We start from the raw sequence: 144,179 nt of genomic DNA, 5'->3' as shown, positions 1-144,179 counted from the left end.
GAAACAAGTATATTTGAAACAAAGTTAGAGAAAAAAGTAAAATAAGGAAAAAATCAGAATAACATAGACCAAAAAAAATATGCACACTAGTTCTTTTAATAACTGCACTGATTGCTCTAAGGCTTTTCAATTTCATCACTCAATTTTACACTATTAACTACAATGTTATCTTTCTCACTAATACTTTTAAAATTAGAAATTACTTCATTTATTAAAAAGTCAGGTAATTTAGTGGTACTGCAACAAAAGGCAATCAAACTTGAGTAAGAATTTCTTCCATAAAATATTTATTTAACTGTACTTATTCTTTTATTTAATTATTATTTAACTGGAATATGGAGGACAAATATCTGATTTGTGTTATTTTTTTGGATGACATAATCTGTGGGTTTGTTTTCTATTTTATTTTACTCTTAATATATTTAAGCAGAATTGGAAGGAAATTTCTAAACTTTAGTAATTATAGACTTTGTATATTGGGAAAAGTATCTTTGAGTTAATCCAAAATACAAATTTCTCATTTACAGATTTGGGACTTATTTGTACTGATGCCATTACCAGAGGAAAAACACAATCACATGCCTTGCCTCAACATTTATGTCTATGAGAAACCACTGACCTTCAGATAGTGCTATTAAAAATGTTTAAATAATAATTTTATTCAACCGAATTGCTCTAGAAAGAATTTGTTTTAAAAAGATGATATTATCTTAATTAAAAGTGCATTTATGTGTGAAAGCATAAGGTCAAATGCATTTCTGCTTTACATATTATCCAGAAGTATGCACAAAAGTTGTAAGTTATTCAATTATAATTATACTTTTAAATTGATGTTTTGCTTTATGTCTGTGAGGCTTCAGATCCTTTTTTCACATTAATGAAGACCATACTGCCTAAGCATTTTTCTTTTTATTTGAGAGAGAGTGAGTGAAAAAGCAGGGGAGAGGCAGAGGAAGAGGGAAGGAGAGAATTTTAAGCAGGCTCTGTGCCCAGCACAGAGCTGGACATGGGGCTCGATCTCATGACCCTGAGATCATGATCTGAGCCAAAATCAAGGGTCAGACGCTTAACCAACTGAGCCACCCAGGCATCCACAAACTAAGCATTCTTAACTCATCTAAGTGAAAATAGCTCATTATATTCTCAATAACAACGTCATCAAATTTCAGTAATGTATTTTCTGTTTTAATTAATTATTTTTGAAATGAGAGTTCAATTAACCAATTAATATTGATTTCCCTGAATTGCATTAAGTATAGGGCAGAATATATTTAAAAGGTACAAGATCAGTATCAATATGAGGCTAATGTCTTTTTCAAAACATGAGCTTTATACGTTAATTCAACTAGGAAGCTAGCATATGTGATCTGGTTAAATTTACCTTCTGTTATTGCTCTTCAAAACATAGTAAACTCTTCTAAATGCATGAAGATTGTCCTCTCATTGCTCTGTTGAATTTGATCTCCTTCTGATCACACCATGTCTTCTCCTGAACGAGTATTCTAGGAACAAGAGTGGGAGAAAAAAGGCATTTAAAAGTGCTGAGCAACAAGCCCCTTTCTCTTCCATGTCTGGCATGACTTGCAGAGGATACACTGTACAGGCCTGGTGTAGAGTGGCAAGCAGAAAAACAGGGTAGGAAGGTGACTGCAGGAAAATTTTTACTTTATTTATTTACTATCAAATCATTCATCATTCCATAATCACATACTTAGTATATACAACTAAGTAACACCATTTTTGATGTCTAGCGTTTTTGATGTCTCACAACCTAGCATAAAAAACACTCAAGCAGGGGCTCCTGGGTGGCTCAGTCGGTTAAGAGTCTGACTTCGGCTCAGGTCATGATCTCACGGTCCGTGGGTTCGAGCCCCGCGTTAGGCTCTGTGCTGACAGCTCAGAGCTTGGAGACTGCTTCAGATTCTGTGTCTCCCTCTCTCTCTGACCCTCCCCTGTTCATGCTCTGTCTCTCTCTGTCTCCAACATAAATACACATTAAAAAAAATTAAAAAAAACACTCAAGCAGAAATAATTACAATGAAATCATGATAAATTGTATTACGAAGTTGTTGTGTTTTTTTTTGACATTTATTTATCTTTGAGAGACAGAGACAGAGACAGAGTGTGAGAGGGGTAGGGGCAGAGAGAGAGGGAGACACAGAATCTGAAGCAGGCTCCAGGCTCCGAGCTGTCAGCACAGAGCCCTACGTGGGGCTTGAACTCACAAGCTGTGAGATCATGACCTGAGCTGAAGTGAGACGCTCAACCCACTGAGCCACCCAGGCGCCCCACGAAGTTGTTTTAAATGTTAACAAGAACAAACGAAAGGAAACTATTAATTGGCAAAAAGAGTGATCCAAGGTTTGCATATTAAAGGAAAGATCTGGGCCTTAAAGTATGTGTAATCCAAGAACAGGTGAAAAGACAAACAATTTTGTAATAATAAAAAAAAAGGAATGTTCAATTTTTGTCTTCATTTTTTTTCAATATATGAAATTTATTGTCAAATTGGTTTCCATACAACACCCAGTGCTCATCCCAAAAGGTGCCCTCCTCAATACCCATCACCCACCATCCCCAACCACCCACCCCCCATCAACCCTCAGTTTGTTCTCAGTTTTTAACAGTCTCTTATGCTTTGACTCTCTCTCCCACTCTAACCTCTTTTTTTTTTTCCTTCCCCTCCCCCATGGGTTTCTGTTACGTTTCTCAGGATCCACATAAGAGTGAAACCATATGGTATCTGTCTTTCTCTGTATGGCTTATTTCACTTAGCATCCCACTCTCCAGTTCCATCCACGTTGCTACAAAAGGCCATATTTCATTCTTTCTCATTGCCACGTAGTATTCCATTGTGTATATAAACCACAATTTCTTTATCCATTCATCAGTTGATGGACATTTAGGCTCTTTCCATAATTTGGCTATTGTTGAGAGTGCTGCTATAAACATTGGGGTACAAGTGCCCCTATGCATCAGTACTCCTGTATCCCTTGGGTAAATTCCTAGCAGTGCTATTGCTGGGTCATAGGGTAGGTCTATTTTTAATTTTCTGAGGAACCTCCACACTGCTTTCCAGAGCGGCTGCACCAGTTTGCATTCCCACCAACAGTGCAAGAGGGTTCCCGTTTCTCCACATCCTCTCCAGCATCTATAGTCTCCTGATTTGTTCATTTTGGCCACTCTGACTGGCGTGAGGTGATATCTGAGTGTGGTTTTGATTTGTATTTCCCTGATAAGGAGAGACGTTGAACATCTTTTCATGTGCCTGTTGGCCATCCGGATGTCTTCTTTAGAGAAGTGTCTATTCATGTTTTCTGCCCATTTCTTCACTGGGTTATTTGTTTTTCGGGTGTGGAGTTTGGTGAGCTCTTTATAGATTTTGGATACTAGCCCTTTGTCCCATATGTCATTTGCAAATATCTTTTCCCATTCCGTTGGTTGCCTTTTAGTTTTGTTGGTTGTTTCCTTTGCTGTGCAGAAGCTTTTTATCTTCATAAGGTCCCAGTAATTCACTTTTGCTTTTAATTCCCTTGCCTTTGGGGATGTGTCGAGTAAGAAATTGCTATGGCTGAGGTCAGAGAGGTCTTTTCCTGCTTTCTCCTCTAAGGTTTTGATGGTTTCCTGTCTCACATTCAGGTCCTTTATCCATTTTGAGTTTATTTTTGTGAATGGTGTGAGAAAGTGGTCTAGTTTCAATCTTCTGCATGTTGCTGTCCAGTTCTCCCAGCACCATTTGTTAAAGAGACTGTCTTTTTTCCATTGGATGTTCTTTCCTGCTTTGTCAAAGATTAGTTGGCCATACGTTTGTGGGTCTAGTTCTGGGGTTCCTATTGTATTCCATTGGTCTATGTGTCTGTTTTTGTGCCAATACCATGCTGTCTTGATGATAACAGCTTTGTAGTAGAGGCTAAAGTCTGGGATTGTGATGCCTCCTGCTTTGGTCTTCTTCTTCAAAATTACTTTGGCTGTTCGGGGCCTTTTGTGGTTCCATATGAATTTTAGGATTGCTTGTTCTAGTTTCGAGAAGAATGCTGGTGCAATTTTGATTGGGATTGCATTGAATGTGTAGATAGCTTTGGGTAGTAGTGACATTTTGACAATATTTATTCTTCCAATCCATGAGCAGGGAATGTCTTTCCATTTCTTTATATCTTCTTCAATTACCTTCATAAGCTTTCTATAGTTTTCAGCATACAGATCTTTTACATCTTTGGTAGATTTATTCCTAGGTATTTTATGCTTCTTGGTGCAATTGTGAATGGGATCAGTTTCTTCATTTGTCTTTCTGTTGCTTCATTGTTAGTGTAGAAGAATGCAACTGATTTCTGTACATTGATTTTGTATCCTGCAACTTTGCTGAATTCATATATCAGTTCTAGCAGACTTTTGGTGGAGTCTATCAGATTTTCCATGTATAATATCATGTCACCTGCAAAAAGCGAAAGCTTGACTTCATCTTTGCCAATTTTGATGCCTTTGATTTCCTTTTGTTGTCTGATTGCTGATGCTAGAATTTCCAACACTATGTTAAACAACAGCGGTGAGAGTGAACATCCCTGTCGTGTTCCTGATCTCAGGAAAAAGCTCTCAGTTTTTCCCCATTGAGGATGATATTAGCTGTGGGCTTTTCATAAATGGCTTTTATGATCTTTAAGTATGTTCCTTCTATCCCGACTTTCTCAAGGGTTTTTATTAAGAAAGGGTACTGGATTTTGTCAAAGGCCTTTTCTGCATCGATTGACAGGATCATATGGTTCTTCCTCTTTTTTTTTTATTAATGTGAGGTATCACGTTGATTGATTTGCGAATGTTGAACCAGCCCTGCATCCCAGGAATGAATCCCACTTGATCATGGTGAATAATTCTTTTTATATGCTGTTGAATTCAATTTGCTAGTATCTTATTGAGAATTTTTGCATCCATATTCATCAGGGATATTGGCCTGTAGTTCTCTTTTTTTACTGGGTCTCTGTCTGGTTTAGGAATCAAAGTAATACTGGCTTCATAGAATGAGTCTGGAAGTTTTCCTTCCCTTTCTATTTCTTGGAATAGCTTGAGAAGGATAGGTATTATCTCTGCTTTAAACATCTGGTAGAACTCCCCTGGGAAGCCATCTGGTCCTGGACTCTTATTTGTTGGGAGATTTTTGATAACCGATTCAATTTCTTCGCTGGTTATGGGTCTGTTCAAGCTTTCTATTTCTTCCTGATTGAGTTTTGGAAGAGTGTGGGTGTTTAGGAATTTGTCCATTTCTTCCAGGTTGTCCAATTTGTTGGCATATAATTTTTCATAGTATTCCCTGATAATTGTTTGTATCTCTGAGGGATTGGTTGCAATAATTCCATTTTCATTCATGATTTTATCTATTTGGGTCATCTCCCTTTTCTTTTTGAGAAGCCTGGCTAGAGGTTTGTCAATTTTGTTTATTTTTTCAAAAAACCAACTCTTGGTTTTGTTGATCTGCTCTACAGTTTTTTTAGATTCTATATTGTTCATTTCTGCTCTGATCTTTATTATTTCTCTTCTTCTGCTGGGTTTAGGCTGCCTTTGCTGTTCTGCTTCTATTTCCTTTAGGTGTGCTGTTAGATTTTGTATTTGGGATTTTTCTTGTTTCTTGAGATAGGCCTGGATTGCAATGTATTTTCCTCTCAGGACTGCCTTCGCTGCGTCCCAAAGCGTTTGGATTGTTGTATTTTCATTTTCGTTTGTTTCCATATATTTTTTAATTTCTTCTCTAATTGCCTGGTTGACCCACTCATTCGTTAGTAGGGTGTTCTTTAACCTCCATGCTTTTGGAGGTTTTCCAGACTTTTTCCTGTGGTTGATTTCAAGCTTCATAGCATTGTGGTCTGAAAGTATGCATGGTATAATTTCAATTCTTGTAAACTTATGAAGGGCTGTTTTGTGACCCAGTATATGATCTATCTTGGAGAATATTCCATGTGCACTCGAGAAGAAAGTATATTCTGTTGCTTTGGGATGCAGAGTTCTAAATATATCTGTCAAGTCCATCTGACCCAATGTATCATTCAGGGCCCTTGTTTGTTTATTGACCGTGTGTCTAGATGATCTATCCATTTCTGTAAGTGGGGTTTAAAGTCCCCTGCAATTACCACATTCTTATCAATAGGGTTGCTTATGTTTGTGAGTAATTGTTTTATATATTTGGGGGCTCCGGTATTCGGCGCATAGACATTTATAATAGTTAGCTCTTCCTGGTGGATAGACCCTGTAATTATTATATAATGCCCTTCTTCATCTCTTGTTACAGCCTTTAATTTAAAGTCTAGTTTGTCTGATATAAGTATGGCTACTCCAGCTTTCTTTTGGCTTCCAGGAGCATGATAAATAGTTCTCCATCCCCTCACTCTCAATCTAAAGGTGTCCTCAGGTCTAAAATGAGTCTCTTGTAGACAGCAAATAGATGGGTCTTGTTTTTTTATCCATTCTGATACCCTATGTCTTTTGGTTGGCGCATTTAATCCATTTACATTCAGTGTTATTATAGAAAGATACGGGTTTAGAGTCATTGTGATGTCTGTGTGTTTTATGCTTGTAGTGATGTCTCTGGTACTTTGTCTCACAGGATCCCCCTTAGGATCTCTTGTAGGGCTGGTTTAGTGGTGACAAATTCCTTCAGTTTTTGTTTGTTTGTTTGGGAAGACCTTTATCTCTCCTTCTATCTAAGTGACAGACTTGCTGGATAAAGGATTCTTGGCTGCATATTTTTTCTGTTTAGCACACTGAAGATATTGTGCCAATCCTTTCAGGCCTGCCAAGTTTCAAAAGAGAGATCAGTCACGAGTCTTATAGGTCTCCCTTTATATGTGAGGGCACGTTTATCCCTTGCTGCTTTCAGAATTTTCTCTTTATCCTTGTATTTTGCCAGTTTCACTATGATATGTCGTGCAGAAGATCGATTCAAGTTACGTCTGAAGGGAGTTCTCTGTGCCTCTTGGATTGCAATGCCTTTTTCCTTCCCCAGTTCAGGGAAGTTCTCAGCTATTATTTCTTCAAGTACCCCTTCAGCACCTTTCCCTCTCTCTTCCTCCTCTGGGATACCAATTATGCGTATATTATTTCTTTTTAGTGTATCACTTAGTTCTCTAATTTTCCCCTCATACTCCTGGATTTTTTTATCTCTCTTTCTCTCAGCTTCTTCTTTTTCCATAACTTTATCTTCTAGTTCACCTATTCTCTCCTCTGCCTCTTCAATCCGAGCCGTCGTGGTTTCCATTTTGTTTTGCATTTCGTTTAAAGCGTTTTTCAGCTCCTCGTGACTGTTCCTTAGTCCCTTGAGCTCTGTAGCAAGAGATTCTCTGCTGTCCTCTGTACTGTTTTCAAGCCCAGCGATTAATTTTATGACTATTATTCTAAATTCACTTTCTGTTATATTATTTAAATCCTTTTTGATCAGTTCATTAGCTGTTGTTATTTCCTGGAGATTCTTCTGAGGGGAATTCTTCCGTTTGGTCATTTTGGATAGTCCCTGGAGTGGTGAGGACCTGCAGGGCACTTCCCCTGTGCTGTGGTGTATAACTGGAGTTGGTGGGCGGGGCCACAGTCAGACTGGTGTGTGCCTTCTCTTCCCCTCTCCTAGGGGCAGGATTCACTGTGGGGTGGCGTGGTCGTCTGGGCTACTTGCACACTGCCAGGCTTGTGGTGCTGGGGATCTGGCGTATTAGCTGGGGTGGGTAGGCAAGGTGCACGGGGGCAGGAGGGGCAGGCTTAGCTCGCTTCTCCTTAGGTGATCCACTTCAGGAGGGGCCCTGTGGCAGCGGGAGGGAGTCAGATCCACTGCTGGAGGTTTGGCTCCGCAGAAGCACAGCATTGGGTGTTTGTGCAGAGCAAGCAAGTTCCCTGGCAGGAACTGGTTCCCTTTGGGATTTTGGCTGGGGATGGGCGGGGGAGATGGCGCTGGCGAGCGCCTTTATTCCCCGCCAAGCTGAGCTCTGTCGTCCGGGGGCTCAGCAACTCTCCCTCCCTTTGTCCTCCAGTCTTCCCGCTTTCCGAGCAGAGCTATTAACTTATGACCTCCCAGACGCTAAGTCGTGCTTGCTGTCGGAACAGTCTGTCCGGCCCCTCCGCTTTTGCCAGCCAGACTCGGGGGCTCTGCTTGGCCGGCGAGCCGCCCCTCCGCCCCGGCTCCCTCCCGCCAGTCCGTGGAGCGCGCACCGCCTCGCCGCCCTTCCTACCCTCTTCCGTGGGCCTCTGGTCTGCGCTTGACTCCGGAGACTCCCTTCTGCTAATCCTCTGGCGGTTTTCTGGGTTCTTTAGGCAGGTGTAGGTGGAATCTAAGTGATCAGCAGGGCGCGCGGTGAGCCCAGCGTCCTCCTACGCCGCCATCTTCCAACCTCTCCTGTCTTAATTAATTTTTAAATAAATGTCAATTCCTAGAGTTTCAGATAAAAATACAGTATTTTGCCTAACCATACCCATTGAGTACAAATAATATTTGTTAAATCAGCAAGGACTGTGATAGAAACTTTAAAAATATTATTAGCATAGCAATAAAAGCAAATATTGTTTCAAAATAATCACGCCGTTATTTTAAATAATTTTGACCAATATTTCTACCTTTTTGGCTATGAATAATGTTAAGTCTATGGAAATCTGTATTAGAACTTTCCAGAGAATCAGTAGTATCTATATGTATATGTATAAGTATATGTATATGTATATGTATATCTATATGTATATGTATATCTATATCTATATCTATATCTATATCTATATCTATATCTATATCTATATCTATATATCTATATCTATATCTATATCTATATATCTGTATATCTATACAGTAAAATATATCTATATCTATATCTATATATCTGTATATCTATACAGTAAAACCTTGGTTTGTGAGCATAATTCATTTGGAAACATGCTCGCAATACAAAATGCTTGTATATTGAAGCAAATTTGCCCATAGGAAATAATGGAAACTCAGATGATTCATTCCACAACCCAAAAATATTCGCATAAAAATGATTACAATCCTGTAATATAATACAAAATACTTCTGCTCTCTCTCTCTCTCTCTCAAAGTTAAACAAAAAAACTAACCATCATATAATCCATTTTTTAAAAACTAATAATTGATTTTGTGATAACCATATGCAATTTTTTTTAATTTTTTACAAATTCTAAATGAAATATTAAAATTAAAAAATGATTTCAATATTTCTAGGTAAATTTAGAAATTATCTCACTGAACTGCTAACTCAGTGTAGCTAACTTTTCAAACCAAAAGTGTTTCTCTCAAAAGACATCCACGGGGATTCATTCAACCGCTAAATCAAACTGATCAGTTTTTTATTTTATTAAATATGTGGTAAGAAGGAAAACTATGTGAAAATAATGAATGCCTTCTGCTAAGAATTAAGCAGAATTGGTGGCTCCATAGGTTAAGTGTCCGACTTCGGCTCAGGTCATGATCTCACGGTCCGTGAGTTCAAGCCCCGCGATGGGCTCTGTGCTGACAGCTCGGAGCCTGGAACCTGTTTCGGATTCTGTGCCTCCCTCTCTCTGCCCCTCCCCTGTTCATGCTCTGCCTCTCTCTGTCTCAAAAATAAATAAACGTTAAAATTTTTTTTTTTTTTAAAAACGAGTTAAGCAGAATGGAAGAGAATGCAGAAGTGTAAATACATAAGACTAGAGGAGGTCACATAAAGCACAGATCTTTGTTCTTTGATAAAATTTAATCTGAATCAATGAATTATTTTTCACAATTTGGAAAAAAAATTGCATGCATGTAATTTCTAGTGGGCATGCACAGAGAAATGTTGAATGCAGTCTAGTGTGAATGAGACAGAAATATAAATTGCTCTTTCTTAAATGTATTTCTATGGGAAAATTGGGAATTGACAATAGAACATTACATAACACATTTTCCTTTTTAAACTTCCAAAAATTTAGGTTACTTTTATTTTTATTTTACATTTTTAGTGACAAAACATGTTATTTTATTTCAAATTTTTTATTGAAATTTCAGATAGTTAACATATAGTGTAATATCTTGCTATTCAGGGTCTTTTGTGGTTCCATACAAATTTTAGCGTTGTTTGTTCTAGCTCTGGGAAAAAGTGCTGGTGATATTTTGATAGGAATTGCATTAAATGTGTAGATTTCTGGAGTGCCTGGGTCGCTCCAGTTGGTTAAGTGGCTGACTTCAGCTCATGGTCTGTGAGTTTAAGCCCCACATCAGTCTCTGTGCTGACCATTCAGAGCCTGCAGTCTTCTCGGATTCTATGTCTCCCTCTCTCTCTGCCCCTCTTGTTCTCACACTCTGTCTCTCTCTCTCTCTCTCTCTCTCTCTCAAAAATAAATAAACATTAATTTTTTTAATGTGTAGATTTCTTTGGGAAGTATAGGTGTTTTAAGAATATTTGGTCTTTCAATCCATGAGCACGAGTGTTTTTTCTATTTCTTTGTGTTATTTTCAGTTTATTTAATAGTGTTCTATAGTTTTTGGAGTATAGATCTTTTATCTCCTTAGTTAGGTTTATTCCTAAGTATCTTATGGTTTTTGGTACCATTTAAATGTGATTGATTCCTTGATTTCTCTATCTGTTGCTTCATTCTTGATGTATAGAAATGCAACTGATTAATTTGTGTATCAAGTCTATCAAATTGTTGGTGGAGTCTTTTGGGTTTTCAACATGAAGCATCATGTCATCTGCGAATAGTGGAAGTTTTACTTCTTCCTTGCTGATTTGGATGCCTTTCATTTCTTTTGTTGTCTGGTTGCTGAGGCTAAGACTTCTAGTACTATGTTAGATAACAATGGTGAGAGTGGGTATCCCTGACTTTTTCCTGACCTTACTTTTCCCCATTGAGGATTTTATTAGCTGTGGTCTTTCATATATAGTTTTTATGATGTTGAGGTATGTTCCCTCTATCCCTACTTTGTTGAGAGTTTGTATTAAGAATGGATACTGTACTTTGCCAAATGCTTTTTCTGCACCTATTGAGAGGCTAATATGCTTCTTTTCCTTTCTTTATTAATATGGTGTATCATGTTCATTGATTTGTGAATATTGAACCACCCTTGCAGCCCTGGAACAAATCCGACTTGATCATGGTGAATGATTCTTTTAATGTAATGTTGGATTCGATTTGCTATTATTCTGTTGAGAATTTCTGCATCAGTTTTCATCAGTTATAATGGCCTGTAATTCTTTTCAGTGGGGTCTTCGCTTTTGGAATCAACGTAATGCTGGCCTCATAGAAGGAGTTTGGAAGTTTTCCCTCTATTTCTATTCTTTGGAATAGTTTCAGAAGAATAGGTATAACTCTTCTTTAAATGTCTAGTAGGATTTCCTTGGGCAACCGTGTGGCCCTGTGTTTTGTTTGTTGGGAGATTTTTGATTATTGATTTAATTTCTTTGCTGGTTATTCATCTCTTCAAGTTTTCTATTTCTTTCTGTTTCATTGATAGTTTATATGTTTCTAGAAATGTATCCATTTCTACCATATTTCCCAATATTTTGGCAAATAATTTCTTTTTTTAATACTTTTATTATTGTATTTTTATGGTGTTGGCTGTGATCTCTCCTTTGTCATTTGTGATTTTACTTGTTTAGGTCCTTTTCTTTTCTTTTTAATAAGTCTGGCTAGGGGGTTATAGATTGTATTCTTTCAAAAAACCAGCTCCTGATTTCATTGATCTGTTCTATTGTCTTTTTTTGTTGTTGTTATTGTTGCCTGTTTTTCTCAATATCATTTATTTCTCCTCTAGTCTTTATTATTTCCCTTCTTCTGAGGGCTTTAGGCTTCATTTGTTGTTCTTTTCCTAGCTTTTTTAGTTGTAAGGTTAGGTTACATACTGGAGATTTTTCATGCTTCTTGAGGTGTATACTTCTCTCTTGTGACCACTTTTGCTGCATCCCAAAGTTTCGGACTCCTGTGTTTTCATTATCATTTTTTTCCCTGTAATTTTTAATTTCTTCTTTAATTTCCTAGTTGACCCATTAATTATTTAGTAGGATATTCATTAATCTACATATATTTGTGGTCTTTCTAGTTTTATTTTTTGTGGTTCACTTCAAGTTTCACAGTGTGGTGGTCAGAAAATATGCATGATATGATCTCAAACTTTTTGTACCTGTTACAAAAAGCTAATTTGTTCCCTAGTATGTGTACTCTGGAGAATGTCCCATGTGCACTTGTAAAGAATGTGAATTCTGCTGCTTTAGGATGAAATGTTCTGAACATACCTGTTAAGTCCATCTGGTCCAGTGTGTCATTCAAAGCCATTGTTTCCTTGTTGATTTCCTACTTAGATGATCTCTCCATTGATGTAAGTGGAATGTTAAAGTTCATTACCATTATTGTATTATTATCAATGAATTATTTTATGTTTATTATTGTTTTATGTACTTGGGTTCTTTGAAGTTGGGGGCATAAATATTTATAGCTGTTAGATCTTGTTGGATAGAACCCTTTATTATGATATAGTACTCTCCATCAATTCTTGTTACAGTCTTGGTTGAAAATCTAGTTTGTCTGATATAAGTATGGCTACTCTGGCTTTCTCTTGATGTCCATTAGTATGCTAAATGATTTTCCATCCCCTCACTTTCAATCTGCAGGTGTCTTAAGGTCTAAAATGGATCTTTTATAGGCAGCATATATATGTCTTGTTTTTATCCATTCTGACACCCTATGGCTTTTGATTGGAACATTTAGTCCATTTACACTCAGAGTATTTATCGATAGATGTGAATTTAATGCCATTTTATTACCTGTTTTGTGATTGGTTCTGAAGATTTTCTCTGGTCCTTTCTAGTCTTTGTCACTTTTGGTCTTTCTCTCCTACTCAAAGAATCCCCTATGTTTCTTGCAGGGCTGGCTTAGTGGTCACAGACTCTTTAGTTTTTGTTTGTCTGGGAAGCTCTTTATTTTTCCTTCTATTATAAATGACAGCCTTTCTGGATAGAGTATTCTTGGCTGCATGTTTTTCCCATTCAGCACATTGAATATATCATTCCTACTCCCTTCTGACCTGCCAAGTTCCAATGGAGAGATCTGCTGCTAACCGTTTTTGTCTTCCCTTGTAATTAGGGACTACTTTGCTCCTGTTACTTTTATGATTTTTTTCTTTTTCTCTGTGTTTTGTAAATTTAACTGTGATGTGTCTTGGTGTTAGCCTGCTTTTGTTGATTTTGATGGGAGTTCTCTGTGCCTGCTAGAGTTGGATGCCTGATTACCTCCCCAGATTAGGGGAGTTTTCTGCTATGATGTCTTCAAGTAAACCTTTTCCCCCTTTATCTCTCTCTTCTAGGATTCCTATGATACAAATGTTATGCTTTATGGAGTTTCTGAGTTCCTTAAGTCGACATTTTGATCCAAAATTTTTCTTTCCTTCTTTTTTTCAGCTTCATTGTTTTCTATATGTTATCTTATATATCGTTTATTCTTTCCTCTGCTTCTTCCATCCTGTGGTCATTATCACAGTCAGTTTTGCAACCTAGTTATAGCATTTTTTACATCAGACTGACTAGTTTTTAGGTCTTTTATCTCTGTGGTAAGAGACTCTGTGGTGTCTGCTATGCTTTTCTTAAGCCAAGCTAGTATTCTTATGGTTGTTCCTTTAAATTCTGGGTCAGGCATATTACTTATATCTGCTTCAATTAGATAACTGGCCATGACCTTTTCTTGTTCTTTCTTTTGGGATGAATTCCTCCATCTTGGCATTTTGCCTAGGTCTCTGTCTTCTGTGTACTAGGAAAGCCTGTTATGGTTCCTGCTCCTGAGAGTATTGGCTTTATAAAGAAGAAGTCATATACTGTCCAGGGCCTGGCACTTTAGAAAGTGTCTCTAATGTATGCTGTGTGCACTCTGCTGCTGTGTTTTGGCTGCTCTTTCCCTCAGGTCAGTCCTCTGCAGAGTTTCTCCTTTCCTGCAGTGGACAGTGTTTGGACCTTGGCTAGAGTGTGGTGAGTTTTAACCAGGTGTGCTCTGGTCTGCTTGTTTAAAGAGACCTAGTGGTATTTCCACTGGAGCTGAATGAAGCTTTGATAACTATGGTCAGCAGATATGATGCATGCAGGGGTTTTGTGCTGGTCTTCTGTGGGAGAGGCCACTGATGTGATTCTCAGGCACACTGCCCAAGAAAAGCAGCACCTACAGAGCACCACACTGTGGACCTCTAAAACTCCAGGCTTTGAGTTCCACTGTTTGTAAAAACTCAGGAAAATCAGCCCCTTTTTGTAGCCACGCACTGAAGAAAAAGTTCTCAGACACTTAGAATGAGCAGACGTGCAGGGCTGCCTCTGCCAGTGAAACAGCAGCAGCAAGCTGCACATAGTCTTTATTTCATGTGCACCAGGTATAAATATCAAAGAATGTTAAAGCATGGGTGGAAAACACAAGGAACTTCCAGATATAGACGAAACATACATCTGGTGTTTACGTGAAAGCATGTAGGGGTGATGTGTAGTTTCAAGGACTGCTAAGCAATTACAGTGGGTCTGTTCCCTAATTGACTCCTGGGAGATCATGGGGCTCTGTTCTCATAGTGCTATTGCGTTCAACAGCCTTGAGACCAGAACATCACTGATGTTTCAGCAATTATCCCATTCACTTTCCCAGGGCTTAGAATACAGTCTCTAGAAATGATTCCACACCTCTCATTTTCCCAAACAATAGATTTGGGAACATGTTTTCCTTGTGTGATCTCCTGTGCTCTCATCTCTCCTGTCTCTCTCTCTCTCTCTCCTTTGTGACCAGGGCTTCCTCCCCTCCAAGGCACCCGTGATTCATTCCTCCTGCAAATCACATCTCTGCACCTCCTACCTTCCACAGTGTGGCCTCTTCTTTCCCTCTAGTTGTGTACTTTGTTCCATCAGTCCTTGGATTGATTTCTTGGATATTCAGAATTATTTGATATTTCTTTAGCTAAGTTCGAGTGACCAGGCAAGTCTAGGGTCCTCCTACTATTCTGCCGTTTTAACTTCTCCCAATTTAGGTCATTTTAGATGTAGCTGATAATGTACATTTGAGAAAACCATACATAGAATGCACATATTTTGGAAATAACACCATGGAATTTTATATAAAACAGTTAATTGTTTGGTATCATTGTCTCTTTCTTCTACAGTTCTGATAGGTAATTACCATCTGTAAATATTTTGTCTATTATGTTTCAACTGACAAAGTTTCTAGAGAAATATATCTATCAATATCTCCTTAAAAATGATGTCCATGAGAAATTCATTCTATAAAAGTATGGAAGATTAAACGAGAAATTCATTCTATAAAAGTATGGAAGATTAAACTTACCACAAAATTATGCTGATTTTTTTATGGTTTCAAACATGTTCCCATAATTTATTTTATTGTGTAAGGCAGTAACAGGTGCTAGAGATCATGTATCTCACCCCTCTCAAGACCTTCTGTTTTTACTGGCAGATGTGCAACATTTGGTAGATATTAATAAAATATTTGTGTATCATAAATGGATGGATATCCTCCAAATTTAGCACAGCTCAAGAAGACTTGGTGGGAGTTCTCTAGATAGATTTTTGTCAGTGGGATAAATGTTAAGTGAGAAAAAGGGAATGAAAATGATTGAATATTATTTTTGTACGCAATTTACCATAAAAACCATGTATTTATAGAATTATGAAACCTAAATGTATCATTTATTCTAGTCCCCATCTCATATATTCTTATAATGTATATTCCATAATAACAACTATATCCTTTGCTCTTGAATTGGTTATCTCTGTGTTTGGCGATTTTAATTTCATGACACTTTGCCCTGTACCTATAGTTAACTCTTTGAATCCCAGTTATAGCATGCATTCCTCCAGAAAGATTTTTCCTTCTCCTCTCTTAGAAGTGTTGCCTACTACCAATCTGAGACTACTTAACATATGTTTTTAGCAGGGTTTTTAAGCCAGGTAGGTGGTATGAATTGAGGGTGTTTTATTAGGGATTATTCCCACTAGATCTTTCTTTTACTTCTCACCTCCAGCTAAGGCTGAGCTAGATATAAATCCCCACTATAACACTGTCTTTACTTGGTGGGTTTTTTTCCTAATACACCTGCTCAGGAAACTGAAATTTTCTGAGAAATCTATAATCTACCTTCTTGCCTGCCGAGCTCCCCAATAGGTTTTCCTGTCTCCCTTGTAACCAAAACTGCCTGGCCCAAGGGCAAAAGCTGGCCTTAGTGCTCACTGACCTATATGAATTTCCTTTATGTCACAGAATGTATCCTCTGAGAATTTCTGTTAATTTCCTGAAAAGCCAGCCAAATGTAAAAAAAAAAAAAGAAGAAGAAGAAGAAAAATATTTCTTCCTCTGTTTTACACCCTCATACCCCAAGATTTTTAGATGTTTTCAACTGGAAAGTTATTTCTGGTTGTCTCATTTAAAAATTCATCTAAAACAGCCTTTTCCCATCTTTTTCCATTCAGAGAGAAAACAAATGTGAGGGAAAAGATGTCAGTTACACTTTGTACCTTAAAAGTGTTCTTACCATAAGTAATTCAAGGTAGGTTGGGTCTAAAATGATCCTACTCCTAGTATCAGTATAGGGGGCTTAAATCCTAAATTACTTAATAGGTAAGCATGTCTGAAAATGAAGCTTTGGGTTAGAATATCCCACTGGAGTACAGAATGGTCACTAGATGAATAAGTCATAAATGAGAACTATACTAAAAGCAAAACACAGTTACCACTTTTTAGCTGTAGATCAGAAAAACAGAATAAAATATTACCTAAGTTGATATTCAGTAGAGACAAGAGTAATCCAAATATGTGATCTAGCTAGGATGAAGAAAACTTAAAATGTTAAAGAACACTGAAATATAAGCATTATCCAGATGAAACAGAGGGATAGAGTATCTCAAATACTCATTTGCTGTGAAATACTGAAAGTAACTTTGTAGAAGTGGTATTCAAGGTAGAGTCTAGAAAAGGGTACTCACATTCACCACACAAACTTAAAAGTAGATGTATCCAGAAATTGTTATGACATATTGGTATAAGCTACAAGCTATGAAAAGTATAGATAGGTAAATAAAGACACATAAATATGGTTCATTAATGATGTGAAAATAATTCCCTCTCATACATATATAGTATATACCAATAAAAGTAAATAAAAAAAAGATGTTTTCAACTGGCCAAAATAATGTTAAATTCGTATGAAAGAACGAACAGAAGAAAATAAACAAGACAAATTTTAAAAAATGCACCACCCAATATTAAAACATGTTATAAAGGTACAGTGATTAAATTTTTGGTACATATAGAAAAGTCAGTGGGCTATATTAATGGGATATAATAAAACTTACAACATTTATTATTAAACTATTTTTATCATATTTCATTTCTAAGTGATGTGAAATATTTTTCTATAATTTGGTTTCATAAATGAAATAGTGGAATATTTACTTGCCATAAAATCATAAATATGCTTTTTAATATTAATTTGTGACTCATTAAATAATTATTTAATAAAAATGTTGACATATGCTGTCTTTGAACTAGATACTATAGGGTCAGCCTTGTTTAGATACCACATTAGTTGATAGATATTAACATTTAAAGTTTATTTTCTAGGATAAGAGATTTTTCCACAGTAAACATAGAATGAGGTCTGTATCTTGAAAACAGGATAAGTAAATTGGGAGAAAGAGAGAATGGAATATTGGAGAATGGTATTGGCAAAAATATTTCTTAGTGGCCAGGCATATATGACCCCTGAATTTCAGTCCCAAATATGGATTTATTACTACTTCTGTTTTTCTAGTATTCCTCATGTCATGTTCCATTAGTTATAGTAGATAAGTTGTGTGAGTGCTAGGCAGTATAGGTGCTCAATAAATATAAACTTTTATTTTCTCTCCCTTCTTCTGTATATCACATTCCTCATCACCTCTCACCACATCCAAAAAGCTACAAGAAGTCACCAAATTATAAATTCAGGTTTTCATATTTACAAGTTTAGGTTTTCAGATCCTTCAGTTTCTAAGTCTAACATATAAAGCAGAATGGAAAATAAATAATTTATAGTAAGCTTTCAATGAAATAAATAATAGTGCCCCCCCCCCGAGAAAAGTGGATTTTAAGTTTCTCTTCCTCTTCATAAAGAATATATAATAATAATAACTCAGAGGGTCTAACCAGAGGCTGCTACCTTTGATTGAATATAGCATTTATTTGTCATAGGATCCAAGCAACACTACCAGTCTATTTTTTTTTCCTTATAGTCTTGACTTAATACCGAATCTCAGGTTCATCCTCCTAAAATTAGAAAAAGCCCCAGGCTGAGTTTCTAGTTACTAGCGTTAGTGTCATCATTTGTATCAGTAAATTGTGGCTTTTATAAAGCTTATTGTTTATTGTATCAATTAGTATTATGTTCTGCTGTAGAAAAGAAAAATTAAAATAGCAGTGACATCAGTGAGATTGAAATTTATTTTTTATCATTTAAGTGTCCAGGTAAAGAGTCTAAGACTGCCATTGTCTCAAGTATCTCAGAGACCTGGGTCCTTTAATCCTTGTGATCTGCCATATGTGGTCTTTAATCTTAAGTCTCCAGTGTTTTCCTCTGCAAATTATAGCATATGGAAGAAGAGAAACAGTACAAGAGGGCAATATCTCTCAAAAGTCCCTAGATTTGACCACATGGCACTTCTTGTTATAATCATTGACCAAACTTAGTCATATGGCTATATTTACCTCAAAATAAACTACAGTACAGACACCAGTAATAGTCACTTTGACCTGTGCCCAACTAAATAAACATTTTGGGGTCCTATTACTACAGAATGAGAAAATGGATGTTAGGAGTAAGCCCAAGCCCACTTTGCCACACTTATGATTGGTGTAAGCGAAGTATGTTTGTTGTAGTTACTGGTGCTGCTGTTTCCTCTTATTTTCCATAAGCACAGGCATTTAAAAGACGTGCCTATCATGTACCTAATATCTATTGGTATAGAGGTCAAAATTCTTTCAAATTACTTAGTCAGGCATAGGGGAGGGGAATAAAAAACAAAAATTTTCCCCAGCATATTAGTACTATTCATGAGGATATGGATTTCCTTCACATTCAGCCAGATCATAGCTGTATGTTTCAGATTTTTGCTTTGAGCCCCTGATGACTGTTAGGGCATGATGTTTTCTTGTGGAACAATAAATTATTATTAGACAAGGCTACTCTGAGACCTGGATGAGTCCAAACCAAAACAACAGCAGTCCATAATCGTGTTTCAGCAAAGACAGAAACAAGAACATTGCCAGGCAACAAAAAGGAACAAACATCTCCCTCTCCCAGATAATGTGACTGGTCTTTTTCTAGGAATTACAATTTTAGCTTCTTCCCAACTTTCCCAAATTATTAACGTACCCAGTTCTATAATAACCCCCTTTTTTCCTGACAACATCCAATTCAGAACAAAACTATGCTTTCTTGAACCCTCTCCAAATCACTAAACAAAACCCAAACCCTGTAAGAAACCTGTCGTAACGCTCATAATGAGACTTCCCATACTTGCTTCTACCCCATGTTCTGCTTGCTGTCTTGTTTTAGGAAGACAATAAATTCACCTTTTTCAACCCTACTATGTTCTGTTCTCTTTGACTGAGGAACATCAACATATATTTGTAATTTGGGGACACCAAGGCCATTAGACTTATTTATTTTGATAGCTACTGTGATCCAATGAGGCATCGGTTTTGTCATTTTATTTCACAGAAGTAATTGATTTCTAAAATTTTTTTGAGGATCTGTTTCTATTGTCTTTTTACTTTTGCTTGCTTTTTAGTCTTTTATGAGTGATGATTTGTGAGTAAATGCTTCATATCAAGTATGAAAAACTGTAGAGATAATATTACATTTTGTACTAGTTTCCCTTTCTCTATAGAGGGTTTACTTTTGCTTCTTGAATGCTGTTTGGCTACAAGCAGAGTTGGTAATACCATATAGAGTTGACCTCATTAGTAAGTGCCTGAAATCTGAAGCAAATAGCAAAAAAGAAGGCAAAACAAAATGAATTTCACCAGTCTTTCATTTGTGCAGGAAAACCTTTTGGTTCTTTTAGAAAATATTTGCCTTCACGTGGCGCCTGAGTTGGGACGCTAGGTGGATTGAGCATCCGACTTTGGCTCAGGTCATAATATCGCGGTTCATGAGTCTGAGCCCTGCATCAGCCTCTGTGCTAACAGCTTATAGAGCCTGGAGCCTGCTTCGAATTCTGTGTCTCTATCCCTCTCAGCCCCTCCCCTGCTCATGCTCTCTCTCTCTCCCTCTTTCTCTCTCTCTCTCAAAAATAAAAATAAACATTAAAATAAAAAGAAAATATTTGCTTCCTTTAAAAATGGAGGCTTATAACAAATTCTAAGTTATACATAAAATAGTCATAAAAATATAAAACAATGTACCTTCCCCAAATGCACTTTGATGGATTTTTTGAAAGGTGAGGCAAAGATATTTTAGACTTTTGCAGTTGAGTTGGGTTAAGAATATTGTAGCAATTAAATAGGCTGAGTATATAGAGCAGCAGGTAAAATGTAAGGCAGGAGAAATTGAAGCAGAATATGCCATCACAAGTTTGTTGGAGTTATTTTGATCAAGAGATCAAGAGGAAGGGCTAACAAAGCCACAAAATAGTCTCTATAAAAAACACATTAAAGAGGCTTTTGTAAAGACATTTCTCATAACAATAAAAAAGAAGTCTGGCTGTGGACAAAGTGGATGTTGGGGTCCAAAGAAAATTACCAAATGCCTAACTAGTCATTGAAGGGTGTGGGAAGAACTATTGGAAGTGGATGATTGCGAAAAAACCAGTAATTTTGTGGTTTGTGATAGCAGTGAATAGCTGATAACTGCAATTCTATCAAGACTTGGTAGAGTCATTCCATACCACAAACACAATCAGGGGCTGCATAGGAAGTGACATGACAAATTTCATCTCAACAATGCAAGCAGGTACTAAGTATAGGGTTTGCTGTTTGTCACAGCAGGGAATGGAGTTGAAGATAGTTCTGCCAAGCCTTACTCATTATAGTGATGGTCACTCTGTTGAGATTAATCTAAAAGCCATTTTTAAAGAATCGTATTCTTACAGTGAAGGGATTTGCTGTCTTTCCTGAAACCAAAAACATTTTTGTTGATTCTCTTTTTTTTTCTGTGTGCTTTTTCTAACTGGTGTCATTTGACAATCCTGAGTCAAACAAATAAAATAATAGCATTTTAAGACAATGTGCATGCATATATATATATATCTATATATATCTAGATCTAGATATATATAGATATATGCAGTGCTAATATGGCTATAACTTACTAGTTTCATTATATATGCATATGAATATGTATGCACAATTTGTAGGTTATATATGTATTTATCTGTGTATATATGTATGATCTTACAAAGCATAAGGCAGATTCACTCCCAAAAAGGATTTAGCCCCAAATTTGAGATTAACTGTATGGATAAACCACTTCTCATAAGAAATCATAACTGAACATATTTCTTTCTTGATATACTTTTAGCAGGTGTGTCAGACAACAAATGCTAATTGAGTGCCTACAGTATACCATGCACTGTCCCTAAATGAGGATAGAAGCAGTACTATCACAGTTCAAACAGTAACTCTGCAAATTCTGCCAGGTTTGCCACCATCTTTCAGAATATGTTAGTAATAATTAAACCTATGATAATTCTGATGTTGATGGTACTCCTTGGAAGAGTGGAATGCATAACATATAAAACTATGCAGAAACCCTGATAGGGTGACTGACTCATCCCAGCTTTCCCAGGACATTCCCAGTGTTATTAAAAAACCCACATCTGGGGCGGGTGGGGGGGGAGCTCAGCCCCAGGCAAATCAGGATGATTGGTCACCTGCCTGGAAAGAATGGTTAATGACATAGATAAAGCTCCTGCCTTTAAAGACCTTACATTTAAGTTTTCAAAAATAAACAATAAAGTATAAGTAAATACACAAGACGCATTCTTCCAAGTATAGATAAATGATTTATGAAGTGAAAAAGAATGAAATTCAGGATGACTCAAGATTTTGGTGATACAAACAGAAAGTGTAACTGTCTGCATACCAACAAACATTAAGTGGACACTGGAGCCATGAAATATGTGTAATTCTTTTAATTGCAAAAACAAGAAAATTGTTCACACTTTTCTAAAAAGCAGTTATTTTATGCAGAGATTCAGAAAAGAAATGAATGATAATTCAATTTTAATTAAAAGCCTAAACTAGTGCCTCAGCCCGCCTTGATAAAGAACCAAGTGCATCAGAAAAGTACTCAAGACACCTGCATTCTGTTCCCAGAATTGTTAGTAATTAGCTGTGCGATCCTTAATAAGCCACGTAACTTTTCTGAGCCTGAATCTCTTTACCTGCAAGTTAAGGAATATGGGCAATTTAATCTCTGTGGTTCCTTCTAGGTCTAAAATTCTGGAATAGAATCTTTCCCATCTAGATTTAAATTACTTGTACTTTGTCCTCAGACATAATAGACATTATGTCACCTATTTCTGTCTAGTTGCTACTCAAACAGTTAAGAAGTCGAAAATAATTGGCCTTTCTGCCTTTTGAACAATGTTTATTGTTTCATCAGAAGTTATATGGTGAATAGTAATTTATTGTTGTGTCACATTTTACCTGCTGGGAAAGGATAGCAGCTAATAATGGAGCTGTTTACAGCAAAATGCATTTGTACAAAAGAATTTGCCTTCTGTGTGAAGCTGATGGGGGATTTTGAGCTAGTTCATTTCCTTCTCATGACTTAAAAAGACTTTCCACTTGCTGGGCAATCATTTGAAAAGCAAAGTGAAGTTTATAGTTTTATATCCCTTGTGGGCATATATAAAGGGGAAAAGAGTTTCTCAATGGTGGGATATTTAGAACCACTTTAGAGTGCAGTCATCATAAACAATTATCTCCCCAGCACACTGTTCTTCTAGGGCTCTTTTCACTATACAGACTTATGAAACCCACCTTAGAATCCAATCATCTAGTTTGGAAACCAGCTCCATTGCTTACTGGTTATGACACTGTGAACAGAATAATTATCCTTTTTTATAAAACAGAATATTTCCTACATTATAGAGTTTTTTGTGCTTAAGTATGATAATACAGATAAAGTACTGAGTACAGTACTTGAAACATACTAACTCCTCAATAAATATTTGCTAGAACTATGATTATTTTAAAATCCAAAACTAGTCCTATGGGACAGGTCAATAATAGTGTCTCACCATTGGGTACTAATGAGCAATCTTTTAATGTACCTAAGCCACTTTTGTCTGTTATCCCAACATATTTACAATTTTTTTTAACGTTTATTTATTTTTGACACAGAGAGAGAGAGAGACAGAGTGCAAGTGGGGGCTGGGGCAGGGAGAGAGGGAGACAGAATCCGAAGCAGGCTCTAGGCTCTGAGCTGTCAGCACAGAGCCTGACACGGGGCTCGAACTCACGAGCCATGATATCATGACCTGAGCTGAAGTCAGATGCTTAACTGACTGAGCCAAATAGGCACCCCTATACCAGTGTACTTATAAATGTGGTAAATTTAATGGAAGTCAGGAGGTTAGAGCTTGGATTTCAACTATTTGAGAACAGAGCTGTCTTTTCTAAGTGAGCCATATCTGCACATAACAACATAATTATTTTTAGTTGAAGAAAATGCATACCAACAAACCTTGAGTGGACACTGGAGCCATGAAATATGTGAACATTAGATATGTGTTTAACCTAAATAATTGACACGAAATATAAAATAGGGTCTAATCATTTTTTAGAAAAAGAATATTGACTATCACAGATTATAAGTAAAATCAATTATTTTTCTCTTTATTGTTTTCTCTTAATTGTGAAAACAATAAAATTGTTCACACCTTTCTAAAAAGAAGATTATTTTACACAGAAGAAAGCAGTTGATTTGAAACATGAAAAGGTCTTCAAAGGTAAGCACAAGAACAATATTTTGAAATTTATAAGAGCTTTTCTTAATCTAAGGTTGAAAATTATTGTTTTAGGGATAAAAATAAAGATCAAATACAAATAACTTTCATGAAATTTGCAGTACAGAGAAGAATGTATTCAAATTACTTTATATTTTGTTTTGCTTACTGATAGGTTCAGAAGAAAGTGAAATTTTAAAGATTTAATATGTGATTTTGCTACTTGAAAAGGTTTATCTCCCTATGTACAATTCTCTTCTTATAATGACATCATCTCCTGAGTCTTCAAACCATCACTAACCTTTACTCTTTCACTATGGGTAACAGTGCAGTTATATCATATTTGTATTCCAAGAAACAAGGTATTTTCTTATATCCAGTGTCTCACTTCCAGGAAATATATAGAATTTTATTTTGAAAATAGATTACAATAGTCTTAGTACAATAATGAATTTGAACTAACAATGAAAGAAAGACCACATAGAAAAATGCAAAACAAAAAAGAGCAAAACAAAAATTTCCTGTGGTACATAGTTTAAGTTGTTACATTATTATAGTTTTACTCCTTATTAATAAAATAGAAAAGCTTGTTCCCTTCTTTTTCCTGATCTTTAGAAATTTCCAGCTTTTTGCTGTCCCTGTACTAAAAGTGTATATTAATTAGTGTTTTCACCATTTAAAAAATGGTATATTTTCTCTAGGTATATTATCCATTGTATATTATTCTTAATTGCCACTAAAGGAAAAATTGTCACTATGAATGAAGGTTTTCAAGGGAAGGGAAAAGTGGTTTTCAAGGGAAGAAAAGTTTTATTCCTTTAATCCTTGTAAAGCTTTCAAGTTTTAAAGGATTCTCATTTGGGGCCACCTGGGTGGCTCAGTTGGTTGAGCATCTGACTTCGCTCAGGTCATGATTTTGCAGTTGTGGGTTCAAGCCCCGCATCGGGCTCTGTGCTAACAGCTCAGAGCTTGGAGCCTGCTTTGGATTCTGTGTCTCCCTCTCTCCCTGCTCACCTTCTGTCTGTCTCTCTCTCTCTCTCTCTCTCAAAACTTAAAACGTTAAAAAAATTTGCAAGGATTTTTATTTCTTCTCAATAAAATCTCCTTAGACAAATTTCATCTCTGTACACACACACATCTTTGTTATTATTCTTGGGATTTCTTGTATCCTTCACATATGTATTTGTTGAGGGCAATTAGATTTTTGTCAGTTGTGCTTTTAGTTTAGTACCAAAGGTACTATCAAACATAGAAACCAATTAAGTAATCAAATGAGTGAGGTAGAACCTGAAAAAGTAAAAAGTTAATACACAAGTATAAATAATTATAAGATGATTTTGATAACCCATGTTTATCTATTTATCTATTCATCCAACTACAGTTTATAGAGGTACAGAAAGAAAGGAGTCACCTGTGTCCTCAAAAATATTTCAGCTTGGTGCATGTTTTATTAACTGCTAAAGCAAACACATATATCAAGATCTATATATACATATATATAGAAAGTATATACATATATTTTTATGTTTTTATATATATACATATATAGTTATTTTATATGTATTATATACCTAATTATGTTTAGGGTTAAAATAGATAAAATATTTAAGTTTTAAGTTATATCAATATATTTTAGCATATAATAATCATTAATATCTGGAAACTATTATGAAGTACATCTAACATTCAAATTTTAATAAGGATATTTAAAAAACTCTTTCAAAAGCATATGATTAGTGACCATCCCTAAACTATAAAATATCTAGCCATCAGTATTTCTTAAATTTTTGAAGTTATAGTTTTTTTTCATAAATACAAAAGTCTTGCCCTTGTCCTAAAAATTTTGATGTCTCCCTTTCCACCACAATACCCCAATTTTCTTCTCTTTTGGGAAGGTAGTTTCTTCTCAACATCTCTACAGTCTAGATTATGTACATTATGGCTTAATTTCTAGTGTTAGAAATAACAAAGCAGTATTTCCCATTAAATTAATGATAATATTTATGTTTTTAAGAGCATACACCCACCCTTTATAAATTATTAATATCTTCCCATAGGAGATGAAGTCATAGAAGCTCATGTCTCTCTTTCTTCTGTACTATACTATTCTGTTATTCTCTGTCAGTGAAAAGTCATCTTCCTTAAATGGTCATTAACTAAAGAGTTTTGAAGCATCTCATATATAGAGAGTTATCCTGCATTTACCTTGTTTTAAAGGGTGGTGGTGCATGACAGTCTTATGAATCTGGTTATACTGACTCATAAGTAGCTGTGTTTGAATGAAAAACTGGGGTTTCACGACTTATAGAGTATTGGCTATGTGTCAGGAACATGGTATACTTACATTGTCCTAATAGTTATAACATTAAATGGTATATATTGCTATCCAGATTTTTGGGGGGATAACAAAAATGGGTTTTAAGAAGCTTAGAAAGTCCCCCAGCCACTACTTACAGAAATATGTGTATTGCTTCCTGACTTCAAAGCTCTCTGATTTTTATTATTCTGTGCTATTTTATTAAGAGTCACTTTTTGAAGTTCGGTTTATGACATTGGTACTCAGACGGTGATAGGTCTTTATCAAAATCACCTGAGGAGCTATTAAATATACATATTCTCTTATATCAATTCAGTTTTAATGAATAAGAATCTCTGGGTGGGGATCATGGAATACACAATTTTAAAATCCTCCTCAGGTTACTGTGATAAACAGATACGTTTGAAATCTGCTCGACCTTAACTCTTTCAAAATCAAATATTCCCATTCTACCCATACTTTGACACCTCAGTATGCATGCATATAGTCACAAAGTAAAAATTTCTTCTTCCATGTAAAAATGCAAAATTTCTGTGGTATTTGTCTTTCTATGACTGACTTTTTTTCACTTAGCACAGTACACTCTAGCTCCATCCATATTGTTGCACATTGGAAGGGAAAAGAGAGAGAGAGAGAGGGAAGCAAACCATGAGACTTAATGATAGGAAACAAAGAGGGTTGAGGGAGGGAGGTGGGCAGAGGGATAGGTTAAATGGGTGATGGGTATTGAGGAGGGCACTTGTTATGATACAACTGGCTGTTGTATGTAAGTGATGAATCACCAAATTCTACTGCTAAAACTAATATTACACTAATGTTAACTAATTATAATTTAGGTAAAAAATTGGAAGAAGAAAAAAAAAGTAAAGCAAATTCCAAAGATACATAAAAAGAAAAGAAAGAAACACAAAATTCCTAAGTTAGTAAGGAAATGAAAATTGGAGCAATGATCACAGAATATATATTTTGTTTACTCAAGATTGTATGTTGATAATGGGTAGGAAGGAACTCCAAAAATAGGAAGGAACTTGTTTCTGGTTTTTATCAACAAAGTTTCATGCTATTCAGAAAAATACTGTGATCTTAAGCAGCATTACTGGAGTTTTCATTAGGCAAAAGTTCAAATGATCAGTTATTTTATTTTATTTTTGAACATCATCATACTGTCAATATTATTATGCTATTACAAAGACTATATGTACTATACATGAATAACAACTACTCATATGAAGAAATATATAGTAAAAATCTAAGCCAGGATTATGTTTTCACCCATGAAAAATAAATTAATTACTTTTTGTTTTTATGGATTTGCCTGCATTCTTGAAAACATTTTTTATTGTTCCCTTGAAATAATTTCAGATTTACTGCAATGTTGCAGCAATAGGACATATATCCTTCACCAACCTTTCCTCAATTTAAATAATTTACATCGCCAAAGTACAATTACCAAAACTATATTAATAATAATAATAATAATAATACTGCCAGTCCAATATTATAACCGAACTACAACTTATTTGGACTTCAGCAGTTTCTTAATTGATGGTGTTTACCTGTCCTGGAATCAAACTGAGATCACACATGTCATTTAGATTTTGTGACCCTTGGTGTTCTCCAATGCAGAATGTTCCATAATGTTTCCTAGTTGTTCTTGTCTTCAATACTTTGAAGAGTACTGGTCAATGATACTGAATGTTTTTTTAATTTTGTTTTGTCTGTGCATTTTCATATATATTCTTTCCATCCTTTTACTTTTTAAGCTAAATATGTCTTTACGTTTATAATCAATTGCTTGTATACAATATTTAGTTGGATCTTGCTTTAAAAGACAGAAAATCTTTCTTTTAACTGATACCTTCAAACCATGCCTATTTTAATCTGAACACTGATAACCAATTTAAATGTATCATATTTTGAATTCCTTGTCAGATAAATTCAACATTTATGTCACATCTGAGTCTATTTCTGTAGATAACTATGTATCTTGGAAGATTATTGTTTTATCCTGTCTTTCAGATGGTTCATATATACATATTTTAAACTAATAGCCATATATCTGTAGAGCAATAGAGATCGAGGGAAATATATAGTACTTTTACTTGGAAATGCACAGTTGTTAACTCCTTGTGGATCTCTAGAGTGTGGATTTCAGATAACCCTCTCAAGAGTTATTATTTTTCATAATTAATTATATTTTTAAAAAATTGATGTGAGAAAAATATTTTATATTGACTCCCAAATTTATCATTTACTCTGTTACTTATTTCTTTACATAGATCCACTTTCCCATCTGGGATCATTTTTCTGTTCCTTGAAGCATTAATTTAATATTTCTTACAATGATGATCTACTCTCACCTATTATTTGTGTGAAAATGCCTGTATTTTACACATTTTTGAAAGATTTTTTTTGAGTATTGATGGTGTTCTATTGACTTCACGCTACCATTTTCTTAAAAATGTCTGCTGTCATTACTATCTTTGTTTCTTTGAATGTGCTTGTTTTCATTGGCTCATAAAATTTTCTTTCTCACTGGTTTTAAGCAATTTAATTATTCTATGTCTTGGTATGGTTTTCTTCATTTTTATCCTGCTTTGGGTTCATTGAGTTTCTTGGATCTGTGGATTCATAGTTTTCATCAAATTCGGAAAATATTTGGAAATTATTTCTTCAAATATTTTATTCTCTTCCTCCTCATCCTCCCTCTCTTTATGAACTCCTAATACACGTGAGAAATTTAATATTTTCCTACAAGTCACAAAGGTTTGTTTTCTTTTTCAATATTTTCCCTTTCTGGGATTCTTTTAAGAGAGGTTATTGCCATGTCTTAAATTTCACTGATTTTCCCCAGAGTTCCTAATCTGCTTTAATCTTTACAGTACTTTTTTTTCATTTCAGATATTACATATTTTATCATTATGAGTTCATATGTTTTTTTTGTTTGTTTTTTGGTAACTTCTATTTTTTTCTAATTATCTTGATTTACTTCCTTTAAGTAATTAATATTGTCCCAGATAAATAAAAGATAAGATAGTTTCTACCCTACTATATATATATATATATATATTTAAGGGTTTCCTTCAGGTTGAAAGGAAAGGATTCTAGACAGTAATTCCAAGCCATATGAAGAAATAAGTTTCTCTGGGGAAAACACAAGATTCAACTATATGATGTTTATAAGAGACTAACTTTGTTACAAGGATACCTATGTGTTGAAAGCAAAAGGATAAGAAAAAAATATTCCATGAAAGGTGTAAACAAAAGAGAGCTGGGTTGGCTCTTTCATTATCAGACAAAATAGAATTTAATTCCACATTTGTCTTTGTTAAAAAAGACAAATTAGGATATTATATATTGATAAGTGTGTGAAATCATCAAGAAAAAATATGTGTTATAAATATAGCACCAAATATCAGAGCCCCAAAATATATGAAGGAAACATTGAAAGAATTGAAGGGAAAAGAGACAGTTGAACAATAATAGTTGGAGATTCCAATATACTACTTTCAAAAATTGGTAGAATATCTAGACGAAAAATTATTCTGGAAATGGAGGACTTGAAAATAAACAATCAAGATCTAACAGACATATAGAGAACACTCTACCCAACAGCAAGCAGCAAAATACATATCCTTCTCAAGTACACATGAAAATTTTCCAGGATAGAGATTATATTAGGCTACAAAATAGGTGTCAGTGCTTGGAAGCAAAAAATCGGTAACAAAAGGAAAACTGGAAAATCCAAAAATGTATGGAAAGTAAAAAACAAACTGTCAATCAATAGGTCAAAAAAAAAATCATAAAAGAAATCAGAAAGTACGTAAAGATAAAGAAAAACCAAACAGCACATACCAACATAGATGCAACAAAGACAATGTTCAGAGGGAAATTTATAGCTATAAATTACTAAATTAAAGAAGAAGAAAGATTTCAAGTCAATTACCTAACTTTACACCTCAAGCAGGAAAAAAAAAAAAAAAAAAAGCAAACTAAACCCAGAACTAGGAGAAGGAAGATAATGATAAAGATGATAGCAAAAACAAATAAAATAGAGAATAGAAAAAACAGTGGAGAGAACCACTAAGACCAAATTTGGATTTTGAAAAAAGGAGCAAAATTGACAAATACTTACCTAGACTTATAAAAAAATAAAAAGAAAGACACAAATAACTAAAATGAGAAATGAGATTGAGGACATTACTATCAACCTTACAGATTTTTTTTTAAGAGAAGAGATTATAAAATAATCCTAAGGAGAATTTTGTGGCATAGAAAATTGTCTTTATGCCAAAATATTTTTCCTAGGTGAAATGGAAAAATTCCTAGAAATGCACAAAATACTTAAACTGACTTAAAATTAAGTACAACATCTCAACATATCAATAACAAGATACTAAATCAGTAATCAAAAACCTCTCAACAAAGTCCAGGAGCAGATGGCTTCAGTCTTGAATTCTATCATAGAGGAATTAACATAATTTTTTTCAAACGTTTTCAAAAATAACAATAATAGTAATAAAAGAGGAAGGAACACTTCCTAATTTACTATATGAGGCCAACATTATTTTCATACCAAAGCCAGGTAAAAACATCACCAGAATAGAAGACTACAGACTATCATGCTTTATGAATACTGATGCAAAAACCCTAAACATAACACTAACAAACTAAATCTAACAGCATATTAAAGTATTATATACCATGACCAGGTGGAATTTATCTAAGGAATGCAAGGAGGTTTCAACATAAGGTAATCAATCAATATAATATACCATATTAATAGAAATAGAATGAAAAAAATGCCACATAATATCAATGAATGCAGAGAAGCCATTGATCAAATCCAACAACACCTTTTCATGATAAAAACAACACTTATAAAAGTAGGAAAAGAATGGGACTTCTGAAAGATAAGGGCATTTATAACAAACCTATAGTGAACATCATACTCAATGATGAAAGACTAAAAGCTTTCCCCCTATATCAGACTGTTAAGGTTGTTCTAACAAATTACCACAGATTACATAGCTTAAACAACAGAAATTTATTTTTTAATAATCCTGAAAGCTAGAATTCCTGAACCAGATTACCACCAGGGATGGTTTCTGGTGAGATTTCTCTTTGTGTTGTGTAGATGGCCACCTCCTTGCTGTGTCCTCACAAGGCATTTCTTCCTATTTTGAAAAATGCCGAGACTTCTAGAAAAAATATCCCAGAGACCAGTAGAGAGTAGCACATAGCACAAACACAAAAACTAAAAAATATATAAATATATATATATAAGTAAAATATCAATGACAATAAAAAGTCCAAATACTTATTATCAGGTTAATAAATCATAATCCCAAATATTATTGATTATTAAAAATATCAAAAATTATGTTAGCTTCTAGTAAATAGCAATTAACCCTCCATATATAAAACATATAGGATGTGAACAAAGTAGAAGTCAGAAGAAGATTTATAGATTGAAAGCCAATAATCTACAAAACAAGATAGAAAAAAATGAATACACTTTCATATAAAAAGGGTTGAAAAATAGCTAAATAAAATGAAAGGAAGCAGTGATACTGAAATAACAATATGTGAAAATTAACTAGAAATTATAATAATGCCATAGTTAAGTAATTACAATATTTTTTTAAAAAGCCAAATAAAACTTTAGCAATTATTTTTATAAATGGATAGAAGGTAAATATTAATGATATCTAGAAAGAATGATATAACTATAGATATGAAAGCATTTATAATTTATAAAAACACATGTTACCTTATAAAAATTAGTTTTAAAATCTATGAAGAAAAGTCTTGTAGGTAGATTTAAATAGCAAAAAATGTAACTGAAGGATAAATAGAAAAGTTGAAACATGAACAGTTACCAAAAAAACCAATTATTAAATGCCTACACAAACAGGCACTGAGCTTTGATGGCTATAAAGTTTGGTTTTAGCCAGTCTTCAGGAAACAGACACTTAGATCTCATAAGCAGAGTTGCAAAGCACAGAAAAAAAATGTTGGAAAATTACACATAATGAATTGAACATGATCCTGGAACTCAAATGAATAAAGGAGAGAATAGCAAAAAACAATGCTAGAGACCAATATCTCTTCAGAACATTCATAGACTAATATCACAAATATCCCAAAATATACACTGACAAATCATACTGACACTAATTCAAATATCAGTATCCAAGAAGTGTTTGCTTAGCTATTCAAAGATACTTTGATATTACAAGTTTGCCAAAGCAGTTCACTTCATTATCAGTTTCAAGGAAAAGTGCACCAGGTTCACTAATACAGATATAACCTCTTTTGCACCAACTCTCATTCAGATCACTATAATCTCTGGACAAATATAAATAACTACTTGAAAGTACTTGAAAACAATCAAAAGTAAGCAGACACTGGATGGCAGTCTACACTTGGGATAATGGAACAGCAATGGTATCTGATAATCTTGATTTTTTCCCCAGTTCTTTCTAAAGAGTAGATCCAGTCTTACTGGCTTCAAGAACAAGAGGACCAGAATTAGAGCAAAATAGCAGCAGGAAAGGAAGAGAAAAAAAAAAAAAACACAGAAAAATAGAGTCATAAATTGGAGTCCCAAATTTTATGAAAGAAAATCTCTGCCCAAATCTCAGACTGACTCTTAAACTATATTTGTGTGGGGAAGACTTCAAAAAGCCCATCAAAGAACAAAAGAAATAAGCAGAGAAATTCTGCTACAGCCACTATAGGGAAGACAGATTTGTAGTTTGAGTCTAGCCAATTTAAACAACTTTCTTAAAAAGATAAATCAACATATTTCAGAGAAATATAATAAAATTTAGAGCCTCTACTATGTACAGCCATAATATCTAGGATACATTCCCCAAGTACTGGGTATAGGAAGAAATGGAAAAATATGATCAAGATTTAAAAGAAAAGCCTGTCATATCAGTATGGGCTCAGGATGACTCAGATGTTGGAAATAGCAGGCAAGCATTTTAAAACAGCTATTGTAACTGTGTTGAGAACATGTGCTCAGATAAGTGTTAAATAAATGAAACAAGATACATTATTTGTGGATTGGAAGATTCAGTATTATTATGTTAATTTTATCCAAATATTTATAGTTTCAGTGCAATGATAAAATTCTAGCATGATTTTTTTTGTGGAAATTGACAAGTTACTTCTAAATTTCATATGAATTCAAAGGGTTAGAATATAAAAAACATCTCTGAAAATGAACTATTGGAGAACATACTCTACTGATTGCAAAGCTTATTATGTGTCTCTAGGAATTAGGACATGGAAGCCTTGGTGTAAAGACGACAGATTGACCAATGGTGCACAACAGAAAGTCCACAAATGACTTACCCATACAGCTAATTAAATTTGACAATGAAGTAAAAGCAATTTAGTGGAAAGTAGATATTATTTTTAACAAATGATGCTGGAAAATAATTGATAGCCATATATAAAAACATGAACTTTGATCTTAACTAACAACATAACCACAATTAAAAGAAAAAGAGGGGCGCCTGGGTGGCTTACTCTGTTAAGCTTCTGACTCTTGTTTTCAGATCAGGTCTTGCTCTCATGGTCGTGGGATTGAGCCTCAAGTCGGGCTCTGAACTGAGCATGGAGTCTGCTTGAGATTCTCTCTCTCCCTCTGCCCCTCCCCTGCTCATGCTCTCTCTGTCTCTTTCTCTCCAAATAAATAAATAAACATTAGAAAAAGAAAAAGAAAAAAACATGCTGAAATTAGATAATAGTCCTGAGTATTTAACCTAAATTTTAAAACTTTAAGAAGAAAGCATAGAATAAAATTTTGTGACATTGGGTTAAAATTTTCTTAGATATGTCCCAAATACATAATGTATAAAAGATAATAATGGACAAATCGAACTTCATCAAAATGAAGGATTCTTCTCTTTGAAACTCGCTAAGAGAATGGTTGGATAATTTTCAAATCACATATAGGATAAAGGAATTATACCTAGAATATATAAACCTCAAAACTTCATAATAACAAAGTAACCAACACAATTTTTAAAAATGGAGAACAGTGTCAAAATGCTGAGAGTTGCCATATTAAGATACTATTAAAGACCGGACAATTAGGAGACCTTGGTGCCCTTTCTAGAGCTTTTTTGTTTATTTGTTTTCTTTTGTTTTTTTTCCAAGTGGTTTTTGAGGGTGAAGAATGAACACAGAGTACAGTTGGTTGGAGATTAAATAGTAGCTCCAACATATAAAGAGCTTGGAAGTCATCATTTCTGCTTTACAACAAGAAAAATTCTGAGAAAATTGAAAATCTACAGTTGTTCTCAGACCTCGCAGAGAACTGAGATCACAACATAGACATCCAACCTGAAATATGGAAACGTAGCTGAGATCTACTCATAAGGAGTCATAAACTGGCAGGGCCATTTCTATGGTAATTTTGATGAATTGCTGAAAACAGAGTAGTATAGCATGAGATTGAGAAATTCCTGATTCCATAGACTTGGGGGGTCCTATACCTACATGACTGTGCCTCTAGGAACCTCACCATTTTCTCATAATGAAAATACTAAAGACCTCTTTTTGTTTCAGGCAGGGAAAAGGAAAAACACCAATTGTGTAATGTACTGACAGCATTCTCCATAAAAAAAAAAAAAAAAAAAAAAAGATCTGTAATTCAAGGAAAGGACTTTAACAGAGCTTTATCCATCCCACTTGGGAGAAAGCCCTGTTGATAGTATACACACTTGATACGAGGTAATGAGAATGACATTTTACTTTCATGGTCTTGCTTCCAAAAATATACTGTCATAATCTAATCATGAGAACTAAATTAAACCAATTCCACCCAAAGGCATCCTATAAAATGTTTGACCATTATTTCTCAAAAGTACCAAGGTCATAAAAAAAAAAGAAAAAGAAAATCTGAGAAAATGTCACAGTCTGAGAAGATATGAAAATTAATATTCTGTGGAAACATGGATGGAACCCTGGAATAGTAAAAGGACATTAAGTGAAAATTTAAGAAAACTTAATTAAGTATGGGCTTTAATTAATAGTAACATATCAATATTGGTTCATTAGGGGTGACAATTATGACCTGTGAGATGGCTGTCTGGGTTATACCGTGCACTCTCAACCACTGTACTCCATTACCCTCAAAAGATGAGACCCCACCCAGTGAATTCCATCTGGTAGAATTTCTCTAGTGTTTGAAGAGGATTATTTTTAAAATATTTTTATTCAATACTTTTTTAAACAATTCTGTGGTAGGCAGAATAACAGCCCTCCAAAGATACCTGAGTCCTGATTCCCAGAATTTGTGAAAATGTTACCTTACATGGAAAAAAGGACTTTGTAAATGTGAGTGAAATTGAGACCTTGAAATATGAAGGTAATCCTGGGTTACCTGAGTGAACCCAATTTGATCACACGAGTCTTTAACCTTTCCACGTTGAGGTCAGCATGGACGGATATGTAACTATTGGTGAATGGTCAGAGAGGTACATAACTTTGTTTTGAAGATGAGCGGAGGAGACCCATGAGCCAAAGAATTTGAGAAGTCTCTAGAAGCTGAAAACTGCAAGGAAAGGGATTTTCCCCTAGAGCCTCTAAGGACTAAGGTCTTGCTAACACCTTGATTTTAGTCAGTGTGTTTAAGATTTTAGTCACTGTATTTAAATTCTGACCTATAGAAATGTAAGGTAATGAACATGTTGCTTTAAGTTACTAGGCGTGTGGTAATTTGTTACATACTGCAGCAACAAAAACATCAGGCAAAACTTCTTGGTGTATATGCTCTCTACCATTTAGTAGCTCTCATTTTTTTTTTTTTTTTTTTTTTTTTGATTCAGCAAGAAAAGCAGTGAGTAGTGGGCAACACAGTCCAGGTCAGTAAAAAATGCTAAAACCTGAAGTAGGAATCTCTGTTTTCACAGTAATTATACAGACATCAGTTTCTTTGGGTGAAATGATGGAGTTGCTACTCCTAAGAGACCTGCATATTTTAAGAGTAGACTTCTGGGAAGGCCCACCTAACAATCATGGTGTACTGATGGAGTACAGTCTTCCCAATTTAATGACAAAATGAAATAAGCTTCTATGGAAACATGAGTTCAACGGTAGAGCCACAAATCAGAAAATGAGCTGGACTGGACATGGAGTAGGAATAGGGTCAAGAGGGGTGAAAAGTTTAGTTCAGGATATGGCTGAGTGGGAAAAAGAATAAATGTCCAAATACTGTTGTCTGAAAAACACCTAGCTGGAGATAAAGGACTCTTGAGCTTGTTCAGGGTGGCACTGTGGCACTTGTGAGGCACACATTGAGGCATTGCAATGAGAAGACATCATTTTTTTTTTTTTGCACCTTTAATCTGCTGACAGATGAAAAGTCCATTACTGCTCGTTAACAGACTATTTGTGCTATAAATTTTCAGTTATAACAAATATTAAAAGCCTCCGGTTCAGATAACCAGGCAAAAGTAGTTCATGTCTAATTACTTGTTATTTGTCTCTATACCAGATTTCCTAGACTTAGGAAAAAAGAAAAAAGTATGTAAAATACCTCACATTGTTTCAAAAATTGATTACATTTTGAGATGTTAATATTGAATTTGAATTCAAATATATATAAACCTGAGGGAGGGGTTCTTATTTATATCTTCATTCTTATTTTTAGATTATCCTCCTATTTTAGACAATGACTATGGAGAATGAAATAAATTACACTTTTGAGAAAATATTAGGTGGAAGCCCCCCAAATTTGCAAGCTGGGATATCCAGAAATTAAGATGTTAGGAAAGAGACTTCTATTTCTCAGAGTCTAGTATATAATTGATGGGTCATATTGAGACTTGATTAGCAAAATGGTAATATGTTAATTTCCCTACTTAATGTTATATAACAAAGCCAAGTCTGTGTGTGTGTATGTATGTGTGTGTGTGTATAATTCCTTCTTAGAGTTTATTGTCTCTATTTTATAACTGTTTGTTTATTTATTTATTTATTTATTTATTATTTATTTATTTATTTCTGGACCTCATTTTCTATTATGTATCATAAGAACCTCATAACTCATGTCCATGAATATATTCAAATTCTTATCAATCTATTCTGTATATAAATCCCGGAATAATCTTTCTAAATTAAAAATGTATCATGTTATCCTCTGGATTAAAATGTTTGGAAACATTTTCTTTACCACAAGACAAATTCCTCATTTATAACTAAAATGCAATTCTAGCTTAATCACCAGTGCTTCTCAGTACTCCATATTACACTATTAGAACTTCCCCCTAAAATGCCTTCTCTCCATATATTCATCCATTTCCACTTGCCTGGGATACAATGCAGGGAAGAGTTCTTAGTAAATAAAATCAAATTAAAGTGGTCTTAGCAATTTGTATCCAGGCAAACAGACCAAACTAACTCCTGCAAAGGAAAATCTCAATAAGAATAGTTTTTAATAAATGGAATGTATAGAATATATGAATTATTATGGTTTAAGATACCATGCACAAAAGTTTTCTCTAGAAAAAAAAATAATTTCTATAGTTCTTGTATATATCAGGGCTGCTTACAGGCAAGATGATGACATCCTGATCTTATGGGGGTGATTTCAACACAAATGCAGCTTTATTGTGATGTTAAATTTTTTAATTTCCTCATCTCTGGACTTTTCTTTCATACTAATGGATTTGTTGAACTTTATTTTGCTAACATTTGTTATTTCCTTAACATTTTTAAACTTTTTATGTGCTTTGATTTTAACTCTAGTCTTAACCAAATTCGGAAATTGTTTTAATTTCCAAAATTTATTCAACATGTAGTTATGGCTTTGTGCTCATTTTTGTCCATCTTTATAATGTATGCGTTTATAATGGAATATATGTTTATTATGTCATTAATTATTCTTCTCACTTGTATCAAAATTATTGCGACAAAATGTAAATTATTCATATATTTCAAATTATTAAGCCTCTTGTTATGTTATAATCAACTTTAATTCACACCATGTTTCACTTAATTTGTTCACTAATTTAATATAAAATCAAGATGTCTCCAAAAATTGTACTTTATCTTTGATCATTTATCTGGATGATTAACTACTTTTTCATCCTATGTCTTATATTACCACATACTGCTTTTCTGTAAATCTAGAAATGTCATGAAATTTACCATTGAGGATTTTCTCCTCGCAACTTGATTGTGAGATCCATAAAGTAAACAAAACACAAGTCATATTTTCTATTTTGCAATCTGCAATGTATATATAGTATGTTACCCTTTACTTAGAGATCAAAGATTTTTAGATTATATTTCAACAGAATTTACTAAGTCTATATATTAGCTCACTTTTTAGTCTAGGTATTTTCTATTTACAGAGTTCATAAACTTTTGATTTAGAAGAACAGCAATACTTCTTTTAAAACAAATTATCTAAGATCCAGTATTTGAGTTCTGAACTGTATAATCAACACATATAAAAAGAAACAATGAATTCTTCCTCAAGTCTAAGATGATCTATAAGGAACATAATAGAGACCCTAGAAATAAACCCACACATGTAGAGTCAACCAGTCTCTGACAAAGGTGACTAGACCATACACAATGGGGATGGGATATTGTCTTCAATAAAAGGAGATAGGAAAACTGGATAGCCATATGCAGAAGAATGAAATTGGATCTCTGTCTCATACCACTTAAAAATTAACTTGAAATGAATTAAAGACTTCAATTTAAGACATGAAACCCTAAAACTCCTAGAGGAAGTAGGGAAAGGATACTTGACATTGGTCTTCTCAATGATTTTTTGGATATCATACCAAAAGCGAAGGCAACAAAAGCAAAAATAAATTTGAGATTACATCAAATTAAAAAAGCTATGTAGTAAAGAAAACTATCAACAGAATGAAAAGACATTCTATGGAATGGGAGAAGTTATTTGCAAACCATATATCTAATATGGGATTGATATCCAGAATATAGAAGGAATTCCTACAACTCAATAGGAAAAAGAAAATCAAAAATGGGTAAAGGACTTGAATAGACATTTTTCCAAAGAAGATATAAAAACGGCCAAAACCGACACAAAAAGATGTTCACTACCACTAATCATCAAAAATGCAAATGGAAACCACAGTGTGATTTGGGCTTACCAATTAGGGTGGCTATTACCAAAAGACAAGGGATCTATTTTGGTAAGGATGTGGAGAAGACAGAACACTTGTACATTGTTGGTGGATATGTAAGTTAGTACAGCCATTGTTCAAAACAGTATGGAGTTTCCTCTAACAATAAAAAATAAAACTATCATGTGATCCAGCAATCCTGCTTTTGGATATATATCTGAAGGAGGCAAAATCAGTAACTTGTATAGGTATCTGCACTCCCATGTTCATTGTAGCTTCTTAACAATAGCCAAGATACAGAAATTGTCTAAGTGTCCATCTGTGGTTGAATGGATAGAGACTATATATATTAAATTATTATATATAATATTTCATATGTATATAACAAACTATTATTCAGACATAAGAAAAAGAAGGACAGAGAAATGCAAATATTGTATAATATCACTTGTATGTGGAATACAAAAAATTAAATTAGTAAAAACAGAAAGTGAAATGGTGGTTGCCAGAGGCTGGAGGAGTGGAGGAAATGGGGAGAGATTGGTCAAAGAGCACAAATTTTCAGTTATAAGATGAAGAAATTCTGAGGATCTAAAGTACAAAATGGTGGCTATAGTTAATAATACTTTATTGTATACTCAAAGTTTGCTAAGAGTAAATGTTAAGCATTCTCAGCCAACAGAAGAGAAAGGCAACTATGTGAAGCAATTAATGTGTTAATTAACTTGGTGATGATAATTATTTCACGATGTATATGTATATCTAATCATCACATTATATACTTTAATACATGCCATTTTATTTGTTAATTATGCTTCGATACAATATTTTAAAATATATTAAATGTCAATTCAAATAATTCAAAATTATGGAACAACACTTTTTTTTTCATTTTTTTTCAAATTTCTTTTTAAATTATTTTAAGCTCTGGTATTATCTGGAAAAGAAAAGTATTTTCCTTAATAAGTCTTATGGGATGCCCAAGAAACAGAATCTATTATTTTAGGTAAAATTCTTAGCTAACATTCAGAATGGATTGTTAAATAAAATTCATACAAAATAAATACCTTAATATCATCAAAATCAAGGGTTGTAATAATTTGAAGATTAAAGACAGTCATGAGGCACAGAAGAAATAGAAAAAGGTCAGCATATTGAGAGTAGCTCCTTTTCTTTTCATACTAGCTATGTACTTCTTGCCCAGAATGATGCATGAGATCCCCAAGTGAGAGTCTATAGGGTCATGTCACACAGCAGAGAGGGTTTAAGTTTTGAAATATCTCCATTTCGTACCTCAGAGAGTTCTAAAACTTACCCTGTCTCCTAAATCCATAGATCCTGGCCATCAACCATAGGAATATTTGGCCAGGTGTATCTTGCTAATAACATTCTGTAGGTTAGAACTTTTGCAAATATTAGTTGAATCATCCAGAGTTCCACTTGGCAAAGACATACAGAATATGTAGCCAATACTTTCTCTTCTATTCTTAGGTGTGTGTCCCAGGAAGGGAGTAAATGAGGTGCTGATCAGCTGCTTTCATTCCTTCCCCCCAGGTTCATTTGGTAATCAAATCATCAAACTTGAAAAGACCCCATCATGGAATAATCTATTGTAGAGTTTGCTAACTTGAAGGTAAAAAAGCATCTAGCTTTAAGTTTATAATAAATCTAACTTACTAATAACCCTCTTACTACTCTCTATCTTTCATTTAGAAAATAAAAATAAATAGATAGGCAACCTAAAAAAATAAATTGAAAACAGCTGAAGAAAAAATTAAAACACAGAAAAAAATAATAAATACACATGGCTCTGGTAGTCAACCAGAGCATAATGAAAAAATTATGTTGATGATAAGCAAAGATATTGACAGTTTGACTGCTTTAACTGGAGTACATGGTATGCTAAGAACATTATTAAAGAGAAAAGTCATGTGGAAGGAATTTCCTCTCTCCTTATAAGCCAAAAGGAAAGAAGGAAGGAAGGAAGGAAGGAAGGAAGGAAGGAAGGAAGGGAGGGAGGGAACTGCTTTTCATCTTTAAATCCCAGAAATTTGTGTTGGAGGAGTCAATCAATCAGATCTGTTTGAAATTTGCCAAGGATTTTAATATTACTTTTTCCAATTTTATCATTCTCATCTATAGTAGTAATTGAGGTCTTGTTTTTTTTTTAACATAACCAACTAAAGGGAAATATGTAGCATTTCTGTTTTATATAACATCTTTTATATATATACATATAACATCTGTGAAATTCAGTCTTTCTGTGATAATTATTTGTCTTTTGACCTTAGCAACTATACAGCTGAGCAGTTAAGGAACACTATAAGATACAATAGTTTTGTTAACTTCTTTTCTGTTTACCTTAAAAGGACATGTTCTAAAATTTTTAAAAAAAATTTTAATGTTTATTTTTGAGAGAGAGAGAGAGAGAGAGAGCATGAGAAGAGAATGGGCAGAGAGAGAGGGAGACACAGAATCCAAAGCAGGTTCCAGGCTCTGAGCTGTCAGTACAGAGCCAACATGTGGCTCAAACTCACGAACTGTGAGATCATGACCTGAGCCAAAGTCAGATGCTTAACGGACTGAGCCACCCAGGCACCCCATGACATGCTCTAAATTCTAATGTATCTTTTTAGCTTAACTGTGAAATAAATTTGATGAATACTACTATGTCTACTAAAATTTGATGTAAGTAGTGTGTTTCACTCCCAGGAAAGTAAGATTATAGTATCATTGATGATAATCTTGATACTATAAAATTATAGTATCTTGATGATAATCTTCATAATTATATCAATTTATGCCATGATTTTCATTTTATTATAAAATTAGCTTTTACTACAGGTAAGAGTAAAGATAATACACAAAAGAGTGGTGTATTCTCTTGATGGAGAAATATATTTTTGTGATATAATTCAGTTACTTTTTTGGTTTTTTGCCTCCAAGTTTTTTCCCCTGTTTTAAATTTATATTTTAGTTAATATACAGTGCAATACTGGTTTCAGAAGTAGAATCCAGTGATTCATCATGACACCCAGTGCTCATCACAAGTTCTCTTCTTAATACCCATCATCCATATGGCCCATCTCCTCCCACCTCCCTTCATCAACTCTCAATTTGTTCTCTATCATTAAGAGTCTTTTGTGATTTGTTTCTCTTTCTTCTCTGACCCCCACCTCATATATTAATCTGTTTTGTTTCTTAAATTCCACATATGAGTGAAATCATATTATATCTGTCTATCTCTGATTGACTTATTTCACTTAGCATAATACATTCTAGCCCCATCCATGTCATTGCAAATGGCAAGATTTCATTTTTTGATGGCTGAGTGATATTCCATTGTGTGTGTGTGTGTGTGTGTGTGTGTGTGTGTGTGTATCTATAAACACACCACATCTTCTTTATCCATTCATCAGTAGATGGACATTTGGGATCTCTGCATACTTTGGCTATTGTTCATAATGCCACTATAAACATTGGAGTGCATGTACCCCTTCGAATCTGTATTTTTTTATCCTTTGGGTAAATACCTAGTAGTGCAATTGCTGGATCATAGTAGTTCTATTTTTAGTTTTTGAGGAAGCTCCATACTGTTTCCCAGAATGGCTGCACCGCTTTGCATTCCCACCAACAGTGTACAAAGATTCTCCTTTCTCTGTATCTTTGCCAACACCTATTGTTTCCTGTGTTGTTAATTATAGTCATTCTGACAGGTGTGAGGTGGTATCTCATCATGGTTTTGATTTCTATTTCCATGATGATAAGTGATGTTGAGCATCTTTTTATGTGTTGTTAGCCACCTGGATATCTTCTTCGGAAAAGTGTCTATTCATGTCTTCTGCCCATTTCTTTACTGGATTATTTGGTTTTGGGGTGTTGAGTTAGAGAAGTACTTTATAGAATTTAGATACTAACCCTTTATCAGAAATGTCATTTGTAAATATCTTCTCCCATTCTATAGGCTACCTTTTAGTTTTGTTGATTGTTTGCCTCGCTGAGCAGAAGTTTTCATCTTGATGAAGTCCCAGTAGCTCATGTTCACTTTTATTTACCTTGCCTTTGCTGATGAAGAGTTGCTCTGGCTGAGGTCAAGAGGTTGCTGCCTATGTTCTTCTCTAGGATTTTGATGGTTTCTTGTCTCACGTTTAGGCCTTTCATGCATTTTGAATTTATTTTTGTGTATGGTGTGAGAAAGGGGTCCAATTTCATTCTTCTGCATGTTGCCATTCAGTTTCCCAACACCATTTGTTGAAGAGACTGTCTTTTGTCCCTTGAATATTTTTTCCTGCTTTGTTGAAGATGAGTTGACCATATGGTTGTAGGTCCATTTCTGGGTTCTCTATTATGTTGCATTGATTATATTTGAGTCTTTATTGATTTGTAAAAAGACATGCCGATTTTTCTTCTAATATGGCATATTATTATTATTACTATTTCTAGTGAGTCTTTCCTTCCTTCCATATAGTATGGAATAAAAATCTAAATGTTCTTGAGGGTTTTTCAGCTTACCCATCTTAACTAATGATAAAATTGGAAATTGTTTAGTTCTATTGTGTAGTAGGTGCTGCAGTAATTTCTTCATTTATTTACCTCTTTACAGTACCAGAGTTTTTCAAACTAGAGTACCATTTGTGTTTTCTTACAGGAAATAATTGTGGATATGTGTGATACTAAAAACATTTTATTAAGATGATATTTTTATAAATAGCATGTCAAACTACAACTCTTTGTGGTAATTCTTCTTTTATAGTTATAAAAATAAGAATAAATACAAATTATTTCAAGTACCAAAAAGCAAATTAGTAAGAATAATAAAGTTCTATATTTATTCTTCCCTTACAAGAGTTCAAATGATTCCAAGTTGTAATTTTAGTTATGCCACTTAGAAACATTATGGCTTTGAGGAATTTCCTTAACCACCTGGACGTTCAATTTCTTTACACATAAAGGGTGATAGTAATACCTACTTGTTATGATTATTTTGAAAACTAAAATGGCTAACAATTATATTGTACTTAATAAGGTTATCCATTACCCAGAGACTGGTATTCATTAAAAGAGTGTGATTTTTATTATTAGAAAAGAAATTTTATTTGGTCTCCTGAGACAAATTAGCATTTAGTCTTTTCTTTGGTTAATGGGAAAGGGTAGATCAAAGTGGGGAAGAAAAGACCTACTTTATCACATTTACAGCATTTATACAAAAAGTTTTGTGGAATTAGTTGTTTAGACCTGGGGAGTAATTTTCCATGGAAACAAAGCTATAAATGGTAGCTAGGTCCTCAGAAAAACCCACAGAACTCTATTTAGGCCATCATGTAGTTGAAATAATGTGTAATTGCAATGGAAAATAGTAAGGAAATAATACTGTTGTAATACTACCAATTAAACAAAACAGAAAAAAAAGAATACAAATTAATTCTTTATTGAATTATTGGGCTGACTGAAAAACATTTAATTAAAAGATGAAGGATTTATCACCCAAGATTCTGTAGAAATTCTAAAGGTCACTTTATGGCACTTTCAGAGGCTTTAGGGAATGATTACACTACTCATTAAAACTAATCTGACTTCATTTTGTTTTCTTTTATCTTTCTTTTTTCCATTTCAAATACAATGAAGAGATAATTATGAGGAAAAAAGAAAGTGAATATAGAGAAACTATTCTTCTGATATTGGAAGAGAAAAGGACTTCAGAATGGGAGAGAGAGGAAAAGGAGGTTATTGAAGAGGGCAGTGGGAGTTTTTTGAGAAAGGAAAGGGAAGAGAGGATAAGAATGAATGGAAGAAAGGTACAAAGGAATAGTGGAAAAGGAAGAGAGAGGATTGGAATTTGTTAGAGTATATGCAATGTGACACATGGGAAACGTTTTTTAAAAAAAGATTTAATCCATAGCATAAAGATTGTATTGCAGTATGAATCAGCCTACTGCAAGGGTGAAGTTACATTAATATCTTAAAATTTCTAAAAAAAAAGTATAGTAATTTTGCATTCTACAAGAAAAAAAGATAAACACACTGGAAATCAATGACTTAGCTCAAATCCATCAAAGAACTGAGATCATGAAGCAAACTCCCACCCAGAAATCTGAAATACAGAAGTGTAGTGAGATTCATAGTTCAGGGCAGCTTACTATATACTGATAGGAACAATTAACAAGGCAATTTTGACAAACTTCTGGAGACAGAGTAAGAATCCCTAAAAGGCCCAGTTTTCGGGGCCCCCTTTAATTTTGTGGGTTTACCTACAGGAAAATCATTGGGTTCTCAATATGATTATCCTAGAAAAATCCCCTCATGTTTCCTGTTTTGGATAGATGGGATATAAACATTTAAAAATATAGCCAAAGAATTCTATACAACAAATGCTTGTTCTAAAAGGAAAACTAATTTACTAGAGTCTTATTAACTTGGAAAAAGAATATTAGCCAACTTCAGCCTTTCTAGCTTTCCCATCTCACCTAAGAAAAGCACAGTCCTAAGAAACACTTCTGATTATAACGGGCATATACTTAGACTCACTAAGAGACTGAGATTTAATTATAAGCTTGCAGAACACTTTCTCTACCCCACACCTTACATCAACAGGGATCCAGTATAATAATAGAAGATTATAATGAGCTGCAAGAGTGAAGAAAAGGTTTTTAGAGACACCCACAAACAACAAGGGAAAAAAAAATGTCCAAGGACAGTATAGAAAACAGGCCTCTGATACCTGTAGCTATAGCAAATATTAAACACAACCAAGCGCCTGTGTAGATTACCATTAAAACTTAGCTAAAACCCCATTTACCTTTCTTTTTCCTACCCAATACATTATGTGTGGTTTTTGACAAAAAATATAAAATAAATAAAAAATACAAGGCATGAGAAAAAATAATCAAAAACAAAGTTTGAAGAGACAAACCAAGGATCAGAACCAGACTCAGTTATGACACAGATTTTAGAATCACCAATAAATAGGGATTTTAAATTAAATATAATTGATATGTTAAGAGCTATAATGGAAAAAAAACCATGCAAATACAGAAGAGTAATGTAAGCAGAGAAAGGGGAATTCTAGGATAAAATTAAAAGAAATCATTAGAAATCAACAACACTGTAACAAAATGAAAAATGCCTTTAGTAGTCTCATCAGTAGGCTGGACAGGATAGAGAAAGAATCTGAGATCTTGAAGCTAGGTGAATGGGATTTTCCAAACTAAAATCAAAGAGAAAATAGAATGAATTAAAAAGAAAAAAAATTCAAGACTTATGTAGCAATAACAAAGAGTGTGACACAGACACATATTTGTAGTTAGAATACCAGAAAGAAAAGAGAAAGAAGAAATATTTGAATAAATAATGACTGAGAATTTCCCAAAGTTAATGACAGACACCAAACTGGAAACACAGGAAGCTCAGAAAACAGCACATAGGATAAATACCAAACAATCTACATCTGGGCATGTCATACCCAAATTTTGGAAAAAGAAAAAGAAAATTGTAAAAGAAGTCATGGTAAAAACAAAACAAAAATGCCTTATCTACTGAAGAACAAGGGTAAGTATTACATCTGACTTTTCCTCATGAATCATACAAAAAAGAACAGAATGGAGTGAAATATTTAAACTTCAGGGGGAAAAAAACCCCACCAATCTACTATTCTGTATACAGCAAAAGTATTCCTCAAAAGTAAAGGAGTCAAAGACATTCTTGGGAAATAATTGAGGAAATTTGCCACCAGTATACCTGCCTTGAAAGAAATATCGAAAATTCCTCAGAGAGAAAGAAAGGATATGGGTCAGAGCCTCAGATAAACATAAAGATAGGGAGACAATGTTAGAGACAGAAGTTTAAAAATTACTTACACTTCCCATGATGTATTATTTGAAAGCAGATTTATATTAGCTGAAAATGTATATTAGGTATATTGCAATCACTAGGACAATCAGTAAAAGATAAAATAAAAGGAGTTTAATTGATATGCTAAGGATAGAGAGAAAATGGAATCATATAAAATGTTCATTTATAACCAGAGAGGGCAGAAAAAATATCACCTTAAAGGTAAGTGTCCTAAATACAGTAATTAAAAGACAGAGACTATCAGAATGGATGTAAGACAAAAGCAAAAACAAGACTCAACTGTATGTTGTCTATAAGATACATACTTTTAATTTAAAAACCAAGATCAGTTAAAAGTAAAGTTATGAAAAGATATAATATGCTGATAGTAATCAAAAGAGAGTGAGGGGGCACCTGGTGGCCCAGTCAGTTAAGCTCCTGACTTTAGCTCAGGTCATGATCTCACCTTTCCTGAGTTCAAGCCCCACATCAGGCTCTGTGCTGACAGCTCAGAGGCTGGAGCCTTCTTCAGATTCTGTGTCTCCCTCTCTCTCTGCCCATCCCCTGCTCATGCTCTTTCTGTCAAAAATAAATAAACATTAAAAAAAATTTTAAAAAGTGAGAATAACCATATTAATTTCAGACAAAGCAGACTTCAAAACAAGGAAAATTATCAGCTAACTTGGGGCATTACATAATGATAAAATGGTCAATTCTACAAGAAAATATCATAATCCTTAATCTGTAGGCACCCAACATTAGAACATCGAATAAGAATTACAGAAATCAGGGGTGCCTGGGTCATTCAGTCAGTTAAGCATCCAACTTTGGCTCAGGTCATGATCTCACATTTTGTGGGTTCTAGCCCTGCACTGGGCTCTGTGCTGACAGCTCAGATCCTGGAGCCTGCTTTGGATTCTGTGTCTTCCTCTCTCTCTGCCCCTCCTCCTCTTGCACTCTGTCTGTCTCTCTCAAAAATAAATAAACCTTAAAAAAAAATTACAAAGTCAAAAACTGACAGAAATGCAAGGAGAAATGGGCAAATCCATGATTTTAGTTGAAGATTTTAACACCTATTCCTTTTTCAACTCACATTCAGTAGACAGAAAACCCATAAGGGTGTGACTTGGGAAACACCACTAAACAACTGTATCTAATTGACATTTATAAAATGCATTATCCAACAACAGCAGAATAAGATCACATGGCTCATTTATCAAGATAGACTACATTCTGGCTCATAAATCACACCTTAACAAACTTAAAAGATGAGAGATAATACAAAATATACTCTTACACTAAAATGGAGTTAAATAGAAATCTGTAACAGAAAGCTAGACAATGATATATTATATATTAATATATATTTATATTATATAACAATATACATTATATATATTAGAGTAAGCAACACAAATTTAACAACACATGTGGATCAGAGAAAAATATTAAGAAAAAAATTGGGGCGCCTGGGTGGCTCAGTCAGTTAAGTATCTGACTTAGGCTCAGGTCATGATCTCATGGTTCATGAGTTTGAGTCCCACATTGGGCTCTGTGCTGACAGCTTGGAGTCTGGAGTCTGCTCTGGATTCTGTGTCTCTGTCTTTCTCTACCCCTCCCCTATTCACATTCTCTCATTCTCTCTCTCTCTCTCTCTCTCTCTCTCTCTCTCTCAAAAATAAATAAACATTAACAAATTAAAAACATTTTTAAAGGAAAATATATGTTTGAAATATTTTAAACTAAATCTAAATGAAAATGTAACCTATTAAAATTTATGTGATGCAGCAAAAGCAATGATTAGTGAGGAACTTTATAATATGAATGCATATATATTATTAACAGAAAATGAAAAAGAGCTGAAGTCATAATTTAAGCTTCTACCTTAGGAAAACAGAAAGAAGACAAATTTATGCCTAAACGAAGCAGAAGAAGAAAAAAATAGAGTAGAAACTTCGACACTGAAAACAAACAAAAATACATTGAAAAAAATCAATGAAAACAAAAGCTGTTTCATGGAAAAGTTTATTAGAATTGGTAAGTTTATAGCCTAGATAACAAAAGAGAAAAAGAGAGAAGACACAAATTGCTAATGCCAGAAATAGGAGGCAATCACTACTGGGCACGAAAATAATTTTTTTTTAAAGTATATTACTAGCAACTCTGTGTGTACACATATGATAATTTGGGAAAATGGACCATTTCTTTGAAAGACACATAATACTAAAACTCCCAGAAAGAGAACTAAATAATTTGAGTAGGATTATAACTATTAGAGAAATTGAATTAACACTTAAGATTCTTCTCCAAAAAGGAAGCACTAGGGCACAAATGTTTTCACTTGTAATTTCTAGCAAGTATGTTAGGGGGGAAAAAGAATCTGAATCTCTTCCAGAATCAGAAGGGACACTTTAACTTGTTCCATGAGGCCAGCACTACCTTAATAACAAAAGCAGATGAAGATATTGTAAGAAAGAAAGGAAAACTATAGATGTGTAACTCTTAGGAACATAGATGCAAAAATTCTCAACAAAATGTTAGGAAGTAGAATTCAACAAATAATACACTAAAACTAAGGGGGATTTATTACAAACATGCAAACCTGGTTGCCCATACAAAAACCAATTAATATAACCTACCAATTAATATGCAGGGTAAAGGTAACAAATCATATAAACATATCGACTGATGCAGAAAAAGTATTTGACAAAATACAATGCTCAGCCAATTAAAAAGACTCACCAAACAGGGAATAGAGAAGAACTTCCTCAAGTTGATAGAGAACATATACAAAAACCCTGCAGTTAACATAATATTTAAAAATGAAAAGCTGAATATTTTCCCCATAAGACAGTGAACATGGTAATGGTGTTCTCTTTTACCACTTCTATTCAACATCATATTGAAAGTTTTAACTAGTGCAGTAAGGCAAGAAAGGTAAAATAATGTGTACAATTTGAGAAAGAAAAAATAAAAGCATCTTTGTTCATTAATGGCATAATGGTCTATGTACAATATCATAAAGAAATGATCAAAAAACAAACAAACAACTTCTGGAATTGATGTGCAATTATTGGAAGGTCACAAGATACAAGTTAATATACGTAAGTCATAATATACATAATATACATAAGTCATACATAATATACATAATATAGCACCAGCAATGAGGCATTAGAATTTGAAATTAAAAACAGTACCATTTATAAATATTTAAATATAAATCAAATACTTAAATATAAAACAAACACAGGACATACAGATACTATATTTAGAAAAATACAAAACTCTGATAAAGGAACTCAAAGAATAATTAAATAGAGATATATTTAGTGCTCATAGATTGGAAGATTCAACATTTTTAAGATGTCAACATTGTTAAGATGTTCCCAAGTGGCTCAGTCAGTTAAGCATCCAACTTTGGCTTAGATCATGATCTGTTATTCAAGAGTTCAAGCCCTGCATTGGGCCCTGTGCTGACACCTTGGAGCCTGGAGCCTGCTTCAAATTCATTCTCTCTCTCTCTCTCTCTCTCTCTCTCTCTCTCTCCCTCTCCTGCTCATGCTCTGTCTCTCTCTTTCTCTCGCTCAAAAATGAACATTTGAAAAAAAAAAAAGATGCCAATTATTCTAACTTGACCAGAGCAGTTTCAATCAAATGAAGTTTCAATTTTGCAAACTGATTTTAAATTTTATATGGAAAATCAAGGACCCACATATTCAACACAACATTGAGGAACTTTTTTAAAAGTGAAGATTGACATTATCTGACTCTTAAGACTTACTATAAAACTACAGTGGATCTGCAAGAGAGGAAGGTGGTGGCAAGGTGGGCTTGCTTTGGCCCACGAATACAACTAGATAATTATTGTGTCATCTTAAATACCCCAGAAATTGACTAGAAGACAGACGGAATAAACTCCACAATTAAAGGAAGAGAGGAGGTCACATTGAAGAAGGAACAGAAGACCTAACTGGTTCATCTAAAACAGAGAAAATGTCAGAGACTTAGAAAAAATGATGAAATGGAGGAATTTATTCCAAATGAAGAACAAGATAAGGCCATGGCCAGACATATCTAAGTGAAACCAATGTAAGTAACATGCCTGATGGAGACTTTAAAGCAATCACCAGAAGGATACTTAACTAGGCTTTAGAAAAGAATAGAAGACATCAGTGAGAACTTACCACAGAGATAAAATAGTTAAAAAACAATCAGAGATAAAGAGAGCAATGAATGAGATTAAAAACAAGCTTGATGTAATGAACAGCTGACTAGAAGAGGCAGAGGAACAAACTAGTGACCTAGAAGGCAAAGTAATGGAAAGTAATGAAGCTAAACGAAAGAGAAAAAGAATTATGCAACATGAGAGTAGAATTAGGGAATTCAGTGATTCCATTGAATGTAATAATATTCATATTATAGTAGTCTCAGAAGTAGAACAGAGAAAAAGGGAAGCAGAAATTTTATTTGAAGGAAAAAGATGAAAATTTTCCTTATCTAGTAAAGGAAACAGACATCCAGATCCAGGAGACACAAAGAACTCTCATCAAAATCAACAAAAGGAGGCCAGCCCCAAGGCATGTTGTAATTAATTTTGCAAAATATAGTGATAAATAGAAACAAATCTTAAAATCAGCAAGACAAAAGAAGTCCTTAACTTGGCAAGTCAGAAAGGAGTGGCATAATATATTTAAAGAGCTGAATTGGAAAAATCTGCAGCCAAAAATACTCTATCCAGCAAGGCTATCATTCAGAATAGAAGAGATCAAGATTTTCCCAAACAAAAACTAAAGGAGTTCATGACCACTAAACCAGCTCTGCAAGAAATATTTAAGAGGATTCTTTGAGTGTAAAGAAGAGACCAAAAATGACAATGACAAAAAGGGATAGGAGAAAATCACCAGAAACAATGACAAAACAAATAATACAATGCTAATACATATCTATCAATAATTACTCTGAATGTAAATGGAATAAATGCCCCAATGAAAAGACATAGGGTGTCTGAGTGGATAAAAACAGCAAGACCTGTTTATATGCTGCCTACAAGAGACTCATTTAGACCTAGACACACCTGCAGATTGAAAGTGAGAGATGGAGAAACATTTATCATGCAAATGGATGCCAAAAGGAAGCCAGAGTAGGAATACTTATATATCAGACAAACTACACTTTAAAACAGAGGCTGTAACAAGAGACAATGCAGGACACTATATAATAATAAAGGAGACAATCTAACAAGAAGACATAGGGGCACTTGGGTGTCTCAGTCGGTTAAGTGTCTGACTCTTGGTTTCAGCTCAGGTCATGAGCTCACAGTTTGTGAGTTCAAGCCCTACATCAGGCTCTGTGCTGACAGCGTGAAGCTTGCTTGGAATTTTCTGTCTCCCTCTCTCTCCCTTCCCTGTTTATTCCCTCTCTCTCTCTCTCTCTCTGTCTCAAAAATACATGAACATTAAAAAAGAACAAGATATAACAATTGTGAATATTTATGCACCCAACATGAAGCGCACAAATATATAAAACAATTAATAACAAACATAAAGAAACTAATTGACAATAATACAATAGTAGGGGACTATAACACTCCACTTACATCAATAGATCATCTAACCAGAAAATCAAGAAGAAAACAATTGCTTTGAATGACACATTGGACCAGATGGACTTAACAGATATATTCAGAATATTCCTTCCTAAAACAGCAGAATATACATTATTTTAAGGTGCACATGGGACATTCTCCAGAATAGAGTACATATTAGGTCACAGAACAGGCCTCAACAACAACAACAAAAACAACAAACAAAGCTTAAAGTCATATCATATACCTAAATACATGGAGGTTAAACAACATGCTACTGAACAATGAATAGGTCAATCAGTAAATCAAAGAATAAATTTGAAAAAAAAATACATGGGAACAGATGAAGATGGAAACATAATTGTCCAAAACCTTTGGGATGTTGTAAAAGCAGTCTTAAGAGGGAAGTATATAGCAATACATGTCTACCTTCAAGAAGCAAAAAAATCTGAAACAACCTAACTTTACATCTAAACAAAGGACAGAAGCCTATAGCCAGTATAAGAAAGGAAATAATAAAGGTTGCAGCAGAAATAAAAGATAAAGAAGCAAAAATACAAAAAACAATAGAACAGATCAATGAAACCAGAAACTGCTTCCTTGAAACAATTAATAAAGTTGATAAACCTCTAGTCAGACTTACCAAAAAGAAAAGAGAAAGGACCCAAATAAATAAAATCTGAAATGTGAGAGTAGAAATAACAATGAACACCATAGAAATAAAAACAATATGTGCCAACAAATTGGGAAACCTGGAAGAAAGGAATAAATTTCTAGAAACATATAAATTACCAAAACTTACACAGGAAGAAATAGAATACTTGAACAGACAAATAAGCAGCAAAGAAATTGAATCAGTAATCAAAAAAACTCCTAACAAACAATAGTTCAGGACCAGATAGCTTCACAGGTGAATTCTACCAAACATTTAAAGAATTAATACATATTTTTCTCAAACTGATCCAAAAAATAGAAAAGGAGGGAAAACTTTGAAATCCATTCTATGAGGCCAGCATTAACCTGATACCAAAACCAGAAAAATGACACCTCTAAAAAGGAGAATTACAGGCCAATATCCTTCATGAACATGGTCGCAAAAATTATCAATAAAATACTAGCAAACAGAATAACATTAAAAAAATTATTCACTGCAATCAAGTGAGATTTATCACTGGGTGGTAAGCATTGTTCAGTATTCACAAATCAATCAGTGTGATACAGCACATTAATAAGATAAAGTAGAAGAATCATGGGTTTATTTGAACAGACAGAAAAAGTACTTGATAAAGTACAACATTGATTAATGATAAAACCTTTCAACAAAGTATATTTAGAAGGAACATACCTAAACATAATAAAGGCCATACATGAAAAATCCACAGCTAATATATCCTAAGTCGGGAAAAACTGAAAGGTTTTCTTCTGTAGTCAGAAAGAAGACAAGGATGTCCACTCTCACCACTTTTGTTTAACATAATACTAGGAATCCTAGCCACAGCAGTCAAACAACAATAACAAAAAAAGGCATCCAAATCAGCAGGAAGAAGTAAAACTTTCACTATTTGCAGATGAACGATACTCTATATAGAAAACCCAAAAGACTCCACCAAAAAAATGCTAGAACTGATAAACAAACTCAAAAAAATTTCAGGTTACAAAATCAGTGTATAGAAATCTATACCAATAATGAAGTAGCAGAAGGAGAAGTTAAGGAATCAATCCCATTATAATTACACCAAAAACAATAAGATACCTAGGAGTAAACCTACCCAAAGAGGTAAAAGTACTATACTCTGAAAACTGTAAAACACTGATGAAAAATATTTGAAGATGACACAAAGAAATGGAAAGATATTCCATCTCATAGATTGGAAGAACAAATATTGTTAAGATATCTATACTACCCAAATCAATCTACACATTTAATGCAATCCTTATAAAACTACCAACATCAATTTTCACAGAGCTGGAACAAACAATCCTAAAATTTGGATGGAACCACAAAGACCCCCAAATAGCCAAAGCAACCTTGAAAAAGAAAAGAAAACCTGGAGGCATCACAACTTCTGACTTCAAGTTATATTAAAAGCGGTTCCGGAAGATGGCGGCGTAGGAGGACGCGGGGCTCACAGCGCGTCCTGCGGATCACTTAGATTCCACCTACACCTGCCTAAAGAACCCAGAAAACCGCCAGAGGATTAGCAGAAGGGAGTCTCCGGAGTCAAGCGCAGACTAGAGGCCCACGGAAGAGGGTAGGAAGGGCGGCAAGGCGGTGCGCGCTCCACGGACTGGCGGGAGGGAGCCGGGGCGGAGGGGCGGCTCGCCGGCCAAGCAGAGCCCCCGAGTCTGGCTGACAAAAGCGGAGGGGCCGGACAGACTGTGTTCCGACAGCAAGCGCGACTTAGCGTCTGGGAGGTCATAAGTTAACAGCTCTGCTCGGAAAGCGGGAAGGCTGGAGGACAAAGGGAGGGAGAGCTGCTGAGCCCCCGGACAGCAGAGCTCAGCTTGGCGGGGAACAAAGGCGCCAGCGACATCTCCCCCGCCCATCCCCCAGCCAAAATCCCAAAGGGAACCAGTTCCTGCCAGAGAACTTGCTCGCTCCGCGCAAACACCCAACTCTGTGCTTCTGCGGAGCCAAACCTCCGGCAGCGGATCTGACTCCCTCCCGCTGACACAGGGCTCCTCCTGAAGTCGATCACCTAAGGAGAAGCGAGCTAAGCCTGCCCCTCCAGCCCCCGTGCACCTTGCCTACCCACCCCAGCTAATACGCCAGATCCCCAGCAACACAAGCCTGGCAGTGTGCAAGTAGCCCAGATGGGACACGCCACCCCACAGTGAATCCCGCCCCTAGGAAAGGGGAAGAGAAGGCACACACCAGTCTGACTGTGGCCCCAGCAGTGGGCTGGGGGCAGACATCGGGTCGGACTGCGGCCCCACCCACTAACTCCAGTTATACACCACAGCACAGGGGAAGTGCACTGCAGGTCCTCACCACACCAGGGACTCTCCAAAATGACCAAACGGAAGAATTCCCCTCAGAAGAATCTCCAGGAAATAACAACAGCTAATGAACTGATCAAAAAGGATTTAAATAATATAACAGAAAGTGAATTTAGAATAATAGTCATAAAATTAATCGCTGGGCTTGAAAACAGTATACAGGACAGCAGAGAATCTCTTGCCACAAAGATCGAGGGACTAAGGAACAGTCACGAGGAGTTGAAAAACGCTTTAAACGAATTGCAAAACAAAATGGAATCCACGATGGCTCGGCTTGAAGAGGCAGAGGAGAGAATAGGTGAACTAGAAGATAAAGTTATGGAGAAAGAGGAAGCTGAAAGAAAGAGAGATAAAAAAATCCAGGAGTATGAGGGGAAAATTAGAGAACTAAGTGATACACTAAAAAAAAATAATATACGCATAATTGGTATCCCAGAGGAGGAAGAGAGAGGGAAGGGTGCTGAAGGGGTACTTGAACAAATTATAGCTGAGAACTTCCCTGAACTGGGGAAGGAAAAAGGCATTGCAATCCAAGAGGCACAGAGAACTCCCTTCAGACGTAACTTGAATCGATCTTCTGCACGACATATCATAGTGAAACTGGCAAAATACAAGGATAAAGAGAAAATTCTGAAAGCAGCAAGGGATAAACGTGCCCTCACATATAAAGGGAGACCTATAAGACTCGTGACTGATCTCTCCTTTGAAACTTGGCAGGCCAGAAAGGCTTGGCACGATATCTACAGTGTGCTAAACAGAAAAAATATGCAGCCGAGAATCCTTTATCCAGCAAGTCTGTCATTTAGAATAGAAGGAGAGATAAAGGTCTTCCCAAACAAACAAAAACTGAAGGAATTTGTCACCACGAAACCAGCCCTACAAGAGATCCTAAGGGGGATCCTGTGAGACAAAGTACCAGAGACATCACTACAAGCATAAAACACACAGACATCACAATGACTCTAAACCCATATCTTTCTATAACAACGCTGAATGTAAATGGATTAAATGCGCCAACCAAAAGACATAGGGTATCAGAATGGATAAAAAAACAAGACCCATCTATTTGCTGTCTACAAGAGACTCATTTTAGATCTGAGGACACCTTTAGATTGAGAGTGAGGGGATGGAGAACTATTTATCATGCTCCTGGAAGCCAAAAGAAAGCTGGAGTAGCCATACTTATATCAGACAAACTAGACTTTAAATTAAAGGCTGTAACAAGAGATGAAGAAGGGCATTATATAATAATCACAGGGTCTATCCACCAGGAAGAGCTAACTATTATAAATGTCTATGCGCCAAATACCCGAGCCCCCAGATATATAAAACAATTACTCATAAACATAAGCAACCTTATTGATAAGAATGTGGTCATTGCAGGCGACTTTAACACCCCACTTACAGAAATGGATAGATCATCTAGACACACGGTCAATAAAGAAACAAGGGCCCTGAATGATACATTGGATCAGATGGACTTGACAGATATATTTAGAACTCTGCATCCCAAAGCAACAGAATATACTTTCTTCTCAAGTGCACATGGAACATTCTCCAAGATAGATCATATACTGGGTCACAAAACAGCCCTTCATAAGTTTACAAGAATTGAAATTATACCATGCATACTTTCAGACCACAATGCTATGAAGCTTGAAATCAACCACAGGAAAAAGTCTGGAAAACCTCCAAAAGCATGGAGGTTAAAGAACACCCTACTAACGAATGAGTGGGTCAACCAGGCAATTAGAGAAGAAATTAAAACATATATGGAAACAAACGAAAATGAAAATACAACAATCCAAACGCTTTGGGATGCAGCGAAGGCAGTCCTGAGAGGAAAATACATTGCAATCCAGGCCTATCTCAAGAAACAAGAAAAATCCCAAATACAAAATCTAACAGCACACCTAAAGGAAATAGAAGCAGAACAGCAAAGGCAGCCTAAACCCAGCAGAAGAAGAGAAATAATAAAGATCAGAGCAGAAATAAACAATATAGAATCTAAAAAAACTGTAGAGCAGATCAACGAAACCAAGAGTTGGTTTTTTGAAAAAATAAACAAAATTGACAAACCTCTAGCCAGGCTTCTCAAAAAGAAAAGGGAGATGACCCAAATAGATAAAATCATGAATGAAAATGGAATGATTACAACCAATCCCTCAGAGATACAAACAATTATCAGGGAATACTATGAAAAATTATATGCCAGCAAATTGGACAACCTGGAAGAAATGGACAAATTTCTAAACACCCACACTCTTCCAAAACTCAATCAGGAGGAAATAGAAAGCTTGAACAGACCCATAACCAGAGAAGAAATTGAATCGGTTATCAAAAATCTCCCAACAAATAAGAGTCCAGGACCAGATGGCTTCCCAGGGGAGTTCTACCAGACATTTAAAGCAGAGATAATACCTATCCTTCTCAAGCTATTCCAAGAAATAGAAAGGGAAGGAAAACTTCCAGACTCATTCTATGAAGCCAGTATTACTTTGATTCCTAAACCAGACAGAGACCCAGTAAAAAAAGAGAACTACAGGCCAATATCCCTGATGAATATGGATGCAAAAATTCTTAATAAGATACTAGCAAATCGAATTCAACAGCATATAAAAAGAATTATTCACCATGATCAAGTGGGATTCATTCCTGGGATGCAGGGCTGGTTCAACATTCGCAAATCGATCAACGTGATACATCACATTAACAAAAAAAAAGAGAAGAACCATATGATCCTGTCAATCGATGCAGAAAAGGCCTTTGACAAAATCCAGCACCCTTTCTTAATAAAAACCCTTGAGAAAGTCGGGATAGAAGGAACATACTTAAAGATCATAAAAGCCATTTATGAAAAGCCCACAGCTAACATCATCCTCAACGGGGAAAAACTGAGAGCTTTTTCCCTGCGATCAGGAACACGACAGGGATGCCCACTGTCACCGCTGCTGTTTAATATAGTGCTGGAAGTTCTAGCATCAGGAATCAGACAACAAAAGGAAATCAAAGGCATCAAAATTGGCAAAGATGAAGTCAAGCTTTCGCTTTTTGCAGATGACATGATATTATACATGGAAAATCCGATAGACTCCACCAAAAGTCTGCTAGAACTGATACATGAATTCAGCAAAGTTGCAGGATACAAAATCAACGTGCAGAAATCAGTTGCATTCTTATACACTAACAATGAAGCAACAGAAAGACAAATGAAGAAACTGATCCCATTCACAATTGCACCAAGAAGCATAAAATACCTAGGAATAAATCTAACCAAAGATGTAAAAGATCTGTATGCTGAAAACTATAGAAAGCTTATGCAGGTAATTGAAGAAGATATAAAGAAATGGAAAGACATTCCCTGCTCATGGATTGGAAGAATAAATATTGTCAAAATGTCAATACTACCCAAAGCTATCTACACATTCAATGCAATCCCAATCAAAATTGCACCAGCATTCTTCTCAAAACTAGAACAAGCAATCCTAAAATTCATATGGAACCACAAAAGGCCCCGAATAGCCAAAGTAATTTTGAAGAAGAAGACCAAAGCAGGAGGCATCACAATCCCAGACTTTAGCCTCTACTACAAAGCTGTCATCATCAAGACAGCATGGTATTGGCATAAAAACAGACACATAGACCAATGGAATAGAATAGAAACCCCAGAACTAGACCCACAAACGTATGGCCAACTCATCTTTGACAAAGCAGGAAAGAACATCCAATGGAAAAAAGACAGTCTCTTTAACAAATGGTGCTGGGAGAACTGGACAGCAACATGCAGAAGGTTGAAACTAGACCACTTTCTCACACCATTCACAAAAATAAACTCAAAATGGATAAAGGACCTGAATGTGAGACAGGAAACCATCAAAACCTTAGAGGAGAAAGCAGGAAAAGACCTCTCTGACCTCAGCCGTAGCAATCTCTTACTCGGCACATCCCCAAAGGCAAGGGAATTAAAAGCAAAAGTGAATTACTGGGACCTTATGAAGATAAAAAGCTTCTGCACAGCAAAGGAAACAACCAACAAAACTAAAAGGCAACCAACGGAATGGGAAAAGATATTTGCAAATGACACATCGGACAAAGGGCTAGTATCCAAAATCTATAAAGAGCTCATCAAACTCCACACCCGAAAAACAAATAACCCAGTGAAGAAATGGGCAGAAAACATGAATAGACACTTCTCTAAAGAAGACATCCGGATGGCCAACAGGCACATGAAAAGATGTTCAACGTCGCTCCTTATCAGGGAAATACAAATCAAAACCACACTCAGATACCACCTCACGCCAGTCAGAGTGGCCAAAATGAACAAATCAGGAGACTATAGATGCTGGAGAGGATGTGGAGAAACAGGAACCCTCTTGCACTGTTGGTGGGAATGCAAATTGGTGCAGCCGCTCTGGAAAACAGTATGGAGGTTCCTCAGAAAATTAAAAATAGACCTACCCTATGACCCAGCAATAGCACTGCTAGGAATTTATCCAAGGGATACAGGAGTACTGATGCATAGGGGCACCTGTACCCCAATGTTTATAGCGGCACTCTCAACAATAGCCAAATTATGGAAAGAGCCTAAATGTCCATCAACTGATGAATGGATAAAGAAATTGTGGTTTATATACACAATGGAATACTACGTGGCAATGAGAAAAAATGAAATATGGCCTTTTGTAGCAACATGGATGGAACTGGAGAGTGTGATGCTAAGTGAAATAAGCCATACAAAGAAAGACAGATACCATATGGTTTCACTCTTATGTGGATCCTGAGAAACATAACAGAAACCCATGGGGGAGGGGAAGGAAAAAAAAAAAAAAAAGAGGTTAGAGTGGGAGAGAGCCAAAGCATTAGAGACTGTTAAAAACTGAGAACAAACTGAGGGTTGATGGGGGGTGGGAGGGAGGGCAGGGTGGGTGATGGGTATTGAGGAGGGCACCTTTTGGGATGAGCACTGGGTTTTGTATGGAAATCAATTTGACAGTAAATTTCATATATTAAAAAATAAAAAAAAATAAAAAATAAAAAAAAATAAAAAATAAAAAAATAAAAAAAAAAGTTATATTAAAAGCTGTAGAAATCAAAACACTATGGTACTGGCACAAAAATAGACAAAGAGATCAATAGAACAGAATAGAAAACCCAGAAATAAATGCACAAATATATGGCCAATTAATCTCCGACAAAGCAGGAAAGAATATTCAATGGGAAAAAGTCTCTTCAACAAATGATAGTGGGAAAACTGGACAGCAACAGGCAAAAGAATGAAACTGGAACTTTCTCACACCATACATAAAAATAAATTCAAAATGCATGAAAGGCCTAAATGTGAGACAAAAAACCATCAAAATCCTACAGGAGAACACAGGCAGCAACCTCTGGCCTTGACTTTGGCCAGAGCAAATTCTTACTAAACATATCACCAAAGGCAAGGTAAATGAAAGCAAACGCAAACTACTGGGACTTCATCAAGATGAAAACTAATGCATAGCAAAGGAAACAATCAACATAACTAAAAGGTAGCTTACAGAATGGGAGAAGATATTTGCAAATGACATTTCTGATAAAGGGTTAGTATTCAAAATCTACGAAGAACTTCTTGAACTCAACATCCAAAAAAACAAACAAATGGGCAGAAGACATGAATAGACACTTTTCCAAAGAGGACATCTGGTGGCTAACAGACAAAAAACGCTCAACATCACTTATCATCAAGGAAATACAAATCAAAACCATGTTGATATACCACCTCACCCCTGTCAGAATGACTTAAATTAACAACACGGGAAACAACAGGTGTTGACAAAGATGCAAAGAAAGGGGAACCCTCGTACACTGTTGGTGGGAATGCAAACTGGTGCAGCCACTCTGGAAAACAGTATGGAGCTTCCTCAAAAACTAAAAACAGAACTACCCTATGATCCAGCAATTGCACTTTTAGGTACTTACCCAAAGGATACAAAAATACAGATTTGAAAGGATGCATGCATCCCAATGTTTATAGCAGCATTATCAACAATAGCCAAAGTATGGAGAGAGCCAAAATGTCAATTGACTGGTTGATGGATAATGAAGATGTGGAATGGAATATTAGCCATCAAAAAATTGAAATCTTGCCATTTGCAATGACGTGGACAGAAGTAGAATATATTATGCTAAGCAAAGAGAGAGATAAATACCAATGATTTCACTCACACGTGGAATTTAAGAAACAAAACAAGCCAATATGAAAAAAAAAAAAAAAAGAGGGAGAAAAGGCAAACCAAGAAATAGACTCTTAACAATAGAGAACAAACTGAGGGTTTCTGGATGGGAGGTGGGTGGGGAATGGGTCAAATAGGTGATGGATTAAGGCATGCACTTGTGATGAGCATCTGAGTATTGTATGAAAGTGTTGAATCACTAAATTGTACACCTGAAACTAATATTACACTATATTTTAACTAACTGGAATTCAAACAAAAAACTAGAAAAAAAAAAAGACTCCAAGAATCTAAACAAAAGAAAACAAAAAGCTGCAGTGATCAAGCCAGTATTGGTGAAAGAATAGACACATGGAGATCAGTAGAACTGCAAAAGAGCCCACAAGTAAATACAAACAAATATAACCAACGAGTCTGATTAAAAAAACAAAGACAATTCCATGGAAAAAAGACAGTTTTTCAACAAACGGTGATAGAAGAATTGGACTTCCACAGGCAAAAAATAAAAATAAATTTAAATTTTTTTAAAGTTGAGTCTAGATGCAGACATTACGCTTTTCACAAAAATTATTTCAAGATGTGTTATAGACGTAGGTGTAAACATATAAACAAACAAACACTATTTAAAAAGTTAAAAGAACATAGGAAAAAAATCTAGATGATGTTGGGTTTGGCAATGAATTTTTTGATATAGAAATACACAAACAAAAATCACAATCTATGAAAAAAACTGATAACTGGGACTTTGTTGAAATTAAAAACATCTACTCTGCAAAAGACACTATTAGGAAAATGAAAATGAAACCTAGAGGCTGGGAGAAAATATTTTCAATACCCCTATTTGACAAAAACTAGTATCTAAATTTTTTTATCTCTTAAAACTAAATAAGAAAACAACTAAAGGGGCACCTGGATGTCTCAGTGGGTTAAGCATCTGATTATGAGATCAGGTAATGATCTCATAGTTTGTGAGTTTGAGCCCCACGTTGGACTCTCTGCTGTCAGTACAGAACCCTCTTTGGATTCTCCGCCCTCCCCCCCCCCCCCGCCTCTCCCCCTGCTCACACTCTCTCTCTCAAAAATAAACACTTTAAAAAATTAGTAAAATAAAATAAAATAATCCAATAAAAATGGGCAAAATGTGGACATCTTGCCAAAGATGATGTATGGGTGGCAAATAAGCAAGTGAAGAGATGGTCAACATAAGTTTTCATTAGCGAGTTGCTAATTAAAACAACAACATACCACTACAAACCTATAAAAATGGCTAAAATCCAAGACACTAAAAACACCAAATGCTGATCAGAATGTGGAACAATAATGTGCCATTCATTACTGGTGAGAATGCAAAGTGGTACAGCCATTTGGGAGATTATTTGGCTGTTAATTACTGTAGAGATTCAGGGAGTTTTGTGACACAGTTTCTTTGTGACACAAAGAAAATGATGTGACCATGAGAAGCAGTAACACAACAAATTTTACATGTGAGGAAGTTATCATCCAGAGATGAGCAGGCCAGGGGAGCTACAGGGGGAGATAGGATTTCTCCTATCAAGGTGTCTAGGTGATGTCTAGGTGTATCTAGGTGATGTTCTTCAGTACATGGTAGGCCATATGTGGGTCAGAGAGCTCTGAAGGACATTAGTGACTTGAGGTCTTACGGTTACTAGGCTCTATCTCATCAGTGACCAATGAACACTGAATCAGCTTTCACAATACTAAGACCCGAATGGTGCCCACCCCCATTCATATGTTGAAACCCTAGTCCCCAGTATGATGATATTTGGAAATGGGGTCTTTAGAAGATAATTACATATAGATAAGTCATGAGGATAGGACCCTCATGTTGGAATTACTACCCTTATAAGAAAAGGTACCAGAGAAATTGTTTTCCATCTCTCTTAGCCATTTGAGGACACCGAAAGAAGACTGCAAGTCAGGAAGAGACCTCAATTGAGTTGACTTCCCACCTTGATGTTGGACTTTTCAGTCTCAGAATTTTGAGAAAATAAATTTGTTACTTAAGCCACCCCATTTATGTATTCTGTTATGGCAAGCCTGAGCTTACTAAGACACATTGAGTATGCAAAGCAGGCAAGGTCTAAACGGCTAAACATTTGCTTGTTTAAATTGAGGTTGTAGCTGGTGGACTTGTGATATAATAGGTCTCATACCATGGTGAAGAAAAAAAAAAAAACCTGGGGGCCAATATACAGAGACCATCTTAGGATCATCCATTTAATGCTCACAAAGCTTTAGTCTTACCATATGATCTAACAATCACACTCCTAGGTATTTATGTAATTGAGTTGAAAGCTTATGTCCACAGAAAAACCTGCACATGAATGTTTATAATAGTGTTATTCATAATTGACTAAAACTGTTGGCATCCAAGATGTCCTTCAATATTTGAATGGATAAACTGTGTTACATATATACAATGCAATCTCATTCAGCAGTAAAAGAAATGAGCTAGCAAGCTGTAAAAAGATGAGAGAAACATCAAATGTATATTGTTAACTAAAAGAACCCAATCTGAAAAGGCTGCATACTCCATAATTACAATTTTATGATATTCCAGAAAAGGCAAAACTGTAGAGATATTAAATGTTCCTGATTCCACACCAATATAAATAAATTAAACAATAGGTGAAAAGAGACAAATCTGTATAGAATTCAAAATAATTTATGCAGTATCCTACCGTAAAGGAAGAGAAATATAACTTTCACTCAAGTGTTGCCTGCACAGTGACTTCCATCCAAAGACTATATAAAGCATGGAAATGGGAGAGGGGAGAGAAAAATCCCTATCAGAAACTTGAGAAACACTTGACATTATAAGTCAACTGTCTTGATTAACAGACCTATCAAAGTCAAAAGTCAAATCATGTTGACATATTACGTGATGAAAATGACAATTACCTCTGTGTAATTGTCCCAAAAATCCATAACCCCAATCTAACCATTAGAAAAAACATCAGGCAAATTTTAATAGAGGGACAGTCTTCAATATATATTTTCAGTATTCCTTAAAACTGTCAAGATCATAAAAAATAAAGTGTGAGAAACTGTCATAGTCAGAGAAGCAAACCTAAGTTGACATGACAACTCAATATTCTTTGAAATCCTGGATGGCATCCTGGAACAGAAAAAGACATTAAGTAAAAAGTAAGAAAATCTGAATTAGCTGTGGACTGTGAATTAACAAAATATGATTTCAATATTGTTTCACTAATTTTAAAAACATACCATAGTAAGATAAGATATTAATAATAGGGTAAACTGTGTTTGGGGGAGGGGGAGGTGGTATATGGAACTCTATATATGCTAAGTTTTTCTGTAAATCTAAAACTGTTCAAAAATGTAAGGTATATTATAAAAAATGAATGTGTTTAGTAAAATATATCTTATTACATTACAACTTATATTTCATTTTTATTTTAATTTTTTAATAACAGTCTGAAATGCAAGTTGTGGGAAAAAAAAGAAAAAAATATTGTGGGGAAGTTGTTGACCTATACGTTTTCTCTGGAGATGTAAGCCTAAATTAATTGGCTTGCCTTTAGGATATTTTGTTGGAGATATTTTCATTGCCCTGAGGGTGTTTTAAAAAGGGGGAAATAACTGGATAAAGACTGTATCCTTCCAAAATGGAAGATACATGTAATAACTGTATTTCTAACTAATAAATAACATACTGTCTCTATTAATGAAGAGAAAGCAAATCTTTAACAAACTTCATTGTCCATAACTTCATCAGATGAGGAAATAATGGAGCAGTATAGGATACGTGATCCTTGCTATCAGAAACATACAAATACTAAAATACAAAGTTTTAAAAATAGCTCATTTGCTGGTGTAAACACACACACACACACACACACACACACCCTCTTAGAACAGAGTATAGAAGTAAGGAAAATGTCAAATTCTGTAAGCAGTGGTCAGGGAAGAAAAGATACAGAAGTTAAATTCTAGAAGTTATATTTCATCCTATATATAAATTCCATATATATATATATATATATATACCTATAAATTCCTTCATGTACAAACATTTATTAAGTGGCTACTACAAACCAAACTTATCTAAAACCTGGAGCTATAGTGGTAAGACAGAGAAGGACTCTGCTTCATGGCATTAATTATTCTTGTGGGATACAACAGGAAAAAACTACTAGATAAAGTAATATATAGTAAATGATTTAATTCAGGTAATACAAATACCATAAGCAGGTTAATTATAAATGAAGCAGGTTAATTATATGGACAGTGATTGGACTATAGTGTTTTAGATAAAGTGATCAGGAGGAAATTTCTTAAAAAAATGATATTTAAGAAAGAATTCAAATTATGAGAAGTAATTCTTGTGAAGATTTTGAAGAGGATCACAGGAAAATTAACAAAGATTTGTAAAATAGGAACTAGCCTTGCCAGTTCCTGGGGTAATGAGACTGATATGATTAGAACATTGTGAATTTGTGCCAGAGGAAACTCTACCTTGACAAACTCCATGAGGTAGCTGATTGTTAGGCTATGTGAGGTTTTGCACACTACTGGAAAGTATCTAGATGTATCTCTTCATGAGAAAGGAAGCAATCAGGATTAACAGCAAATAGATGATCTGATTTAAATATTTAAAGAAATACGTTGACTGTCATGTGGGTTACAGAGTGCAGTGAAACAAGAGTGGAGACAAGGGGACCAAATTCGCATGACTGAAATATTCAAGGTGATAGCTGAGAGTGGTAGCTAGAGTATAATGGAATTGGAGTGAGTAAGAAGTGGTCAGACGTTGGATGTATTTCTGAAAGGAGAGGCAAAGTAATTTGCTCAAGAATCAGATAAGGCAGTGCAAGAAAAATGGCACCAATTTGTTTTGACCTGAGTTACTAGATAAGCAGACTTGACACCTGGGGAAGATGGGGGTGGGGTGGATAAGATATTTTTGTAGAGACAGTTCAAAAGTGTTATGTTTTGAACAATTGCTATTTTAGATATCTATTACACATGACAGTTTGGAACTGATTGCTTAGTATTTTACTAATATACATTATGTCCTTTCAATTTGGCCGTAATTCATTGAAGACAAGACCATGTCTGTTTTTCCAACATTGTCTGTTACATGTAAAGGACATAACTGGAACAAGTATGTAATAGCTAATGAATTCTAAATTTGAATCTCTAGCCTGGACTGGACTTTTGCCCTAAACTACAGACTCATATTTTTAATTACTTACTTAACAACTAACTCTATTTGATGTTAAATAGGCATCTAAAACTTAACATTTAGAGACTGAGCCATTGATACTCCCTCCCAACTCCGTCTTCCAGTAGTGTTTGCCATCTCACTAAATGGTAAGTCTAGTCTTCTAATTGCTCAATTCAAAATTTGTAGCCTTTGTTGATTCTGCTTTTTGTGACATTTCATATGCAACCCATTAACAAATTCTGTCAGTTTAGTAACAGTATAGTTTAGAGCAGAATACTAATCGACATTTATTCAGAGTCTGTTTATCCCCCGTGCCTCTACTACTACCTTCATTGCTATGTCTCCAGGCCAAGCTATATTACAGACACCTTGATTTTTGCAGTACTCCTATAAATAGTTTAACTGCTTCTTGTTTGCATACATTCAGTTTGTTCTCAATAGAGGTTACAATAACATTGTTAAAATGTAAGATGTTAAAATGTTGATTTTAGTGGCTGTTCATCTAAATCAAAATAAAAATCAAAGTCTGTATAATGATTTGCAAAGTCTTTCTGATCTGGACAATGTAATCCTTCTTTGCGAATTTCTGGCTCTCTATTCTACTCACTTTGCTTTAGCTGTTTGGACTCTTGAGTACCTCTAGACCCTACTAGTCAGTCTCCTAGAAAACACTATATCCTTTGCTCTTCTAAGTGGATTGTTCCTCCTCAGATATATTATTGCTTGCTGATTCATCAGCTTCATTTCTTCCCTCAAATATCATCTATTCAGTGAATGCTTTCTGGTAAATCCTCTATAAAACTGCAATTTTCTTATTTCTTAAAATTTCTTTTAGCTTTATCATTTTCCAAAATAATTCATATTATATGTGTGTATATACACACATATAATAATGTATATTATTATATAGATATATAGGTATATATATAGGTTGGTTAGGTATATATATTTATAAATATAATTATTATTAAATGTAAATATATTTATATTTAAGTATATTTATATTTATAATATAAACATTTGTATAAGATGTATATATATATATATATATCTTTCAGTGTGTATATGTGTGTGTGTGTATACATATATATATATATATCTCCATTATTTTTAGAAGATTCTCTGGCACATCATCAACATTCAAAAATTATTTAGTGAATTGAAAGAATAAATGAATCATCAAATAAAATTTGTTGAATTAATTTAAAACAGACTAAATCTGATGCCCTGACATTTCTTGTCTCAGTTAATGTGACCCATTGTATTATAGCACTGGTTTTGTCACTGTAGTCAAATTTTTTCATGTAAATTATGTAAACTAAATGTTTGTTTAGAGAAAAACTTTTGTTTAATTAAAAAAAAAAAACAAGTTTCTGCTCAAATCTAAGTAGCTTCAGCTTTCAAAATGATGAGTAGTGTTTTTGGGGGATTGTTGTTTTCTAAACAAGAATACTGAAATAGATCACAGCAGGAGAATGGCTTAGTGTGGTTAAGGGACAAAGGAGAAGCTACAAGAGATGCATTCAGTTACTTCTGTTTTATCATTGTCTCCAATAGAGCAGAATCAGTTTTTCTTGTTTCCCTTTTTTTCTAGTTTACCTAATTTGCTGAATCCTCTGCATTTACTGATGCCTTCTTACCAATCTGGCAAGCTGACCCACTACCTAGAAAACCTACACTATTCACAAGCTATTTTTTTTTTTCTTTCCGTACAGCCACCTGATCTTTTTCTCCTTATTCATACTTCTCCGAGTTTCACAATACCTACCTAATTCATTCTTTATTATAATTCTCTTCACTGTCCACTTCATACTACACATTACTTCATTGTAATCTTTATAATACTATTGTCTAATAAGGCTACTGAAGAAAAGTTTCTTTTTATCTTTTACATATAAAATACTGAGTTTACTTTTCTTAAAAGAGCTAGCTGAATAGATTACACCTATCTATGTTTTTCCTGACCCACGTAAACATAATTCCTCACCTTGAACTGTTTTTTTTATCTGTCTTCTCATTGTACTTTATTAATACAGTTCTAACATCGGTCTTATTATATTACAAGTATTTATTTTTGTTTCTGTCATCCCAGATATATAGATAAATCTTTTAAAGAATAGGTCATTTTCACTTAGGCATTATGTTGCCTGGCACTGAGTAATTACTGAAAAGAAAATGTTTTTACACTAGTTGCTTTCAATTCATTAAAAAAAAATTCATCTGAGGGGTGTCTGGGTGGTTCAGTGAGTTAAGTGACCAACTTTTGATTTCAGTTCAGGTCATGTGCTCACGGCTCATGATATGGAGCCCCGTGTTGGGCTCGGTGCTGAGCTTGGAGCCTGCTTGGGATTCTCTCTCTCCTTCTCTCTCTGTCTTCCCCTGCTTGCATGTGCACATGTGCTCTCTCTCGCTCTCTTTCAAAATAAAATAAATACATAAACTTAAAAAGAAATACAGCTAAGATTGCTAAAGGAAGGAATGAACAAAGGAAGAGGAAAAGAAAGAAAGCGAAAGAAGGAACAAAGAGAGAAAAAGGAAGAAAGGGAAATAACATGTGTACACTGATGACACCTACAGCACTTTTTGTAATAGTAATAAATTGGAAATAACCCACGTGCCCATTAATAGGGGAGGGAAGAGTTAAATTTACCATGATTTTATCTTCAAAATAAAATAAAATGTAGCTGTAGGAAGAAGAACAAAGTTCTCTGCCTTCTGAGATGGAAAGATATTCAGGATCCATTGTTTATTTGTATATAAGCATTTATTTGATCAATAAGGAGAAAATAGCAATGTATTCAAATTTCAGGTATAATTTCAGATATAATAAATTTGTAATATAAAATATATTTGTACATAAATATATTCTTAGGGATACAAAATAAGCTAATATGGTTACTTGTAAAAAAAAAAATCCAACCCCATGATGAGAGTGGAATAGCAAGGTAAAGAAATGCAGCTTATTTATCATCTTGAATGAAGCAAAAACCCCGTACCTTAATATATTTTGCATTCACAGATGAATAGGAATTACTTTTCTCTTAACGTGCATACGTGATTAAGTTTCATCGTCTACTTTACAAAATCAGGTAGAGCTACTGCATACCTAAATTGGCAAAAGTGGGACTCTGAGTTGTCTTTCTCCCTGAATATTTAGATGGAAACTGGATTGTTTTTCTTGATTTTGATTTTCCAAATAATGACATTAATCTTCTACATTACATTTTGGTTAGAAACTTGGCTTTGAGGAAAAAGAATCTACTATGTGTACAATCAAATTTAAAGACAATATAATTCAAGACCACAGATCTAAGTATTCTATAATTTCACATCACTTTTGCTATGACTAAACACTTGGTATTTACAACAACAACAAAAAATCCACTGACATCACTTTGATTTGCTTCTCCAATTTGGCAGCACTCGGATTCTTCTCATCTTCAGGAGAGCACCAGCCTGCCCAGGGGAAGCCTTGACGCACGTCCAGCTGCTGATTAGTATATGCCTCACAGTCTGAGTGCTGGTTCTTTCTCTGAGAAATTGGAAAGGCTACCGCAGGATGCTGGGGAGCTTTAATGGAGAGGAGGTAAGTGAACAGATTGTCCTTTAGAACTGGCCACATTTCAGTTTCCCTATTGAAGAACAGACTTCAAGAAGGTTTTTGTTTTGTTTTCGTTTCTCCCTTTTACTCGTTAATGCTTTGTTCTCTCAACCAAAGTGTCCCTATACTGGGTTTTGTAGGTCTCATTTTTTATTCTAGTTCAAGGTACATAGCTTTATTAGTACAATGACACCTGCTGTGTTTTTAATCTGTACTGGGTATCCAACCACCTCCCACATAAGTATCAGATGGATAGTGTCTTGATAATTCCCATGGATGGCCTGGTGGGACTCTTTATAGATCAGGAGGTTGTCCTGTGTTCAGTATTCCTCTATCTCAGCAAAGGACAGGCCAGTCTGTATCCTGGAAGTGATACCCCGGTTTAATTTTTCATCTGCCTTTTTGATTAAGTACTCTAGAGAGCAGAAGAAGTGAAAGGAACCATTTCAGTTTGTATATGCTTGAGGAACGTGGTGTAGTGAAGGAAGAGCTGTCTCGGGAGTCAGAAAACTTGCACTCTGTTCCTCTACCCATATCTCCCTGGCTGAGTGCTCATCCTCTTCCTCTCGCTCTGGGCCTCAGCTGCTTTTCCAGTAAAGGGGAATGATAACGTCTACCTGCCTAAAAAGTGGGCCTGCAATAATTAATATGAGGTTCTTTGCAAATCTACATTTCAGTCACAGTAAATATAAAAAAGCTCATCTGAAATGTAACAGTTCTCAAAATAGAGAAAGAAAAATCCAAATAAAATGTCCACCCCCAGAATGGTGATAGGAATGGGCTTTAATGAATGTTTACTCCCTATCCAGTATGAAAAAGGCACGGAAATAAAATATTGAGCAAAATCAACAATGTCCCTAACCTCACTGAGATTACTGAGGAAATTAAGGTGATGTCCCAGGTGTTATGATTGATTAGGATGCCATGTGCTGGCCAACTTCTTTCTGCTTGAGTGTTCTCATCTGTGAACAATTACTTGCTCTCCCTATCAACAGTATCAAAGTAAATGGAAGTGCTTAATGAAATGTTCCTGATTTCTCAGAATTAGCATGAAGAACTTTATCTAAGGATATGGAAGTATGGAGAACTCTACTTACATTTCAAGTTAAGAGAACCTCCAGCTCTTTCTTCCAAGCTGAGGGGCACCAAGGATGAAAAGAACATGCAAATTTACCCATCTCAGAAGAAAAGAGTCCTGGGAAGATACAATATACTGGAAGAGAAACCATTCCTTATTCCTCTCAAATCTCTTTTTTTTTTTTTTTTTTTTTTTGGAGAGGATGTAGGTTCTGGGCTGCTTTTCCTCTACTAGACAGCACTGTGAAGAACTCTGTAAATGCTAGGCCAGGCACATTCCCCCACCATTGCTTTCTCACATTGCTTAAGTCATGTTGCAGGTGTTCTCAGATTTCCCAGGCCTTCCTCAGTGTACTAGCTCCATATGCACTATTCAGATTCAGTAGTAAATCTGAGGATGAAAAAGGCCGAAAAGCTTCTTGTGCTTCTGACTTCCTGCCCATCTCTCTGAGCCATTTAAACTATTTTTAGATACCTGAAAATAACTGGTCTTACTGGTCCCTGGTCTCCCTCTCTGGTACTTCCTCTCAGAAACAAAATGCCCTCTTCCTTTTTAATGTACACCAACCCCTTTTGTATATAACATGACTGTCATTATGGTAGGCAGAATTCTAAAGATGCATCCCTCCCCACCAGATTCCTGTCCCTTGATTATTCAATCAAACAGTAATTTACATACTGCTGTAAAGGGACATTGCCAGTAGAATTAAGGTTGCTAACCAGCTGACTGTAAAAGAGGAAGATTGTTCTGGATTATCCAGGTGGGCCCAATATGATCTCATGAGCCCTGAAAAGCAGAAGAAGAAGGAACAAGAGTGAGTCAGAGAGATGTAGAAGCATGGATAGGAGGCAAAGTTTGAAGCTTGAGACAAACTAGACTCTCTATTGCTGGAAGGAGGCCACTTGGAAAACACAAGGAGAGATGGGGCCTATCTAGGAGCAAAGATTTCTTGTTGACAGCCAGCAAAGAAATGGGAGTTTCAGCTTTACAACTACTTGGAACTGAATTTTGCCTGAATAAGCCTGGAATTGGATTCTATCCAGAGTCCCCAGTAACCTTGCCAACATCTTGATTTTAGTCCTGCAAGAACCATGACAGATCTGACCCACAGACACTGTGAGGTAATAAATTTGTGTTTTTTTAAGCTGCTAAATCTGTGGTAACTTGTTGTGGCAACAGTAGAAAACAAATACAGTCACATCCCCCTCCTGCTGTAAGGTGCATTTGCCTTCCTGTCCTTTAGGGAAAGTTATAGAAGCAATGCAGGAAGCTTCTATAGGAAAGGAAAGACAAATTGGTGGGAGACTAAATGTTATTCCCTTTATACTTTTTAACTTTATATGGATGTGATGGCTCTATAATTAAATTATAAACCTGTTGACAGACATTACATACAGAGTAGGTTCTAAAATTGTGCGGATGTTTTGAATTAATGTCTTAATTTATTCATGTTGGTTTTTACCAAAGTCAGATCATAGACCTCTTTCAGTTCTAATAAGCCTCCTTTGAAAGGAGATAATTGGAGAGTTTTATCTCTAGAACTGAAAAGATACAGCTAGAATGTGCGACAAGGAGCTATGATGTTCTTGGTAGGGGTATGGCCTCTAGAAACAGGCTGCCTGGCCACTTAAAACTCTTGTTGCATAGAAAGCATTTAGAACAGTGCCCAGTACACAGGACAAGCTACAAAAGCCTTGGCTTTCCTGTGATAATGGGCATTTCCACATAGCTATGTAAGACATGGTCCAAGAAAGAGCTAGACCTGATTCAATTAACATACACTATAAACACAGAGTAGGGACAAGGAAGTTTGGATAGTAATGGGGTAATAACATACCCCAGACATTGTTTCTTACCTCCCTGGCTTATTCACACTCTCTCCCTCTCCCACCTACTCTTATATATCCTATCCCACACTATCCTGTGCCTTACCACTCACTCACCTCTCTGCAAGCCTTCCCATGCTGGGTTAGGAATGCTTTCCCATAAAACTCTGTTCATATCATTATCATCTACATACGAAATGCTAACATCTTTAACGTATCTCTCTCCCCTTTACACTGTGAGTTCTTGAGAGCCAGGGACACCTCTTCTTAACAATTATAATCCATATAACTGGTACATAATAACATAGTAACTGATACATAATAAGAGTTCAAGAAAGGAAGAAAATACTAAAATACTAAAGGAAATCATCAGAGAAGCATACAAAACACACAATTTATTACATGGAGATATCCACAGCACAAGTTGGAACTAATGTTAATTATCTAACGATAAGGATTAAGCTAAATGCATTCTATTTCCACCATAATTTCTCTTTCATGTTTTCTAAGATATTTAAAGTCATGGAAGGGGCTACATTATACAAGCAGAACACAAAATTTTATAAATAATATCATTGCAATTGTGTTTGAAAGATAACCATATGAATAGAAAATACAAGTAAACATACTAAAAATCAAAAAAAATAAAAAAAAATAAAAAAATAAAAAATAAAATTGTGCATATGTGTGTGTGTGTGTGTGTGTGTATGAGAGAGAAAGACAGGTTGGATTCATATGTCTTAATATGTCCATATATGAAAATAATAATTGAACTTCATATAGTCAATCCAATATTCTTTCAATATTCTTTCAATTGGAGCCTCATTAAAACTCCATGAATTAAGTGTCCTCCATGTGTATTACATATAAAGAAACAGGCTTAGAAAATGTAAGTGGTCTGCCTAATGTCAATGAGATGAAATTGACTGAAAAATGGAGCAAACCTTAGGGGAATTAAATATGTAAAATTAGTGAAACTGAAAAAGTAGCCTGAGGTGACCAGGGCTTAGAAAAAAACTAGAAGATAACTTGGCCAAGTGCAGGAATACCAAGGGGCAGCCTGCATGCCACTATTTGTCATAAGAGTACATGGGTTTTCCATTGATTAAAGGAGCATCTTGTTTGGTATAAAACTTAATTGGTCTTATCATAATTTCAAAGTGAGGTGCCTCCTTAGCAAAATGTCCCTGTGACAAAAACAAAGAAACAAATAAAAAACATAACGAATCAAAACAAAACCAACCTGGTAAGTGGACCACCTACAACCTGTTAAGTAGACCACCCTTGCTCAACAAATATTAAACATGATTCTATACAGTCACTTGTCAGTGGCTCATCTGAGGAGCATTTAAACTTTAAAAAAAATCTTCTTTTAATTTTTTTTAACGTTTATTTATTTTTGAGACAGAGAGAGACAGAGCATGAACAGGGGAGGGGCAGAGAGAGAGGGAGACACAGAATCTGAAACAGGCTCCAGGCTCTGAGCTCTCAGCACAGAGCCTGACGCGGGGCTCGAACTCACGGACCGTGAGATCATGACCTGAGCTGAAGTCGGACGCTTAACCGACTGAACCACCCAGGCTCCCCTAAAAAAAAATCTTGTAATAATTTTAATAGGTGTAGGTGAAGAGAGTCAGGAGGGATAGCTTAAGGTGGAACTTCTGTGCGGGATCAAAGTCCTGTAATACCCTGTATATAATCATACATCTTTTTCTTGAGGGAGCCAGCATTTGAATACCTGCCACAGAAAAGTAAATGAAAATTAGTTAATATTAGCTGGAGAATTAGTAGCATCCTACACAATGAGGAAAAGAGTTTCTGTGCCACTATTGTGGAGTTTTCATTTTCACCTCTTCTGCATCTTTCCAACTAGAGAAATAAGTGCAAGAAGGGGTCTTTGGATAGAGCAGATATTGTCTCCACCCACACCAAGCAGGTGGAAGGAGGACTTTGAACAAATATGATTGGAGTTAAAAAATTTATTGCAAACTGATGGGCTTAAATGGAAGCAATTATAGTAATCAGCTACACAGTGGGGAGATTTCAAAGACTAAAGCAAGTATTTAGAAAAAATAGAAATATTTTCAATTTATAATTTAATTATTTTCAATTCAGTGGTCAAAATTATTTCATATTACATTATTTATATCATGAGTTCTCTCTGTGTGTGTGTGTGTGTGTGTGTGTGTGTGTGTGTGTGTGTGTGAGTGTATTTAACCTAGGAGTATTCTACTAGAATTTTCACGAGAAAATTTTTAACTTTGTTGAAATACTCCTCAGATGAGCCATTAAATTGGTGTTTATGCAGTATAATTATACTTATTAGTAAGACACTTTCTTAAATGTTTTATATGTGTAATATTATTCAACTTATCAAAATTGCCTAATAGATAGCTTTGTGAGATGAAGAAACTGAGTCACAGTGAGTTTAAATACCTTGCACATCTCAAAATCATAAAGTATCAGAGCTAGAATTTGAACTTGTTATAGATCACAAGGGCTTTTGTGCCAGACTTCCAATTCATGGAAAAAGTATGAAAGGTTCAGATCAGAAATTCAAATTTCACTCTAAATTGTTGATCAAAAGCTAGAGGGACCAATCAGAGTTAATGAAAACATCAACTTAACTTTTAAAACATAATACCTATTTTGACAATCCCTTGACTTAATTTCACTGCCTTGATACATGATAAACAAGTTTACACCAAAAATACATTTCATGTAATTTCCCTGAGTTTTGCCTCTTCCTCCTTCCCTCTTTTCCTCTTTTCTTTTTCTTTTTTCCTTTTTTTTTTTTTTTTTTTTCTATTTTTCCAAATGTTTTAGCAGGGAAACATTATTGAGATCCCAGGTCCAAGGGCCTGGGCAGGAGGCCACCCTGTGGGCAAAGGAAGAGCTGGTGGCAAGTCCTTCCTTAACCTTCTTGGGGCACAGGTGTTTAGTGTGGCCACATTTCTTCTCGTATCAGTTGACTGTGCAGGGATGCAGGTGAGCATTAAAACTTGCAGCAGAGCATCTTGTCACAGTTGTACTTACCGGTGAGTTGGAGAAGGCTTGGTGATGCTGCCCTGGAGGTGAAACACCAAGCACATGGTGGGCTCTCTCTGGGTACTATAGTCTGAGGGAGTGTGGCCATCCTCCTGCTGTTTGCTCCACAGATACCAGACGCTGCTGGTCAGATAGGGTGCCCTCTTTGTCTTGAATTTCACTTTGATATTCTCAGTGATGTCATTGGACTGGACTTGTCTGTCATGTCTTCACAAAGATCAGGGTATCTGAATCTGCTGCAAAGCAACCATCACCAAACTCTGCCACCTCATTCCTTCCCTTTCCTCTTTTATCCTTCTAGAATTCCTACTCGATATATGCTAGTGACTTGCATTTGATCCTCTATGCCTCAATTGCTTTTACTTGCCAGTCTCTTTGTCATTATCATGCCTTATGAGATTATAGTGATAGATAACTTAGGGATGTTGAGTACCCGCTCAGTACACATTTGCAATCACAACAGCCTAAGGTGCAAAGACTATTACAATTAGTGTTTTATAGATGAAGAACCTGAGTGTAACAGGAGGTTAAATATTCAGACCAAATCAGTTTGACCATAGGACCTGTTTCATTTACTTCTAGTTTCAGTTCATTTATTCTGCCTTAGCAAGATTAAGTTCACTCTTTAGCACTCCTACTGAAAGTTTTAAAAATATAATTTCAGTAATTATAGTTTTCAATTCCAAGATTTTCAAATGATCAAATTTTAAGCTCTCTGTACATTAAACCTCCTACTTGTTTTTTTGAATACTAATAACACCTCTGTATTTTGAGGATTTAAGCTTACTTCTTACAAAATATTGTACTTATAATTATTTGATTTCTATTTCTATAGACATAAAGTTTCCTACCTGTTGGATTGCTCAAATATTTAAAATAACCTATAGGTTCTTCATCGTGCACCCTTTACTAAAGTAGTAGTTTCTTATCAGCCTCAATAAAAGCTCTTTATTATATAAGAAACAGATATCATGCTATCAGTTTGTTTCCAGAACCTTACCCTCTGCAGATCAGCAGTCTTGACCCTGTACCCATATGTGACACAAACCAAATACTTATTTGTGAGTGCATTTACTTGGGCTCTCTGTATATTCAAACTGGCACACAATGGCTTCAACCCAAATTGAAGAACAAAGGTAATTTAGCCAAGGTAATTATTGGACACTGGTGTTTGGATTCTATGGATTATGCAGGGAGCCTGGTCTCCTCACTCCATCTCACCTGCTATATGTAGAATTTTCTACAGTTCCGAGTTCCTAGTGGGTTAAGTCAGTCATCCTTGATTCTTTGGTATTTCTCTATTTTCACTCTTAGAATCTTTTCTTTCTTTCATTTTTAAACGTTGTAGTTAATTTTTTTTTCAATACTACCTATAAATTAGAGTGCATAAAGTTCTTTTGTTCCCTGGCCACTAGACCAAAAGTTCTTATGTTTTAATGAAAAAAAGGTTATGTTAGGGTCTTAAAGCATGCAGTAATGTCAATTTATATACATTATTGTTCTCTTAATGTAGAATTTTCACACACAATGTCGGGACTTGAAAAAAATATTTTTCTATTACGTTATTTTTATATTTTGTTTAGCACATACCTGATTCATGGTTTGAAAGCTTTTCAAATTTATACTACTTTAAAGAAAATAGAGTTTTATTGTTTTAGTGCTAAAAAGCAGACCAAGGAAACATGAAAATATATGAATTAAAAGAACAATGAACATAAATATAAGCAAATGGATCCAATTAGTCCTTCTTCTTCATTAAACTATTTAAGTCTTTAGCTTTTCTTTTCTTTCTTTCTTTCTCTCTCTCTCTTTTGTTTTTTGTTTGTTTTTTTTTTTTTTTTTAGAAATTCTTACTATTTCTGAAGAAGGAACTCTCAAAAACGAGATAATATAAGCACTAAGTTGCAAATTTTGTTCTTATCTAAAATGTATAATATATATACTAGTATATAAGCATGAATATCTATGCCTGATCTGTACTTTCATATACACACCTAATGCTCTGAAGATCATAAATGTAAAAGATAAATCATTATATTATTCTTATTTTATATCTTTTCAAACTTTAGAAGCTAATAGTTATATTTAGAAATATTCTTATTCTCAAAAAGAATCTATAAGTGGTTGAAATTTCCCTCAAAATTATTTTACCTCTTCCAAATACTATATGAAAAGTAAATAGTAAAATTATGTTGTCTTCTGATTTTCCTTATTTCTTCTTTTTATGTAATCTTCCAATTGCCAACTGGCATATTTCTTGATTTTTCCTGATACGCTATTTTCTCATTTAATTAAAACAAAACTTCAAAGTAGATTATCTTTCAATACCCTTTAAAATTATACATTTGTTTTCACAGAAAATGAATTAGCATTCAGGTCTCTGAGTAAAATATATTTCAGTATTTAATAATGTGCTATATTTTTAATTAAAAGGCAAATGAATTCAACTTTCACATTTGTTACAAAGTCCTCAATTGGAATTTTTTTTTCTAACTACAAAAGATGTTATTTATACTTGACACAAAGTCAAGAGTATTTGAGATGAATATTTTCAAATATTTTTTTCTTTTATTATTCAAGGCATTTAAAAAAATAAAAATAAATCTACTTGAATCTTAATTACTCATTATACTTCCAAAATCATTCTTGTCTTTATTTTTTCTTAGAAAATAAGAGTATAGTTTTTTCCAAAACTGGATATTAATAGTAAATAAAAATTTGTTTGTATACAAATTTAAATGTCCAATGAACATATTTATCCTATTTATCATATATTATGTAGTTCACAGTGTAATCATTTATCTTAGAACTGTCTTATTTTTCTTACTTCTTATTTATTCTTTCCCTTCTTTTTTTTATTTTCTCTTCCATAAATATTTATTCAACCCTGCTATAAGTGCTTCTTATATGCAGGAGTTTTTTTGTTGATTTTTTTTTCAAATTTTCTACATCGACAATTATTTTACCTGTGAATAATGACAGTTTTACTTTTTCTTTCCTAATCTATATACCTTTCATTTCCTTTTATTTTGGGGGGGAGGTCTTATTACATCAGTTAGACTACCTAATATGATTTTGAAAAGGAATGATGAGCGAGAGTATCCTTGTCTTGTCCTTAATCTTAGTGGAGAAGTTTTGAATTTCTCATAAGTAAGTATGATGTTAGTTTCAGGTTTTTGTAGATACTCTTTATCAAAATAAAGAGGATTTTCTTTTATGTTTATTAAGAATAGACATGGAATAAATGGTTTGAGAAACAATGGCAGAGAATTACAATCAAAATTCGTGTCTGCTTATTAGAATATGATGCATCTGAAGATAGGTATCAGAGAGGAAGAGAAAAAAAATTCAGAAACCACTTAACTGGAGTTGAAGTTCCTCTTGAAAATCAATCATGAGCATTTTTGTTTTATATTTTCTCACTTTCCTTGCAAATTTGTTTTTCTCTGAATAGTAAATAGTTAAAATATTCTTTTACTAGATGCCACAACAAAATAAAGTGCACTTCAGATGTTTTTCCTAAACAAAGTTACTTCAAATTTTCTTTTCTATTTGTCATTTATCAGCAAGAATAAACTTACACTCTTGGACACATGTTTTAATAAAAACTCAGCATTTTATGTATCACTTCATACCCTATTTACAAATATATGACACCAAGAGAAATCACACAAATGATGCCTGAAAGTGTAGACAGAAAACAAATTATCTAAGCTTCACCTAAAGAAACAAGAAAACAAAAATAAATAAATAAATAAATAAATAAATAAATAACAAAACAAAACAAAACAAAGAAAGTTAAATCCAAAGTAAGCAGAAGAAAAGAAATAATGATTTTGGAGGAGAATCAATGAAACTGAAAATGGGAAATCAAGAGATAAATGAAAAAAAAACCTGGTTCTTTGAAAAGATTAATAAGATCAATAAGCCTTTAACCAGGCTAACCAAAAAGAAAAGGAAAAAAAAAAAGCAAGAAAGAAAAAGAAAGAAAAAGCAAGAAAGAAAAGGAGAGGAGAGGAAAAGAAAAAGATAGAGGGCACAAATTATTCATATCAGAAATGAAAGGGAGAACATTACTACAGATCTCAGGGACATGATATGTCCCACAAATATGATAACCAAGATTAAATGACCAATTCCTTGAAAGACAAAATCTGTAATCTCACCCAAAAAGAAACAATCTGAATAGGCCTATATCAAATAAATCAAATTAATAATTAATAATCTTCCAAAATAGAAAGCACCCAACCCTGATGGGTTCACTAGTGAAATCTGCCAAACATTTTGGAAGAAATTATACCAATTATCTATAATCTTTTTAATTCTATGAGGCCATCATTACCCTAATACCAAATCAGATATATTAAGAGAAAATTTTATCTTTTCATTAGAAGAAAAGAAAACCATGGGGCCTCTGGGTTGCTCAGTCGGTTGGGTGTCCAACTTCAGCTCAGGTCATGATCTCACAGCTCGTGGGTTTGAGCCCCTCGTCGGGCTCTGTGCTGATAACTCAGAGCCTGGAGCCTGCTTCGAACTCTGTGTCTCCCTCTCTCTCTGCCCCTCCCCGCTCATGCTCTGTCTCTCTCTGTCTCAAAAATAAATAAACATTAAAAAAATTGTTGTAAAAAAGAAGAAAAGAAAAGCAATATCTCTCATGAACACATATTCAAAAATTCTCAAAAAATTTCAAATCTAATCCAACAATGTATAAAAAGAATTGTACACACAGGAAATTCTAGCTAATATGATAAGACAAAAAAAAGGAAATAAGTGGCATACAAATTGGGGAAGAAGTAAAATTGTCTTTGTTCACAAGTAAAATAATTGTCTATGTAGAAACTTGGGAAAAAATCATCAACAACAACAAACTCCTGCAAGTAATAAGCAGTTATTGCAAAGTTGAAGGATATAAAAGTTGATTACTTTCCTGTGTACCACAATGAAGTGGAATTTGAAATTAAAAGCACAATACAATTTAGATTAGCATCCCCAAAATTAAACACTTAAGTATAAAGCCAACAAAATACTTATAAGATCTGTATGAGGAATACTACAAAACTGTGATGATCAATAACAAAGAACTAAGTAAATTGAGAGCTATTCCATGTTCATGGATAAGAAGATTCAGTATTGTCAAGATGTCAGTTTTTCCTCACTTGATCTAGAGTTTCATCACATCCTTATCAAAATTAGAGCAAGCTACTTGATGGTTACCAACAGGTTCTAAAGTTTACATAGAAGAGCAAAAGACCCAGAATAGCCAACACAAATTTGAGGGAAAAGAATAAAGTTGGAAGACTGACATTGCTTGATTTCAAAGCTTATTATAAAGTCATAGGAATCAAAATCATGTGATATTAGCAAGAGAACAAATAGATCAATAGAACAGTTAGAAAGCTCAGAAAGACCTCAGTAAATAAGATCAACTGATGTTTGGCAAAGGAGCACAGGCAATACATGGAGAAAAGATGGTCTTTTCAACAAATGGTACTAAAGCAGTGGACATCCATCCGAATAAAAAGAAAAAAAGGAATCTAGACACAGACCACAGACCTTACACCTTGGTAAGACACTGTTAAGATTTCCTTTGTTGTTGTTGTTTTGTTTTAATTTATTCATTTGTTAAATTTTATGTTGTGTTATTTTAATTCCAGTGTAGTTAACATACATGTTGTATGAGTTTCAGCTATACAATATAGTGATGCAGCACTTCTATACAACATCCAGTACTCATCACAAGTGCTTATCACTTTATCACCTATTTCACTCACCCCTGACCCACTTCCCCTCTGGTACCATCAGTTTGTTCTCTATATTTAAGAGTCTGTTTCTTAGTTTCTCTTCCTCTCTCTTTCTCTCTCTTTTTCCTTTATTTGTTTTGTTTCTTAAATTTCACATGAGTGAAATCATATGGTACTTGTCTTTCTCTCTAACATTCGTGTAGCATTATACTCTCTAGCTCCATCCATGTCAATGCAAATGGCAAGATTTCATCCTTTTTATGGCTAAGTAATATTCCATTGTGCACACAGACACACACACACACATATGTGTGTGTATATATATATACACACACACACACACGTGCGCATGCACATATATATACCACATCTTCTTATAAAACTATTAAAATACAGTATTAAGAAAATGAAAATACCATCCACAAACTGGGAGAAAATATTTGCAAAAAACTTATCTGTGGGGTGCCTTGGTGGCTCAGTTGGTTAACCGTCCAACTTCAGTTTAGGTCATGACCTCACAGTTCGTGAGTTTGAACCCCACATTGGGCTCTGCCATGACAGCATGGAGTCTGCTTCAGATTCTCTGTCTCCCTCTATCTCTGCCCTTCCCCTACTCTCTCTCTCTCTCTCTCAAAATAAATAAATAAATATTTTAAAAAGGACATATCTGTAAAGGAGTATTAAATATATATACACAGAGAACTCTTAAGACTCAACAATAAGAAAACAAGCAACCCAATTAAAAAAATGGGTCAAAGATGCTAACAGACACCTCACCAAAGAATATATACAGATGGCATAATATGTGTATGAAAAGATGCTCTACATCATATGTCATCAGGAAAATGCATTTTAAAATAACAATGAGATGCTACTGCACACGTATTAGAATGTCCAGAATCGAGAACACTAACGTGAAATGCTGGCAAACATGTAGGGCAATAAGAACTCTCTTTCATTGTTGGTTTGAATGCAATATGGTACAGCCACTTTGGACAGCAGTTTGGGTGGTTTCTTACAAAACTAAACATTCTCTTGCCATACTATTCAGAAAATACACTCCTTGGTATTTATCAAATGAGTAGAAAATTTATGTCCACATAATATCCACATGGGTGTTTTTAGCAGCTTTATTCATAATTTTGGAAGGAAACAAGATGTCCTTCAGTAGGTGAATATATAAACTGAAATGGCTACATACTCTATGATTCTTACTATATGATAATCTAGAAAAGGAATAACTATGAAGATAGCAAAGAGATCAGTGGTTGGAGGGAGAGAAGGATGAATAAACAAAGTACAAAGGATTTTTAGGGCAGTGAATCTACTCTGTAAAAGTCTATAATGGTAGTGACATGTCATTATAAATTTGTCCAAACCCATATAATGTGTAATACCATGAATGAACCTCAGTGTAAACCATGGACTCTGAGTAATAATGATTTGTCAATGAAGTTAATCGGTTGTAACAAATTTACTACTCTGGTGGGGTATATATATGTGGGATCAGAGGTATATAGGAAATCTCTGTACCTTCTGCTCAGCTTTGCTATGAAACTTAAACTGCTCTAAAAAATAAAGCGTCATCTGTAAGGTGTAAAGAAGATTAGTAGTAAAGGGTATGTTTAAAAGTTAGAGATTATTTACAAAAGTGGAAAGCTATGTGAAACAAACTAAAACTACTTTCAATTACTACCTAGGAATTCAACTTTAAGAAAAATTTGTTAAAGTTCTAAAATAAACAGTTGTAATATGGTAAAATAACTATTAGCTTGGAGTCATAAGAACTAAATATAAATCCTAGCTCTGAAATTTAACTTGTGAGCTATCTTCAGGTATTATTTACTTTGACAAACATAAGCATCTTTTTTTTAACAGATAAATATAATAATGAATTTCTCTGTACATTGTAGTTCGGCTAGTTAAGTAGAATTATATTTCAAAATTACTCAACATAGTTAAACTAAATGTTGAGGCTCCTGGGTGGCTCAGTTGGTTGAGTGTCTGACTTCAGCTCTGGTGACGATCTTGTGTTTGTGAATTTGAGCCCCACATCAGGCTACCTGCTGTCAGCCTGTCAGCACAGAGCCTGCTTCACATCCTCTGTCCCTCCCCGCCTCTCTCTCTACCCCTCCCCTGCTTGCGTTCTCTCTCTCTCAAAAAATAAATAAAACATTTTTTTAAAAAACCCTGAATGTTAAGTGGATATTAATCTACAGATAATTTGGTAAGCAAATTGAAGGTTTTTAATGAGCAGAATCTCCAATAAACTCATGGGTAACATGTTTTTATATCTTACCTATTTGGCTTAAAGTTCTTTGAATTTAAAAACAATAGATATTTATTGCCATAAAATCCTAGCTTGGAGCCTGAAATAAAGTAGAAAACAAACATATTTGTTGAATGTTGAGTAATAATAAGAAAGTTTATGACGAATGGATAAAGAAATTGTGGTTTATATACACAATGGAATACTACGTGGCAATGAGAAAGAATGAAATATGGCCTTTTGTAGCAATGTGGATAGAAGTGGAGAGTGTTATACTAAGTGAAATAAGTCATACAGAGAAAGACAGATACTGTATGTTTTCACTCTTATGTGGATCCTGAGAAACTTAACAGAAGTCCATGGGGGAGGGGAAGAAAAAAAAAGAGGTTAGAGAGGGAGAAAGCCAAAGCATAAGCAACTCTTAAAAACTGAGGACAAACTGAGTGTTGATGGGGGGTGGGAGGGAAGGGAGGGTGGGTGATGGGTATTGAGGAGGGCACCTTTTGGGATGAGCACTGGGTGTTGTATGGAAACCAATTTGACAATAAATTTCATATTAAAAAAAAGAAAGTTTATACAGCTTTCCTTTATATTTATAAGTTCTTTCACATGTTATTCAACTTTTAATTATAAAAGTGTTATAAACTTCTAACATTTTCTATCATTGAATAAATATATAATGGTCAAGAATATTCAATAGAATTGCCTCTAGTTTCTTCAATGATTCACATAACTCATGCTTTTAGCATTAGTGACAGTGTTTAGGCAATAACATGTGAGGTAATACAACTTGCATGATGAGAACTCGTTATATATAATAAAATGATTATATAGGTATAATACAACTTTAGAATGATTCAAAAGTTAAGATATTCAAAATATCAAAAATTTGGTGCTTCAATAATTTTTATGCAATTTACCTAACTCATGAGAGTTTAGACTTAGACTTTTTATTGGTATTGTAGCTTTAATGCACTATTTACAATTTGAGATTCTCCAACCTACAGTGATCAACATATTTGTTAATAACTTAATTATTTCTTGTTTGTTTTGGTAAGTTTATTGCATAAAGGAAATCCTACAATCTGCTCTCAAATAGATGACAATTATCATAAAGTTAAGAAATTACTGTAACAAGGATGTACAATTAATCAGTTGTGTTTCATAACACCGTGTGCATGCCCCAATGCATTGCTTTCAGCAATACAACAGCTGTACTTTTATGCATTTTTTATGTCTCCAAGTAATTCTTTCATGATGAATTATGGCATATTCAGCCAGAATTAATAATGCACCAAAAGCATGTGTGAAAAATTAGTAAAATCTTCACTGAAGAGTTAAATTTGATTTGAGATTTTAAATTTCAAAAAAATTAAACAGAAAGTATAATTACTTTTCAGCTGATCAGAAACTACCTTATAAATATCCTCAATAAAGTACTTAATGAGAAATAAATATTCACATAAGAAACAGGAGTTGCCCAGTTGTGTTCACAAACAAGAATGACCATCTTTAAAAGAATTACCCAGTGAATATTGTTAAATTTGTAATGTTAACTTTGAGAGACCCTCATGTCATATATGTTCTGTGATTTATGTGCAGGCTCTTCAATCCTTGTCACCAATGGATAATGTCCAATAATTTTACTTTTCTTACTTTCACCTAAGTGAATCCTACAAGAAGAACCTTGAGATAAGTAATTTAAATTGTGGTATGAATTAAGTGAACTCTATTCTATTCCATTAGCAAGTATTTATTAGAAGTCTGAGTCCACTCAGGAGAGAGAATCCACACAGTAATTTGAACAAGTTCAATGTGAAGAAATATTGGCTATAAGGAGAAATTGGAGTAATGTGGCATAAGCTTGTAAAAAGTAAATAAGTTTTAAAGAATATTGGGGGGGTGTCTGGCTGGCTCAGTCAGTGAAGTATGTGATTCTTGCTCTTGGGGTTGTGGGTTTGAGTCCCACATTGGGTGTAGAGCTTACTTAAAAGATAACTCTTAAAAAAAAAGAATAAAGGTACAGGAGATATAAAGAACAACCACTCTCTCTGTGGTTGAGATACAACGCTCAAGAGAAAGGCTCCTACAGGGCTAAGATACAGCCCATATGGGAGGATACAGCCATGGCCAACTGGGTGGCAGAGAAGTCAATTTGGTGTAACACAGACAAAATTTGCTGGGAATCTACCTTCTAGCACTTGCTGGATATTCATTCACTAAGGTACTAAAGAAAGGTCTTCACTGGGAGGTATCTCCTTGGAGACACTCTGCTTAAAACCACTCAAAGAGGGTGTATTGTGGAAGCTTCTGGCCAGTGAATACTGCTGTTTTTTTTGTGTGTACTGCAGGAGTCAGGAACTGAGAAGCCATGAGTACTGCAGGAGCCAGGTGTGGGTTCAGCTTTCAGCTTTGTCCAGCAAAGCCGAGGACAGCAGAAAGGATTACTCAAGACTCTGCAAGTCAAGAGAGGTGAGAGGGAGGCTAAGGGAAGACTCCCTAAACTGCTCTCAGCCTCCCGTATTTATGAAGCATACATTTAGGGAAACATTGTGCAATATGTCAGTGAGCCACATGCCAGTAAGAATGTATGCATGGCATGCAGAAAAACAAGTTAAGGCATTCCCAACACTAAAAAAGAGCAGATGTAGAAAGCAGGGTGGAAAACAAGATAAGATATTCCATAGATAACATGGTCTAAGGAATTCATGAGCATCAGCAAGACCCAACCTATAGATATACTTTAACTAGATAAGTGAAGCATGGCCCACTTTTTTCAGCAAGGCCAGAAAGCAGTGTTCTGCTTTGCAATATGTTCCCTAAAATCTCCTAACATAGGACATAGCCATCTGATTTCCCATAGCCAAGTGCTGTACAAGGTTTATTCCATGGAGGAGCCCACTAGGAGGGTTCATGGGAATCGGAAGCAAAACCCTTATCTCCTGCAATGTTTCTCCAGTACTCTCTATTGATAGAGCTGATCATCATGCCAGCTGGTAAAACAAAATTATTTAAAGGGCACAGATCCATTTTTACAAAGCAAGCAAGCTTTTGAATTTGGAGGTAAGAGTCAATAAATCGGTAACTGGCAGAATGACATAAATGCATAAAAGGGCAATTATCTATGATCCCAAGACAGTTATGCATGAAAATGTGACATTCATCACATTTGGTGATAAGCACTACCAGAAAACTAGCTACAAGTAGGTCAGAGAAGGTAATATGGGAAGAGAGAAATGGTTTGTGGAAGATACATGACATAAATAGCAGTTAGATGTATAATAAAAAGAGCATGATCAATAAACTATAGAGGAAATAGATTTTACTTAATAGACAATTGGTACAATAAAAGTTTTTAAGTAAAATCTAAGGAGTTTAAAATGTTTTCTAGAAATAAGTAATGAGCAAGACAGATAAAGCAATGTACTTGGACCTTATCTTTTACCATGAAATAGGTTTATTTCTATCAAAATAAAATTATGCACACAAAAGCCAAGGGAAGGAGAGAGTAAATATGTAAACTAGTGTTGGGAAATATGTTGATCCTCGAAATCAGCCTGTAACCTAGTAGCCCTTACTTTGCCCTATTACTTGAGAGCAGAATCAGCCATAGTTATACAATACACAGGAATGATCATTGTAAGAGAGGTCACATGGTACTATACAAAAGAAGAAAATTATCCTTGACCACTCTGTAACCTTATGCATATTTTTAAATATATGCTCATTACTCAATTCCAAAAATTTTGGATATTCAATATTCTCTATTAGCTTTAAGTTAATCATGATGACATTTTAAACTCAATACAGTGCACAGTAGATTGAATATAGAGTCAAAAGATATGAATTCAGGTTTAGACTGTGCTATTATTCACGTAATGTTAGGTAATAAAAGTGACCTTTAAAATGGAAATGTTAAAGTAGCACATGACTGCCATAGAGATAAAAATTAAACAATGTAGGTGAAACATTTTTAGTAATTGGAAAGCATTGTATGAATACAAGGCATTTATTCTAATTTAACTGTGTTGCAGGATGCTAGTATTCTAAATAACAAAGACATCTCTTAAAGATTCAATGTTTAAAATTTATCCAAGATATCTTTTATTAAGGATATCTTCTTCATGGATATCCAGGAAGTAGTCTGTTTTCCTCCTCTGACCTGAGCAAAGAACGTAGTGTCACAATTGAGGTTGTTAATAGATATTTCACAATATCATGCATGTTCCATATCTGATCTCATAATTACTCTAATTTTTATGTTTTTTAAATAAATACGCTTCAAAATATTTTTGACACTATTAAGTGACATCTGCATCCACTTTTCCTTTTTTATAGGTCTACTCATTCAAGTAACATTACAAATTTATTCTTAACTTTTTAAAATTTATAGTTCTTAACCTCCTGACACATTTTACATTTTAAACCATGTGAATTTACTATCTGTCTTAAGATACTTATTTTGGGGGCATCTGGATGGCTCAGTCAGTTATGCATCTGACTCATGATTTCAGCTCAGGTCATAATCTCATTGTTAACAAGTTTGAGCCCCACCGTAAACAGCGTGCTGACAGTGCAGAACCTGCTTGGGGCTCTCTCTCTCTCCCTCTCTCTCTGCCTCTCCCCCACTGGCGCTTAATGTTTCTTGCTCTCTCTCTCTCAACATAAATAAACTTTAAAACGTAAAATAAAATATTTGGTTTTAGTTTAAGTTTAAATAGGTTTAAAACTTCCCTGCTGATAAACTTAGAAAATAAATAAAAGCTTTCACATAAGTATTATTTTTGTAGAAAACTGTTTTACATGGGTCACATATTTCAAGTAATAGATGCTAAAGAATGTAATTTCTATTTTCATTAATTAAAGAAATATATATTCAGCACTCAATTTGCATTTGCTCAAAGAACCCAACAAACATCATTGTTTTGGAGCATGCCATATCAAAGCGAAATGAGCCTCATCATGTAGCCCCAAAATGGCATTTTATCCCAGGAGTTGACGAGAGATTTTGCCAGGATAAGAATAACAAAACAAGACTTGGTACTTGAACTTTATCCACTTTCATATAGTGTATCTTTTTGCATAATAAAGAAATACAAAAACTGAAGCAGTGTGAGGGCCATGAGCAAAATGCAAACCAGTGGATAAAATGCAAAAGCAGAAACTTCTCTATATTTATTCCGAGTGAGCAAGTCATGCCACCATATATCTGATTTTAGTTGAAGTAAGCATAAGTGTAGCAGGATGGAGAATGATCCTGAAATAGAATGACCTAGTTAAATATTATGAAAAAGTTAGAGGTACCATAATATAACTGAGGGAAGATAAAATGAAAATATCAGTGTTTGATGCCATTGAAAAGATATTTCACTTGATCACATCAAGATGGTCATTAGCTTAATAATAAACTTAGATCACTGAAACTATTGAACTATTAAATAGATTTAGAAATTTTAAAAGCTATTGATTTATTCAGGTGATGTGTATCTTTTCCTCATTAAACACCATTATGATTTTACCTGCACAGCAAAACATGAACCTTTTTGCTAATTACAAAAGCTTCATGTGTCACAAAAGATTATGCTTTCATTTTTCAGAAGTCTTTAGTTATATATATATTAAGAACATTTTTCTTAAATTGATTGTCGAATATTCCACTCCACCAACTCTTTAAAACCAGATTAAAAACTAGCTTCAGAGAATTTCATTTTTCTGGTTATAGTGGGATAGCTTATATCAGAAAAAAAAAAAAAACTCTCAGAAAGAATAAATATAAAGATGAAAACTACTGTTTTAAGATATTGGAAATCAACTCAGACCGTTGGGTTCAAAATTCCCAAGAGAAAAGACAGCAAAAGGACTCCAACGTTCATCTGTCACTTTTCTTGAGGCGTTTGCAAACTTATCTGCAGCATGGGCCATAGGCCAAGTGAAAATGTAGCCTCAGAGCATTGTCAAGTAGCACACAACTGTGGAGACAAAAATTAGAATTCAGCACTACCACAATAGCTTGGAACTAAAACACGAAACTTCAGAGCAAAGGCAGCAGTAGAGAGGTGAGCCTGAGATTATGTGACTAGGCTGGTATAGTACTTCTTAGCTCCTAATCTGAAGAGTGTGAGAAGCTGAACAGGCAAGCTGAAAGTAAGAGCTAAGAGGCTAAACAGACAACAGAGCAGCCTTATATAGCCAAAGGAAAAAAAAAATGCTGTTCAAATCCTGACCAGGAGGAAAAGACCAGGAAAGTACTTTAGGTTTTCAGTTGAATTTATGCAGGGTCACTCCAAGATAGAGCTGAACAAAGTGTTAATGGAATTAAAGATAAGTCAATAGAGAATACAGACTGATAATGAAATGAACATGAATAACCATATAGAAAATAATGTAAAATATGTATGGAACAAAATGAAGAATCATAGTCATGGAATTGAAGTCCTACCAGGAGAAGAGATAAAAGGATGCAGTGAGTTTTGTTTGAAGAGATACTGTAAATTTTCTAAACTTGACAGACAAGAAGACAAAGCTATAGAGACAGGGAGGATAAATATGAAAGAATAAAACTTCAACTATAGCAAAATCACTAAAATTCAGTCAGCAATAGAAAAATGTTAGAAGCAATCAGAGAATAGGGCATTATCTTCAAATAAGCAGCAATAATAATGGCACCTAGTTCTGAAGCAGAAATGATGAAAACCAGAGGACAGCGTATGACATATTTAAAATTCTTTAAAAGAAATAAATGTTAAGCTATGATTTGATATCCACCTAAAATATATTTCAAACTTAAAGTGAATTATACTTAAGATCCCCCATCTCCCTAAAAAGAAATTTATAGGTAGTAAACTTGTACTAATAGAAATACTGAAGGATTAGGGCACCTGGGTGGCTCAGTTGGTTAAGAGTCTGACTTTTGATTTTGGCTCAAGTCATGATCTCATGGTTCATGAGATTGAGCCCCATGTCTGTTTCTGCACTGACACAGCATGGAGTCTGCTTGGGATTCTCTGTCTCCTTCTCTCTCTCTGTGCACCCCCCCCCACTCTTTCTGTATCTCAAAATAAATAAACATTAAAATTAAAAAAAAAGAAATACTGAAGGAAGTTCTCGAGACAGGAAAAAAAAAGTATCTCAGTTGGATTTATAGCGATGAAGGAATGAATAAACAACACTGGAAAGAATAAAAATGTGGTAAATTCAAATAAAATAAAAATGTAAAATAATAAGAAGAACGACTTGTTAAAAATGAAAATACCTGACAAAGGACACAGAAAATGTGGGAGGGGATAACTATATTAAATATTTTAATGTAAATTACACACACACAAACACAAAAGAATAAATAAAAATAATGTTGAGATGAATCAATAACACTTTTTCCAATAAAATTACTACACTTTTCTCCAACATTTAGTCTTCATTCAAAAGAAATTTTTGGGGTGTGTTTCATGTGATTGTAGGCCTTGAATATACATAGAAGACTATGACACATCCCTTCCCCAAGTGCATTAAATCCACTTTAATAGCACGTGTCTATTTTAAGATTCAGCATTGATTTAATTCATATTAGGAACAGAGAAAACATAACTGGTATATATATATACCATATATATATATTTTTTTTTTATCTAAATGAAAGCAGCATATATTCAATCATGCATTATACTACTTTTGGATACTACTATATCCAGATCAAAATTCAAATCTAAGATTTTTGCACATTTATAATCTATTTTTTCCATTTCTTCAGTTATTGGTGGGAATTTATGGCATCATTGTTATATTATTTTACTTCTTTTAAATGCTTGGGATTGATAATATCATATGTGACTTTTTTATTGCATTTTCTGTTTGGCTAAAATTGTAGTGTTCACATATGTATAGGAGCTAAATAGGGAATCTCAGAAGTATTTTACTGTATTTTACATTAGTGCTTGAAGGATGTCCCTTATTGATTCATGAATGGTGATATCTAACTCTTCTAACTCTGGAAATTGTATGATTTCTTTAAAGAGATGTGTAATTTTATTTGCACCAATTGCATTTCCAACAACTGGATAATGTTCTAGGCATACAGTACCAATTAATGTTTCAGTAATAATCTCTTAAAAAACATTTTAACATACAAATAGGAATTCAAATTTAAGTGATGTGATGTGACAATTTTTACCAAGTTAAAACAGGTGACGTCAATGACAACACCATCAATGTACTAAAGAGTACCCCTCGCCTGGTATGATGAAGCTATTTTTTTCTAATTATTATTATAGGACATAGTTCAGTAATTCAATTAGAGATAGGTTAAAATGTGAATAAAAGCATAACTGATGAACTATGATCCTTATAAAGCAATGGACAACACAAAAGCAATTGTAAACACAAAGTATTATCAAGCACAGAGGAAGGGTACCAATGCTTTTGATGAAAATTGCTTCCGCAATTTCTGAAAACATTTTTCTCAATATTATTTTCTTCATGTTTTGAAGATAAATAAACAAAAAGCAGTCAGTCCCATGTGACTGGGGATGGAAAGAGGGTGGTTAGAGAAAGTCTTTCTTTTGCCCTTAACAGCAGCACTCCGGTTAGAGTTGAATCCTTCCATTACTATGCTATTGCTACATTCATCATCTATGGTCACCATTTATTTAAACAGAAAACAGAAAAACAGTTTATATCTGGCAGAGTCCATCTAATTCTTTCATCGACTTAGAGCTATAAAAAGTTACCTAACACCCAAATATTCTTTAGTATCTGATAAGCACCTTTTGTTGTTGATGTCAATACATCTTGTATAAAATGTTAAGAAGTTTAGACAATATTTGTTTAAGATAGTTATTGAGATTTCTGAAGCTTCTTGTAAAATACTAAATACACTATGGGTTTCCGACTGCTCCTTAAACAGGTTGCAAAATGCTACTTTTATAAATGAATAAAATGAACAGACAAAATAAACTATAATAATAGAGTGTGAAAAGCTAATAAAATTTATTGATGGAATGTATAATTCATCATCAGAATATAAAAATTGAGATGATTTATGAGGGAGATATCATTTGTGTTCCATCTTTGATATATATGGGCAATTTGAACATATGCAAATGAAGGAAAGCGCCTCTCAGGCAGAGGAATTGAATAAGCCTAGAAAAAGAGGTAAAAACTCCAAAAATATACTCAGATTGAAGAGGAGTCTACTTTGGTTGGATTATAGAGTGGATTAAGTGGAATAATGGTAGATAAATCAGTGATAGTAAGTGGAAAAATTTGTAACTATCTCTAAAGTGGGCAAAGTGTATGTTCCATGACATTAGAAGATTAGATTTTAATTTTAAATTAATTGTGTTTATTTGAGTGTGTTTGAGTGTGGGGTGCAGTCAGTGCACATACTGACATAATAAAAGCCTTTAGAAGAGATTTTAGTTGCCAGCATTGTGCAGAATTGATTAGATCAGGAAAATATGGAATGCAGGGAGCTCAGAAGCAAGACAATGATCTAGTTTAATAATGAAGACCTGACTGAACATGATAAAGGGGGATAGCACCTATTTAAAAAAAACACTGAGAGTGGTGCCTGGGTGGCGAGTCAGAATTTGGCTCAGGTCATGATCTTGTGGTCCATGGGTTTAAGCCTAGTGTAAGGCTCTGCACAGATAGCTCAGAGCCTGGAGCCTGCTTCAGATTCTGTGTCCCCTTCTCTCTTTGCACCCTGCTTTCTCTCTCTCTCTCTCTCTCTCTCTCTCTCTCTCTCTGTCTCTCTCAAATAAAAATAAACATTAATTTTTTTAAAAAATACTGAGAAATAAATAAAAGGATTGGAATGTAACTAAATCATTGCATAAGTTAAGAAAGCTAAAAGTCGGGGCACCTGGGTGGCTCAGTTGGTTAAGTGTCCAACTCTTGATTTTTTCTCAGGTCATGATCTCACAGGTCAAGCCCCACATCAGGCTCTCTACTAACAAAACAAAACCTGCTTGGGATTCTCTCTACCCCTCCCCCACTGGTTTTCTCTCTCTCTCTCTCTGTCTCTCTCTGTCTCTCTCTGTCTCTCTCTCTCAAAAATAAGTAAATAAACTTAAAAAGAATAGTTAGAAGTCAGGGAGGGGTCTGTTTTTATCAATCTAGGGGAAAGAAAAACTGAAAATAAGGAAGAAAACACTAGAAAATAATGATTACATATTCACTCAGAGTAATTAGATCTTTCACATGAGAGCTTTTAAAAAATTATCTTTCTATTCTATTGTCTTCTTCAAAAAGTATATAGAAGCCGTGGTTTCATTATTATAATTTAATTTTGCTTTATAAAGACTTTTGCTTTGACTTTTAGTTTTTACCATCAATGTTACGTAAAAGTGTGACCACTGAAAGGAATGCTTATACATAGTACAGTTTAGTGAAAACTATTCTATTAAGACTTATGAACACTGAGTTCAAGTTCTGCCAATTATGCTCTACTTGTTATGACTACGTTAAAAATAAATTTGATCACATTAAAGAGAAAGCGGACTACAATGGTTTTCCACATAGGGATGGAGATATATATATATATATATATGTATATATATGTATATATATGTATGTATATATATATATGTATATATTTTTTTAAGTTCAGAGATGAGCAGTCCAAGCTGCAATTAACTACTCAAAACACTACTGCATATCTTCATAATCCAGCTTCCTTTGAGTGTCTGTTTTATCATCCCAGTTGCAAGACAGCAGCTACAACTCCTGATATCCTATATGTCCTTTAGTTATGAAGAAGGCAAGGGCACAAGGTTAGTTAGTTGAGTCTATGCTCTTTACTAGGAAAATAATACAGGAAGCTATATCTAGTAGATATCTGTTATGTATCATTAGCAATAATTGAGATACTCCATCAATAAGGTTATGTGTGTACATGAACATTTTTAATGAGGCATATGGCATCCAAATAGAATCGGTGTTATATTAATAAAGAAACAGTGGATATTGAATAGGGATCTAAGAATGTTTGTCCCTGTAATCTTATTTTTCTCATTAGAAAGGCCTAGGTCAACTCTGAGAATCTAATATTATACATCAACTGAATATAGTTTGATCAACAAATTCAGATATCAGTGGTATATCATATCATAATCATAAAACAGAAATCAATTGCCTTGGCTGTAAATGGCACAACTCTGGGAATTGCATTTGTATTATGGTGGTAAAATGTTTCATTATAAGTCAAAAGTTCTCTTTTCATCAGAATAAGCAGTATCTCTGAATACTGAGTAAGCTAATGTCAGAATGAGTTAATTAGACTTTTTACTTTTTATATTGTTTACATCAAATCTAAAGGACTCTCGCATTTCAGAGTAGCAGAAATGCAATTTCATGGTATTCTGCTTAACTGACTTAGAGATATATACTAACTGCCTAAAGTTTGATTATTTTAATGATTTTAAGTCTACCGAAACTCAAGTACAGATTTGTGATTTTCTAACCAATATACTTGTTCCAGAACGAAGACTCTAATCTGAATGTTAAATTATAAATTTGCTCATCAACTCATCAAAACTAATGTGCAGACCACAGAGAAGACAATCTTAGTAAAAGGAACTAAAAGTCTACAGAAGTTGTATACATAATGTATGACTAGTAAATCAGGCATAGAATAAACTATCGTAGAACTTTAACGTAATTACCCAATAACCTGAGGTTATTGGTAAAGCTAATCTAGCTTTTTAATCAAATATTCACTAAAATAGATTTAGATCATTGACAGAATAATTAGTTGATTGAAATTTCTATTTTGTCAAATGGCTTTTTGTTGTTATATAAACAGTATTTTGAGATTTTGATAGATGTTGGATTTAGGTAAAATATTTAAAGCTATGTACTATTTGTAATGCATTAATAAATGATGCATCATCTTTGAGTAATTCAAATAGTTATATTTAAAAACATTTTCTGCTTTAAATTCACTTATTAATTTATTCATCAGGCATGATGAGGATTTTTCTACATTATGACTAATGAGCAATATGAACACTTGTTTTGCAAAAGCAAATTCAATGCCACCTATTTCATAAATAACTTTCAGAACCTTATTATTCTTATTTAAGTAGTTAATGTGCATATTTTATACCTTAGAGTTACAAATTAGCTTAGACATGATAATAATGATGTTGCATTATCTTGATTGAGGTAGTCCAGCATATGTTATCCAAAATAATACATCATTTTACTTAATTTTCACTTTTAGATTGGTAAGTGATTAATGTCAACTTTCTAGTAGACAGCACATAATAACTAAATTCATACACACCCATGAACATACATACCACATGAAAGTATAAGACTATATATATGTACATATATGTATATTCATCAGCATATATGTAAATACGTGTAAATCCAGATTTATATTTTTAAAGTGTGTAAGGAAGTCAATACTATTAAAAATAAATTGATATGAAGATGTAGATGTTCAAAAATTGACTCTGGTCTCCACTTCTTGTAATGAATATGAAGTAATTCAGACAGCTTTCCCACTGAGAATAATTAGGAGGGCTAGACAAATATAATGCATTAGGCTGCCTATAAGAATGTGAGTAATTTCTGCAATGCTGTATGGAGAAATGGTAAGGCTAAAAGAGTCAGGCATGAAATTTGACACCTTTTACTCTTATGGGTGTTTTCGATTCTGGTTAAGATGATTGGAAGCTGACTTGCAGGGCTGAGGTGTTTTCAGGGGTTTTCCATGAGAATTTCAAAGATGGATGCCAAAATAGGTAAGCACACATACCCTGAGGCCATAGAACCTAGGTTAAATTCATCTTATTTCCTAGGTCTGCTTCCTCAGAAAAATTAAATCCCTTGTGCATGCTTTCTCTTTCTTTGATATTTTGTAACATACATAGTAAAATATAGGGTTCATTATTATTAACACATATGATGCTAAATGTTAGGGTAATGGGGGAGAGAAACAAAATAAAATTTCCTAATAGACATATAAATATATTGCTACTAAGCAAAGGGGAATATTCTCGTAATGCGTACTGTCCTCATTTGGCATATGATTCTGTGATCTTAGCTTATTTTTATACCCATTTTCCTGATAGATGTGAATCTATCAGTATTTAGAATATTAAAAAATTAAAAAGTTCTACAGATAGAAAAGAATGAATCCAGTAGAAAAATCATCAATACATATTTACAGTCTATTCAGAGGGAAAAAAGGGACCCAAGAACATTTGCTCGGCCTTAGGTATCATATTGAAAATATTAATTCATATTTGATTCAATTTCATCAGACGGTGAAAGAAAAATGCCTGGGGGATGGATGAAATAAATAAAGGGAATTAAGAGTATACTTACCTTGATGAGCAGTGAGCAATGTATAGAATTGTTGAATCATTATATTGTATACCTGTATGTTAATTATACTTGAACAAAAAAATAATATTAAGAAAGAAAGGAGGGAAGGAAAGAGAGAAGGAGGGAGGGTGAGAAGGAGGAAAGAAGGAAGGAAATGCATAAGGAAACACCGGGAAAGGAAAACTAAAAGGAGAAAAGGAAAGGAATTAAAGAAGATTGACATTCCCACAAGTTGGGGAGGATATGGAGAAACAGAAACTCTGGGACATTGCTGTCAGGAATGGACTTTGGCAATGTAATTTTGTAAAACAATTTGACACTAGCTAGAAAAATTAAAAATGTGTATAACTTCTCACCCACCTACTTTCTACTTCCTCCAAGAATTGTAATATTTCTGAACATATTAATAACAAAACAGAAAGGAATATTAATTGTGATATTGTCTGTAACAGCAATATATTTTTTTGAGAGGGAGAGAGCAAGAGAGAAAGAGCAGGGGAGGGGAGAGAGCTGTCAGCGCAGAGCCTGATAGGGGCTTGAAACCATGAACCATGAGATCATAACCTAGGTGAAATCAAGAGTCAGACCCTCAACTTGCTGAGCACCCCCAGGCACCCCGTAATAGCAATATATTGAATTCACTTTTGTTTATAAGAGAATTGATACCTAAATTGTAGTAGAGATACATAATTAAATATTCTTTTAGCAGTAAAATCGAATAAACTGAGGTGTCTTTTTCAACATAGACACACCACAAAGATATAATATTGAGGGTAAAAAACAAGCTATTAAATTCCTACAAAATAATAATTTAAAATAGATGTGGATGTGCATAAACTATGCATCAGAATGATAAGCCCCATAACAGAACAATGGATTCCTATTGGAGCCATTAAGAAAATGGCTCAATGACAGGTAATTTTTCAAAAATTTTTGGTCCCTGTGTCAGCCCCAGTTCCTTAAACAGAACTTGGCACAACGGAAATTTTCAAAAATGTTTGTTGAATGAATGAATGAATGAATGAATGAATAATATTTTCAGTTTCTTTCTTAATCTGTAGAATTACCAACATTTTAATTATATTAGTCTCTGTATGATTAAGTATGAAACACTTCAAACTTAAAAAACAAAAATATCGACTCTTTATATAAAAATTTAGTTTTAGCAGTTATTCTAATTCTTAAAAAAATATGTGCCATTTTGTTAAACAGGAGTTACTCATCCTTAAAACATATTTTAATAACAAATTTTCTATTAACAATACTGATAAAATTGAAACATAAATGAAATCAGAAGAATGCTATCATACTGTTACCCTCAAAAATGTTTTGAATCAAGCTTCCCTGGTATCTCCATAGTAGTCTTCAGTCTAGTAAACATCATCGATACAATTGTAAACACACTTAGAAAAATGTCCAAAATTAATGACATCAGGTATTGTCCAGAACTTCATATAAACAAAATAATATCAGCATAACACCTATCATTTTACTTTACTAAGCATCCATTTGTATTGACCCAATAACTTCCATATGGCAGTTTAATGTTAATGAGGTCACAAGTTCTAAACCTTGCAGGCCAGTGAGTTCACTCTGTACTTTGGCTATTGATTGCAGCATATGGTGTTGAGTCTTACTTGAGAACTAATACAAACAGCAAAAAAAAAAAAAAAAAAAAAAAAAAAGGACATCTTGGAAAACACAGTTTTTCTCTTAGAAATGAAGCTGTTACTGGAATTCTAACAGTTAAGGGACAAAGAGAAAGCTATTCATGTTTAAGTCAAAGTTAGAAATGCAAATCTGAAGCCATTCCTGGATTACAGTCTTTAAAATAAAGTTCTCTTCCCTACAGTTACAACTCAGGATGCCTGTAGCTGGAAGTAATGAAAAATACATAAATAACCCATAATTTTCTAGTAAAAATAGGCAAAAATTTAAGCACTACTATTTGCTAGTTTCTGTTCTTTCATCTCTACTCTTCCTTCAAAACAAAACTCTTTTCACATAATCTAATTCTACCAATTGCAATAAATTCAAATAATTTCAGGAGACAAAGTAACCATGTATATATCTGAAGAGGTTTAGTGTCTTGCTTGTATAGAGTTGTGGGTATTGAAATGAACTGGAAATTTCATACTCTTAACTTATAGGGTAGAAATTCAATTTGCTAGCCACTATGTTGTGATTTCTCTGCCTTGATCAAGTTATATTCAATCTCCATATTTATATTACATTTTAGAGTTTTGCTAGACCAGGAGCACCTGGGTGGCTCAGTTGGTTTAGTTCCCAATTCTTGGTATCAGCTCAGCTCTTAATCTCAGGGTCATGGGTTTGGGCCCTGCACTGAGCTCCATGCTGGGTATGAAGCCTACTTTAAAAAAAAAAAATGCAGCCACCATATATTATTAATTTCTCTTTCCCTACCATTCAGTGCACTTAGTATACTTTTGGTGATATAATATAAATACCTTTTTAGTCTTTATTTTTATATAGTCATGGATAGAAATACTCCATAATATATTATCTTATTTAAATTGTAGAACAACACTACAATATAGAGATTGTGAGGATGATTTTATAAATTAAAAAAAAAAAAGTGTTATGAAGAAAAATAAATTTAGGGCAATTTTTTCCTAGGAATATCCACCAGATTGGTGATGTGCTTGAGTGAGCTTGTGCCAGCTTGTGAGAGCCAGTTGTTAAATTTTGTGACAAGGTTGGTAGCTTCTTCATGGTCATGGTGGGATTATTGACACCACAGAAATTGGCAAATGCTACATACAAGTCAGAGCTTTCACTTTAGGGAGCTGCTTTCCCAGCACACAACTGAATGTCATTCAGCTCATTTCTACAGAATTAGGATTTATATTCTCTTGTATTTTGTTAAAGATTGATCCCTGTGTAGTATGCTTTTCATGTAGAACTTTCACTCTTGAGGAATTTTTTATTATGCATTAGTATAACATTAGTAAGGTCAATAAATCTTAAAACATATTTTATGGCGCTGTACAGTAAATCATGTTTAGATTGATTAAATTAGTGGTCCTTAAATGTCAAACTTGGAAATGTGATTTTTATTTAACATCTAATGGGAGTCTTCATGCAGTGCAGGACCATCTCCAGAGCGATAAGCCTCTTAACACATTCTTTGGCAGTAAGATGGAAAGGGGTTTTCTTTTCAGAAGAGTCTAGAAGTAAGCACTCAGAAGGCTGTTAAAATAGTCTCTGTGAGAGGTAACAAGGTCTTCACCAATATAATAGTGGCAGTGTGGCTTCTGAATTTTATTGTTACCTCCAAAGGACATCTGCAAAACAGTAAAATGCCATATGGGAACGTAACTTTGGTTGCTTAGTACAAAATTTTGCTCCTGTAAAGTAGTTAATTGTATGAATTGATACTATTGTACCTGAGTGTCTTTCTTTTTTTTTTTTTTTAAATGAGCTCTCTCCTAGAGAGCACTGTACCATTTCTAATTATTTGATGAGAGTAATGAAGTGAATTCATCTTCAAATTTTTAGAGGCTTATGAATTTATGCTCGATTGAAAGCATTTTTGTCCTAGGAATATTCACTCTTTTCATGTTAATTTTTCCTCCATCTGTCCGAATATTCAGGATGCGAAGACTATATTTCATCATATCCAAATTGTCCTTTTCCCTTTTTGTTTTGCCAAACGTACTCCTCAAAGAAAAGACATTTGCCATTTTATCAAATTTTAATCTGTGTGGGAAATATCATAACTATACGGGTTAAGATACGAGAATCAATCTCTTTCGTTATAGTGCCTTTAAAATGCTATTAAGTATTATTTTTAAAAAGCAAAGAATTAATTGACTCCAATGTTATAATAGAAAGAGGAACAAATATATGCTTAGTCTTGGGGCTTTATTATTCAGTATTTACATGGAATTTATATGGTTGATAGTTTGTAATTTAATAAATTAATATATAGTCCATGATCAAATCGAAACTAAAAAAAATACATAACAGGTATAAATATCAGTCTATAAGCTCTGTTATAAAAGAAACATACTTATTTTTATAACTTTATTGTTTGCTTGTTTCAGTTGAGCCTCCATTTCTTGGACAGGCCTTACAATTGAGCTCATAATTGTTATGTTATGTCCTCTCCTCTCTTTTATCCTGATTCTGAGACACTGTGCATTATCAGAGATGGCTCTGGTTGTTAGTTATCTACACTGGTCACCAAATATCCTGCATGTAAGTTCTTTTTAGGTCTGGTGACGGACTTGTCGTTTTGGTAAAGATAGAAAAATCTTCATTGAGTTCTGAACTTCTATACCTAGAGCCCGAAGTAACTTGTAATCATTTCTCTGTAAAACCTTAGTTCCTGTATGCCCAGCAGACTGCCCACAGCACTGCTGTGAAGCAGATTCTGCTTTCCTATTGTTTTGGAGCTGAAAATCTTTCCTCCATATAATATGGAGTCTCCATATAATAGGATTCTGAGGTTGTTCAGATGAACTATGAGGTAGTTTAGTCATAGTCTACATAGTCTCCATATAATATGGAGAAAATCCTTCTTGCCATCATGTTTTCAAGTCATCTGCTTCCGTCTGAAGCCCTGTTTGTTTCCGTTTCTTTTACCTCCTTGGGAAAGTCTCTAAATTCTAAGATTGTAAACTTCTGGAAAGTGGGAGCCAATTTTGTTGAGTACCCTGCCAAATTCTTCCCTTGGAGTTGTGATATATAGATCAAATTCTCTGAGATTGAAGCAGAGGCCAACATTTCAAAAGTGTCTCCCCTGCATTAGAAGTACCACAGAATGTTAGGAGTGGCTTTTATCAATGAAAGATACCTGAAAGAAAATACATTGACCTGAGAATGCAACATGGGCTTATTCACAAGTATTAGTTATTATAGTGATGTTATTTTACTTTTGATTTTTTTAATATCTATTTTTTTATTTTGGAGAGAAAGAACATGAGTTGGGGCGGGGGGGGGGGGGGGGGGCGGGGTAGTGTGGTGTCGCAGACTGGGAGACACAGAATCCAAATCAGGCTCCAGGCTCTGAGCTATCAGCACAGAGCCTGACACAGGGCTCAAACTCACAGACAGCAAGTCTGTGACCTGAACTGAAGTTGGACGCTTAACCAACTGAGCCACCCAGGTGCCACAGTTATTAGGTGATTTTAGATAGCAATGTGTGTAATGCAGTTTGTTTCTAGGTAGCTGATTTTTTTCTAGATAGCTGTTTTGTTGTTGTTTTGTTTTGTTTTTTATGAATATAAAACTTTTGGGGGAGGCATGGTGGAAAATTAGAAAGTTGATGCCAGTCTTATGCTGTGTAGTGGGAAGATTCTTCCCAGAATTCACCCCAGGCTTTCATACTATATGAACATTTCATGTAAGGTTATATGAAAAAAAAAAAAAGAAAGAAAAAGAAAAAAGAAAAAAGAAAAGAAAAAAAAAAGTACTTGCTTAAAGTAAGACTGCATAGACAATTAAGCATAAAATACTGAATATGAGGATTTCTTGACTCTATATAAAAATGTTTATGCTTATTTATGAATGTGGATAATGCTGGTCTCCTGGGAGAATTTTGATTGTTTTGACATTTAGTTATATTATCCTTAGAACAAAGGCTATTGTTGGGCTGGAGTCAAATCTATGACCATGACAGCAAAACTAAACTGATCCACATAATGAATAATGATGATCTTGATGCTCTCACCAGCTGTTTTACTCAGTCACAGAACACCATGACTTTTAATAAAGTACAAAGCAGGGTACAGTTCACACATTTAGATAGTAGTTCTAACTAGTTAACTATCTCGAATTCAGAAAAAAAGTCAGTCATCATAAAATGAGTAAGATTAACTTCTTTCTGTCATTTGGTTTGCTGATCCCTATATATTTGTTTGGGGCATTAGAAATTAAATTATTTTAAAGGCAGTGACTAAACTACCTCATAGTTCATCTGAACAACCTCAGAATCCTGTTAAATAATTAAAAAAAAAAAAAAACAGATCTCCCATCTTAGAAACAAAACTGTATCAACAAAAAATATGTATCTTAAAACCAGCAAAAGTGTTACTAAGTATTTCTCTTACTTTCTCTTTTCCTTTTATCATAAGGCCAGATTTCCCCTGTCTGTGTGGCTTACCGGTCAGGCAATGATTGGACAGAAACTGTGCTCTCTTTGTTTCTAAGGCTTCCACTCTCAGCTGATGGATCTGGAGCTGGGGATAGGGTTTGAACAATTTTCAAAGCTTTCTTAGCTTTTACTTCTGGTCCACTTCAGTCTTCTCTGCGCATGCACATGGTTTTCAAGTCAGCCAAGGATGTGCTGAGAGCTCACCCATTGCTTGCTTCCAGGGTTCTTTTATTTCTAGATTCTTCCTTTTAAAAGTCTGGCTGTCTGCCACTTTTCCCCAGTCCAGTCCACAACCTCAGTCAGGCTAGCAGAGCCCTGTTCAGATTTCCACCCATGCTTCCTTCCTTAGTGTGCTACTTATCTTCCTGGCTCTGCAGCACAATTTTTCACTCTGCTCCAAATCCAATCACTACCTTTACAGCAAAGTTGCTAGTTTTGTTGGTTAGCCACACCCTGCTTAAAAAAATGGCAGTGACAGCAGTGGGGAGGGGAAGAGCCACAACAGGAGCAGCCCTGAGCAAGGAGGCCAGAGTCCAGTTGTTTTTCAACAGAGGTTTCTGTAGGTTTGCTGTTTTAGTTTTGGGGTTTTGTTTTGTTTTGTTTTTAATGAATAAATGCTTCTCAGTTTGTTTTTGCCTTTGATCAATGTTTAGAGTCCTGACATGGTTGTTTTGAACAATATCACACAGTTTTATTCTTGCCTTTGTTGGAAGTTTTACCTACATCTTCCATCTATCATTGCTGGAAATCCTGCATCATGTCTTGCAGTGTCAAAGGATTTTTCCTAATTATCTCATTTTATCATCACGACTAGTTTATGAATTAATAATACTTACGTTATAATCTTATAGAAGCAGAAGTCGTGACCAAATAGATTCAGAAATATAACCAGGAGTAGGAGCGATATATGCCCAAAGGTAAGAAACAAATAGCTTGTTCCAGGAAACCCGTTCATACCAAAGTGATAGAGGCCTTACTCTGCATAAATAACTTATAGAAGACGAAAACAAAGCCATTGTGCTTTGCAATAAACACATTCACACAGAATATTCTTCACTTTCATAACTGAGAATAGAAAGATCCCTTCCTACTCCCAATATAGCACTTTTCCTCCCAAACAGTATCCAAATCTCATTTTTGAAATACCTGAATTGTTTTTATTAAGTGTAATGAATGCATCTGGAATTAGGAACATACTTAGCTCCTAAAGAATACAAGAAACAACTTATTTACACAACATGTAGCAAAAATGCAGCTCTATTAGGAATAACACCCTTAAAAACACAGCATAAAGGTGATACATTATTTTAACATCTAACAATCACTCTAATTATGTTTTCCAATTCTATCACTGAGGTTGGAAACATATTTTCATAAAGTGTTTCCCATATGTACATTTAATTTTTCCATAAAGCACTTAGTTGTGTAATAAGAACATAGCTTATTTTTTTATGTGGAAACTGTGGGTAGTCCAAACAATAGGCTTTGCAAATTCTGCCAGGAAACTTAAATACTATCATGAGACACTAGGAAATAACCAGTTCTCTAAATTCTGAGTTTATGTACTTGGTTCACCATTTCAGTTTGTTGAAAGATACATACAGATGTATTTTTTCAGTTTGTTGAAATATATATATATATATATATTTATTTATATTATATATAAAATATGTATATATGTATTATATTTATATAATTTTAATTTGTATTTCAGTATTCAGTTGTATTGAGTATACAAGGCAATGTTATAATTCAAAACTATCTGAGAATGTGGTATTGGTCAGCTTGGACTGCCGTAACAAAATAGATGGAGTGGCTTAAATGACAGAAGTTTATGTCTTATAGTGCCAGAAACTGGGAACGTGAAGATCAAGGTGCTGATAACATAGTTTTCATTCGGAGGCCTCTTCTCTTGGCTTATAAGCAACAACCACCTCTGTGTGCTCACATGACCCCTTCTTTGTGCATGCACAGATAGAGACAGAGCAAGCCTTCTGGTGTCTCTTCTTATAAGGACATAAATTCCATTAGAGCAGGGCCCACCCTCATAACCTTATCTAACCCTAACTATCTCCAAAAGATACCATCTCCAAATACCATCATATTGGGGGTTGGGCTCTAACATGTGAATTTTGGGGAGACACATCCTGTCTATAACAAGTATCAACAATTTACTCATGTATACATTAAAAGAACATTTATTTGGGGTGCCTATTGTATTAGAAAGTGAATACAATAGACACTGTACCTGTTCTCATGAAACTGGAATCTAATTTATTATTATTATTAATTATTATTTTAATTTAAAAAAATTTTTTGCTCATGTCTACCTAAGTAAAAATTTCCAAAGGAATCCCCAAAATCTAGGGGGGACAGTATTTATACTGAAAGAAAGAATTGCCACGACTGCTTTTTTTTTCTCATAAAAATTTTAAAATTTAACATAAAACAATTTACTTGAGGTTAGTAACTAGTAAACATATCATGTGATATCTTGTGAAGGCTCTCTTTGCTGTTAAAGTTACTTCATTATATAACACATCTACCCATTTCCCATATATATAGTGATAAATTTATTTCAACTCTGCTTCATCTTACCCATGTTTTCAAAGTATAATGCAACAGAAGATTTTGAGCATTGGGTAGAGGAAAAGACATAGCATGAGTCCAAAATGATATAACAATAACAACTGAAAAGGTATTAAATGTAAACCTATTTTATTTCCAACTATAAATATTTGATTTGTTAAATACACACTGTAAATCTGATTAAAAGTAGAACTTCTACTTTAAGTTCTTTCTACTATACAACTTTTTAAAATTATGTCATTCTTCCTCAATTTCTTTAAACTATGTATTTTGGAAGAAGTTGTCATTCAATGCTGTTTCATACAATTTAGCTGACATTGTGATTTCATCTTAGAAAGCACCATAGCTTTCTTTGCTTGAGGGATTCTGATATCGTTCCAAATCTTTATACATGGATTTTAGTTGGCTTTCAAGGCCGTTTATAGTATGATATAGACAGAATACTATCCTTCCTTCTCTTCACCCATCCTCCCTGGCCAACTCTCACATCATTCAACTTGCCAGAAAAACTGGATTAGATCTTATTTGCTGAACAAATTGAAATCACTTTTCACATCTGTGTCATTTTTCATGCTGTCCTTTTCCAGGAATGAAATTCATGTACATATGAAAGATTATGTGTCTTAGGGCATAATTCACATATTACACTCCTGATTTTTTCTAATCACTTCCATGACTTTACCTCATTAATTCCCCAATCACACTTCACAACTAAATTTGGAGACAAATCTTTAAGTATTGTTTATGTCAGATGAAATAAAGCATAATCACAAAAGAATACTTTTTTTTCATTTTCCATAAAAATATTTGTTAAAGAAATTTTTCTTCATGTGGTCCAAAGTGTCTTAAATAAAAAATGTAATACACATTTTTAAAATGTAGAACATGCACTATTTTGTTTTTCTTTGTCATAAGCATGATAATTGTGTAATTTTTTTGTCCCTTCAAGAGCTAGCTTGGAAATAAATTTGATATTTGATAGTAGACACTATATGCAAACATTAGCTCCCTGACACTTAGTTGCTCATTCATAGGGTATGATGCATAAGGAGAAACTTAGGCCCAAGAAATGTCAGACCCAACTTGGTAATCAGTGCATCTAAATCCTAGGCGTAAAGTTGTTTGCAGATTATAATCTATGGAGACAGGTTAAAGCCCGTTTTGGAAGAAAAGAAGAGGTACAGAAAATGTTTTTGGCAAAACATAATCTATAAGACATTCCGTATAATAATGACAGAGGAAACTATAACAGCAAGGTTGGCAGTAATGAGGCAGGAACCACGCGTTAGAGAGCTGGCTGGCTAAGCCAAGAGCCTCAATAAAACTTCATACAAGAGCAAATATATATTCAGAGCATGCTCTGAACCTGACACTGCTCAGGTTCTGGGTATTAGAGCAAAAACCCTGCTCTCATAAAACTTACACTCCAGTGTAGAGTCACAGACAGTAAACACATGTAGGCCATAAGGAGTGATAATCAAGAAGCTAAATAAAACAGAATAAAGTAAGAGAAACACTAAATTAGAGAAGGTGAATGGTAAAGAACTTTCAAATTAGGTGAAAAATGATTGTGGGGTCTGTATGGAGTATGGAGGGAGCCAGAAGTATTTCTGAATAATGCACCCTTCGGTCAGTGGAAACAAAAAAATGCCTCATGTAGACTTGGGAACATACTTGGTTGGAGGAATACCCAGACAGTAAGGGTGGTTGGGACAAAATGAGAAAGGGAGGATAGCCTAGATGAAGTTGTTCAAAATATTTTTAAATAAACATTCGCACATTCCATTATAGATTGATATCCTTTTTTAAAACATACTTATACATGAATAAGTTGGTAGAATTTAAACAATGTGTGGCTGATTTAAACAAGGAATGATTGTTTCCTATATGTCTATATTTCATTCAGTGCAGTCACTTCACTATCAAACTTAGAGTGAATGACAACCGTTTTGCTCACATTTCTTGATATTTTGTGAAATGCAGTACTCAGCAATTTATTTGAACACTGACAGATGTAAAAAAAATGTTTGAGGAAATTTATGGCCATGTTTCTTTTCTAATACAGAGTCTAAGTGTTTGTCTCAATATAGGACAAGTCAATTCATAAGTTCCTTTTCTTCTTTGGCAAATTTATTTTGACTTTCTAATCTCCTTGTAGGTTAATGCAGCAAGATGTTTTATTGTTAGATAACAATGCTAGGATAAAAATATGTTCTCATAAAGTAAGTCCAAATGTTTCAATTTCTTCTGACTGTAGGAGATATGCAATTTATCAGTACCAGTGTAGAGGGCAAGGCATGAGGACTATTTTTGAGAAATGAAATCTATTTTTCAAGAAAATTTAGGAAAGATATCATTTATCCTTATTTTTAAACTGTAAGACTGAAGTAATTTGGCATATCCTTGGAGAGTTTCATTAGCAGAATTTATACACTCAGAAATAATCTAGGACAGTTGAGTTTTGTATATGTGTGTCCAATTATTAGCATTAAAGTTGAGATAAGCCAGGAAGATGATTGTAATACAATCGTTATCATAAATAATCCATACCTTTTGTTGCTAACTTGTTAATAAATACTAATTATTTCAGATGAATCTATATAATTGCATAATGCATTTGTATAATGAAAATTATATAAAACAATGAATTATTCTCATTCTTTTATTTTTGCTAGGCATTGTGTCTACACCTGTAACTAATAATGATATAGTCTGTGTCTCCATGAAACATATTCTTTTTAAATTTTTTTCCATAATGATGAACAAGTATTTGATTCATGTGTTCAACAGCATATTGAACAGAAAATGTAAATGGCTCCCCTTCCCAGTAATGTCAGACTAGGCACATCTAGACTCAGTCTCGCTGTGAATAACTAGGACAAAGTTGTTAAGTGGAACAACAAATTGTTGTTGTTGTTCTAGCAAGTTCCTAAAAAGTGTGGTTCTAAGATGTGAGAAGAGAAGAAATGCTGGTAAGTGAGTCCAGTTGGTAGCTGCTTTTGCAGTAAGAGCATATCACATGTCTGGAAGTAATGACCTGGACAACAAGAGCCTTGAAGAACTAAGGATACCCGTTTTGGAGCACAGGGTCTGTCAAGAGGAGAGACAACTGAGAATTGTACACACAATTTTGGGGGACCTTGTAGAGCCTAATGACAGGATTAAGGATAGAGGAGGCAAGTACTGACCTTCACAGGGATGAATCTCAGTTTTGAAACATGACCATTTAGAGCTGTGAAACTCTTGACCAGCTACCATCTTTGATAGTTGTGGTAGCATCCAGGCCTCAGGTAATATCTATGATGTACCATGTATGGTTCCCAGAACCCAGCAAGACATGAGCAGATAAATATATAAGGCAGTGTCATTGAAATCTTTGAGGAACCACAGCTCACTGAAGTGTCTCTGATTGGGAATTCTGGGGAATGTAGTTCCCACCATCTGTGACACGTAAGGGGCTGGGAAGAAAATGGTGATAATGGAGAGTTGACAGTGGACAGTGTGGCAGAGTGAGGACAGAGATTTAGAAAACCTTATTATGAAACTTAATGCACATTTTTATATTTTAAAAAGTCAGGGCATTAAAAGTCAACTGTACATAAGACATAAAGGAAGTCTCAAGCAATGTTTAAAAATGGAAATTCGGAGTGTATTTTCTATTTAGAGAGAAATTAAGCTAAAACTAATAAGATAACCCCAAAATACCAGTATTTAATTATGAGAAATAATTAGAGAATGAACGTTAATAAGGTTGTTGGACACAAGTCACTATATGAAATTTAATTATATTTCTATATGCAAAAGTCAGAGAAATAAATTTAAAATCATACTGTTCACCATAGTGAACTCACATATGCATGCATACTTGGGAATAAAGCTAACATCAGGCTCATAAGAAAACTTAAAAACATTTTTGAGAATCATTGATAAGTTATAAGTAAATCAAAGTATATTCTATTTGCAAGTATTTCGAAGATACCAATTCTCTTAATCCTCTTCTTTACATTTAATGCAATTACAGTAAAACTTCCAACGGCTTAAATTAAAATTTTGGTTCTTAAATTTATACGAAAACGCAAAGGGTTTAGAATAGTCAAATCATTCATGAAAATGGTAAACATTTTGATCTGGGATAAAGGACAATGTTTTTAATAAAAGGTGCTTAGAAAATTTATCTCTATAAAAATATGAAATGAATATTTCCTCACGCCACAGATAAATATAAAGATAAATACCAAGTATACTATATATCTGGTCATAAATATAAAAATAAATTAATACAGGATGCAAATATACATAAAGCTTCCAGAACATACTATAGAAAAATACATTCATGATTTTATGGCATTGAGCAACCTGCTTATTTTATTTTTTTTTACATTTATTTATTTTTGAGGGACAGTGAGACAGAGCACGAGCAGAGGAGGGGCGGACAGAGAAGGAGACACAATCTGAACCAGCCTCCAGGCTCTGAGCAAGCTTTCAGCACAGAGCCCAATGCAGGGCTTAAACCCACAAACTGTGAGATCATGACCTGAGCTGAAGTCAGACACTTAACCTACTGAGCCACCCAGGCGCCTCATTGAGCAACTGCTTAACTGGGACACACAGATAGCTGAAAATAAAGGAAAATATTGACAAGTTGTACTACATGAAAATTAAAAACCATTAAAGTAAAGAAAAAGCAAACACAATAAGTGAGAAAAGACTTTTTTAGCAAGTACATGTAACCAACAAAGGGAGCATAGTCACTGCATATGAATGAGTTATAAATAACTCATTAACAGCAGTAAGAAAATGATGAACAACCTAGTAGAAAAAAAATAATAGACATAGGTACTTTACAAAACAATACCCAGATGGCTCATAAACACATGAAAACATTTCTGAGACTCACCTGAAATCAGAGAAATTCCAGTTGAAATCACAATGAAATGCCACTATAAACCTACTAGACTGATAAAAAGAAAAAAAGTATAACATCAATTATTAGGAAGGACAAGGAACAATAAGTCCACTCAAACACTGTCAGAGGACTATTAATTTATAAGCCACCAATATAGCCACAGAATATGACTCAATAATTCTATTCTTAGGACTATCTTCAGTAGAACTGTGTACATAAAGAGGTTTATTTAAGATTGTTCTAATCAGCATTATTCAGAATTAATATGCTAGAAATAACTCAGATGTCCATCAACAAGGAAAATAAATACAGCTTTATGCCACAACATGGATGGATCTTATAAAGGCAATCCCGAGTAAAAGAACACTTTTGTAAAGTAGCATAATTCCTGATTCTTTTTTAAATTTTTTTAACATTTATTTATTTTTGAGAGAGAGAGAGAGAGAATGAGAAAGAGAGAGAGGAAGGGAGCATGAGTGGGGGAGGGGCAGAGAGACACAGAATCCAAAGCAGGGTCCAGGTTCTGAGCTGTTATCTCAGAGCTCAACGCAGAGCTTGAACCCACAAACCGTGGACACTTAACCAACTGAGGCAATCAGGTGCTCCTGTGATTCTTAATTAAAGGCAGAATTGGCCTCAGTATTAGTTTAGAATTATAAGTTAGGATTTTAGCTAATTAATAATTAGTTTAGGCTATTGATTTTCTTGGATAGGAAGGAGAGGGTAACAATTGCCCAGGGCTGAGAGGTGATTTCTGGGGTGTTGATAACATTCTCCGTCTTGACCTGGGTGGTGGTTGCACAGGTATTCAATTTTTGATCTTACAGTGAGTTTTAGTTATTTTCATGTATATTTTGTGATACACATGCTAAATTTTAATTTATAAAGTTAAGAAATATATAAATATAGCAGTGTTTATGAAGTCGCTATCCAAGTTTAGGTAGGTGTTGAGGAAAATGGAAATTATGGCTAATGAAGAGGTGTATTTTCTCTCCCTTTTACATTGCAGCATAAAAGTTATTACAAGTGACTATATAGATGTGATTCTATAGATAAGATATGGTTAAGGATTGACCATGAGCTAAAAAAATGAGAGATAGCAAGTTACCTTGAAAAATCAACAGATACAGGCAGTCAGATATTGTTATGCAGAAAAATATGCAAGCTCAACATCAACCCACCAATAAACAATGACCTTCATAGTGTATGAAACAGAGATGTGGAATTGCTAAGTTAGCACTGGCAATGAGCAGGAGAAGATAACAAGAACATCAAGATAGGAAGTAAACAAGCAAGTACCTGATTATATATTGGTCTGTGTTCCACATAATGCTTCAGAAACATAGCAATTAACTTGCTTTTTTATTCACTGCTTTCCAGTAAAGCTATTACAATGGGTAGAGTTTCAAAATGTTATTTTTAAAAAGGCTGTATGGAAAATGATTCATTAACATATAAACAAGAGTAAATACTGCTTATTATGTTTAAAAGGGAGAAAACGTTACTATAAAGATAAAGGACTTGCAATCAGACAAATCCAAATTTATATCTTTTATTACTATGTGATGTTGGTCATGTTTCAATAGATTTGAGCCTCAATTTTCTCAACCATAAAATTGCCATCTTCACAAAGATGCTGTCAGAAATTATGTAAGTGCCTGAAAATTAGTGCAGTGCCTGGCACTTAAGAATATATAATATACAATATTGCATGTGATGTATCAAAAATAATTTTGATAAGGTAACCAAAGGTTACTCTTATTGTCTTGATCCTCAAATGTTCTAGGTGACACTTGCCTTGATATAAGAATAAGGGGTGGGGGGGTCCCTGCTTATACTTCCTAATCTTCCTCTGCATGGTAACCACATGTAACCATAACCTCTCTAAATGCAACCATGACTGCTTGAAACATCTCCATCTTGGTCTTCTGGCTGTCTAAGCCAAGAAAGATACACATAATAAGCTCCCTTCACAAGCATGCTCTCAGTTTTCTGCCTAATTACTTCTTTTTCTATTCTGGGTAATTGATATAAAAGATTATCTTACCCTTTATTAGACATTACTCTAACTCTTCTCTATGGGAATGTATACTTTTATGTGACAGGGAATCATATTTCATATGAAATGATCTCCCAACATTCAAGCAGAGTTCATCCCCCAAACTGGCTTTGTGGTTGACCCCTGCAAGCCTCTCCAGTTTCATTTTAAGCTCTTCTTTCTTGCTATGCTTTGATATATTAGAAGTTCAGGAAACCAAAATTTTTCAAGAGGTTTACTTACTAAGCTCTGGACTCCAGGAAAAAACTTTATAAAGAACAGGGGAGAGACTAGGGGGAAGTCTGCACAACTCAGGAGTGAGAGAATTTGACATGTTGGAGGACAAAGAGTAGAGCAGGTGGGCATCCAAGTAAACAAACAGTAGAATGATGTAAAATATATTTGGGAAACCAGGCTGGTAATTTATGCAGGCCTGGTAAATCATTAAGAAAAGTTTGGATTGTAATTTGATTGCAAAGGGAAGTCACAGAAAAATCTTAGGCAAGAATTAACTAGAGGCAGTGTCTTTGTTTTCTTTCCTCAATGTCTTAGAGTTTTCAGAATATAGGTCTTTCATCCCCTTGGTCAAATTTATCCCTAGGTATTTTGATGCAATTGTAAATGGTGCAATTGTAAATGGGATTTTTTCTTAATTTTTTTCTGGCTACTTCCAGTTATGGAATAAATAAATCACAAAGATGAAAAGTACAACATAGGGATTACAGTCAATAATATTGTAAAAATGTTATATGGTGACAGATGGTGCCTACACTTATTATGGTGAGCACTGAGTAATGTATACAGTTGTCGAATCACTCTGTTGTATACCTGAGACCAATTTAGCATTCTGTGTGAATTACACTTCAATTAAAAAAAAAAAAAAGAATTAACTGGTGGTGATCTTTGTAGATCATGGATAAGAATTCAATAAAAATAGAAATGAGGGGACGTCTGGGTGGCTCAGTCAGCTAAGCATGGGACTTCGGCTCAGGTCATAATCTTGTGGTTTGTGAGTTTGAGCCCCACATAGGGCTTCAGAGACTAGAGCCTGCTTCAGATTCTGTGTCTTCCTCTCTCTCTGCCCCGATCATGCTGTGTCTCTCTCTCTCTCAAAAATAAATAAACATTAAAAAACTTTTTAAATAGAAATGAGAAGAAACATTGAGAAAATTCTAAAGAAGACCTGAAAAGATATGATTTTGTCTCGGACTTGAAATGAAGAACATCAGATTAGAGGCTAGAGGTGGAATCACCAATACAACTGGCTGAAAGATTGGAGGTAGAGAATGGTGGAAGTGATAATGAAAACTAATAACCATGGGAAACTTCCAGATTTCTTAGCCAAGAATATAACAGTATATGACATAATTTTATTGAGGTGAGGGATAAAACTAGGGGAAGAATAGAATTTTGTTTTCATCATCCTGACCCTCAACTTATCTACTTACACCAATGACTCCTGTCCATCATTATAAGACTGAAGGCAGGAACGAAGTTTGATGCTTACCACTTGGCTATTTATTGGCCGTTTTTTGAAGATCAAATATTTTTTAAACAAAACCGAGGCTGAGACCTTTGGTGTCAGCCAAATGGAAATGGAGAACTCTGTCACTGAAGGGATTTCAGAATAAGTGGAGCAAATCACAAAGATGTCAGACTTTTCCCTCTACATTCGTCATAATTACCCAATATTCTGGGTAATTATCTTTAAAGCAAAAACGTCTTTTCCCTCCTGTCTAAATTGCCTCAACTTTATGGCAGCTCTAAATGATAAAGCATTTTTCCATTAGCCCAAAATCTTCCTAAAATCATTCCTAAACTAAAAATAAGTTTTGATTTTAATAAAAGGACTATATAATTCTATTTACATAATTAAAGAACATATATATTGAAACATAACTAGAACAATTGTATTGCTCATTTAATTCACCTATTGATTTTTTTTGCATGTAAACAACTAAGATTTCCTCAAATTTGTTGGAAACGGAGATTTAAAAAATTTCTTACGAAACTGATAATGATCAAGATTACAGTGGTGCTTTTCAAGTTATAATGTCAAAGGATAGAGAGTAACTTCTAGGAATGTGCTAATTATGTTGTCTGTAGAGAACATCAAGAAAGACTATTAGTATAAAATGGATTTTTACCTTGAAATGCATGTAATAAACCATAGAACTGGTGACAATTTTAATGAGCAGTTTTGATATATATTTAGGGACATTCAGTATAACAAGAAAACCCATGAATCCTGAAAGTATTTGATCTACGTGGATTTCAATTCTCTGGTACTTATCATGGGAGAGATTGATTAATATCTCTCCAATTTTAAAATCATGTGCTGTTTCTTTGAAATTAGAAGGTAATAAAGACTTTAAAAAAGTGTTCTCTTCTTAAATCCATTTTATTTTTTTAGCTTTAAAAAATATACTTTTTAAAAATATACTAGACCTAAAGAATAAAAGTAATACAAGTTATTTTAGCAAATAAAGTGATTTATTACAATATTCAGTCACTTGTATTAAACTGGTCAGTTTATATCACGCAAGTGGTTCATTGCCAATACGTGATAATTTTCCAGAATAATTTCCATTATCAAGTACATTGTCTCAATATTTTTGCAAATTAAAAAAAGCAGGATTATGTGACCCAACTGTTAATTGAAAAAATATACTAAGCTTTTAAAATATATAAAAATACACTATGATATATATAAATATTAACATATATATTATTAAATATGTTATACCTATAAAATATAATAAATATATATGCTGCCATCCTTACCGTAAGTTGTTAAAAGACAGACATAGTTTTAAAGCATAAGAAATCTTAATAAATATATTTTAGAGAAGTTTGGGGCAATTTCTATAGATAAGGCATTTTGTCATCTAAAAAACTTACTGTAAAGACTACTTTGCTCTAGTTAAGCTTCATAATGGAGTCTCTAGAAGATATTTGAATGATAGTAACATCAACATATGAAGGAATATTTCCCTTAGGGTCTATATTTTTCATGGTTGGGTTCTATTTCATTTTATCATTCCCCATAGTCATTAATTTCTGACCCGAGTCCTAATGTTTTCCTCTTTAACTTGTTCATCAGCTAGTCTCTGACTCATGCCAGCTGCCCAACTAAAAATCAATCCTGTTCTCAAATATTTCTCCTACCTAATTCTTAGGTGAGTTCTCAAATGTAACATGCATAAGAATCACTTAAAGAGCTTTTAAAAGCACTAATTCCTCAGCCCCATTCCCACAAATTCCTATTTAGCAGGTCTGGAGTGGGACCAGACAGTGTTCATTTCTAGCAAGCTCCCAGGTGAAGCTGATCCTGCAGGTCTGGGAACCACACACTGCCAGTAGCACTGTCTTAAGTGATATAGATGCCTACCCCAAATCTATCAGAAGTTCAAAATTTAGCCAAGCCTGCTTTCCTCCAGTTCCAATATATTAGCTACTCATTGCATACAGTAAAAGCAATCATTTTTTGTCTATTTTTTGATAATCATGAAATAAATAAATTGAATAGCTGATGATTTCACCAGGAAGGCACAATCTGGCCAAACCACGCAACTTAATAATGCTTAACTTTCTGACAGTTCCAACCAACGAACTGCATTTCAGTTAGACCAAAGAGTTATGAATTTCAAGAGATTTTCCAAGAGTTGTTGATTCTTTTTATTTAAGAGTTGTTTATTCTTACTAGCCCTCAAAAAATTTTTTAATGTTTTATTTATTTTTGAGAGAGAAAGAGAGAGAGAGAGAGGGAGAGAGAGAGAGAGATGGGCAGGGGCAAAGAGAGAGGGAGACAGAATCCACAAAGCAGGTTCCAGGCTCTGAGCTGTCAGCACAGAGCGTGATGTGGGGCTTGAACCCGTTAACCATGGGATCATGACCTGAGCAGAGGTCAGATGCCCAACTGACTAAGCCACACAGGCGCCCCTACTAGCCCTGGAAATTTTAACATGAAGATCAAGAACTTTCTTTGGAAGGGAAGCAATTCCTCTTTGATGGATAAATTTAAGATGATAATATTTCAGGTCCTTTATTTTACCCCCATCTTTCACCTGGTCCCTGCTACTCAAGCTGAGCTTTTTTTTTTCTAGAATGAGAGGTACTACTTGTACTACAAGTAATACCAAGGAAAAATGTACACACTGGTGTCCACAAATCTATATCCTTAACTTTGGAAACAGAAATTACCATTTTAAAACACAAGTTAGTTTTGCTAGACAACCACATTCATCACATTTAAGAATACAATACAGGGAAGATGGACAGCAGCTGGCATCTTACCCTGAATTATATTAGAACTTCTCAAACAAACCCTCTCTGGACACCACATCCTTAGATACTGGACCTCTCCATGTTGCAACAATCATGAAGGACATCCATGCTTCGGCATTCCAGAGAAAATATGACATTGGTGGCATTTGACATAATGAAGACATTATATCAGCAAAAAAGAGAGAACTAAATAAAGCCTCTAATGGGGAAGAAATAGACATTTTTCCTTACAATGTTATGCTACTATCAACAAGATAAAGATGAATTATAAACTAAAATAGCTTGTTTTACAAAAATGTACTGTTAATAGACTCAGTCTAATGGGACTTCAAATACTGTTACTGATGTGTGATACAAAGTATATTTCTTTTTTTAATTTCTTAAAAATGTTCATTTATTTTGGAGAGAGACAGACAGAACATGAGCAGGGGGAGGGGAAAAGAGAGAATGAGATACAGAATACAAAGCAAGATCCAGGCTTTGAGCTGTCAGCTCGGAGCCTGACATGGGGCTTAAACTCACGAACCATGAGATCATGACCTGAGCTGAAGTCCTATGCTTAACCCACTGAGCCACCCAGCTGCCCCTATTTCTAAAGAAATAAAGCCTTATTAATGATGTTAATAGATTTGGTTGTTTTGTTAAATTTTTTACTGAGTGAAATGAAATTTTGCCAGATAGTTTTCTGATTCCCTGTCAAAAACAAAGGCTTATTAACTGGATTTACAAAGGTAAATATTTATGAATCATTTTTATGTATCTAGATATTACATGGGATTTAGTAATAGCTGGGTTACTATCTTTTTTCCAAGATATATCAATATGAATTTACAGTGTGATATGTGTTTTCCTTAATTGTATTTTACTTTTGTAAAACAGTATTGGGCATGTCTGTTTATTTGAATGTCTAAGCCAGCTTTAAGAGTTCATGACTTATAAGATTCAACATGTGGATTTATTTTTAAAAAATAGGGCAGGAAAAAAGAGGTTATGCAAAAGAAGGCATAAAGGGAAAACAACAACAATAACAACAACAACATTGAAATCTACTAAATACTTTAAGCCAAAACTGTGCTTGCAAAAGCAACATGTTTTGCATCATTTAAAAATCCACTCCCAGGAAAGTTCCCAGTATGTTCAAGGTAGCCACTAGCATTTTATTCTTCAAGACAGTCATTCCTATCTTTAACTATGCTATGCCCCTGGGAAGAGTAATGGAGTAAAGGATGTAGAGTAAGGGAGAAGAAACAAAGGAGGGAAGGAAGGAAGGGAGAGAGGAAGGGTGGGTGGGTGGGTCAAAGAGGAAGAAGAAAGAAAGAGAGAGAGAAGGAAGGAAGAGAGAAAGGAAAAGAAAAGAAAGGAAGAATGGGAAAGAAAGGAAAATGAAACTAGTCAATTTCTCGAAGCTTCAATTTCCATCTTATGAATCATCTAAAAGCTTTTTTTTGTCATTTCATATTATATGACACTGGAAAAATATTTTTTAGATTCTGTTAATATTTATTTTGAGAGAGAGAGAGAGCATGCAAAATTATTTTTTAATATGCCTAGTTCTAGGATTAAAAGGGGAACAGTATAGGAAGCTACTGAGTGAGGTACACAGAAACATATCATTTAAAAGTTTAAAATTTAAGATGTTAGCTTGAAAAGAAGAGGTGTACAAAAATTTTAATGACTTCATGAGGTTCTTGTTCAGGGTATCTATACATTGATTCTCTACTTATTATGAAGATCCATTTCAGTGGCAGAAAAGTTATGAAAACTGAGAGCACTAGAAATCAACTAGGAAGGGGGACTTTTGCTTGTTTGTTTTTAATCGGAAGTTCTTAGGAGCTCTTATGAAATACATTTCTATATGTTCAAATAAATAAATGCATCATAGAAAGAACTAGAAAAATATATATCAAAACAAACCAGATGTGTCACCAATGTCTCAGAAAAGAAATTATATTTAAATTGGGGACCAGGGACCATTGCTTTACTTACAGTCCATTGATTTCTTAGAAAAAGAAAGTGATGGAAAATATTCACATAATTTCAATTCATCATTAATTAGAAATCTGATATAATTTTATTGAGAGAGGAATGAAAGCAGAGTACACCAAATTCACACATTCCTGAAGGTGCTCCAGAGATGACTCCATAACTACATCCTCACCTTTGGGTTAATGCTGTCCCTTTCCCTGTGATTGAGGTCTTGCCTGTGACTTTGAACCAGGGACCAAGAATGGAGAAAGGAGGAGCTGATCTGTCCTTTCCATCATGTTGCCACTTTTCTATTTCCCTCCATCTTCCCTCACCATGCTGCCTCTGGTCCTTCCAGGATCAGGGCTTAGGAACTAGACATAATAGAAAAATAAGCAAAACAGCATCATTCGTAGGTGGGCTATTCACTACTGTAGCTGAACAAAGGCTGAGTGTTATGTGAGAATACCATTGTATGGCAAACTCTGCACTAAATTGATGCGGATGGATTGATCACTGATATCGTAGATACTTGCTCTGTAAAACCAAGCAGCTCCCTCCCTCTTCTTCCAGTGCTGCCGTGCATTGGTCCAGCTGGTGGACTCCAGATGTCAATATTCTGGGCATGAGAGTTTGGCCACAAGTACCTGTTTTCACATCTGTCTCTGCACTCCTGGAACTCCTGGGAGTTTCTCACAAGCACTCTCTCACACTCTGCTCTAATGGTAGCACGGAGCAGCCCTCTAATCTCTGTACTCTCTGTACTCTAGCATATGTCCTGTTGGGGCTGAGAGTCCAGCCTTCTTCTCGGGGACATGTGAAATGTCTTTGTTTTTCTCTCACTGACTCCTACCAGTTTGGCTGTGAGGGAGGAAATACCCTTAAGTTTGGCAACATTATAGCACCCTGAATCCTTACAGAGGCTCTTCAATTAGTCAACATTATGCTAACAAATCTGTAACTTCTGTAGGTTTTTGGGAGTTATGTGTGCTGGGCTGTTGTTTCTGTCTCTCATTATGCCCTGCAAGGTTGGCATCTAGCTCTGCAATTATTCTTACAAATGTGCAGATAATTCCACCCATTATCTCAGGCTTGGTGCCTCAGACATAACATGGAAATTCCCAGTTAAAGCCTTGCTTCTATTTTAAAGCTTGTCAATAAAAAAAAATGTTAGTACACTGGGCAGAAGTTGGGACTGAGAGGGAAAAGTAGAAGAAAAGAGAAGTGTAAGTGTACTAACATTTCTTATCTTTTTTTTTTTTTTTTTTAACAGAGTAAAGAGCATAGATACATAGGTCCCTTACCTGCAGTCTCACTGGTGCAGTTTCCATTACTTGCATCAACCACGGTCCTGAAGTAGGTGATCATCCTTCTGACAGATCGTCCAAAGGTCAGTAGCAGTCTTAACACTACATCACAATGTCTGTGTCATTCACCTCGCTTCATCTCATTACGTAGGCCTTGTATCATCTCACACCATCATGAGAAGGATGAATACAGTGCAATCAGACACTTCAAGTGAGACTGAGAGACCATATTGATGAAACTTTTATTACAGTGTATTATAATTATTTTATTATTAGCTATTGCTGTTAATCTCTTACTGTGCCTAATTTATAAATGACACTTTATCATAGATATGTATGGAGGAAAAAAACATAGTACGCATAGTATCTGTGATTTCAGGCATCTACTGGAGGTCTTGAGAACATATCCTCCATGGAAAACGAGGGACTACTGTATTACCTAAATTCATAGACTGAAGGGGTACCTGGGTGGCTCAGTTGGTGAAGCTCCAACTTGGCTCAGGTCATGATCTTGTGGTTTGCGAGTTCGAAATCCGCGTCGGGCTCTGGGCTGACAGCTCAAAGCCTGGAGCCTGTTTCAGATTCTGTGCTCCTTCTCTCTCTCTGCCCTTCTCCCACTCATGCTTTCTCTCTCTCTCTCTCTCTCTCTCTGCCTCTCAAAACTAAATAAACATTTAAAAAAAGTGGAAATCTGAAATCTGTTAACAGTGGTTGCCTTTAGAAACTGTCCAGGGGATTAGGATTTAGAAAGACCTTTATTTTCAAATCCTCCTGTACTGCCTCAGAGGTGGCTGCATAGCTGTCCAGACTGTGCATGTATGTGTGTGTATCCGAAAAGATAATCAACTGATTCTGTCAGATACCCGGTCACCTTTCCTGCTCTAATCAGACAGATATTAGGTCAACTTTCCTCAGATACAGAGAGTGGACATAAATATGCCTAAGGGATGATTTTTTTTCTCTTAAATATACCGATATAGTACTTAGTAGGGAAGATATATTCAATCTTCATTTTATTAGACCAATTTTTTAAAGTGCTTGTTGTTTTGCCAGACAGTAAAGATATAAAATTATTGGGCCATGCTCTCTACACTTCAGGAAAATACAGTATACAAAAGTGTGAATGTTTTTAGCAAAGGTTTTTTGTTTTGGTTTTGGTTTTTCTTAGAGATATGATGGGACTCAGAAAAGCCTCTTCTATTTTTTTTTAATGTTTATTATTTTGACAGAGAGACAGATCACGAGTGGGGGAGGGGCAGAGAGAGAGGGGGACACAGAATCCAAAGCAGGATCCATGCTCTGAGCTGTCAGCACAGATCCTGATGCGGGGCTCAAACCCACAAACCAGGAGATCATGACCTAAGCCGAAGTCAGTCCCTTAACCAACTGAGCCACATGGGCGCCCCTTAGCAAAGTTTTCATGGTGAAGTTTAGATAGTTTCTTTAACATGTAGCAGTTGTTTTACTGGGACTGTTGAACGAGTAATTTAGGACTTTTCCAAGTTTCTTTGGGAAGAGTAAATTTAATTTTTGACTCAAAACAATATATTTTGTTTTATTAGATGTAGCTTTTTAAAAAATGTCCTAAACTTTTATATTAACAATACCCATATAAATCCTAACCATACATACTTACATAATAGTTTTTGAAAATAGTGTTGTGAATTATTTTTTAACTGATGTCCATCCATAGCCAATAAGAACTGATTTGAAGGTTCAAGGTTATAAACTGCTTGAATCCTGGCCTGCGTGTGACTTATATAACAAAACTCCTTAGCTACTATAGGTAAAATGCCTAAGCTGCTCTTTCTCCTAAGGGTAAAGATATCTGTTGAAAACACTACTGCCTTCTGCCCTTTTCTGCCTTCTAAGGACAATGAGGACCTATGGCATCCACCTATTCCTTTCAGGCCTTCTGTCTGTATTTGGCCACTAACTTAACCTCTTGGTTAACACTGCAATCAAGCCATGTTCTAATACTGATATTCTTGATAACCCCAGGGAGAACCTTATGGTTTTTATTTATTTATTTATTTTGGCAAATGCCAATTTCAAGTAAACTAAAAACTGAACAGCTAGCTTGCTTCCATTATTGTTTTTCTACTTATCAGAATAGAAAAACTAGCAGCTTCCCATTTCATGCACTACAGTTCAATGTCAAATTTTCTCTGCCAACAGTATTAATATCTGAACATTGTGTGTGTGTGTGTGCATATTCTTATTGTATATATGTAATTTTTGGATGGAATCAGTACCTGTTTTTAAACATACCAAAAAATCAGAATAGATACAGGCAGAAGCTTTGCCATGTTCTTATAATTCTTAGGTGACATCATTCATTTAATAAACATTTATTCAATGGATATAAAGTGCCAGAAATCCTTCTAGGCATTTGGATATATCTATGCATCATAGGGCTTCTATTTTAGCAAGGAGAGATAGATAATGAAAATATATATAGTGAATGAATTATCTAGTATTTACAAGTATGAAGACTAAAAATAAATTTATCAGTATACATGGGATTAGGAGTGTCAAGGAACTCGTAATCCAGGGAGGTGCAGGTTGTAATATTAAATAGAGTAATCTGGCAATTATCTTTGAAATGATGTGATTTGAGCAAAGATCTAAGAAGGTGAGTGGTGTAGTCATTTGGATTTCTGGATTCACTCCAGAAGAATTGAATGGTAAATGTACAATCTTTATGGTGGAACCAAAGAAGCCAGTGTGGCTGAAATATCTTGTTGGGGGTAGGGATAGAAAGAATAGGAAATGAAATCAAAGCATTAAGGGGGACTTGAGGGAGTGAGATTATATAGGGCTTTATAGACTGTATAAGGGCTGTGGCTTTTACTTCTGAATGAACAAGGGCATTATCACAGGATTTGAGTTAGGGGTGATGTAGTTTGACCTAGGTTTATCGGGACCCCCCACCCACACACATATCACTAGCTTCTGTATGTGAATTAATTGTATTGGGCTAAAAGTAGAAGTAGAAAGGCCAGTTAGGTGGTTATTGCAGTAATCCTTGTAAGAGATGATGAAGACTTGTTGGAGGGAAGTACCAGCAGAACAAGTGAAAAGTTGCCAGATTCTAAGAGCCAACATTGTGGAGTGGGATGGGTAAGGCGCTGGTAACAGGGGAGTTAAGAATGACTGAAGAAATTTTGGGGTTAAACAACTGCAAAGATGCACTTGGGTGTAATTAGATTTGGGAGGGAGGGGAACAAGAGTCAATACTGCATATATGCCGTTTGAGAATTTCAATAAACACCCATGTAAAGATGTTAGTAAGAAGCTGATAACCAAATTTGCAGTTCCAAAGGAATATCAGGCTAAAGATATAAATTGAGAGTCATTAGCATGTGTGTGGTATTTAAAGTCATGAGACTGCATGAACTCACCAAGAGAAGGAAGTTCAAGAAGAAAAAAGGGACCAAATTAAGAACCTTGAGATTTTCTATCAGTTAGAGACTGGGGAAATTAGAATAAAACAGCCAGAATGAACAAGAGACCCCTGTGATGTAGGAGAAAAGAGAAGCAGATAGTGGTACCTTGGAGGAGAAGTAAAGAAATGTATCAAGGAAAGAGAGTGAACATCTGTGTGAAGTGCTGCTTAAAAGATCCACTGAAATGAAGACTGTGAATTAATCATTGAATTTGACAACATGGATGTCACTGGTGAACTGGACAAAAGCAGCAACATAGGAGGTGTGGAAGCAAAAGCCAGATTACAGATCTAAGACGACAGTGGAAAGAGAGAATTTGGAGAAATTTAATATATGCAACCCTTCTTAGGAGTTTCGCTGCAAAAGGGAGTAATCTTTTAAGGTAAGAGCCCTAACCATTACAGCTCTGACCAAAAAACCAAAACCGATAGAATACATAAATGGCCTAAAGTCACACAGCTTGTAAGGGATAGAAACAATTTAAATTCAGACTTGCTTGTCTCTTCTGTTGTACTCTGCTGTTTCCCCAAGTGTCCAAAGAGATTGGAAAATGATCAATTACTTCTTATTTTATGTGGTTTTATAAGAATTAAGTGATTTATTCACATAAATTGTATAGCACAGCATCTACCACATTATAAGTGAAAAATACATGTTAGATTCCTTCTTATTTTCCCTACTCCTGTGTACTGCCTGAAATACAGTCATTGGTAAATGTACAGCATATATTTATTGCTTATAAAACATGTGATAAAATCAAACATATTATAGCCTACTAAAAGAACATATGAAGTTTGTAACTTACACTTCTTCTTGTAACAGAAGGCTACAGTAAATGTAGATCTTACTTTGTTTTGCTCATATCTTGTCACCAGAAAAAAAGGAACAGCATATCCTATCCAGCTGACATGTAAAACAGATATGCATATATAATTCTAAAGCTTACATTACTCTAAAAAGAGCTATTCATCTATATAAAGAATAAAGACTAAAGTTAGACTTTTCTATTAGTTTTCCTTTAATATTCTTTAAAGTATATATTATTTTGTAAACTTTTTAATTTAATGACAACACGACTGAAAAATGAACAGCATGTAGTATAGGAATATTTGCATTATTCAGATAATTATTTCAGTCACTGAACAGAAGAAAGAAAATGCTTCTAAATTCATATAAAATGACATTTAGGGATTAGCAATCATACATGGATGTTTACATTTCAACTCTCTATGAAAAATTACTTTGAAAATGCGTACATGGAATCAAAGTAGTAGATATGTTTAGAAAACTAGTCTCATTTTGCTGGAACTTAGACAAATAAATGAATTTAGACAAGTAGACAGATATAGCCACAGTTGTGGATATAGGTATAGATAAGAAACATGTTTTTGATATTAGAAGAAGTCTTTAATAATTTCAAGCTTTGCAGATCCTTTCCAACCCAGATTATGTGAATGCCTAGCCTTTCATTCAAAATTACATGCTACCTTAGGGGTGAGAACTGGAAAGACACAATAAATATGCAAATGAATAAATTGCTTTTGAGAGTTGGGATCTGGAAAGATGCCTTGAACTATCTTTATCAGGAGATAACTCTGAGGGAATGATATTTTACTTGAGAGCAAACTGAAAAGAAAGAGGTAGTAATGCAGGTATTTTAGGAAATAACTTTCCAAACAGGAATTAAAGCAAATGCAAAAGCCTTTAACAAATATAAAGCATGATTCTGAATTTGAGAATCAAAAAAGAAATGGTCTGTGTGCTTGAAACACAGTAAGGAAGTGAGAAATCCGTGGGAGAGATGGTCTGGTTAGCCAGACAGATGACACAGGATCTTGTGTGCCAGAGCAGGGGGTGTCAACTTCATTGTAATGGCAAGGGAGGCCTTTAGAGAACTGTCAAGTGAGGGAGTGAGGTGATTTAATAAAGGCTTCACAAAATCACCTGGGCTGATATATGCAGAATGGGCCAGAGCGGCTAAATGACTCATTATTAGAGGGCTGTTAAGGTAATTCAGATGACTGACCATGGTCTTCTGGAGTGTGACCTTAGCAGAAAAAAAGAAAATACAAGAGCTAGATAGAGTAAATACAAAGAGGAAATAAATCACATACTTCTCTGGTGAAATGTGGGACTGTATGAAAGGGAAGTGTAAAAGATAACTTTAACTGACTGGGTAGACCTAAGTTTGAACAGATTGAGCTGGAGATGCTGGTGGTAGAGTTCCCAGAAGACTGAAAATGGAGATGAAAGTTTACCAGGAAGATACAGCCAACCATGCAGTTTTGGGCATCATCAGCCTAGACAGGATCATTAAACTATTAGAAAGATTGGCTTTGCCTAGCTGAAGATTTGGGGACCTTGTGGAACACTTCTCTTTTATAATGCAAAAAACCCATAAACTTATAGAAGCTGAAGTAGCAAAAAGGTGGGCTTAGAACCTTAAAAAAAAAAAAAGACATAAAGAGACTCACCTTTCTTCCCCCATTGCCAGTTAGAGCTACCTTGTATTCTGGGAAGAACCGAGACCAATAATATTGTCTTATAACATAAAAATGGTGTATTTATTGACACTTCTTGTTTATAGGAGATGTAATGAAAATGTGCCCACTCTCCTCAATGAAGTTATAATTAATTCAATTGTAAAACAAAAAACAATGGCCTCCTTGCTTCTATTTCAAGACCCATCAGTGTACAATCTTTCAGAGAAAAATTGTACCCTTTCAATCCTAAATGGGATTTTTATTATCCCAATCTACATAGTTTTTCTTAGCAAGCTTTTCTCACTGCCACTCCCCTCTGTGACTGATAACTCTCTCCATCCACCCCTTCTAACCCCAGTGTGTTTTTCAAAATCTTCTCTCATTTTGTTCTTCACTGTATTTTTACTTACTTATTGCAGACAAATTCAGAATTTTTTTGTCTTCTTTAAACGTTCCAATATAGACTTTATCAAGATCGATTCAATAGAAGACCAACAGAGAAGCTGATCAAACAAATGATCATCCATAGAAGGGGTGTGTATGTGTGCACGCACGCGTGTGCATGTGTGCTGTGTTAAGGAGAAGTGGGTATGAATGCTTCTATACTAATCATTTTTGTCTCTGAGAGATGAGATATCATCTTTGGAATGTGTAAAGAATCTTCTCACAAAGGACACATTTTCTGAAATCATGAAGTAGTTAAATTTTCCATTTGAAGCTTTAAATTCTAAATCTTAAGTACCACTAAACTTAGCCAACAATCAGAAACTCACACACTTTCAAAAAAGAAGCATATAAAAACAATTAATTTGTCTCCATCGTAATTAAATGATGAAGCAATTCAACCAACTCAGCTTTTAAATTTAATCATAATTAACCTAAATAGGTACAGAATGCTGTATTATAGTGGCTCAATAAGACACTGTAGGCTTCTGGCAGGAATATTGCAACTCAACTCTATAGAGTGCTTCATTTATTCAGAAAGTGATAACAAGGCAGAAAATCATTAAGTTCTTTGCTGCGATGACAGTGCCTTTTTAGTTTGACTGTAGATATATAAAAGGATATAAACTTCATACACATTTAAAGTCCATTTATGAAACATCTTAGGCCTTGTATTAAAAGCATGAACCACAGGGGCACCTGGGTGGCTCAGTTGGTTAAGCATCTGACTTTGGCTCAGGTCATGATCTGGCAGTCTGTGAGTTCGAGCCCTGCATCGGGCTCTGTGCTGACAGCTCAGAGCCTGGAGCCTGTTTCAGATTCTGTGTCTCCCTCTCTCCCTCTCTGATCTTCCCGCATTCATGCTCTGTCTCTCTCTGTCTCAAAAATAAACAAACGTTAAAAAAATAAAAGCGTGAACCACAAAAAAGAAAAAATTGATACATTGGATCCCATAAAAACAATAAAATGAAATTATAAAATAAAATAAAATCAACACTTCCTTTGCAAAAGAAAAAGAACATATGAAGAGGATGACATGGTAATTAGAGATAATTTGTACTTATAGGCCAATATAATTTAAGATTATCTTATACAAAACATATAAAAGTCCAATAAAGTCGTTGTGTGCACCTAGATCAACTGGAAATAAAATGTGATGCATATTCTCATTGTTTTCATTAGAATATTTGGCTCAAATTGCCAATCTACCATTACATTGAGAAAGCAGTTCTCAATTCAGTTTTCAAAAAATCATTTAATCCCCCATCTCTAAAACAGTGACTACTTTTCTGAAAAAGCCATAGTGATGCAAAGATGAAGAAAGGCTTTGTCCTGTACTGATGACTCAATGGCAATTTGGACAGATGTGGAAGAGAGAGAGAGAGAGAGGTGCAAAGACATCTGTGTATAAGTATGACATAGGCTCTGGCTGACAGTAAATGAACTCCCAATTTGAGTACTATCAAGATGACTGAAAAGGAAGTGACAAATAGGAGAAAAATTATTTACAGAAATTGTTCATTTTTCTACTTACTGTTCTTCATTATTATTATTATTTTTTAAAATAGTGGCATAAATGCAAAGCTTCTGGTGTTCTATTGAAATACTGTAGGGCATGTTAAAAAAATAAGGTAAATGTTAAAGTATGATAGTAGAAGCCTTTGTTTGAAAATTTAAACATAATTAATCAACTAGAAGTAGTATTATCTAAGCAATAGAATTCTTGTGATTATGTGTTTCAAATGAAAAAAAGAGAAATTGTGTCTAATGGATATTCCAGATTAGTACATGTATTTTCAAAGATATGGATGAGTTAACATTGATATTAGTAGAATAGCTTTTAAATATTTACATTTTCTTTTAAACATAAACAAAATTAACATTAACTCAGAAGGTGACTTTGAATTATTTTTCACCTAACAATGGATTACTAACAATCAAAGGAAATTTCAACAACTGGTCCTGGAGAATGGACATCTATAGGCAAAAAAAAAAAAAAAGAAAAAGAAAAGATACACAAATGAACTTCTAAAAATGAACATATACAGAATGAACTCAAACTGAATCACAAATGTGAAACACGTTATAAATTATTTAGAAAACGTATTATACCTCCAAAGATATATTGACTGATAATGGATATATGGTTTTCTCATTGATAGGCCCTTGCATTCTAGCAGTTTTCTATATTATTATCACAACTGAAATTACATGGCTACCTCAAATTTAACAGTTATAAGTATCTTTGATAAAATACAGAATTTCTTGCAGTGAATATTCTTTTGCAATGGATCAGCAGGTTACATTTTCTATTTACTCAAAGTAGAAGACATTCGTTTGTAACTAAAAAAAAATGTTTCCTATTCACGTAATTATATTATTTCTTAAGTTTATAGGCAAAAGTGAATTGATAAGTTTAATTTGGACATATTGAATAAGAACATATTAAATGGTCAGTTGAAAGTACAAGTCTGAAACTCAGAAGAAATATGGTGGCAATAGAGAAAGTTGATGCCAATAGTCATCAGTATGTAAATGGTATTACAAGATCCTGGGTTAATAATAGAATCATCCTATATGAGGCACAAGAATGTGCTCAGGAAAGAACCCTATGTAGTGGCTATAATCTAAAGACTAAACACAAAAGCAAAGAGAAAAATGTGGCCCAGGTGTTGAACAAATATTTAAATAAAATCTAAAGGGAAAAGTTAAATGCTAGATGTACAAAAAGTAACCTCAAATGTTATTTGCCTCAAATTATATTTACCGTCTGTTCATTATGTATAAGAATTCTGAGAAATTCTGTCAAACTTCTGACAATTTGAAAGAAATCTGATTCATGTTTCTAATCTTTTCTCCTTTACTATGATTATTTGCTTATTTTAAAAATACCATAAAGATATGTTTAAATCTAAAAAACAAAGAAAGATGGTGAATGAAAAAAATCTATAGCAAACCATTAGCTACAGCATTTCAACAATGACATTAAAGCTGTTTCTCTTCAAATGGATTTTCTCCCTCCAGTTCATTTCAACCTAGATTTTAGTAGTTCATCCGTGTGTGTATGTGTGTGTGTGTGTGTGTGTGTGTGTGTGTGTGTGTGTGTGTGTGTGTTTTAATTGGGGGATCATCTGGGAAGCTACTGAAAGTTGTAGGAGTGCCTAGGTGGCTCATTCAGTTAAGGGTCTGACTCTTGTTTTCAGCTCAGGTCACAATCTCATGGTTTGAGTTTGAGCCCAGCATTGGGCTCTGCAACTGACAGTGCAGAGCCTGCTCGGGATTCTCTCTCCCCCTCTCTCTGTCCTTCACCTGCTTGCACTCTCATTCTCTCTCAAAATTAAATAAATAAACAAGCAAACAAAATTTAAAAAAAAAAAGAACTTTCTGCAGGAGAGTGGCTTAGCAGAGTTTTGGCATAGATTTAGTAGATTAATAATTAGACCCTACTAATTAACACTCTACTAAACATTTCATGAACATTATTTTTATCAGATAATGGGATCTTTGTATCACATATATAAGTACATGAGTCTTATAGCTCTTATAAATTCTGAATTAGGTGCAATAGGATAAACGGTAGTCAAAATTATCCTTGATTTTTTTTCTCAAATAGCTCCAATTAAGAATACAAAAATAGAGGGGTTCCTTGGTGGTTCAGTCAGCTAAGCGTCTGACTTCAGCTCAGGTCATGGGTTCGTGAGTTTGAGCCTGGCATTGAGCTCTGTGCTGATAGCTTGGAGCCTGGAGCCTGCTTCGGAATCTGTCTCTATTTCTCTCTCTGCCCCTCCCCCACTCACATTCCATCTCTCTCTCTCTCTCTCTCTCTCTCTCTCTCTCTCTCAAAAATAAACATTAAACAGATTTAATAATAATAATAAAAGAATACAAAAGTAGGGGCTCCTGGGTAGTTCAGTCACTTAAGCGTTGGACTTTGGTTTAGGTCATGATCTCATGGTTTGTGGTTCAAGCCCCACATCCGGCTCTGTGCTGACAGCTCAGAGCCTGGAGCCTGCTTTGGATTCTGTGTCTCCCTCTTTCTCTGCCCCTCACCATTTGCACTCTGTCTCTCTCAAAAATAATAAATAAACATTTAAAAAATACAAAAAGAACAAAAAATGTATGGTGATGGGAATTGTTATAATATATTGCACTCAGAACTACAAAATATATCATACAATTGAGGAATCATATTAAAAAAATAAATCATTCCAGGGCTTACCACTTGGAACATTTAGGCAATTCACTGAAATGACACTAACTTATCTACAAGTAAATATCTGATTGATTAGATTTAAAGGCATTAATGATCCTTGCATTTATAAAGACCGCTAATTCATGGCAAGTATTAGCAAAACAGTTATTTAAATTATCACCGATAGCTACTTACAATCAAGTGCCTGTACAAGGCAAGGTTTTGAGTACCAGGTAAAACAGTACAGTCAGGAGAATAACTGGCCTGGTTGGTTGCATCCAAGTACACTGAAGAACTTGAGGAAAGAAAAGGATTGTGCTCAGGGCTTTAAGTCCTCAGCTTAAAGTCCAAGTGAGCAAAACCAAAAAATTTATATGACTGCCCTAAAAGTAATATGTGTAACTCTAGGACTGAGATTTCTGAGAAATAAACTAAAAGCTTTGTGTTGCACATGGCTGAATTTTAAAACGAAATTTAATCTCCAGCCTTCCAGCACCTCTTTTGTTAAAATGAGGGCATTGATTGGGAAGATGAAGGGACCCTGCTAACTGAGATATGGGACATACCAGTGGAGTTCTTACGAAGCTGGAGAACTTGAGCTCTTACTGCTACTGAGCCTTCTTTGAAGCCCTCTTCTCTGTTTCAGGAAGTGAATCTCCTTTTGTCTGCAGAAATTTCATAGCTCCCCTTGAGGAAGTTGCTTTGTAAAATACTCCTGACTTTCTCTAGATTCTACCTCTCCCATCTCTTTGCTAATAGATGAATGACATACTTGGATCTCAGCAGCCCCCAGAATATAAAATTCAGATTGAAATACCATATGATCCGAAAATTTCACTGTTTCTTTGACATTTACCCAAAGAAAATGAAAACACTAATTTGGAAACATATATGTATGTGTATATTTATTGCAACATTATTTACAATAGCGAAGGTATGGAAGCAATGTAAATATCCATCAGTAGACAAATGGATAAGGAAAATGTGGTGTACATACACACACACACCACACATAGGAATATTACACAGCCATAAAAATGATGAGATGATGTCATTTTATGTCAAAATGAGTGGACCTAGAGGGTACTATGCTAAGTGAAGTAAGTCATAATGAGAAAGACAAATACCATATGATTTTCACTCATAAGTGGAATCTAAAAAACATAACAAATAAACAAACAAAAAGCAGAATCGGACCTATAAATACAGAAAACAAACTGATGGTTGCCAGAGGGGAGAGGAGTGGGAAAATGAATAAAATGAGTGAAGGGGAGAGGAAGATACAGGTTCTCAGTTATGGAATGAGTAATCATGAGAATAAAAGGCAGACCATAAGAAATATAGTCAATGATATTATAATAGCAATGTATGGGGATAGATGGTGACTACAGTTGTAGTGAACACAGCATAATGTATAAACTTGTCGAATCATTATGTTGTACACCTGAAACTAATGTAATACTGTGTGTCAACTATACTCAAATCAAACAAAACAAAGCCCAAAGTGTGAGCTATGAGGAGGTATTGATACTCATGGAAATAATGCATAATTTTGTTAATTAAGATAGAAACCTGCAGAACCTGTGTGAGAATGCATTCAAAGAATGGGAGACAAGATTGGAACCATGCAATATTGGATCAAGAAAAAATTTTAACATGGCTCACCCTGTGAGGATTATGGATTCGCTGTATTATTTTGAGTGGCTACCCATGACTTTGAACGTTTGCTTAGTTGGGTGACTAAACACCAGATGTACCTGTGACCTGTACTAATTGAAGTTGAAATCCACCCTCAACCCCGCCAAAAAATATTTGTTATTTTGTAGAAGTAAGTGTCCAAAGTTTTACAGATACTGGAATGGTTGAGTGAATTTATCATGTAATATATGCTTACTTATCCCTCAACTATGTTTCCTGGGAGATTTTAGTGGATATTGTAAAGCAGTTATATGAGAAATAAATTTATAAGGGGAGCGCTAGCATCCGTAATGAGTTCTTTCGGAGCTACTCACTGTAGGACAAGAATGACAATGGGAACTGCCCCCAGAGAACTTTTCAGGTATAAAGATTTTGAACATCTCCAAAAGCTGTGGAACTCTGGCAACTGAGACACTTTTTGAAAGCAAAGGGAATGTGAAATGATAGTGTGAGAAAGGTGATACAAATACCAGTCACAATCATGTTATCATTTGCAAATTGAGGACTGTAAAAGTTTGAGTATTTTCCCTTTAGCTTATAAAGTTCTGTTTAGGTATCTATTAACTATTTTTTTTCCTTCCTGTCTCCCATGCCCCTACCATTTAACATAATAGGTTGCTGTTTGGGGCCTCAAATTTCAGTAAGTAAATTATAAAATATGAAAGCAGGAGTTTGACACAGTTAAAAGAAGAATGAACATTAACAAAAGATGAACGAAAAGACTTGTCTCCTCTTTTGATGAGAAAATTAGCATGTTGTTAATTGTGCAAGAGATATACGTATCCTGAGACAGAAGACTGAATTTGTTATTGTCTTTATTTGGAATTTATTCTATTTAAGAGAGATGAGAATGGATGCTAAGCTGACAAGATACAGTGTGTGACTTTGTACTGTGGCCGTTTAGCTAAGCTGGAACTATATTTTCCAGTATTCTTTCCCTATATAGTTCACAATAAAAATGTATTTGTGTGAGATTTGGAAAATGTAAGCGAAACAACAGCCATATTTTTATCCTCTGAGAGTTGGTTCAGGGCACCAGGCACTATCGCAGTTCATGCACATTGTTTTTGGCCTTCTAGCAAACTCTATTAGTGTGGAGCAGCACCAGGGCTGAAACTTCTCCAGATCTTGCCACATTTCATTCCTTCAGCTTTTCTGAGTGTTTGGCCAAATGCATCTGCAACTCCGTGGTGAAGAGCACTAGCTTCCCCATCAGAAGTTGGGAGTGGTGAGTGACAGATTTAAATTGTGGTTTACTCTCATGGAGATTCCAGTTGTCTTCATGGATTCTAGTTTATTTGTGGTTTTGCCCACGTCAGCCTTCTGTCCCCATTGCTGGACTGGCCGACCTATAGCAAATTTGGATAAATAAATAACACAGACAACTTCCATGCACACATTCCTCCACCAGTTTCACAGTTGTATAAGGTCTGATTCCTATGATAGCTCTATCAAATATCTATTTCACTTAATGAATGCTGACTAAGCTAGTTGGATGGATGGATGGATAGATGATAGATAGATAGATAGATAGATAGATAGATAGATAGATAGATAACAGATAGATGAAAAAATACTGATAGAAAAAGAAGCTATACCAGAAAGTGACATTTCAATACTGCATTATTATACATTACCTGAAAGAATGTATCTTAGGTAAAATCCACAATTTGAATACAGAAGCATGCAACTAAAAAAACAAAAACAAGATAGACCAGAAAAAGAACAGAAATAGAACAGGGCACAGATTTTTCTAGGGTCTCTTTTCAAAACAAATTAAACATATCAAAATTCCTTCAAACCATTCAATTTAATGAAAAAAAATTATCTAACAGCTCTGTGACCCATTAGATGGTATACTAAGAAATAACGCTATTTTAGAGTTCAAATTTAAAATGATTTAACCTAAATTCCATAAATATTTCTGCTTTAATAAAACACATAGCAGACTGCCATTAGAAAAGGACTAAAGAGCAAATTTGAATAACTAGCATATTGTTATACTTTTTAAAATATCTTTTTTGGTTGGCACAATAGTAACAACTACTTGTGGAGTGTTTGCCTTGTGCCAGGAACTACACTATTTTATAGTCATTAATTTTGTTGTCATGATTTTTTATAATATGTGCTATTTTATCCTAGTTTACATATGGAGAAAGTAAGGCATAAGAAGTTATATAATTTTCCTGAGGAAATGATCTAGTAAATAATGGAACCAGAAGTTGAATTTAGATTGACCTCAGAATGTAGATGTCACCTCTCTGACAGTTATCTTTTCAATTCTTATGAAAATGTGTTTGAAAAATACCAAAACATGAATCAACATTAACACTAACAAAATTTTGAAGTAATTATTCCAATCTGTTGAATCATCTTTCATTATTAGTAGGCTACCTGAAAAGATGAGGCTGAGGAAATGGAAAAAAGGGTTGGATGAGGAGGGAAGGCTATATGCTGATAACTCTGTATAAATTGTTTCCATATATGTATGTGTGTGTGTGTGTATACACACACATATGTATAACCTATACACACATACATTTGTATGTATACACATATATGTGTATATATGTATAAAACAAATTAAGGGGTTCCTGGTGGCTTAGTTGGTTAAGCGGCTGACTTTGACTCAGGTCACGATCTCAGTTTGTGGGTTTGAGCCCTGTGTCGGGCTCTGTGGTGACAGCTCAGAGCCTGGAGCCTGCTTCAGATTCTCTGTCTCCCTCCTTCTCTGCCCCTCCCCAGTTTGCACTCGCTCTCTCTCTATCTCACAAAAATAAATAAATAAACTTTAAAAAAAATAAAATAAAACAAGTTAAGTAGAATTAAGTAGTTAATAATGAAACATGGAGACATTTTCTTTTTTAAAAAATATTTTCAATAATTTTAGATGTTTCTTTGATATCTGCAATCCTATTTCTAAGTGCTTATTTACGCTATATTGTTGCTTCAGTGATAGATGTTATCCATCAATCTCCTACTATAAAAGGTGTTTTAGATCTATGCTACACCAAACAAAAAAAATATTTTCCTCACTTCATTTTCTCAATACAGTTTAATCACAGTTTCTTGTTAATATTATAGTTTACATTATCGTTACATGTAAATTTTGGTTATATTTCATCCCTATAATGTCCTATAATCATGTAATTTGGGGGGTAACTTTTGGTATATACTTTGGTATTATTGGGGAGAACAATTACCATATTTTGTTTTTCTTTTTTTTTTCTGTTCCTATTGTTAATAAGAAGTCCTATTACTATATTTGGTATAGTCAATCTAACATATGTGTTTATTTATTTTTTTAATGGAAATATTCCTCCTGGATTCCTTCTTTTTTTCATCCTGGTTGGCTGATCACTAACATGGAGAGACAGTTGATTGGAAGAGGATGCATGTGAATTGGCATGCTCTGCAAAGAGATGATAAAACAATAAATTGATCTGTGCATTGGAGGCCCTCCCAAATTCAGTGAATATTTTCTTTTGAGCATGTGACTAACTTAAAAAATGCTGATGTTTCAAGGCAGTATTTTATCCCTGGGCTCAGCAAAGCAAATATAGCCAAAATATAAACACATTCTTTTGTCAGAGTTGGGGATAGATAGGTACAGGCAAGCACGTAGCTCTACAAAGCAGTTTAGATCTGTGTCTTACTGGTCCTTCCATAGGATTTGACCTACACTTCTGATTTCAGCTCCAGGACTACACGTTACTGTATTCAAATGTACCTGGTGCCTTCAATTCCTGAGCTTTTCTAGCATTCTATCCTGCTAGTTTATTTTTGTTAAGTTTATTTATCCATTTTGAGAGAGAGAGAGAGAGAGAGAGAGAGAGCAGGAGAGGGACAGAGAGAGAGGGAGAGAGGAGAATCCCCAGCAGGCTTTGCTCTGTCAGCACAGAGCCCAGCAGAGGGCTTGAACTCATGAAACATAAGATCATGACCTGAGCTGAAATCAAGAGTCGGACGCCCAACCAACTGAGCCACCCAGGTGCCCCAATCCTGCAAATGTAAAGTTAGTTTTCCTGTGGTTTATTATGTCAATTATTATTTTTTTTATAACTTTCCAGTCAACTTTTCTTCTATGATTGTCTCTCATTGTCCTATTCTTGTGAGCATTGTTTTTTATTCCTTTATTTACACTATTATAATAATTATTCTTGAAAGAGAAGACATAACTATGTGTGTTATTTAGTCATAGTAAACCAGAAGAATTTCTTTTTGTTATTTTAAATTTAGCACTCAATTTATATTGTGTATACAGTTTGATTGTTGTGACTTATAATAACAATAATTAGAAATTAGAAATCCAAACCAGAATATTCAACAAGAATAGTTACTGTAATCATATTATAATAGCTATTTATTGACTTACCTGTTGTTACCAAATAATTTATTTGCTTAATATAATCTTGTTGTATCTGATTATAGTATATAAAGAAAAGTCAATCTGAATGATTAAGGTGGGAAACACCATATAAATTAAATCAAGTTTCCATAGTATATAAAGATCGTTTATATTATAAGAAACTATATAGAAAGATGATACAAAGTCCATATTTTTAAAAAAATTGTGTTAATAAGGGAAATGGCTATTAATCAAATTGTGATATAAGAAGTACTAGAAGCAACTTCCATCTTGGAGAAAAATCATTTGGAATTAGATGAAGCGGTTATGTTACATAGGGTTTTGTCTAGTGTTTAGGATCTGTTTTCTGTTTCTGAAGTAGGAATATGAGGATGGAAGTCTCAGTACTTATTTCTGAACTATTTGCTCTCCCAGCTCCTTGACAGCGTAACTCAGCCATAAAAATTACCTTAGCTAATTGCTTTTAGCCTACTAAAAAAAAAAAAAAAATCTCCCACGTATCTTTCATTTCTCATCAGTTCTCCATTGCCCAACAGACTCTGACAGCCTGATCTTCACAGACATTGAGGGCTCTCACACCAACTAACGTGAGCAGAAAAAGAAAGATCCCAATGTGAAGATCCTTCACATTTCCTATGTGACATAGAAAAGACAATGCTAAATCAATGCAACCATGCTAAACAAATACAAGTTAAGAAAACTTTACCAAAATATATTCGAGACCCTGAGGATATGCAATTATAGTAATTTGTAAGATAGTACCAGAGGGACAAATAGACACCAGAGGGGCACAATGGTCAGTTAGGCAGATAGGCAGCTCACAGTCAGGGGTAAATGTTGTAGCTGAGACTCAGAACTCTGTGGGTATGCAGAAGACTAAGGCTATTTTCCAAAGGGCATTAGATGTTGTGATGGACAGAAGGGAATCAGATTTACTTAAAGCCCTCTAACTAGTTTAGAGTAAGTCCAATGGAGCAGAAAAACCTGAGCCTGGCTGAGACTGACCCTGGCTGGGAGTAACTCTGGCAGGACGAAACACAGCTTCAGGAAACACAGGAGTAGTTGGAAAGGGAACAGATGGACAACAGTACTGGCTGAATTATTTAAAACCAGGCACACTATCATTGTCTCCATAACAGAGGATATGAGGCTAGCTGGGGCCATAGTTAAGCTTAAATAAATATTAAATACTGTACTTTGTTTATATGGTTTACAATAAAACCAGAAAAAGAAGTATATTTGTAGTATCTTCTATGATGAAGTTCCTACATGGGGATTAGTAAGTGTTGGAATAAAGAAAGTGAGTTTCCCAGTACAATTTTTATGATATATAATTAGTATTCTATAATCTTTGTATGAAATAAAAAGAATATGAACTAAACATTATAAAAGCAAGTGATAAAGAGAAAGAAAAAAAAATGTACGGGATCGGTACAGTCTCTGAAAATGGAGGTTTCTACAAACATTAAGCTATATCACTCAGCCTTTATAGGCACTTGAAAATATCAGGTGTGTGAGATTCTGATTTGTGGGACATTTGAGAGACAGAAGCCTATTTTTGCCTGGCCTTATTTGCCAACAATTTATAAAATCCAGAATCGTGTGCAGTGGCTGTATGTGATTAAAAAGTAGACACTGGAAGTGAGGCAGTAAGTAAGGGAGTACAACAGATAAACGTTAGCAAAATGTAAGAAATGCAACAAAAACCATAGAAGCTCTCAGGTGGAAGACCAGGCAACATTTTGGAATCTGAGCTAATTAGTTGAGAGTCAATACTGGACATCAGGAATCAGCAGCTTGTGAGGCAAACCTAGTACTGTAGCATAATAGCCCCAGGTCAGTCTTCAACCTTTCTCTTAATTATACCAAGTTTTCATGTGGTGAAAGTTGCAAATGGAAAATGATAAGTTAAAAACTAAATGGAAAAATATCTATAGGCATTTAGTAAACCTTACGCAATTAATAATTTAGAGTTTTTGGTTTGTTTCATCTTGCTTTCCAGACAGAGTAGAATTTTGCTTAAGAGCCTGAATTCTGGTTCCCCACTGCCTGGGATTGAATCATGGCTCTAAAATCCAATTGGCCCATGGTTTTGGGTAATTTACTTAACTTCTGTGTGTCAGTTACCTCTTTGTGAAATGGACATAATATTATGAACTATTTCATAAGGTTGCTGTGAAGTAATCAACTCATAAATTTGTTAATGTGTATAAATTGCTTAGGATAGTACCTGGCACATGATGGTTATTATGCAGTCTACACTATTATTACTATCATTACTTTAAGAAATTTTATGAATCTTATTTTGTAGCAGGCACTATAGGAAACATTCTCAGCTCTTTATCACATCCACCTCTTCCTCCATCCGAAAAAAGATAAATATTAAATTTTGCATATAACATAATCCAGTGTATACTCTTGAGATAGAAGAATACATGTGTAAAGCTATCAAAAATCACCAAGTGTGTGATGTCACTATGTAATAGCAAAAGTAAGACTGTTGTTGAAATTCTCAAAATTTTCTAAAGTTGACCTTTGGTTCCCTCTCATCCCTATTACCATGCTCTTTAGTTTCTGCCGATATTATTGTCTTCTAGGAGTGACAGTCTGTGGTCTATATGGGTCCCTTATCTAGAGATAAAGGAAATAATGTAATTAGTTAATTAACATTAAGTGATTTATAACTTTAGTTTGGCCTTCTGGTACAATTTTCAAGGAATTTTCAATTTTAAGGAATTTTCAACTACCAGAGATATCCAATAGCATTAAAGGATATTTTACAATGCATTATGCTGACCATTCCTAGTGCTCTTATAAAGCAGGAACATGCTTTTTTTTTTCTTTTTGTTAATCAGTGTTCAGCAGTTATTGATAAATGATCAATAAACATGGTGTGTAATTGCACCTTTGTCTTGATATATATATCAATAATAGACACAAATTTTTGCAAAAACCAAGCATAGACACATATAAGTTAATCATAGTTTCTTATCTGAAGAAGTCAGGGTACGCAACAGAGTAACTTTGCCCAGTGGAAGTGTAGACATCATGGCCTCTAAAATTCCCAAGAGCCTTGCCATGAAGTGCACAGTTGTCTATTATAAGTTTGAATGAGGATGGCTCACATAAGACAGCCTGGATGATTAACTTTTTCTTCCAAGCCCAGGTTTACATATAAGGTTCTACTGTCTAGCTTTGTGCCTTGGCTAGAGACATGCTATAGACTATATCACCTGGACCAGATATACCTCATAAGAGACACAGACCTGAATCTACTTCTTTTGTTTTTTAATTTTTTTTAACGTTTATTCGTCTTGGAGAGACAGAGAGAGACAGAGCATGAATGGGGAAAGGGCAGAGAGAGGGAGATACAGAATCTGAAGTAAACTCTAGGCTCTGAGCTGTCAGCACAGAGCCTGACGTGGGGCTGGAACCCACGAACTGCCAGATCATGACCTGAGCCAAAGTCAGATGCTCAACCGACTGAGCCACCCAGGTGCCCTGACCTGAATCTCCTAATCCAGTGTTCAGCCTCCTACTTCTTATATACCTCAAGGAAAATATATCCCCTATCTCAATTTTTAGAACCAGAACAAAGGCCAATTATCGAGATATTTCTGAGAAATCATGCTCATAAGTCCTTAGACCGACTAGTATATTCTACACTGTGGTAGTAGATAAAGGGGAAAATTTATGAAATGATTCTTTTGTTATGTTGGAGATTTTGCCAGGAAAACTAATAACAGTAATTTAAATAATGATGCTGATAGTAAGCATAGCATCAACTTACTGTACTGTACAGTATTAAAAAAAGAACTTTACTTGTATTATTTTCTTCTATCACTACAACACTACCCTGAGCTTGGAGACTGAGATTAAAGATTAAAGAGATTAAAATGTGGACTGATATAAAGACTGGAGCTGTAATCATACCTGGACTTTTTAACTCTAAGGATGGACACTATACCACATCTAAAATTGGATCCTGGGTCCTTTGGGGCATTATTGCCAGTTATTCCCACCATATTCCCTATGATCTTCTCATGCTACTGACTATCTCTCAGGGAAACTGGAGAAGTCATGTAAATGATCCTACTGGTCCTGTGAATCTAGGAGACTTTTGGGAAACTAGTAAAATTCATAACCACTTATCCAAGTCAACCTGAGAATGCCACCCTGTGCTGTGTGATGCAGAGAGCAAGAGAAATTGAAGTGATTGTGGCATGACTTTGAATCATACCCTATGCTTTAGAGGGCGTGTCAACATCACCTTTCAGAATTTTACTGTCAGTGCTCTTTTTAATGTTTAAAGATTGAGTTTCATGGAACCAAAAATGAACTTTTTAAAAATAAAACCACTATTAAGGCATAGACTTTGAATACTTTTACAGGAAATGTAGAAAGATGGTCTTCTTAGAACAAGAAAGACAAATGCAGAAACACAATACCACCTTTCAGCACAGTGCATAAGAAGTCACAGAAATAAATATATATTTTGGGGTTCTATTTTACTGATAGAAAAAAAAAGTACCTGAATGCCCCATCACAGCATCAGTCCATATAAGATATATCCGTCTCCACCTCTGTTTCGGCACTTTAAATATTTTGTTAACAAGAATATACACGATGTTAGCACCAAATAAATACTTGTTAACAGTCTGTCTACCAATAATGCAGTCTATATCAGTTTCACTGATTTCTTTCAAAACAGATTTTTAAAAGGTCATTTTGCAAATAATGTTTTAAATTGAAATATTAATAATAGAGAAAAACCTCTATTGCACAGTAACCATTTGAATTGATTCAACATTTAATTACATACTTTAGACTTCTTTCAAAGCATTATACAGTGAAACTACATTTGCCAGTATATTCTAATCCTTCATTCTGTTTGGAGTTTAGTGGTCACTGTTCGTATCTTTTGACTGATGACAATAATAAGCCACAAGATATATTTCTTTGCCATGTACTATTAGCAATCACTCAGAATAAGCAGCCTCTTCAGTTGAGTAAGTAAGACACAGCAGGATTTGGAAAGAGTAGCCAATAATCAGTAGGTTTATTGGATCTGCCAGCAGGTAGATTATTTAAAAACTTGAACCTGCTGAGATTTTGTTCTCTGAAGAGTCTGTTTGCTTTTTGTTGTTGCTTTTGCTATACCTTCTGTAGTAGTGACTTTCACATTAGCAAATGCTATCAAGAAATTCTGACACCTAGATGAGAGGGAGTTAATTCCTCACCAGTAGGGGTCATTGTCAGTGAGCTTACACCTAACACTGGAGAAATCGAGATTGACACTTGTAATTATGTGGTTGCAGAATACCAATTTTAAGAGTATATTTTCAGTATTTGGACTTCTGTGCACTTACTTATTCTATCAAAGTTGGTTGACTTGAGACAAAACATCTTTAGATACAACAAAGGGATAAATGAAGTAGATACTAGAAAATAATGGAGAAAAAGAATAATTAAATGCTTTTTGTCACTCATAAAATTTCTTAACCAACATTGAATCTGGCTACAAAATAGCATTTTGTAATTATGATAGCCAGTAGCTACACATTATTGTGGTTTGCTACCTGCCAGGCATTGTGCAAGTGTGTCACATGCATTATTTCTAATCCTCCTAAGAATCTAATAAGATAGTAACACTTTCTGTGTTTTAGATACAGGGAAAATAAGTCTAGTTAGGTGGTTAACATAGCTAGTTGCATCCAACCAGTTCTTAGAAACATGGTGGCCCAGAAGATTGAGAAGTCCTAAATGATCCACTACGGAGTCATGGTATTGCTGCCTCCTTCTGGTACTAACCACTATAACAATACTTTTTCATAACAATAGAAGATGGTTTTATGAAACAGAATATTTAACTACACCTGAATTAAACTGTAAGGAACCTGTTGGCTCTATAACTAGAAAACCCAGAATCAGGGTTTGACTTAGAAGATTAATAAGATAATCAAAGATCCTACTTCTTTTTAACTCTCCATTGTACCACACACAATTTTATCTTTGTCCAAGGCTGCTACTGCAAGCATAAGATACATGCCCAAAATAACTCAGGTATAGAGGCTTCCTCAAAATGTCTATTGGCAATGAAGGAGAACCTTGATACAACCATCAGAGAGGAGTTTTGAGCTTCACACTAATTGGGCATTTTTAAATAGATCTGTAAACCAATTCCAGGCACTAATTGCTAAGAC

The 144,179-nt window shown here is 34.7% G+C and overlaps 1 long non-coding RNA gene across 1 annotated transcript; it reads left to right on the top strand.

The window, feature by feature from the left end:
* Positions 1 to 40,973: 40,973 nt before the first annotated feature.
* Positions 40,974 to 121,418, top strand: LOC122240117. The gene is made up of 4 exons (XR_006219456.1): positions 40,974 to 41,028; positions 70,654 to 70,819; positions 87,148 to 87,268; positions 121,308 to 121,418. It is a non-coding gene; the product is annotated as an uncharacterized LOC122240117 (long non-coding RNA).
* Positions 121,419 to 144,179: the final 22,761 nt, after the last annotated feature.

Source organism: Panthera tigris, chromosome B4, assembly GCF_018350195.1.
Source record: "Panthera tigris isolate Pti1 chromosome B4, P.tigris_Pti1_mat1.1, whole genome shotgun sequence".
Lineage (NCBI taxonomy): Eukaryota > Metazoa > Chordata > Mammalia > Carnivora > Felidae > Panthera > Panthera tigris.
This window is presented reverse-complemented; position numbering and strand designations above follow the sequence as displayed.